Here is a 109,831-nt window from a genome sequence, read left to right on the forward strand (position 1 = left end):
CCCACGTCCTCTCGCACCATCCCGATGCTGTGAGACAGCAGCACTACTCGCTGTGCCACCCATCTTAAACCTTAAATCACATCTTAAAAAGTGCAAAGGCATAAAATGACTACTCAGATTTCGTTCCTTTTAACATACACATCCTATATTGGCAAGCAAATGCATAAACAATACTTCCGCAGCCGAAAATGTAATGTCAGTTCTTTAAGGTTTTTGCCTCTGGAGTTTTACAAAAGCTATATAAATTGCTGTTCTACATGCGATGATCAAATGGAGCTGAATTCATTGCAGTAGCAGAAGAACACCACACATGCTGAAACTGGACTCCCTGCAACATCTGACCTCAACACACTCCTTGTACAAACTCATCAAGTTGAAAGTGCTCCAGGTGTGGGCTGCTCGTCGGTGTGTTCATAGGACATTAAGGAGGACAGCTGTCACCCAGCTCTGTGTTTAGGCCAGCTGGCCGCTTGTCCCGTAGCTCAGAAAACCACCGCTTAAGTGTATCTGGCAGCAAGATCCAGGGCTCTTGCCTAAGCAAGATTAATGATTCAAAAAGTGCTTCTCAAGAAGGCACGGATCAAAGAGAATAATGCAGGTTAGCGGAGCCCGTTCTGAGGATCTGGACGCTCCATGTCAGACAGTGCTGGCTCCCCCTGGAGCGCTCATTGAGCTGATGACTCCAAAGTTTTCTTCTACCCTAAAGCCAAAAAGGAGCATTCAAACCCAACAAGCTCTTTTTCCTATCTTACTAAAAGAAATGCGTTGAAAGTGCTGGCTTGCATTTTTTTTGCAATTTTCTGCAGTCAGGTTTGAACCTGTGGCCAGGTCCCGAATGCAGAGGGAGAAATATATACCTTACAGACGATAAAGCAAATTGTACATGGTGATACGGAATTGGTATGAAAAATTTTGGGGTATAATGATAAGTTTAATGTGGCAAGGTCTGCTGATTCAGGCAGACAGGACAACGCTGAGATTCAGGATCGAGGGCAACAAATGGCCTTTTTTGTGAGGTTTACTCAAGCTGCTACATGGGGAAGTGCATCAGCGAGGCTTAGGATTGAGGTGCAGCATCATCTCATGGTGGACAAGCAGATGAGTTCATAGCAGGCCATGGTGTGTTCAGCTTCTTGGTGTTCAATCAGCCACTCCTACACTGGAAATAGGGTTTAAATAGGCAGATAATGATTAAGAATTGAATGCAGGTGTGTTCTGGGCCTCTGCCCCACCTTCTTTGCTATGCTGTCATGGCTATGTGTGCCATAAATGACTATGTGAACAAAATGAAAACAGCATGAGAACAGTACTTAACTGTACCATCAGATGTTTAAGAACATACTGAGTGGCAATGACTTGGAGTGTTAGATATATCAGTTATCCTAAGTGTACAACTACAAGTGCACATTTATTTATTTAGCAGACACTTTTCTCAAAAGCAACTTCCAATGCACTGTATGTAGTGTTATGAGCCCACACACCTTATTCACTGCGGTGACTTACACTGCTAGATACACTACTTACACTGGGTCACTCATCCATACATCAGTGGAACACACACACACTCTCTCTGTCACTCACACACTATGAGGGAACCTGAACAGCATGTCTTTGGAGTGTGGGAGGAAACCAGAGCACCTGGAGGAATCCCACGCAGGCACAGGGAGAACATGCAAACTCCACACCGACTGTGCAGGGATTGAACCCACATCCTCTCGCACCCTCCAGGCGCTATGAGACAGCAGAGCTACTCGCTGTGCCACCGTTATGCCCATATTCTCATTATTAGTTGCTGTGAAAATGATAGTGCTGAAAATTAAGTCTGAAGGGTATCATCATTAGAGCATCAGTGAATTTACAAATGTATCTCACTCTGGTTCCAGAGCCTCCTTGCCATAGATGGGCAGTGGACCAAGGCTCTATCTCTCTCGGTACTCACAGTGACCCCTACAGCTGAGTGCTTACAGGGCTGCAAGTTGAACCAGGTTAAAAGGATTCTAAGCATGTTACATGGCTTGATGAAAGCTGCTGCTTGTACAGTGATATGAAGTATGGTGCTCCCAGTATGCACACTGGAGAAGGTTGTTACCTGCACTCAGCCCTCCGAAGCTCAAGCTGGCATGGATGTCTCGCCTTGACAGGCAAAACTGTGTAAGTGGCTCTGACTAGATGGGGGGAAAGGGTATTAAATGCAAAAAATGGAAGGAAGAAGCAGCTTTCCAAAAAGCAACGTGCCGAGGGTACAGAAACAAAATATTCCTCCCGATATAAAGAAACTGTCTCACTCCCTCACCAATATTCTTCAACCGCCTGTCCAAGTCTGAATTGTGGCATATGAAGACAATCTTTAATTTTAACGAACCTAAACCACTAAAAATTGTGTATTGCAACTTGTGTTTCAGAACGTTTTAAACAACTTTTTTTATTCCATTCCATGTTTTAAAATTTTTATTTGAAAGCATTTTAAAACTTTTTTAGTATTGCTCCTTCATTTGCAAATTTTGAAAATGTGTATGATTTGATTCAGATGTTAATACATTTAAACAACTCTTAAGTGCACCTAATTAGCAAAAATACAGGAAGTCTGATTCATTTATGCTGCAATCAGTAAAAAAATAAATATCATTTTTTTAAAAAAAAAAAGCACTTTTGGTTTCAATATGCAAATAGGGCATTTAAAAACGACTCAAATTTGACTTCCATCATCTGTCTTTATGGGCATGAAAATGAATGGGAAGTAAAATGGCAATAAAGACTTTTGTTGTCGTAAGTGTGGCCCTGTCCCATTTCTGAGTTATCCAAACGCACAGAAGTGTCTGCAAGGGGAAATTATGACATTGTTTTATCTGGTCTCCCCTCTCTCAACAGTCCATGTAGCTCTTTGGGGATCCTTTGCCAATTATAACATCATCAAAGCAAATGGCATTTTAAAGAGCTTTTTTCTGAGCATCTCATGAATATTAAACCAAGAGAAAAGTTGCAGAGGCAGATGGGGCACTGGCCCCGTGTCCTTCTGCCCCTTATCACATCAGTGCAGTCATGCGGTGGAGAGTCCGCCCCGCCGCCCCCCACCCGTTACCCAGCCCAAGCTAGGAGCTGACGTGTCGTCCCTCAATGTCACGAGCTGAAGGACTATTGGGTACAGTTTGGTCCAGAGGCAGTGTGGAGTGTGGGCTGGTGATAAATTTGCAATAACGTGGCCCACACTCATTTTCTCAACAGAATGCCTATTGACTACAGAAGGCCCACAGACCTTGGGCCACAATCCATGTGACTAGGTGTTTATTTTGCGCTCAGCACTGGTATTCAAAATACTGTATAATGCAAAAAACTGCACATGGAATGAAACTTAGTTGGACCCTGCACTGGAAAGCAAGTCAAACTGAAGTTGCAGGTAATTTCACAGGCCCGTCCTGCTAAAACAGGGTGATTCTTTGTTCATATGCCCTGATCAGTGCAAGTTCTCCAACAGAAGGCTTACCGCTCTTCTTTCATTACCTTATTTACACCGAAAGGCCGACAGACTGATAGTGCTTACACATGTGGGTGGAAATTCAAATGGGGAATTTGGAGGCAGTGAGTTGACTCCTCATGCAACATCGGACGTCATTCTATCTCCAGCTCCGTTCCATTCCACCTAAAGGCTTCTGAAGCGGGCACCTTATCTCTGTCTTCACCTGACCTTTTAGACTCGGTCAATTACTTCCAGTAAAATGGGATGACTCAGACAGCTCTGAAAACCACTATGGTTCCATTTCAGACGATCAGATGCAAACCCAATTTGTGCCAGCACTGAGACCGTAGGGAAGATTAAGAGCTCCATCTCATCGCTCCTCTTAACACTAGTCTCGGACGCCCCCAGGAGACAACAACGAAACCCTCAACACTGTGGACAGGGGGAAATTGTCTAGTTGATGCCTTCAGCGGGATGGTGAGCATCTCAAAATGGGAATGGGTCTCAGGACAGGATAAATGGCTTGGCAAGAAAACATCTTTATAAGAAGTAATTCTAGTTTAAAATATGCACCTTGTGATCTGCTACAGCATGCTAGTGATGTTTTTCAAGAACATCAGCTTGGGAATAAACATGCCCCAAGTATTTATTTGGTTTTGTCCAGACTCACGGCAAAGTTATTTCTCATGGGAAAAAACTTGGTAGAGAGATTTCATTTGGGTCTTTGATCTTCTGACTGGAAGAGCCAAGGTAGAGTAAAATGACTGGTATCGTTATCATGGAATATATTCATGTGTTGCTTGGTTGAAGTCCTTGGCTGATGTATGGGTGAGTGACCCAGTGTAAGTAGTGTATCTAGCAGTGTAAGTCACCTTGGTGAATAAGGTGGGTGGGCTCATAACACTGCATAGAGGTCATTGGAAGTTGTTTTGGAGAAAAGCATCTGCTAAATAAATAAATGTAAATTTAAGTCTATAAGGCAGAATCTGGTCAAATAGGACAATAACGGTAGAGGCAGATGATTCAGTGCTTTTTTAATGAAGTGTTAGGTAAACATTTTTGCATTGTTGCCAGTGACTTCTGTTACTTTAGTCAGTTGTTCAGGGCTACAGCAGTTTCTGTCAGAAAATTTGTCCCCCAACACATGTGTCATTCCATGCTTTACTGGTAAATAGCAGTAGCCAAAGCAAATTGAATGCATGCATACACACACAGTTTCGGAACCACTTGTCCCATATGGGGTTGCGGGGAACCGGAGCCTACCCGGTAACACAGGGCATAAGGCCGGAGGGGACACACCCAGGACGGGACGCCAGTCCGCCGCAAGGCACCCCAAGCAGGACTCGAACCCCAGACCCACCGGAGAGCAGGACCAGGTCCAACCCACTGCGCCACCATGCCACACACACACACACACACACACACACACACACACACACACACACACACACACACACACACACACACACACACACACACACACACACACACACACACACACACACACACACACACACACACACACACACACAAAAAAAAAAAAAAAAATTATATATATATAGTATACAATATATACAATTATAGACTTTAGATTTATATATAGAAAATCTATAAGTATATATATAGTGGCGTGCAGTGCCGTGGGTTTGGATGGGGCAAAGAAGGACGCAGAGGCAGTGTTCGTCACGAATGTTTTATTAGAACACCGGCACACAGGGAAATAATGCTCTCGGTCTGAGGACCCCATTTCCTCCAGGACCTGTGCGTCTAGCCAGCCTTCCCAGCCTGCTTAGCTCCCCCAGGCTCTCTTCTCTTTCTCCCACTGGCAGATGCAATCACCCCCTTATATTTCCTGTATGTCACCAAAAGCTAACCAATTACAATAAACACATTTCCTGCTCTAAACAGTAATGCGGTCATTACAACATATACGACTATAGATTTAAAACATGTATAATTTCAGACTCTCACAGCCTAACATAAAGCTCTAGCCTTTCACATAGAGAAATTACTGCAGAAATGCAAATGTTTACTTTTCTCCAGAATTTTTTAATCTAACATTTTCAGTGAACACCCTGGCAGTCCGTCTAGGGTGAACCCTGCCTTGCCTAGTGCCCTGTGCATCCAGGATAGGCTCCAATGCATCAAAACACTGACCTGGACAAGCCATTACCAATAGTGAGTGAGTAAAGGAATGACTGTTTGAATTAATTTCACTCATTTTTCATTCTTTTGCCATTGGCGCCGCTCACATAGAATGGGAGGAATATAACTTGCAAGAGAATCCATGATTATCAAGAGCTGTTTCTCATCTTCTGTTTGAAACCTTTGAACCATTCAAGACCTTAACAAGCACTATATAATCTCTAGCATTAATTCTTAAACATTAAATAAACTTTTTTTATTTTCAAATTATTTATGAATTTATTTATAATCATCCTAGTCACCCAAATCTCAAAATTATTTAGTTCCACATTATCCAACACTATAACACTGCAGAAAATCACGTAAGCACTTGCATATCATCTTCAGATTGAAAATATTGGACCGTTTACTTTATTTTTATATAGTACACTGGACTGTCTTGAAAAAGCAGTGTCACAGAATAATAGTGAACTTACATACAGGAAATGAAGTCAACTGCAGTCGTAGAGGGTCCCAAACACAATACATATAAAGAAAGGGTGCTGCCTATACTGAATTTATCACCAGCAAGGCTCTACATGGGTGCCTCAGTATTTAGTGGTATTAAAATTTAACTGTCATTCTAGTTGGAGTGTTTCTTTCCTGCTGGTAGTTTTCACTTTTCTGGATTTTCCATTATTTTTGGGAATTTATTAGCCTATTATCATAAGTGGACGAACTGCAGCCCAGAAAAATTACAGAATGTGCTGCGGAGACATACCCTCCATGTGTCGAACCCATGTGGTTCCTCGGTAGTCTAAAACAGGTGTGACATTGATGTCACCCATATGCATCTTTCCCCTGCAATGCTCAGAAAGTCAGCATTATGCTACAAATATTTTGAGTTTGTAAAAAATGTCTTGGCAGCTCCCAAAGTGTGTGTTAGTCCCAGGAAACATTACATAGCTTTACTAAACAAAAATAACAAATGTTTAGTAGAAAAAAAGCAAGCAGCTTGTTGCTTAAACAGCATTCGTGCAGGAATCCCCAGCAACTCGATAATTTGTGATGTCTGCGATTTTCCAGCTTGTTAACCTCACGTTGCATTTACCCTCCCTCTATTTCATCACCATGCTGAGAAATTTTCGGAGGCAAAATATTGCATTTGTCGCCATCCCTTCGATCTCAAATCTAGCCTGAGACATTTTTGAACTTGTCAGCTAGGTTGGAATTGACTGACTTTTTCTCACAACGGAAAAATATTACATCCTTTCTGCAGATTTATAAATGCTGGCACACTCCATGCCTACGTTTAGAAAGTTCTGGCCACATGTGGGGGTCCACTGCCATATCCAATGTCTTTACATGGTGTTTGCTTTTTTGTCCACAACCCGTACATCCTTTTTTGCTCCAACTGGCTGCCTGGTTTGTTGTAAGACTCTTAAAATGCCAATAGCAGGCAGATGATAGTTTGGAAACCCTGTCTACTTAGAGTGCAGGGAAGAGCAGCCCTGTCGTTGGTGGGGCGGTCACGTCGAGACCACAGTGTAATTATATTCCATCTGCAGAGATCAGAGAGGGTACAATCTGTTTACGGTCCTCCACACTCATTTAGTCTCCCCGCTCCTTGGCTTATTGCATTTTCAACCCAGGCAAAACTGGCCAAAAAAATACAAGAGAGGCACTCCTTTTCCCTCGTTTTATTAATTCTGCCCCATCCCCTCCCCACAGTCCCCCCGGCTTTCTCCTGTGCGGCTGCATGGACTGATGCCACTGTTATTTTGGTCTTCCCTTGTCCCTTATAATAAAATTTTGTGACATCACACTGCAAAAGTGAGGTATGGAAGGGAGCAAGAAGGTGCCCATTCTACATCATCTGAACATGTACTTCCTCAGATAGGAGGATAATGGGATGGCTCCAGGATGCACTTTATACCACCAAAGCAAGAAGCAAACAGCCCTCACTTTCAAGGTCTTTCGAGGTGAACTTGTACATATTGTTGGAAGGGATTTTAAGCAGCAATAGTTTTCCTCATGGGTTGCCAACATGTTATGGAGACATTACTGGGTATTTCCCAGTAGGATTCCAAGGGTAGCGCCTTTTAGAAAGGTGCTTGGGCAAAAAATATTTAATTAAAGCTTTAAATTAAAGGCTAAAAGTAAGTAGCTTTGAAAAAATGCCTTGACTAAGAAAGCAGTTGGTGGTCATCACCTGGATGTGACTGATGAGTGCAGGATACACTGTATGAATATTTAAGACGGTGTGAGAGAATGAGATAAAGTGACACACACTTGGAATATTTATTAAAATGATTATTGTGTAAATTTTAAGTGTCGAGAGTCGCAGGCTGAATACGAAGTGTTATTTAAGGGGTAAATTAATTTTTTCATATATGGAAACTTCCTTAAGGAGCATTGCTACGCCAGTGTGTATCACACCTTCCTGCAAAGAAAATCTCCAACTGGAGGTAGAATTAAGAGAAAAAACATGCACTGTACTAAATGCTTACAAATATAGTCTTAATGCAGAAAACTGAAAATATTGCAATATACTATACACACATTCTCAGAACCACTTGTCCCAGACGGGGTCACGGGGAACCAGAGCCTACCCGGTAACACAGGGTGTAAGGGGACACACCCAGGATGGGACGCCTGTCCGCCGCAAGGCACCCCAAGGGGGATTCGAACCCCAAGCCCACTGGAGAGCAGGAGTGTGGTCTAACCCACTGTGCCACCGCACCCCCAGAATATACTATATGAAGTGCTTATTTAATCCATCCTTTGGCTTGTGTCATACTTGTTTTAAGAAAATTTGTAAAATAAGTAAAAAACTTTTCCACTTCCTATGGTCACAAAAGCCATTCAAATAACATTTGTTTAAAAAATTTGTTAACATAATAATACAATTATGCATTATATTGCATTTGTTTTATTATTTCTGTTGACAACCAGTAGGTAAGAGGTACAAACTCGGGTTTTGCCCAGACACAAGTATAGTATAGTTACAGTTATAGTTATGTTTTTGCTAAATATCATTTGATATCATAGGGACATATGTCATTTATAGTTCTCTTTTTTATTATTATTATTTAGAGGGGGCAGAAAGCGGCAGCAGTTAGTGCAGTTTCTTTTTCAGCTGTATTAGATTAGTCTAAATGCCTAAATGTTAAGCCCTAAGTCAAAACCTAATGAATGTCTCCATAAGAACAAAATATCTTTAAATTACACTTTTGAAAGAGGTGCCATGAGGCCTTTTTTTTCTTCTAGCATATTGACAGAGAAACGTTAGCTTTGAGCAAATGAACTCTGAAGAAAATGTAACGCAGTGCAACGCGACTGCATGCGTCTCGGCACCGAACAGCTGCAAAAACAGTCGCCGTGGCAACTCCTGAGCTACGGATGTGAACAGATGTGTGCGAAACATGTAAAGTATTTCATACTGCTATGCGGCAAATGGGAGCACGGTTGAACTAATATCACGCCATCATTGGAAATTCAGCTCCAATGCCATCGAGTCAGACCTTTACGGGAATTCATTACTTCGGCTAAGGCTACAAAATTGCTATGGAAGCCTGCAAGAAGGGACAGAAGTAAATAGTTAAATAAGATTAGGGTAATAATATATTCTGCCAGTCTCCTCCCCAGCATGACTAAGATAAAAATATACCGCTTCTTCCATACTCGATCACAAGGGTCGCATGCGCTAAAAAGGGGGACGAGACGGATTTGTGCTTCTCCGGAGTACTATCATAGCTTAATCTGTTGAAAACTGCAGCACTGCGGGAAGTCTTGGTGAAATCCATCTCTGTGAAACAGTTCGAGGGGGGGATTGGATCCACTGCGGTCCAGCTCTGGGCTTGTTCAACGTAATATCATTACATCCTTAGAACTGCAGCATTTTCTTTTGTGAATCCTGGCAGAGAGCACACTGAACACTCAACATTTTCTAAAAAGTTGAGCTCTGAACCCAAGGACCACGAGTAACAGCAGGACAGACCTTAAATGTGCAGGCCTAAGGGTAAAAGTGAGCTTATGTGCTATTCGTTCAAAACAGGTACGCAATCTGCTATGATTATTATTACTGCCATATTTTTTATTGTTGCTGCTGCTGGATTTTTTTCATATTTTTTTTGTATGTGATTCTGAATGACCTTCACTTTAAGATGGTAATATCAGTTGATGAGTCCATGTTCTGTACATTTGACTTAAATATTTTTAAACAAGAAACTGAGGTCAGAGGGGAATGCGGTTGGTGTGAGAGGACATTGGTTCGATTCCCAACTCAGTCTGTGTGAAGTGTGCATGTTCTCCCCGTGTCTGTGTGGGGTTCCTCCGGGTGCTCTGGTTTCCTCCCACACTCTGAAGACATGCTGTTCAGGTTCACCCATAGTGTGTGAGTGACAGTGAGCGTGTGTGTGTTCCACTGATGGATGGATGAGTGACCCAGTGTAAGTAGTGTAACTAGCAGTGTAAGTCACCGCAGTGAATAAGGTGTGTGGGCTGATGACACTACATAGAGTTCATTGGAAGTCGCTTTGGAGAAAAGCGTCCGCTAAATAAAGAAATGTAAATAAATGTAAATGTAAGGGGAATAATATGTTTATTGTAGCCCAGCCTGGACAGCCCATCCTTGGGGAGTGTTTTGGTTTACCCCCCTCTGGGAGTCAGCACGTTTCCAGCATGCCTCACCCACCAGCACAAAGGGATCAGTCATGCTGTGCTTCCACCGCACTCGCATGCATGAAATCCTGCACTCACAAGGCTTGCAACCTGACTAGAGACGAGGAGGGTTGGTGAGGGGGGCAAAAAACAGCAAGTCACAGTCTTCCGGGGAGGAGCAGAGCATGTTGCAGAGAGGCTGGGGGGTGGCAGCGCTGTGGAACACAGTCAGGTTTTCGAGCTCCGCTGTTTTTGCTTAGACATGCCTCCCTCTACCGTCTCCTTGTTCTTTTGTTTTATTTAAATTAGCTGAGCTTCTACAGCATGGCTGCATGTGATGAGGACATTGGCAGAACAGCTCACACGTGCACCTCTCAGACCTAGAAGGGTAATGTCACCTGCTTGGAAGCAAAGCATTAAAAAAAAACAGTTAAACATGAGTTCCGATCACACTACGCTTCACGTGACTGCAGAAATTCAATGGAACAACAGCAGCAGCAACCAAATATTCAACACGTACTGCCTAATAAGTCATACACGTATCTCAGATTACAGCTGTTCCCTCCAAATGTAAATAATATATCACTAAATAGAGTGACCAGCAGTGTGAAGAAGTACATCCTGCATTCAGGTGAATACAATATTTATTGTTGCTCACCCATAACGATGACGAAGACTCTATTTGTGTTGGTATCTGTGTTTTTGTGCCTTTTGTATACTGGCCCTCAGTATTATAGCCTTTGGCCTTGCTGTTGGGTCTTTCATCGTCTTCTTTCACGTCCTTAGCGAGTCTTGCCTACTGTTCTGCGTTGCATCATGGTCCCGCAGAAACAACGTTTCGTTCCACTGTATACAAGTTATGTAGAGGAGTGACAATAAAAACCCACTTGACTTGACTTGACTTCAGAGCGTCAACAACATACAATCAAGAGCTCCAAACCTTGAAAGCGCTGCTACAATGGGGTCAGGCCAACTCTTGGCTAATGGTGCGATATGTTTAAAAATATGTTGCAAACAGAGTAAATTACGGCCCTGCTATTAAATAACGTTGTGCCACCGAGGGAACTGAATGCCTACTGCTCATTCCGATGTAAATGGGGTCTGACTGCCGATAAATGATGATGACGAAGAAAATTACAAGATGCTTAACCCCCTTAATGTGATCCGCAAGAATATGGTGCTGTGAGAATAGCAGTTTTTATGTAAATGCCATTATATGGTAATTCTACCATACCTCTGTAGCCAACAGCCCTTCACCGCCCTTCAACCCAACCCCTGTGTCCAAACAATATACAGGCAGTGCAGAGACCAAAGACCTAGCTTTCAGACTTTCCCAGGAGGAAGGTCAGGTGACCTCACCATCCCGCTTGCCTCTTATGCAGTGAGCGAGAGAGAGGGAATGAGCAGGACTCCTGCCTTAATAAGACCCAGGAACGGACAGGCAGAGTTTTCGTTTCTTCGTACACCTCGCGTCCTCCCTGCCGCCCCCCCTACCAGCGGACTCTGGGAGCAGAAGTCTGATCATAAGCACCATCAAACTCTCATTACCATCAGGGCTGGAGAGGAGGAAATGCAGTGCACTCATGTGCAATAATGACAATCTGTGGCAGTCCATATTCTGTCTAGGTCGTAGGTACATATTCATTTATAGAAATAAATGAATAGTGGCACTGAATATATGCACAGGCTTCCATGCCCCACTCAGTCATGCCATGGCCCCGGTGGACTCCCAGGATGTTTGCTCTTGACTGCCCTCCCGTGAAGTCTTGAGGCCTTGGTGTCAATCACTTTCTGTCAGGTGGATCAGTGTTATGCCACTGGTTCGAAACTATGAAAAATAAGAATTCCCAAAGGCTGGTACAGGGACCCATGGGAGCATCAGTTAAGGGGGAAGACAGTTGTCAGTCCACAGCCAATTTTAAAACCGGCTGCTAGTGCGGTTTAAATCTGGTTTGGCTTATCATGACCTTGATAACAACCACGACTCTGTTTGACAGGTTTTTCCTTCGGCTGGGTTACTTGCCATAGATTTTACTGCACCATGACACCCACGCATGCTATGGAAAACTGGAGAATCTGGGGGTACGTCTCGTTGGCACTGATGTTTTCTCCTCCAGGCTATTGTTCTATGACATTGCCCAAAAACTTTATGGTTGTCCACTGGGCTTCAGTCTGGAGTCCCTTGCTTGTGTACAGCAGTAAAAAGAAGAGTTAAAAACAGTGCAGCATTACTCCATATCAAAGGCTATGTCTTAGACATTAAATTGTTGATTCAAATACACAAATGCATGCTATTAGATTATAGTTTGAGGGTTCTTCTTCATAGGTTGTGAGATGGCATAGCGGGTTTGGCCTGGGCCTTCTCTCTTTTGGGTCTGGGGTTTGAGCCGTGCTTGGGGTGCCTTGCGATGGACTGGCGTCCAGTCCTGGGTGTGTCCCCTCCCATTCATCCTTGTGCCTTGCATTGCCGGGTTAGGCTTTGGTTCACCGTGACCCTGCTTGGACCAAGCGGTTGTGAGCTGTGTGTGTGCCTTTAAGGGCTGCCAAGCATAATAACATCCTGATAATTGCAGAGAAAATGCCATCAGAAATATCAGATAGTATAACACAACATGTTGTGCCAGAGAGGACCCCTCAGAAGCTGCCTTTCAGCTGCTTCCATCTGCAGTCTTGTCCCTGTCAGGCCATTGAAACAACAGTAGGACTATTCCAGAGAGACCGTCAGGTGGGTCCTGCTGATGCTTTACCTTTCACTTCTATCATTAGCCTCAGGAAACCATGGGATTCTCACGTAATAACCCATGGCACATAAGCACACTTAATGTGCAGTTGTACCCTGGCTAATTGCCTTTTAGGATCCCCATGTACCACGTTTTAGTTATTGGTGCTAGTAACTGTTGTTTATGTGAGTCACTCAAGAGGATGGAGGTATTTCATCCCAGAGTTTCCGCAACATAATCTGTTATAACACACAGGCCAGTAAACACACTGAAAATGGGAAAATGATTTTGCACTCTGACTATTGCTTCCATTCTACTGCCACAGTGTCATCAATGACCACAGGGATCAAGACCTCTCAGCTTTCAGTGCATGTAGGGGATTCAAATAAGTGAGTGGTGATACTATGTGACTGATCCCATGGCCGGGGAATGGCTGAAGAACCAGGATTGCCTTTTCTCCGCAGCTTTTCAGTCTGTTTTTGACAGAAGTGGGTCAGTGTTTGAAGAAGGTAACATCTGTGTTTTCAGAATGCCCATGTTCACTGACTCATTATTGCGTGCGTGTGTTTTTATGGTGGCTTTAGTAACCAGGGAGGAGTGTTTTACGGTCTAATTAGCTGAAAACATGTGTTGCAGACAGAAACAATGGTGCTAGTTCGGTACGCCTGTCACACTCGTGTGCCTCGCAGTCTTTCATACAATTAGTGTGTATCTTTAAGGGTAAGTCAAAAAGTATCTGCAGTAATCTGTATGAAAATGATTGGGTGACACAGTGAGTAGCATTGCTGTCTTACAGCAGCTGGGTGGTGCGAGAGGACATGGGTATGATCTCCGCTCAGCCTGTGTTGAGTTTGCATGTTCTCCCCATGTCTGCGTGGATTTCCTCCGGGCGCTCTGGTTTCCTCCCACAGTCCAAAGACATGCTGTTCAGGTTCACCCATAGTGTGTGAGTGACAGAGAGTGTGTGTGTTGCACTGATGTATGGATGAGTGACCCAGTGTAAGTAGTGTATCAAGCAGTGTAAGTCACCACGGTGAATAAGGTGTGTGGGCTGATAACACTACATAGAGTTCATTGGAAGTTGCTTTGGGGAAAAGTGTCTGCTAAATAAATAAATGTAGGCTATTGCAGAGAGTTTTTGACTGATAAATAAGGCATAAAATGTAGGTAGGTTATGACTTTCAAGGGCAAAAAGCACATTTTTGAGCACGTTGGTTCCCTTTCACCTTGTGCTCAGTTGCTCCCCAGAACAAGGAGATGACCCTATGTGGACATCCAGCAAAAAGAGGTGGTGAAGAAAAGGTGATGTTTTGCTGTAGCACCACCTCTACCTCTGCCCTAGCACCAGCTCCTCCGGTGATTAAGAGAAGATGAGCAGGGGAGGAAAGCACAGGGGGTGAACTGTGGGAACCCAGATGGAAGGAAGATGAAACGGTAGAATTGGACCCACATCAGAGGGAGATGCTGCAAAAGGAGCCTTACTAACAAGGCCACACTAACTGCGATGGTCCACCCTTCCACACAGGATAGGTTAAAGGCTGCTAATAAAGAAGGAGGCCCGATCGAGGTGGTAGGAAAGGAAAAGGGAACTGGCTTGAAATCTGCTTGAGCTATGAATAATATGCCCAGTCCTTTGGGTAATGTGGGAAAAAGTGTGAGTCTCTGTATACTTACTTCGTAAAGAAGAACACTGCAGTCATCAATCTTCTCCACAGCTCACAAGGCCAGTCTTCCTGCTGCTTGGTCACCACCTTCCTTTTTGAAATGTTCCTTGAGGACTCTCCTCGCCCTCTCCAGAGCACTGGTTGACTGCTTCTGCCCCCCTAGGAGCTCCTACAGGACCAGTACCATGGCTATCGATCCAGTGAAACAAGCTTACCATCTGAAAGTAGAAGTGCACCTCTGCTATCAAGGAATCAGTAAGATGGGAATAGCTTCCCATTTACATTTATTTACCTGACATTTTTCACCACAGCAACTTACAGTATTAAACTCTCTGCAGTTATTTACCCATGTATACAACTGGGTGATCTTAGTGTAGCAACTCAGGGTAAGTACTTTGCTCAAGGATACAACAGCTGGAGATGGGATTTGAACCTGTGAACTTTGGGTCCAAAAGCAGCAGGGCTAAGCACTATGCTACCATCTGTACTGTCCTTGTTTGATTTCCATTTGATAACCTCCTTTGAGGAATGGGGTGGAAGGAGAGGAGACATGACCCCCCTGCAAGCATTCTCTTTGCAAGAGTATTTAATGGCAATGTGCCTTTTTTGCATGGAAAATCACTTTAGAAAGTATCACTGTTGGGCAAAACAGACCAGTTAGCTGTACTAACAGACTTATTTATAATAATGGTTGTCAACTGTAAAACAGGTTTTATATTGAAAAATGAAAAACCTTTTACTTTACATTTTCACTGTAAATGAATTTTGTGTATTTAATTCACTTCCATGCAAGTGTTACTGAAATTCAAAAGCAAGGTCCTGGAGCTGCAAGAGTAAATAAGCAATCAGAAGACGTTACAGTCATTTTATATATTTTGTTTTTTGTCTAGAGGGGGTGCGGTGGCGCAGTGGCGCAGTGGGTTGAACCACAGTCCTGCTCTCCAGTGGGTCTGGGGTTCAAGTCCCGCTTGGGGTGCCTTGCGACGGACTGGCGTCCCGTCCTGGGTGTGTCCCCTCCCCCTCCAGCCTTACGCCCTGTGTTGCCGGGTAGGCTCCGGTTCCCCGTGACCCCGTATGGGACAAGCGGTTCTGAAAATGTGTGTGTGTGTGTTTTTTGTCTCATATTTTTTCTAGAACTTATTCGTTCACAATGCGACCCACTGTTTACACACAGGTCAAACAGCAGTACACAGTTGATCTAGTCTCAACTGTAGCAGAGAGCCAACATCTTACAGAAGATCCCCAGTAATGCAGTTACCTCTCCAGGCTTTAGGAAATAAGGTCTCTTGGGAATGTTTTAGCTCACTGAAAACAAGTTCTTCGGATCAAAATGCTTAATACTTTTTGGTGGTGCAAAAAAAGCTTTATTTAGAAAGAGGTGTGTCAAATAATTCAGTGTCAATTCACACCCCGGAAGCACACTTTGATTGAGTGGTATAATGTGATTTGAGCGGTCGCTATCGGTCACTTTAGCTGGGTTAAGTGGGGTACATCCTGGAGAGAGCACCATTCAGTCAGAGTGGTGTGATTTATTGATAGTAAATCCAACTATATTTAAACTGTTTAATCACACACAATGTCTACAAATGCTTGCCCCAAGTAGGGTTGCAACAAACTGGAGCCTAACCCAGCAACACAGGGTGCAAGGCTGGAGGGGACACACCCTGAACAGGACACCAGTCCACTGCAAGGCACCCCAATCAGGACTTGAACCCCAGACCCACCACACAGCAAACCCTGGCCAGACCCTCTGTGCCACTGCAACCCCCCAGTGACAACATCTTAATTATAAGACTTTCAAATTATTCAATTCATTCCATGAGAGGCATTTTGCTGTGTACACACAAGATCTATCTATCTATCTATCTATCTATCTATCTATCTATCTATCAGCCGTTCTGTTTCCATTGTAATGCAAATGCAAGCAGTGAGTTAAACTTTCTGAAAAAAATTGAAAGGCTTCTAATGGATTGTTCAAGGATCTTTGGTACCTGTCTCCAGTGCTTATTAAAGAGCCACACACAAGCCACCGTCAGATATCAAAAACAGATGGGATTTAGACTGTAGACCTCAACTTGGGCAATTATGGCAGTAATCATTTTCGCAGCACAGGCAGGCTGCTGTGTAATATCCTTCTCTGACTTTGAAGTTCCCTGGTCAAACTCAGCTGCCCCCCCAAGAGAGAAAATGAGACACTTCAGTTCATTATGGTAGCACAACTGGTCGCCACCATCCAGGGTTTTGGCAGGTGTTCTCTTCACTTGTCCAGTTCATTACTTTAAATAGTTGTGCGGGTTTTGTCTACTTCTCCAGATGTTCAAATCATCAGCCAGCTGTAAAGAAAGAAGACCTTACCATAGTCAGCAATCCTCTCCTTCCAGGTCAGGGTTCTTTATTGCACAAACCAACAAGCAATATGGAGATAAACTGCCAGTTCTACTGTATCGTACTTTGGGAGATCATACTGAGTTTTGAAATAACTAAACCAAAGTGCCAAATCTCTGTTTTTTAGTCTTACAACTTCTTTGCAGGATATTCAGGAAGTTTTATAATCAACTGGGAAATTTTGTTTCCTAACCCAAGAATAACAGCCTGGGTGAAACCGACAAGGGCTAATTAATAATCAATCTTTTTGACCACTACCAGAACCAAGAACCAAGACTAACGGGGTTTTATTTTTTCAGAGTAATGCAAACATAAACATACAAACATACAATTATTTGGTTGCATAAACTAGTGTACTGACAGCTGTGATCATTATGTCATAATAAAATCTCTTTCGGCATATTGTCATGCAAAACATAGGGGCCTGGGATGGCTGGACCCAAGTGCAGCGTCGTTCGTCCGGAGACGAGGGATGAGGCAAGTTCTCGGTGTCGGGGGCAGGCGAAGGGTCGGTCGATCGGCGCTCAGGATCAGAGAGAAGATCCATGGGCGAGGTCAGGGGACTTAGCGAAGGGTCGGTCGAGCGGCGAACAGGACAGGAACGAGGATCCGTGGGCGTGTTCGGGAAGCGAAGCGAAGAGTCAGAAACCAGAGGACGTGAACGAAGAGCTAGAGATGCTTGTGAACGAAGAGTCGCGAGAAAGGGCGGTTGTCCCTGACGAGATTCCGCAAAGGTCTGGGCGTTGCGGAGTGTCTTTTAAAGGGTAGGTGCTGAACTGGAGTCAGGTGCTGTTGATTGAGTTGTGGGTGTGGATGTGACACATATTAGTTACAGCACAACTACAGGTGGGGCTTCACTGGTCCTGCGCTGTGGATTCAGATGTGGATTTGAATCAGGCTCAGTCTGCTTACAGTTTGTACATTTCATAATGGATGGATGGATGGATGGATATTTTGTCATATTGTCTGTTCCTAGTTAAATACCAACATTTGGATGATCCACTGAGTCTATATTTTTTCCAGACTTACTGTATTTCAACTTATGTGTAAAGAAAAACTATTTGAAAGTAATACCATTTCAGCTATGATAAATTCAGGATATGATCAAATTTAATTTAGCAAAAGGGATCAGCTATCACACACACATTTTCAGAACCGCTTGTCCCTTACGGGGTCACGGAGCCTACCCGGTAACACAGGGCGTAAGGCCAGAGGGGGAGGGGACACACCCAGGACGGGACGCCAGTCCGCCGCAAGGCACCCCAAGCGGGACTCGAACCCCAGACCCACTGGAGAGCAGGACCGCGGTCCAACCCACTGCGCCACCGCACCCCTCTGATCAGCTATCATTCTAAAAATATATGAGATGCCTTAAATAATTAAGTATTTTTAAAACATGGATCATTTGGAAAAAGTGAGCAAGTCATTATTGAAACAAGCAGCACTGATTCATCTGAACACAGAGCACTTTATGAGGCAGAAAAAAATTGTCCTTTGGGAAGTAATTTGGTGCGTAACTAAAGTAAAAGTATCTATTTACAAGCAAATGACCTTCATAACAAATGAAGAATATCCTAACCGTTGTATCAAATAACTTACAACTAAGCATTCATCAAACATATTTATAGATGATGTCATTTGGGTAAAAACAACAGTTTACTTATACAGTGTTGTGTTTGACTATAATGTATCCGTTTCTCCGATGTTGCTGAGCTGCAACATCTGTTGTACATGTATAGCTCTGGAAGCTCTCCTATATTTCACTTGCTGCTGTGTAAGCGTTTATTAATTGAGGTGAACTTCGAAATGGCAGTTCTGCGACGCATCTTCCGATAGTGATCGGCGTGCTCTGAGATGGAAGATTAAGGCAGGATATCGCAGAGATTGCACTCGTCTGCTTGGGAGCACAGTGATGATGTAGCCTGTGGTGCTACATCAATCTTCCCAGGGGGTTGCCAAGCATTGCCGCGGGACCCCAGGCGTGTTATAAGTCAGCGGACACCAGTGGAAGTAGAGAACGTATCGGTTCCGCTCTTCAGTGATGCCCTGGTCGACTCCCCTCCTGGGGAGAAAGTTCTCACCAAGGAGAAGAAACAGTGCCTCATTCACTCACAAATTCAGCAGTCTTCTCTCCAGTTGCCTTGACTACCTTCTTCTCTTACCACCTTTTTTTTCTCCTTCACCTCAGTCTCCACATACCCTTGATTAAAATGTGATTGAATTCCAATCACCCCTTCCTTCATTTCTTTTTCAGCTATTGATTTTTTTCAGGCGATGTAATCCACTGCTCAAAAAGAGATGTAGTAATTAGTGGCACAGAAAAGAAGGGAGAAGGCGACTGGTCAGATTTTTTTTGGCCCATCAAGATGATCGGAAGGGCAAAAAAGCCTTTGGTCCACAAAATGAGAAGCAGGAGCTGCAGCTGTCATGAAATCACAACTTCAACACTCTGCAACTTCCTTTGAGGAGAAAGGTGTGAAGTTCTGGAAGCAAATATGTGCTGGGAATGAACGAGTTGGTCTGCACATAATCTGCAGCGACTGATGGGCTCTGTTCTTGACAGGACGAGGGTCAATTTGTATAGACATCCATGTTCCCCACAAAGAAATGAAGTACTTACAAGACTTCCTTTAAGAAGCATTAGGTCCCATTCCACTTTATAGGACTTGTTTGAAGGACCTGAAAGGCCATAACTGCCTTCAGACGTCTTGAGTGGCAGCAATGGGGGGGGTCAATGCAACATGAGCACGTAGCTCTGCTGCCATCTACTGCAAAGGAAGGCCAGAACAAGCTGTGGCTGAAGTTCTTCCAGCAGAATCCTTGAGTGAAGCCTTTCAGTCCTAGATGGACATACAGTAAGTCAGAGTCTATCCTAGAAACTATTGCCAAAAAACTATGACAAGTCACCCAGTCCCCATCCACTGTGGCATGAAACCAGTTTTATGAGGAGAATAGAATGCACCAAATGGGGATGCTTGCAGTCTCATCCAACCTTATCCTATGCAGAACATCTCTAGGATTTCATTTGGGAATGGACCAGAACACCTAGCAAAAAGCCAAAGTAAAGGTAAAAGTCAAACCCAGAACCATGGAATTGAGATCTTGGACAATTGCTCCACCAGTGGCTGAACCTTTCTTTATGGCACCATCCATCATTTTGCCGTTTTTTTGGACAAATTACTCAGCTATTTAACTCCTTCTTTAAACTGGACACTAACTCTAAGTGGGGTGACCACAGCTGCACACCTCATTTTATGTCTATGATTCCAAGCTCTTATTTTCACTTTGCCGGCAGGAAAATGTAATATTCTTGGAGGAGAGCACAATTTCCCATTTCCATCAATCGCCCTTTAAGGCACTTTAAGGGTATCATGTCGGCAACAATGGTGTAGAGAAGCTTAGCTCCTGCAACCACCCAATAGGGCATCAGACTAATTCACATTCCCTGGACCTCTAAACTAGTGCAGAACAACAGAGATTCAATCCCAAACACAAGGCACAAGGCAATTTACCAGGCCCCAGGGGTCTATCCATGCTTAAGCCTTTTAAAATACCAAAAGTTCTCTTCTCAAGTCTATATTAAGATTCAGATTTGTTCACCTTCCTCAACATGTAATTGCTATATTAACAATAGCAATTTGTGGATATTGTCCATCACTCCAGCAAAACTCATAGCTACATTTTTTCAGAAACGGGAGCAGAGCTGCCCTTGGGCTTGGCACCATGGTTTCAGATGGGCTTCTGGTGGGCAGCAGCTGTCTTCTGCCAGTTAGGAATGGCAAGTGTTTATCCCTGTGCCCCAGGATGCCTGTGTAACCCCCGGTGCAATTCCCTTGCCCCAGATGGACCGCACATCTTCACCTGCTACATTCAGTCCTGACCTAGCAGATTTGTGAGCACGAGTCAGCGGAGCTTGTCCAGAAGATGCCCACTCCTCATAATGAACCCTGGTCCCGAGGGTGGAATCATAGTCATGAGGGGTGGAGTCATTTACAGTAAGTGGTGTGAAACATCCGGTGCACTTAAAAAGAGGCCACAAAACAACGGTCTGCGCGACCCCAAGCGTAACACACATTTATGAAGCGACATTGTGTTTGGTGTCATGTTGCTGACAGAACAATCCGGAAACGGCATTACTGTAAAAGCAATTCTTGCCCAGGAGATTTAGACACGGTCGACGGTCGAGACGGGACAATTGCTTTATTCGTGTTAGAGGCTAAAAGGAGAGAGCGTAAAATCAAATTTCAACATTACGTTCATCGCAGTCAGGCCAAAAAGGTACGGACGAGTGTGATTCTGCGAGCTTCTGCTGCTTCTGAGAGAATCGCACACCACGCTCCCCTCTGCAGGAAGGACAACCCACCAGGACAGGCAGTATGGAACTGAATGCTGCAGCAGTTTTTTATCTTTTGCATTTATTGTATTGAATACATTGCCCTCTTATGTAATGGCTCCCCTGGGGGTCTGAAAGGTGGGCAGAATCTATGAGAGGTTCAAGGGTACTTAATCTGTAAGTGGCACCTTGAGGCACACCTTGCCAAGGTACATCAGGGATGAACGATAGGATTTGGAAGGAAGTGTTCCTGGCGATGGTGCAGAATAGTGTATTAGCATATGCAGGAGTAAAAAAAGCAGATGCGCAGAGGCCCCACCCACTGAACAAGATGATGCACTTTACAGAAACTTTACAGAAACAATCTGAAGTATTGATCAAGGTTAACTACGGCAGACAGGCACGATATGTTGAAACAACTTATTGTGCTTTTTGTGGATCGGAAGTGTCTGATAACAACACGGGAGAGAAAATAACTAATAATAGAAATTAGGATTGTTGAAGTCAATAGTATAAATTCCAAAAATCAACTATTCTGCCTGTTTGCCTACTTTGGCAACTTTTAATGTGTCTATAGCACATTCAACACGTTCTGCTGCTTTTTTTCTGAGGGTTGCCCCACAAAATTTCATTGAATTGCATACAATGACAATAAAGTGTCTTATCTTATCTTATCATGTTATTATAAAGTTGCATTTCAAATTGATAATCTGCTTTTAACTGTATTTCTAAAATGCTTTCAGTATGAGGGGGTGCGGTGGCACAGTGGGTTGGACCGGGTCCTGCTCTCTGGTGGGTCTGGGGTTCAAGTCCTGCTTGGGGTGCCTTGCGATGGACTGGTGTCCTGTCCTGGGTGTGTCCCCTCCCCCTCCGGCCTGACGCCCTGTGTTGCCGGGTAGGCTCTGGTTCCCCGCGACCCCCTATGGGACAAGCGGTTCTGAAAATGTGTGTGTGCTTTCAGTGTGGATGTGTTTTAATACACTTGTGCAGATACAAGAAAAGACACTGAATAAATGTAGTGTTGTGACAACAAAGCGGATAAGTAATATTCAGTAACCTAGCAACAGACGGTTTTAGCAGCTGTGGCCGACGATGAACCATGTTGGATCGCAATCAAATTAAGGAAAAAACAAACCTAATTTCCCTTTTTACACACCAGGGCCAGCAACTGTGCAAATCAGATTACATGTTTTATACATTAGTCTGAAGCACGCAAGAGACAATTTTAGCATTAAATAAAAATGAAGAGGCTATACACCAGGAGGCTGTGTCACCGATTGTTGTTCAGCACTTCAGTATTCGATTCCAGTCAGTCAAGCAATCTGTTAATATCTATATGCATGGATGAGTATCCTGAAATTTGAAGCAATATAGCTTCGGTATAACAGGTGTGGCTACATCGTATCGTTACCTTGGCAATGCAAAACATCACACGTGCAAAGCATTTGATTGAAGCAATGCCAGGAACTGGGATACAGTGTTTGCACCATGTTTTCTCATGCAAGGAAGTCACCTGTTCTTTCTTACTGTCTGTTGCCCTTTGTCCAAGGAGAGAGACAAAGTCAGGATGTAGCAGCCTGAGATTGACAAGACACAAGAGCATATATACAGGTGGTCCCTGATTTACAATGGGGTTATGTTCTGTGAAACCCATCATAAGTCAAAAATATCATAAGTCGAAAATGCATTTAATACGCTTAATACACACCTCTGCCCAGCATCGCAAGAGAGTATCGTACCGCACATCTCTTGCCCAGAAAAAAATCAAGAGTCAGAGTTCGAACTACGGTTTCTACTGAATGTCTATCGCCAGCTCACCATTGTAAAGTCGAAAATCGTAAGCGAAACCATCGTAATTCGAGGACCACCTGTATACATATAACAGCATATTCAAGACATACGAGCACATATGTATACAATGCAATGTGGTTTGTGTTTGAGGGTAAGGATGTTTTATTACACAAAATTATTTGAATGTCATGGCAAAATGTGAACAATCAAAATTGTCAGAATTAAAATTCCAGTCACTGTTTTCATCTTTGCTCTTATTTAATGTATTACACAGATGAATTATTCTAAAAAGAAAATCAATAAAATATGAGAATTTAGGCAATAAAAAGTGCCTTCAGATAAGTTAAATTTATCAAAAGAGGTCTTATTGTTTGTCCCTTCTGTCAACAAATAATGTGAGCAGTGGAAATAGCAGGCCCTTTTCATAAAAAATTCCTTATGTGTTTTTCGATCGATAGAAAAATTATAAAGCCGTGAAAAGTAAATAAACACAGAGAACAAATCTAGACAGCTCTTAACATATGAGCAGCAACCACACACACAGCTGCTATAACCCCGTCCATTTAGTTCACAGAGGTCTCATGCCACCCAGGGGCACAAGATAAAACCCCGTGGCTTTATGGGGTAGATAAGTGCACATTATGCATCACCTTCACCTGGCATTAGGATATGGTGTATGCAAGGGTAGGGGCAACCCGTCAACTCATATCAGCATCATAATTATAGATGTTCGATGCAAGCAAAATGCCTGTGCCTTCACCCTTTACTGCCATCTGTTGGGCCCTGCAGCCATAAAGCAGCCTGGAAGTGCCCACTCCATTCAACTTGCGAAGGAGAGCGGCAGCAGGACAAACCAAAGTTTGCCCTCATAATGGGTCTCACCCTTTGCCTAACAATCTCCTCCTCTGATCTGTAAACCGCACTCTCGCACTGTGGACCATCACATCCAGCCAGCAGTGCTGTGTCGGTCTAGACGTGGGGGCCTCTCTGGGCTTGTTAGTGGTCAATTTAAAATCACTCAGTGAGGCTTCCCTTGGATCCTGTTCTCTGGCCCCAGTCAGCTCCTGTTCCAGTGCTGTGGAGCGGAGTGGAATGCTTCAAGCCCACTTTCCAGGATTCCCAGGCATTCCGGTTCGGTCATGAACACCATTGCTAATTTGTAATAGTTCAGTCCACTTCTCTCTGCTCATTCAAAATTTATCACTTGCAATGAAGTCTGGATCCTCTAATTGCTCTAAGTAAAGAGGCTTAATCATAATTAAACATAATTCAGTGAGCAGTTCTGCTGTAATACACATAATCATTGCTGATGCTTAAAAATACTTGCCTAAAATTCCATTTTTTCCGCAACAAGCAGTGTGACAGGCAGTTTACATGTCGCAAGTGTCCCGAATATTCTGTTCAGCGTTCCATACACGCTACTCTGCATTCTATACGGTTTTGAAGTGTTCATATGTGGCTGGATTATAAACAGCCACATCTGTTTCCAGTCACAATCTCCTTTGTAAACTCACCAGTACAAAACTTTTTAAAAAAGAAAATTTGTTAGTCAGCAAATAAAGGAAAAGATTCACATGTGTATTTGCATAAGTATTCACACCCCTGTTCTCCGGTAGCTGTAAGTTTACACAGGTGACACAAATAGTGCAAATAGTGCTAATAAGGATGAAACTGCTTTACCATGGGTCATACATGTACCACTGAGGTGAATGTCACATTTTCAAGATAAAAACGATGGTTGGTATAAGGGATCGTCGGTCAGACGGTGAGTCCAACGAAAAGGTATAAAAATGACCATGAGTGAGAGTAACATGGAAATTAGTAATAAGTAATTATTCACTGTCCCTCAATAGGAAATAAGTACAAGTCGGAGGCCAGTGAGAGGTCAGGAATCACTTTGAAAATCTTAGCATTCAGTAACTGCGAATGGAGAAAAGATAGAAACTATAGAAATTTGTATGAGAGGGTAGTTAGAAAGAAGTCTTCACTCAAAAAGAATCATTTCAATGCCCATCTGGAGTTTGCCCGACACCAAGACGATTTACGATTATTTACATGCTTTGGATGGGTAGGGACTGGGAATCTTTAAAGAAGATGTCATGGCGAACAGAGGACACAAAGGAGGCTGGACCAAAGTGCAGAATCATTTATTTGGTACCAAAGGACTAGGCATGCTCTTGTAGTCGGGGACGGGCAAATGGTCGGTCGATCGGCGGGCTGAGCAGAGGCAGGGATCTGAAGTCGTGGTCGGGGACAAGGTAGGTGGTCGTTACCAAAGAGACGTGGAGCCGGACTGGGGAATCGTGGGGAACAGGACGTGGGGTAAGCAAGTGAGGTAGGTTTGAGAGCGCAGACGGAACGGTTGTCTCAAGTGAGATTCCGCAACTAGGAAGTGGTCGAGTGGTGTCTTTTGTAGCCAGGTGCTACGATTGAAGCCAGATGCTTAATCAGAGCCAGGTGTTGCTGACTGAGGTACAGGTATGGTAGTGACAGAAGATAAAAAACTTTGCAAGGAAGGTCTGTGCAAAGAAGCCTCTTTCTGTCAGCTTGGGTCCTTCCAGGCTTGGAGGAAAACTTACCTTTCGGCACGATCCCAGTCACCCCGAGCACGAGGCCAAAGCGGCGCCGAAGTGGTTCCGGAATAAAAAGGTGAATTTTCTTGAGCGGCCCTTAAGCAAAGCTTCGCTTGTACTGTAAATACAATAGGCGCCAAATCAGCATTCAAGTGTACAGCATCATCACAAACTTTTCCCTCTACAAGACAAACTGCATTCAACGAAGAACATCATTAAAAGTTGCACCGCAGAAAAAGCTGACAATTTTTTAACAATTAAACAGCGCTCAGTCATTTTGGATTGAAAACTAACTGGTTGCTGTATTTAATTAGATCTAGGTACACACCGGAGGAAACCTTTAATAACCCTGATATATTTCTCTGATGTTCAGACCTCTATAATTAAAGGTTCCTTTGTAAGATCCAAGAGAGGTGAAAATGCATTGCAAGCAAGCCCTAATAAAGCTGTGCTGAGAGAATCGAAAGGGTGGCGAGTGTCCGTCCGCAGCGGGTCGGGACACTAAACTGCACCTGACAGAGCAAATTAAGAAACCATTACGGTGGAGCCAAGCGGACACACTGATCCATGGCTCATTTGAGAGCTAAATGCAAACATAGGAAGTAAGAGTTGTGCACCAGGCATCTCCTCTCTGGCTTTGCAAAGAAGGTGTTTCCTAACCTTGCTGACACTTGCAGATATTGTTTTAATACACAGTATAAGTGTGCTGTTTTTGAAGATGGGGTTGAAGAAACAACAAAAGCAACAAAAAAAAAAAACAGCAAAACAGAGCTGTCCTTCAACAAGCGTTGGTTATGAATTCCATAACGGAGTTCCGTGGTGGAATTTCTACCATAATGGAGGAAAAGAATTTTTGCATAATTTAGACTTTTTGGAAAGAGTCAGAGTGCACTGTGTGGTGATTTGTTTCAGTGAGGAAATCTGAAAAACGCGACATTGGCCAGTTTTGGAGATTCTGAACTCCAAGCAAACTTTTTTCTGAAGAATAATTTATGGCTTGGTGCAGAGCAATCCCTTCACTGTTTTTGTAAACGTTTTGGGGTAAACACACTTTTCACCGCACGTCGGTTTGCAAAACGACATCAAAACGTGTTGATAACTTGAATATCGTTTGAACAAACATAAAAGCAAATAGGGACATATAACTTCCGTTGTTTCTTTTTGCAAGGCTCACATACTATCTGTTCCATACAACTGGCAGTATCCATTTACCTATCAAACAGAGAATGGGAAATAAAAATACGTTTGAACTGTCGTTACCGTTCGTTCATCATTCATTGTAGACGTTCAAAAAATTCAAAATTCAGAAATTAAGGGAAAAGACTTGGAATCTATTTGTTAAGATTGGGTCTGCGCTTCACAGATTTGCAACTTATTACGATAATTTCTGCTGCCAATTGCAACTAAAGAGCATCTACAGAAACTTTTAAACCATTTAAATCACTAACGTCTCACTCTCTCCAAGACAAACTCTTCTTTCACATGGCCTGCTTACATCTCCGCAGCTTTGCTTGGTCTCTTTGCGTTTTTCTTGGTGTGGCATTTTCTCCAGGTATGATGTCATGACCAGGGGTTAATTGTGATTCAGACCTTTACCCTGGACTTGCCTTTGTTTAGAGGAAAAAAAATTACCCTAAATGTGTGAAGTCCTGAAACAAATAAAAATTGTAATTTTCTGATGTCCCGTATATTAAATGCTGATGATAATCATGACAAAAGGTTAAGCTGAATGTAATGGTTTAAAAAATTGCTTTCTGCAATATATTTCCATTCAGCATACACTTTACTACCCTCTAAATGTCAGTTCACAAGTGACAATTTTATTTTAAACAAAAAGTACACACACACACAGGCCAAACCGAAGCCTAACCCGGCAACACAGGGCGCAAGGATGAAGGAGAAGGGGACACACCCAGGACGGGACGCCAGTCCACTGCAGAGCACCCCTAGCAGGACTCGAACCCCAGAACCACCGGAGAGCAGGACTGCGGCCCAACCCACCGTTCCATTAAACAAAAAGTAGCTCATTTTAATTATTCATTTCTTCATGTACAGAAAAATTACCTAGATAATTAATTACTAGGGCAAACAGTAAATTCTGTAACAAGCTGCCCAAAAAAAAACATTTTAATCAAAATTGTTCAAAAGTTACAGCATCGTTAGATACAGATAAAATTTAATACATTAAATACCTAAGAAATAAAATGATGTCGCATTAGTTACAGATTTTAAAAAAAAGACAGCGCTAAATAAATTCCTGGCAATAATTCCTTGTCTTGGTTTAGCATTTAATTTTGAACCGGGAAAAAGGTCTCTTCATCTGATGGACATTAGAAGATGTAAAGTAAAAGCAATTTGAGAGGTACCTGTAAAATGTGCAAAAGGCCAGCAATGGTTCACGTCCAAATGAAAGCGTACTTTGTGATATTGTTCACAAGTTCTACATTTACATTCACATGTATTCATTTATTAAAGGCTTTTCTCCAAAGCGACGTACATCGTATGGAAAATACGTTCATTACATTAGCAGGAAGAGACGCTTAGATGTAGACGTGCGATTCTTAAGTGCAGTTTATTTGTTTCTTTCCATCATATGAACCAATGCTCATCACATGAGTAGCTGCATCAAACTTTATCCGAATCTCTGCTATTCAAAATTACCTTCCTAGTAATAATTTTTTTTTTTTTAAGTTTTAGCATCAAAGGAGGGAATTTGTGTTCTCCTGCACAGTGAAATACGCATAATAGCGGTCTGCGGGGCATCATCCCGTCTTGCTTGCATTTACCCACCTTCAAGCCACGGAGCAGAAACCCGGCAACGCGATTATGTTCACGGAGCTCAAAGGCACATTGAAGTTAAAGGTGCTATCTCCCCCTTCTCCTTTATTCCAAGCGAATAGGACCTCCGTCGGTCTGCCACAGCTGTAGACGTGGTTATCGTGCAAAGGACTGTCGCCTTCAGAACACTTTTCCTTTAGGCTACTGATGACATAGTGAATAAATTCTGAATTTATAGAAAAGCAAGACAAGTGTGTTGAGTATAAAGGAGTGAGCTAATGATTTTACAGTGTGCTGTCTGTCAAAGACACAACAGGAGGCATGATGGTGAAGACCATGGACGGTAAGCGTAAAAACTGAAAGGAGCTATATGCATAAAGGTTTCATTTGAGCAAAAAAGTAATCATAAGAGCTGCTTAACTTGAGAGGAAGCTGTCAAACTCTGGGAAGCGGACATTGCCAGGTACTTTGAAAATACCGCAATACATCAAAAGAATGTTGAACAGCACCGAGGTTTAAACGCGAACTGACTGTCGCCGTTGAGAGTCGGAGAGCAAAATCGTAGTCATATTTAGTTTTATTCCCCTCTTCAACTTTGTCTCTCCAGATATGTACGCATATTGGAGAATCCATTTAACAGCTGACGACTCAGCATCGTGACTTTATTTAGAGGTTCATTCCGCAGACAGCCCGCATTAGAAATAGCTGAGCGGTAATGAACAACCCCCCCAAGGAGCTTTGGACTCTTATTATGTTATATCTTATTATTACTCTTATATTAACATTATGAACTCTCTGGCAAAAGCAAAAATCTAACTTCATGCAGAATGAACCACTAATACAGAGGATTTCCTGCTTGGCTGTGGCACATTTTAAGAAATATGAAACGATTAAGGATTCTGCCGACCTCCACCCACATTTCAGAAGCAATGGAGGTATATTTCAGTAAATATCTTTGTTTCACTAAAGATCCTCCTTCCTGAGCTTTGTAACATTTAATAATCATTTAAAGATGGTAGGGAAATTTTAATTGATAGCCTCCACTCACATGTATGTGAAGTTTTAAAATCCATAAAACTTTTGTATATCAAAAGGGACGCCATTTGGGAAATGTGGAAAACTGTGGGCAAAAAAAGTTATCGGAAGATTTCTGAAGGACTGGGCCTTTTGGCTGTAATGGTGGAATTTGAAACGGAATGAAATGTGTCGTCTTGTTCATCTTCTGTAAGAGAAAATGGCAGAGTTTAAACTGAATGTATAATAACTTTGAGAGTCAGTCTCCTTTTCCATGTTAACTGTATCTTAACAAAATGAGCAATATTCCGCAAGGAACGACCAAAACGTCTAAATTAAAACCTAAAATGTCGTTAATCTGCTGTATCTCACATTTCCGTTGCTTGCTGCTTCTGTACAATTGCATTGTAATAGCTTCGCATCGCAAACGCGGTAATGAAATCTACCGAGACATTAAGGCAAATGATAATGAAGAAACGATGCAAAAATGCATCCGGTCAGCAGCGAGATAATATAAATTGAAAGAAAATCTAAACTGATCAGATAAAATAGTCCCGTACAAAACCGTGAATGGAAATCTCACTCGAGATAATTATATTTTCTGATGAATACAGATCCATTTACTGAATAGGGAACGCTGTTCTGCGGGAATTGGCCGAAGGACCGCTGAGGTCGGACTTCGGTCTTTGGGCGATTTACAGAGTCGTGAAAAGAAAGTGCATCCCCTTCCGAGCTTGTGCTTTTACATGCGAATGTGTCTTCGACCTTCATCTCGTCTTCAAGCGTTAACAGCAAATAAATTCAACTTCATGTGACAGGCATCACATACGCTTCTAATTTTACAGAACTCAAAGCCTTTCGTTGGAACCTACGGAGGTCCTCACAGCCTCCGTCTTCATTTCATTTAGGTGCTCAAAACACCGCACTTGACGAGTCGATGATGAAGACGTGTTTCCACCCGCTACATGCAATCGCACACTATGAGTTTGGTCTGATTTAGGCCATGCGGGAACTTTTCACGTGTGGGTCAAAAGATACCTGTGCAGGAGTTGAAAGGATAGAAGATTCCAGCTGGTTGCTGCTCATCAGTCTGGGAAGTTTATAAAGCATTTCCAAACAATACGAGCTGTATCGTTCCACAGAGAGGAGGGTCTTGTAATAATTGGGAAGAGTTTTGGAAATTTTTTATTTATCTACGAATGGGAACTAAGCAAACTCACCTCATAGTCAGGCTGTATGGTGCTTCTAGTGGCTGTACAGCGCTTTCTACACGTTCAATGTGGAAATCGGGGAAAAAGACAAGCACTGCATTCATGGAAGTGAAGTTGGGGGGGGGGATTCCTTATTTCCAAAAGGAACACCACTGTGCGGTTTGAAAATAGTCCCTGAATGAAGCACAAGGCTTGTGGAACAATTCATTCTGTGCTGAAGAAAACAAAGTGTAGACGCAGTTAAAAATACAAGCCGGGGAAACAAAACACTGCGTATCACCACGAAACAGTGCTACAACGAGTAGCGCTGCTGTCTCACAGCGCCTGGGTGGTGCGAGAGGACAGGGGTTTGATACCCTGCTCAGTCTGTGTGAAGTTTGCATGTTCTCCCCATGTCTGCATGAGTTTCTGCTAGGTGCTCTGGTTTCCTCCCACAGTCCAAAGACTGTTAAGGTTCACACATAGTGTGTGAGTGACAGAGAGAGAGTGTGTGTGTGTGTTCCACTGATATGTGGATGAGTGACCCAGTGTAAGTAGTGTACCTAGCAGTGTAAGTCACCGCGGTGAATAAGGTGTGTGGGCTGATAGCACTACATAGAGCTCGTTGGAAGTCGCTTTGGAGAAAAGCATCAGCTAAATAAATATACTATAAAAAACTCAAGCATAGGGTTGATGTTTTTGGTCTGCTTTGCAACTGCATGATCTAAATGTGTCACGATCCACTGTCGGCACCATGAATCACTGCACTGTCACACAACGTGACAGTGACCTAAAACACACAAAACCGCACATGCATATATAGGGTACAGGTGTACATTTGTTCTGCGTTACAATCATTTCGTTCGGCTCATTGAAGAGAACGCAGCTTTTTGCATCACTTTCCCCATTGCATTACAGTGACCGCTTTTAAATACGAAGGAGCCGTTAGCCATTCCTGAACAAAAACACTCGCTGACTGCTTCTCAAAATTATAGCAGTTCAACAACCACTCAGGGCCCGTCTGGACAGGCAAAAAGTATATAAAAGAGAGCCATCAAGCCCTGCGATGCAAGGGAACGTGTTCCGTCTCACAGTTTCTGCAAGATGACAAGCAGGCACCAGGAGACGTGTGGGTTTCTGGGGGTTGTCGTGAATAGAGAGCAGGCTGTGATTAGCTGTCAGTCAGTCAGTCAGTCAATTTGTCTCACTCACTCAGACACACACACACACACACACACACACACGCTAAGTTAGCCTGCCGACTGCCAGGATCTTGACTTATGAAATGTCCTCTGCCTTCACTGTAACTCCGCTGCAATCGTCATATTAATTTTACATAAGCTTATGGGGGTTACATATTATTCAAAAGGTCCTTGTTTGGACGTTCAAAAATTCTGGAAATGACTTTTTTTTTTATTTACCTGCAACCCTATGCAGCGTTTCATACTTGTATAGAAAGGACACAGTTTGCAGGTTAAACAGCAAGCAGGGACTGTGGGCGAGCAGCGGGATTTTCACTGTTACACTTGTCTGCCACAGGGAGAACAGAACGTCCATTGGAAGTACGTATCTGATGCAGCGAAGCTGTTTGAAACGGTGAGACAGCAAAGAAAACATATGGATGCAGCCTTGACGAAAACACACGGTCGCGAGGAAAGCACAGCCTCCGCATGTTAAATTGAATGGGAAAGTAAATGGAAGAAAGTCCTGCGTGTGAGTTTTTAAAAAAATATCCAGAAACATTCAGCTCTCAGTTTCGGCTCACATTTACATTTATTTATTTATTTATTTAGCAGACACTTTTGTCAAAAGCGACTTCCAATGAACTCTATGCAGTGTTATCATCCCACACACCTTATTCACCACGGTGATTTACACTGCTAGAGACACTACTTACAATGGGTCACTCATCCATACATGAGTGGAACACACACAGACTCTCTCTGTCACACACACACCGTGGGTGAACCTGAACAGCATGTGTTTGGAGTGTGAGAGGAAACCAGAGCACCCAGAGGAAAGCCATGCCAACAAGGGGAGAACATGCAAACTTCACGTAGACTGAGCAGACATTGAACTCACCCTCTCGCACCACCCAGGCGCTGTGAGACAGCAGCGCTGCTCGCTGTGCCACCAGCTTAAATATATCAAATACATTTTTGTGCTTTGCAGAGAGATAATTAAGGTGCCAGTGATTCACATCCTGCATCCAGGTTAACAGCAGCACTTTTACAAGGTTCTGCAACGCTGTGTGTGTTTTTTTTTTTCACAAAGGGCGGTCATGGGTGAGAAAATGTGCTGCGAATTTGGAAACGTGGCGAGAGACTATGGCAAACTGCGTGGAAACGTGAGCGATTCGAGGCCGTTGTTTAAAAGAGAGCACCTCCTGTCTCCGCCGCTTCTTCCGGATGCGGTGCCTCTATCCTATCGCTGAATCTCCACCGGATGACGGCAGCGAAGAATCCGCCGTTAGCGGCAGATGCGGAAATATGGGAAGGGCTGCCTCGGCTCCTGCGGGGAAACGCTCGGGCCCTTGGGCCTCCTGGGGACGCAAGCGGGTCCTGGGAAGGAAGGGGACGTGCCGGGGTGGCCGAACCGCAGAGTAGGCCGCCTGGATCTGCGGGGTCGGGGGAACATCGCGAACTTCGCAAAGAGAGCAAGATAAAGTCCCGAAAGTAAGAGCGATATCAAGCAGAGGAGCTCTCTTTGGCTGGGGATCCAAAGTTCTGAAAGGGCTCTACCTGCGAGGCAAATATCGATCGGCTTCCGTTCAAACGCGAAACACCGGCTGGAGGATTAACGGGACCCGGGAGCCTGGGAGGACCAGCGGGGAGGCAGAAAGTAGGCCACGCTGCGTGGGAAACGAAGGGACAGCTTGTAGTTGGAAAACACAAAGCCAAATTAACCGCTGAGATCATCCGTCCGGACACGCGATCCCCCCCGGGGAGGAGTAAACGGCGTCACCCGCTGCGTTTGAAGTGGACTGGCAGTGCAGCGCTGTGCCAAAAAAGCCCCATCTTCAGGGTTAGCATGGCCTTAATAGCACAGCGAACGCGGCACCTTCCGAGCCGTTCCGGAAGACGGCCTCCTTCCAAGAATATCCTCCGAAAGACGACCGGCAGCGTGACGAACCTGGAATAAGCTCATGAAATACGTGCAGAGCTGTTCCGGGTGCGGAAAAGGGCCCCCCGGCATCTTACGGGTGAGGATTATGCCAAACGCTAATGCGGTCCTCCTCAATGTGTCCATTTACTCCAGATTTACTCACTTTCTTTAACCATTGGTCCCAAACAGGGTCACGGCAGTATGGAGCCGATCCCGGAGACAAGGGGCACAAGGCTAAAGAGGGTATACCCTGGATGGGACACCCGTGTGTTGTAGGGTAGGCACACACATTCACTCACACACAGACACTGCAGGCAAGTTAGTGTCACCGATTCACCTGAAACACATGTCTCTGGGCTGTGGGAGGAAACCAGAGCACCAGGAGGAAGCCCGTGCAGACACGGGGGAAACAAACAAACTCCACACTGAGTTGGATTCAAACTATGCCCCAACAGCCCAGTCACCGCGACACAGCAGCGCCACCCACTGCAACACTGTGCCACCATTACCCAGAAGTCAGCATTACAGCTCTTCCGTATGGAATCACACACACAGTCTGAAACCGCTGGTCCCGAGCAGAGTCGCTGTGAACCGTAGCCTAACGTGGCAACACAGGGCGGAAGGCTGGGGGGGGGGCACCCAGAACGGAATGCCAGCCCATCACAAGGCACCCCAAGGGGGACTCAAACCCCAGACTCACCAGAAAGCAGGGCCCAGCCAAACCCGCTGCACCACTGCGCCCCTCTCCCTGATGGAATGATCCACAATTAAATTTACAAGGCTTGACTGAACCATTTATTAATATTTATTAAAGTTTGCATGGCTCGGCAGCCTTTAAATGTTTAATCCCACTCAGAGGCATTAAACAATAATGCTGGATCGCCTTTCTATCCTGACGTGGGCGATATTTGCATACTGCATGGCTCGTATGGCGCACATCAGCCGCGCGTTTTGAGCTGACACAGACGCCAGTTAATGCTGGAGGATTGGAAATGATCGAGGTCCACGGTGGGTGGGCTGCAGTAAATGGCAACCTCACGGTTTACGGGCCGCTGTAGAACCGCGCAGCCCGTTCCTTTCCAAATGTTCTTCTGCGACAGGGCAGGCCCTCCCTCCCCTTTCCACGCGGCCGCTTTAAGCTTAAACGAAGAGAGTCGGAAGAGCTCTGGGTGCCACAGCGAGTAGCGCTGCTGTCTCACAGTGCCTGGGTGGTGCACGAGGGTGTGGGTTCGATCCTCACTTAGTCTGTGTGGGGTTTGCATGTTCTCCCTGTGTCTGTGTGGGCTTCCTCTGGGTGCTCTGGTTTCCTCCCACACTCCAAGGACATGCCGTTCAGGTTTCCCCATAGTGTGTGTGTTCCACTGATGTATGGATGAGTGACCCAGTGTAAGTAGTGTATCTAGCAGTGTAAGTCACCGCGGTGAATAAGGTGTGTGGGCTAACGCTACATAGAGTTCATTGGAAGTCGCTTTGGAGAAAAGTGTCTGCTAAGTGAATAAATGTAGAAGAGCTCCCATCATAAAGCATCATAGGTGGCAACTCAGCCTGCGGACCTCTCGGGAGACCCCTTCTCAGTTTGGCCGCTGACCATTGCCAGCTTCTGTTCGTATGGGACGTGAGAAAGGGCTGCAGATCTCCAAGTCCGTGGAATTAGCAGAGCATAACTAAAGCTGAAAGCCTTCATTAGGCCTATCTGTGAGGTTAACTCGGACATTACGACATAGTTACCGCACTAAGTACAGCACTTTCCACAGGCTTTCTACTACATTTACACCTTTTGCTGATCCTTTTCTCCAAAGCAACTCACAATGTTAAGCTTCTTATTGTTCTTTACATTACATTTACTTATTTAGCAGTTTAATAGTAGAATTTATTTTATTTACTTACCCTTTTATACAGCTGGGTAATTTTACAGGGGTAATTCAGGGTAAGTGCCTTGCTCAAGGGTATTACAGCTAGATGTGGGATTCAGACCCGCATCCTTTGGGTCCAAAGGCAGGAGCTCGAACCACTACGCTACCGGCTGTCCTACCGCAGAGCTCCGGACCAGTTTCCTCCCCCAACAGAAGAGCGGCGCTGAGGTGTCGCTTGAATTATTTTCATCAAGAGTTCACGTGCTCAGACCCTTCAGCAGGAGACAAGGACGCTCTTTGTCATCTCGTGGACAAGGGTGTCTCCCCAGGCAAAAGTGTCTAAAGTGCTTCCTCTCAATACCTGGATCAGCATCTGAAGCGCTCGGCCAAGCTTCGACTCGGAGCCTCATCCGTCCGCGTGCGGCAGCGGCGGCGAAGACGACGGACCCGTGACAGGAAGGTTGTTGGTTTAAGTCTCAGGGTCGAGCCAGACGTCGTACCCACGAGCGACGTAAGTAACCCGAATGGCTTCGGCAGTAAAAAAAAAGAAATACAGAATTGTAAGAACAGACAAATACTAAACAATAAAATGGAAATGGTCTCGGAGCAAACAGGTCTCTGGAGCAAAATAAAGTTAGAAAGTAATATCTTTGAGGGGATCCACCGGTACAGAGTGAAGCACTTGCCAAAGAAAGTAAAGAATTATGGAAAAAAACGTGTAACCAGCAGTACTTAGACACTGTAAAAATAACTCATGCACCATCTGAAACCATTTGTCCCATACGGGGTCGCGGGGAACCGGAGCCTAACCCGGCAACACAGGGCGAAAAGCCGGAGGGGGAGGGGACGCACCCAGGACGGGATGCCAGTTCGCCGCAAGGCACCCCAGGCGGGACTCGAACCCCAGACCCACCGGAGAGCAGGACCCGGTCCAACCCGCTGCACCACCACGCCCCCCCTCTACAAATAACTGTTATATTATATTCAGGCCCTCAAAAAAACATGCTCCTGGACCCTGTTCCATTTCAATGACAGTAACAAGTAGCATGTTATGGAGTTACCTCAATTAAATTTAGTCTCGCCGTGGTATTTTCTGCGCAGCAAAGATGAACAACTGTAAGAGTCAGTGGGATAAACACAGTTAGTCAAAAACTGTGGCACCAGGAGTCCGTGGAAATATTAATAGGCTCCTTCCGGCCGGGTTCTACTGTACGCAGAATTGTTTTGTACGGAAAACACAAATCATGATGGCAGCAGTAACCTAATTATGAATTAAGTACATATAGTGGCATCGCAGTCTTTTTACGACAAACGTAATTGAAAAGAAATCCTCGGGTTTCGCTCAGACGCGCTCCGTCTCGTTTGCCGCTCGCCATCACGTCACTCGTGCTCCTCCTGCTTTTTCCACCACCGTGATGCATGACAGTTGTCAGATGATACATTGCATTTTACTTTTTGAAATCCCAGATTATTTGGATGTTTTCTCTGTTTCGGGTGAATCGGTGACTCTAAATTGCCCTTATGTTGTGTACGTGTCAGCGAATGAGTGTGTGCGATTGTCCTCCGATGAACTGGAATCCTGTCCAGAACACAACCTGCTTCACACCCTGTGCTTCCAGGATGGGCTTTAGACCACACACACATCACCTGAAACCACTTGTCCCATACGGGGTCGCGGGGAGCCAGAGACTAACCCGGGGCGAAAGGCCGGAGGGGGAGGGAACACACCCGGGATGGGACGCCAGTCCATTGCAAGGCACCCCAAGCGGGACTCGAACCCCAGACCCACCGGAGAGCAGGACCAGGTCCAATCCACTGCACCACGACGCCCCCCCCAGGAATGTGTCAGTGATACTTAAATTTATTTTCGGTCTCCAACCTAATTCCAGTCATGTTCAGACACTTTTTACACTTCATATACACAATCTTAAATAATACATACAATAAATCTGTTACTCTTTCGTCCCCAAAAGGAGCTTTTTCCACACATTATCGTGAGGAGTCTGAAGCCGAATACAGTGAGCGGCATAACAATTTGTCAGGTCTTAGAAGACATACACAAATATTGTGGGATGCATCAGAAATCTAATTCAATGCATCGTTCCAACGACGGTAAATTTTCCCAGAACGCAAACATGGACTGTGTGTATGTAACACACTGCATCCTCTGCAAACAGCCCTAATGCAGCACTAAATGAAGATGTTAAAAAGGAAAGACTTTCTGATCAGCCAGATCGGCAGTTTTCTTGCTTATGAAAATGGCAGAGCGCCTTCTACCCAGCATGAAAACAGATCGCCGGTGGCTTTCAGATTCGAGGAGATGACACCAGCCTTCAGAGGGGAGGCGCTCAGCTGCAAGAAGAAATCAAAAATCAAAATGAAATCAAAGCCGCACTGCAGCGATCGGGCGTCCGAGTCGGCTTCCGCAACAAACCGATACTGTTCCATTTATACTGACGTTTTATGGAGGAATTAATTTTATCGGCACAGTCTGGCTCGGAAAAAGGGAACAGCGGTTTAAGCCCAGCTCGCCAAAATGATCATTCTTGGCCTTCTGAAAGCAACTTCTGAATACATCGCAACTTTATTTTCATTACCGCCACTGCTTAAAAGCGCGATGTAATGGCCCCCTTAATGATCGTAACGATTATCAATTTTACAGTGATTGTGATGCTCTCTAAAATACTTTACTGCATTAGAAAAGGGGTTTGTGGAGGGAAACCACAGTGAGGGTTGAGGCCTTTTCAGCAAACCTGTCCCATGCAGCCACACTGTCCCCTGCTGGAGGACACAGGGGTTGCAGTGACGCATGAGGGGCTGCTTCGCGCGAGGAGGTTTTACATTTACATTTATTTAGCGGACGCTTTTCTCCAAAGTGACTTGCAACGAACTCATTTAGTGTTATCAGTCCACACACCTTATTCACCGCGGTGACTTACACTGCTAGATACACTACTTACACTGGGTCACTCATCCATACATCAGTGGAACACACACACACACACACACACACACACACACACTCTCTCTCTGTGTGTTTGTCTGTCACTCACACACTATGGGGGGACCTGAACAACATGTCTTCAGAGTGTGGGAGGAAACCAGAGCACCCAGCATAAACCCACACAGACACAGAGAGAAAAAACTTCACACAGACTGAGTGGGGATCAAACCCATGTCCTCTTGCCACACCCAGCCGCTGTGAAACAGTAGGGCTACTCACTGCACCTCTCTTCTGCTTACTTCTGTGGCCCTGGTCCAGGGGAAATGGGGAAACATCAGCAGCGATCATTACGTCAAATTATGCAAATCAGACAAATGGAGTCTAACACCTCAAGTATATGTGCTGCCCAGTGTCTGCTATTCACACTGCTCAGGTGGATAAAGGTCATCCCATCACCTGTGCTGTAATGTAATAATTGGAAAGAGAATTACGTGGCTGAAAGCCTCAAGGTTAATCCAACCATCCATTATCAATAACCTCTAGGAGAGCGTAGGGTCACCAAGTATGGGACCCAACCCCTGAAGAACATCCTGGAACCTATTTTGGACATTACACCCTGGGCAGGACCGCAGTCCACAACAGGGCATTCACACGCACACTAAGGGCAATTAATAATCGCCATTTCATCTGTGGGAGGAAACCAGAGCACTAGAGCGAAATCCACATGAACACCAGGAGAAAATGCAAACGCTGGACAGACAGATCTGGATTTGAACCCACAGCACAGGAGCTCTATGTGTTGTGCCACCATTCGGCCCCCTCCAAGGTAAACTGAAAGAAATTCCCTTACTGTATGTTTCCTTGATGTTATTAATCCCTCAAATCAATTCACCCATCCATTGTACTTAATATAGCATGCAAATGTACGACTGACAGCAAGTTCAGTGCATGCTTACAATTCATACAAGGCCCCTTCGGATCCAGAAGGAATCTTTTCTGCTCTGTGAGTAATTAACAGTTAGTGGCCTCGTTTTTATTTTTACCGTACTGCGTAGTATTAAGGCATTTGCCAGCTAATTTACCTGTGAATTTGAGCCTTCGGTGTTTGACTTCAGCAAAGCAGTTGCTGCGAAGCTGCGTTCGCTCTGGGGTCGCCTTCGTTTTCCCGGGTTCGGCCCTCAGGGTGGTCATTTAAGGGCCGAAGTGCCGAGAAATTTATCGAGAAAAGGACATTAGCTTTTATTTTATTTTATTTTATTTTTTTCATTAAGCTCTTTCATTTTGCTGGCTCAAGAACTTGACAGTTTCATTAATTTAAATATGAGGGACTATAATATTCGTTGAATCCTGTTGAGGGAAATTGTCCGTCTGTAGCCCCATTCCACCCATCCAATTTCAAAAACTGCTTGTCTTGAGCAGGGTCACAGAGAACCGGAGCCTATCCCAGAAGCAGTGGGTTCAGGGCACTTGGGTGGTTTGGGGGGCTTCACCCTGCACAGGACGCCAGTCCTCATTTTCACACCTGAAAATATCTCACCTCCGTCATTCAAGACAAAAGTACTTTAGATACCTCTATTAGTGCTTTATCAGTATATATTATTATGCTCATTTTTCACACAGAAATATTTCACTGTAATAATTCAAAGCTTGCTGGGATATTTTACTGCAGCACTTCAGGCGTCTTTCCCACAGGAATAAGAACAGGGACCATTACACACATCTAATCTGGCAACCTTTAGGGTATCAGTACAGGTCCTTAACTATCATGCTACCCCAGGTCAAGGAATTATCTGACATTTTTTGTCCAAAGCACATCACAATTATATACACACATGGGCAATTCTACAGTAAACACATCGCTCAAAGGTACTACAGCTGGAGATGGGATTCAAACCTGCAACCTTGGGGGCCAGAAGCAGCAGCCATAACGACTACTCTACCAAACACCTTGTACAAAATTGAGTTATTAACCAGCAAACATGACACCATTTACTAGCATGTGCTGCCACATTTAAATGGACTCAGACAACATGCAGAATCCCAGGGTGGAATTTTTCTATTTATAGTTGCTTAAAGCTCAGTGATCTTCACCATCCCTGCACCACTAACCTCAATATCAACATCATTCTCTAGAACACACATCAAATATACACACATTTTCTGAACCACTCGTCCCATATGGGGTCGCGGGGAGCCGGAGCCTACCCGGTAACACAGGGCGTAAGGCCGGAGGGGGAGGGGACACACCCAGGACGGGACGCCAGTCCGTTGCAAGGCACCCCAAGCGGGACTCGAACCCCACACCCACCGGAGAGCAGGACCCGGTCCAACCCACTGCGCCCCCGCATCAAATATATTATTGTGAAAAAATAACTGGTAGCATAGTGACTAGAGCTATTCCCTTTAGACTGAAAGGGTACAGGTTCAACTCCCACCTTTAGCTGTAGTACTGTTGACCATTTATATAGGAGATGCTTTTCTCCATAGCAACTTCCAGCGAACTCTGTGTTGTGTTATCAGCCCACACACCTTACTCACCGTGGTGACTTACACTGCTAGATACACTACTTACACTGGGTCACTCATCCATATATCAGTGGAACACACACACTCTCTGTCACTCACACACTATGGGTGAACCTGAACAGCATGTCTTTGGAGTGTGGGAGGAAACCAGAGCACCCTGACTGAACCCCTGCAAACACAGGGAAAACATGCAAACTCCACACAGAGGCGGACGAAAGTGCTTACCCTTATTTGCTCCAGGAAAGAAAAAAACTACCCATCTCTATAAATGGGTAAATTATAAATGGGTAAATTATATTATAAGTACCTTAACATTGTACGTCTCTTTGGAGAGAAAGTTCCAGCTGAAGGAATAAATGTAGCTCAAAAGGCAACATTTTTGGGGCAGGGCGGGTTTCTTGTGTAGTTCTACCTGTTTCTATGCAAGCTTTTTCACTCTCAGAATAAACCAGTTTTTCAAAAAAAGGAAAGGAAAGGAAAAGGTATCTGAACAAGACTGCAACAGAGAGGCATTAAACCTATTGTCCTTGTGTCCACACTCAAGGATTTTATTAGTTTATTCAGCATCCTCCAAAGGCTATTTTGGCAGTTACCACCGTTCCCGGTACCATTTTACAGTCCTCAGAAGACAGTGTTCCTCCGCTATTTGCCCGTGGCACCTTGCCAGCCTGATAAAATTCATCGCCAGACTTGAGCTTATTTGTTTTGAAGGACGAAGATTCATCGCTTTATTCCTCCCAAGTGTTGTCTGAAGCATTGTTCTGCCATGAATCCTTTAGGGAGCAAATCTCAGGCATCAGGATCAAAGCTCAGCGGATGAAGTCTTCCTGGCACCTTTCTTACTCTTCCTAAATTGAGTCCAGCAGCCAACGTGGTGAACAGCGATAGGAGACGGAAAGTGTTGTTTCCAGCGAGATCCAGCCTTGAAAATCTCCGCTGGAGGACAAGCTTTTATACCCTTATATGCAGTTCAGTGCTGGGAGCTAAATACAGTATAACCACCTGGTTCCCACACTGCTTACAGCGATCGGTGTGTTCCAGTCATGAGCCCATTTTCATTGTGCAGTGATATTCAATATTTCAGCGATAGTCTTTGTTCCCTGTTCTGCCCCTGTTCAGCTGTTGAAGTGCATACAGTACAATCATATCTGAGTCATAGTTCATGCACTATAACTTTAAGATCAGGCTGGATAAACCTTCACGCAGCTACTCCTGTAATGTAAGGGTTTACATCACGCACACATCATCTGAAGCCACTTGTCCCATACGGGGTCATGGGGAGCCTAACCCGGCAACACAGGGCAAAAGGGGGGAGGGGACGCACCCAGGACAGGATGCCAGCCCGTCACAAGGCACCCCAGGGGGGGACTCGAACCCCAGACCCACCGGAGAGCAGCACCCGGGCAAACCCACTGCACCACCACACCCCCCGAATCTTTACGTTTTTTTTTTTTTTTTTTTCTTTTTTATTTTTAGGAAGGTGATCAGGTCTTGGGGGCGCGGTGGCGCAGTGGGTTGGACCACAGTCCTGCTCTCCGGTGGGTCTGGGGTTCGAGTCCCGCTTGGGGTGCCTTGCGACGGACTGGCGTCCCGTCCTGGGTGTGTCCCCTCCCCTTCTGGACTTGCGCCCTGTGCTACCGGGTAGGCTCCGGTTCCCCTGTGACCCCGTAAGGGACAAGCGGTTCTGAAAGTGTGTGTGTGTGAGTGAGTGAGTGAGTGAGTGAGTGAGTGAGTGATCAGGTCTTGTGGAAATTTGGAAAGCATCTGCTGAATGAATAAATCTAATGTAAATATTTGGGGAAATACATGCACATACTAATAAATACCATACAAACTTCATCAGCCTGAAGACAGGAATAAAGACTCTCATCAAGGAGACAGGTGTATCACCACACCACACAAGTCACTTCCCCCTGTTCGGTCCGAACCAGGTAGCCTGTCATGTACAATGTAGTATATTTACATTTATTCATTTAGAAGACACTTTCTCCAAAGCAACGTACATCTCAGCAAAAATACAATTTGTATATTACATTAGGAGAAAGAGACATAGTTGCAGACCTGTGATTTTTGAGTAAACCTAGTTTGATTCTTTCCACCTGAAGCACCGATGTTCATCACACAAGTAGGTGCATAAAACTCAGAACTGATGAATCCTGATCACCTTCCTACATTTTTTTTTTTAATGAAAAGGTACACAAACATTTGCATACAATACAGGAGTAGCAGCTGTGTAAAGGTTTATCTGAGGATGATCATGAACTTTACACCACATGTGAGCTGGAGAGATCTTGGGCGAAGTGAGTCTGGAAAAAGTTAGTTTTCAGACCCTTCTTGAATGTAGACAGAGTTTCAGCAGTTCTGAGTGAGAGGGGGAAGGTCATTCCACCACAACGGAGCCAGAACTGAGAACCTCCGCGCTTTAGCTTCCATGCATGGGACCACCAAGCGAGCAGAAGTAGACAAGCGAAGGGGTCTTTTTGGGGTGCAGCGCTTGATCAAGTCCTGTAAATAGCTGGGAGCAGTTCTATTGATACATTTGTAGACAATAACCAGGGTCTTGAATTTGGTCTGGGCAGCTATAGGAAGCCAGCGCAGAGAGTAGTGCAGTATGAGTTTCTTAGTGTGGACGTACATACTGTACTCGCACTGAAATTGCTTTCCCACGCTTATGGAGTCTGGAGGTCTGCAGCCTTGCACTTGCTGCTCAAGGACCACTTTGTGTAAACCAGTTCACACACTTTTTGTCACATGTCAGATGTATTTTACAGTCCAAATGAAAAATATTCACCTAAGGGAGGGAGGCTGAACAGCTGGCTGGCTGATGCAGTCAAAACAATCTGGAGCTGAACACCCTCAAAACAGCGGAGATGATTGTGGACTTCAGGTGGAACCCCCCCTGCACTTCTCCCCCCCCTCACCATTCTCAGCAGCACCGCGTCAGCCCGTGGAGTCCCTCGGGTTCCTGGGTCCTACAGTCTCCCGGGACCTGAAGCGGGACACCTATATTGACTCCGTCGTGAAAAGGGCCCAACAGCTAGTGTACCTCCTTCGCCAAACTGAAGAAGTTCTACCTGCCACAGGACCTGCTGATCTGGTTCTACTCAGCTGTCGTTGAGTCTGTCCTGTGCGCTGCCATAGCTGTCTGGTTTGGCTCGGCTACCAAATCGCATGGAAACAGGCTACAAAGGACAGTCAAGACGGTCGAGAGGATCATCGGCGCACCCCCGCCTACCCTTCAGGTCCTGTATACAAGTCCGGAATGAGGAAGCGGGCGAGTAAAATCATCACTGATCCCGCACACCCCGGGGCACCAACTCTTTACACTTCTTCCCTCCGGCAGCCGTTACGGAGCGGTGTCCGCCAGAACAACCGGATACAAGAAGAGTGTTTTCCTTCAGACCATCACTCTCATGAACAGTTAACAGTCCCCTATAGGTCTCCTGTCAGCGCAACAATATCCAACCACTTTTGTAATTTACTTCTTATTTATTTACATTTTTTTAGCATTTATACTACAGTTTATACCCTCGTGTTTGTATACTCTGTAAATATGTTATTTATTTATTCTGTAATTCTGAGTCAGCTGTTTGTTTGCCTGTAAATACCGGAGGCGCCTAGAACCACACGCACTGGCCAATAAAACTTGTTCCGATTCTGACTGATAAGCCGAAAATATTTCTGAAACGTGGTTTTCCTTGACAGTATGATAAGCTGTCTCTTCGGTGTCATCGTGAACACAAGAATACATCAGAATATGTTCGATGGCGTGTAGGATAAAGAGGAAAAGGAGAATTGCGTGAAGTGCGCATTGACGTTCTGAGCGTAGAACCCCTGGTGAGAAAAGGGAAGTGTGTGAAGGTGTAGGTGCCCTTGGACAAGAGATGAGCTTGCGGTTTGCGTGTGTGAACGGACGGGCAATCGCCCTCAGGCAGGAACTCAACGTTTCTGTATTAAGGCTTTTGAGATAAACATCAGTATCATGAGAACGTGTTCGTGCAAACCGCAAGTCCTGTGCAGGACAACCGTTCGAGCTCAAGCTTGTTCTTCCTTGCAAATACGCTCGTGCTTTTCTTCGCGGTCGTCGGCAAACACGAGGCCCAGACCGGTCCCACGACGAAGCAAAAGTTTGCATCACGTGACAGAACCTCAGAACGTTCCTCTAAGGAAACATCACCGAGACGCAAACAAATCGAACGAGTTACTCGTGGCGAGTAGGGGTTGAGCGAGGAGATCAGGACACCAGCGCTGCCCCCTTGAATCTTGCGAATAACGTGTCGCGATTCGGTGTCCCGCCGCGTCTCCGTGACTCCGAGTCCTTGTTAAGAGCTCCGCAGAGGCATGTCATACACCATCAGACTGGCTTTCAAATGTTCGATTTGAAAAAGGCACTTTCAATCATTGCGTGATTATTCCCATTTCCTCATCAAGTTTTATTTCAATTCTGCAACCATCAGGCTACATGACGCACCGCAGAACACCTAGCACAGACCTGCCTTCGTGTCATGACACGCACGCACTGGCTGAAGCTGCTTGTCCCAAGCAGGGTTGTGGTGAGCTGGAGCCTAACCCGGCAGCACGGGGCATGGGGCTCATCATCATCATCCATCAGCGTTACAAAGGCATTAAAAACCTCTGCTTACTGCCACACCTTCCAGAAGTGAGTGCGAGCACAAATTGATTAGAAACGGGTAGCGGGTGGGACTTAAACATGTATCACAAAAGGTGTGCCTTCTGGCCAACAAACAAGGGTGAACTCATGGGGCTGGAGAAAGAGAAGAAGGAGACACACCCAGGATGGGACACCAGTCCATCACAAGGCACTCCAAGCAGGATTCGAACCCCAGACCCACCGGAGAGCAGGACCCAGCCACACCCCCTCATGACACCCACTACTGTTGCATAATTAGCTTTATACAGAGCAACTGCAGGCCCAGGGATCTAGTCTCCGTTAATATGGTACCACTCACGTGAAACAAATATTATAACTGGAGAGGTTCAATGCAGTTCACATCATTTTAGTCTATAGTAAGACAACAGCGGTGGTGCAGTGGGTTTGGCTGAGGCCTTCGTTGTGGTGGGTCTGGGGTTCGAGTCCTGCTCGGGGTTCCTTGAAGCAGAGTGGCATCCTATCCGAGGTGCATCCCCTTCCCCTTTGGCCCTGCGCCCTGCATTGCCAGGTTAGGCTCTGGTTTTCTGCAGCCCTGCTTGGGACAAGCAATTGTAGACATTGTGTGTGTGTGTGTGGATGGTAAGAAGACAGGTACAGTATGATCAATATTATTTGCCAATCACACCTCTATTGTGAATGTGACAGATTTGATCAAGCAAGAGGTAAGAGAAAGAGGATGTTTGATTCCGCAACAGTTTCGTGAAGCTATACACAAATGTGACGACATACACGTGTTCATATACATTTACATTTGTTTATGTACAATGATGAAATGTGAAAACAATGCAAAACCCAAGACAGTGGCTAATATATGGTGACTGGGAATGGAGATACACATGTCACAGCTTTAGAAAATCACTTGGCGTTTAAAAAAAAAAAAAAAAAAAAAAAACTTAAATATAAATGAACAGCAATCTGTTTTCATCAAATTGTTTCATCACTCAAGAATGGTCTTACTCTAACCAGCAGTAACTTTATTCCCCCACATCCTGTCAATTCCTTCAGCGCTGAGGATTGTAGACAGCTTTTACTGTGATTTACAGTAAAATTTATCTGCATGTTCAGAAATCGCATTCTACATTCACACTTTATTTACAGTAGGGCTGAGATAATATTTCATAACATTTGCTTCGATTCTTTCGTTTGATTGCGTCTGCGGTCAAAGAGCAAGCTGCTTCATCAGAGTGAAGTGAAGTCTCTGGCTCCAATGTGGTGGAACGACCTTCCCCTGCCACTCAGAACTGCTGAATCTCTGTCTGCATGTAAGAAGGCTCTTAAAACTCTTCTGGACTCACTTCGCCCATCATCTCTTAAGTTCATGCAATGTGTAAATGTTCATGTTCTATAACTTTGAGATCAGAACTGTTCTGAAACCTTCACGCAGCTACTCCTGTAAGGTAAAATGTTTCATAACTTCAAAAAAATATTAGGAAGGTGATCAGGAATCGTCGATATTCGGATAAAGTTTTATGCAGCAACTCGTGTGATGAACGTTGTGGAAAATATCTAACTCAACTGTGCTTAAAAACCATCATGCATCTGCATCTGCATCTATAGACTATGCCTCTCTTTCTTCTAATGTAATGAACACATTGTATTTTCTATGAGATGTACGTCGCTTTGGAGAATTAATGTAAAATGTAAATTTCTACTATAATTTTGAGTGGAATATTTCACAGGCGTTTGCACAAATACACAGGGACGGGTGGTTATGTTAATTTAATATGAAGAGGGAAGGACAATACTGCTAAAGATTCACTTCCCACAAAAAATGACTATTAAAAAGACAAAATCTGAGGGAAATTCGTACATTAGTAGCAACGGGTTGTAGAAGGAGAAAGTTGACACGGCGGTGCGGCCGAGTTCTCCCTGTATAACGTTTGCTTTCGCTACGCGGCCAGACGTGCGACCGAGGGGCACCATTTTACGAGGGGTTCCGCGCGCCGACGACGCAGCTGACGCAAACGACGCAGCCAACGCAGTCGGCGCAGCTGTGCGGAGGGCGGACGTTGAAGAAGAGAAAGAGTCCGTTGAGCCCCGAGTCTTGCGGGACAGAATCACTCAGTCTCTTTCGTTGCTTCTTTTTTTGTTTTTGTTTCTCCCCCCGTCTACTTTAAGATGCCTCTTTGTTTTCGCGCTAAGAAACTATCGGTAGGATGTTTAAATGGTTCAACCGTCCCACTTCGCGGATGAATAGGAGCGCGCTGTGTGTTAAATGTGCTACTTTGTCTCTTTTTCACGCGGGGAGGTAAGAGTCTCGTGACTGAATGACACTTTATCGATTTATTTTATTTATTTATTTATTTTTTAATGTTTCAATGCACGATCGCAGATGTTGCTCAGTGCCATCAATGCGTCGCGAAGTGAAAAAGATGTTAATCAGGTGCTGTTTGATTTCTGTGAAAAACTGTGATGGTTTGTGTTGTACAACAGTGTGAATGAGCTCTCTGCGACGGAGTATTAAATTAATAATTAATTAAACTCTTCCTTTCTGTTCCGTTCTGTTTGTACACATGTCACATCTCTGCTGCACTTTTCGCTGTGGCTCCAGCCGTGTTCAGTCAGTGTAATGATTGGCTGTTCGCAGCGATCATCCTCCCTCCAAGTTTACCACGGTACTCTGGTAACTGGGCCCGAGCTGTAAACCTCTGTTTTCTGCCTTCAAAAAACAGGAACTGAGCTGAAGGTCGTCCCCCCGCAAACTATTTACCCTTAATAGCTGGGTAATTTTACTGGAGCAGTTCAGGGTAAGTACCTTGCTCATCATGCTACTAGAGCTGGAGGTGGGGCTCAAACCTGCAACCTTGGTTGGGGTCCAAAGGCAGAACCTCTAACCACTACACTCTCAGCTGTTTGTGGGATGGCTGGACCAGAGCACTTTGTGTATCTTTGTTGATTTCCATGGGGAAACAATTGAGTTCTCATTTCCTTGATGTGGAAGAACATCAGTCGGCGGAAATGGTGCAGGTTCGACCAGCTGAGCCGATTCTGCCCACACCCTTGTGTGTGTTGAAACTTACGTTCATCAGGCCTTAATGAACATCTACCATCTACTATATTGATTGACAACTGGTAGTGTAGCAGTTAGAGCTGCTGCCTTTGCTCTCAAGGAGGTGCAAGTTCAATCCCACCTCTAGCTGTAGTACCCCTGAACAAGAGATGTACCCTGAATTACTCCAGTAATATTACCCTGCTGTATAATCAGGTAAAACATTGTATGTAGATTAGTATCTGAAGTTGCTTTGGAGAAGAGAATTACAGGAACATGGAACAACTACACCTCTGATGAGACCTTCTTTCTCAGCTTAATGTTTCCCATGGAATCAGTCACTTGACTTTACGTTCTATCAAAAATGCCCATCAGTTATTAATATTAACCTTTGTTGAGCGGACACCTTTTTTCAAGCTGCCTTAGTGCGAGATAAGCGACTTTAAAATGCTTTTCTCACGGTGCCTGCGCTGCTGATTGAGCCATGGGGTCGAACCCAGCTCAGGGTATTCAGGGTTCGCACCTTCTCCCCGTGTTCAGAACCCAAAGGCATGTGGAACAAGGCAATGGTAAACCACTTCCGCATGCTCTCTTACCAAGAAAAGCATGTGAGTGGTGACCGTGGGCAGCACTTACCTCACCACCAGCCATTTATAGAGCAGGGTATTCTTCCTGTATCAGTTCAGTGTGCATCTTTATCAAGGCAGGTGTAGCAGGAAAGGGTCTCAAACCAGCAGCCTTTAAACTGAAGAAGGAACAAACGTCTCAATTCACCACTTGCTGTCCTTGAATTATCAAGATCTACTGTATACTACCAATGAGTCATTTTGACTTCTTTATTCGGTGCATGGAGCAGAAGGTGGTGTAGTTTTCAGGGTTCTCACGTTGCAGTCTGAATGTGGTTGGTTCGAATCTCAATGATCAGGATACTCGTGCTGAAATGATAGTCGAAATGAGTTTCTGCGATTATAAGGTTTCTCGGCACTGTAGGTAGCCTTGGTTAAAGGTATCAACTAAGTTTGTATCTAATGCTGTTCTGTTAGTGGTGCATCCAGAACTAATCTGGTCTAAACATGTTGTCCTCCAGGTTTGTTATGTTGAGGGTGTTGATGAACTGCTGGGGCGGAGACGTATGTCCACTTAGTATGTGTCTCCTCAGGTTTCCGTGCCCTGGAGGAGCTCTGGCCAACGCCAGGATAGCCATGAAGAGCCCAGAACTTGCAGGTTGTCGGCTTGCGGGAATGCTGGCGAACGCACTGGCTCGGGAGAAGCGTCTGTGGAAGGTTCCAGTCTTCGCAGACGGGCGCATTCAGGTGGACGTCTTCACTGTGCCCGTTAACATGGCTGTCTCTTTACTATGCACCGTTAGTTTTTTTTTGTTTGTTTGTTTGTTTTTTTTCCTACGTACATTTCTCTTTGCAGGGCACGGACATATCTTCGTTTCAGCACCAGGATGCAGTTCTGTGGTTGGGTGACCTGAGCAAACTGTTTAAGTTCCTTCCAGAAACGTTTGCTCTCGGAGTTTGCATCCTCAACAGACTTTTAGCGTCAGTCAAGGTGAACGGAGAATGAGCTTTTCGTTCTGTACGTCAACGAAATGCAGAATTACCTCCCTTGAAAACTGTGCAGTATAACTATGTCACGTAAGAATCTTATAGACATAATATAATAGTCCTGTATTAGTATAATATAGTAATATTCCTTTAATATCGTGGACGGGGTACTGCTACGTAAACATTTCTGAATGATTATTACAGTATTCGTATAGCTACTTCAATACCTATGCAGAACTACTTTTGTATACATTGAATTTACTGTAGCTTTGTGTTGCCACTGTAATATTACTACATTTTTACTAACGAGCATTATATGGCAAAATGTACAAGTGAGTCAATATAGGAAAATCAATACTAACTATATATTTACTATATTAATATTGGTATCATGAAGGAAGCCAATGTGGGACCAAGCAATTATGAAATAAACTGGCATGTGCTCAAATATTTGATAGCAGAAAGTTTTGTTTTGTTTGCAGGCACAGCCGAAGTACCTGAAGTGCATTGCCATTACTTCCCTGATTCTAGCCGGAAAAATCAACGAGGAGGATGAAGTAAGTCGACGGTATGGTGGCACAGCGAGTAGCGCTGCCGTCTTACAGCACCTGGGTGGTGCAAGAAGATGTGGGTTTGATTCCCTGCTCAGTCTGTGTGGAGTTTACATGTTGTTTGTGTGGGTTTCCTCCGGGTGCTCTGGTTTCCTCCCACAGTCCAAAGACATGCTGTTGACATCCATAGTGTGTGAGTGAGAGAGAGAGTGTGCTCCACTAATGTATGGATGAGTGACCCATTGTGAGTAGTGTATCTAGCAATGTAAGTCACCACGGTGAATAAGGTGTGTGGGCTGATAACGCTACATAGAGTTCGTTGGAAGTCGCTTTGGAGAAAAGTGTCTGCTAAATAAATAAATGTAATGTAAACTTAGCACTTTTTTCCAAATCCATTTGTGTGTGATGTGTTTGGATTTTTTTTTCCCTGGAAAAGAAAGCAATGAGGAAGATGAACGATGTTTTGTTGTGTAGCACCTGAAGCATCATGTTGTCAGTGCGTTCGTAGAACAAATTAGCTGCGCGACATGTTGGTTTAAATAAAATCTGGATTTATTGGTTATTTTGTTGATGCCTGTTGGAGCAGGTGATCGCGTCAGTAAAGGACCTTGTGGTTCAGAGTGGATGCAACTTCTCGACCGCAGAGATCATTCGCATGGAGAGAATCATACTGAACAAGCTGCACTGGGACCTTTACACTGCGACACCAGTCGACTTCGTCCATATCGTAAGCGGTCGTCTTTTCACAATAGACAGAACAGAGGTACACAAACGTACTTTTTTAAGATGTACTCATGCAAACACTTCTGCAGGCACAGTGTTGGCTCTAGGTCTTGTGCTCCTGCAGCATTTGGCACCTTGTATTGACCTTGTATTAAATTATTGTACAAGTTACTATTAAGTTATTTCTGTACACACTGAATTGCAGACATTTGCACTGGCCAAGGCACCTTACTGTTACACCATAAACTGGAATGTATAAACCTACAATAACTGGGAAGTCATATTTAGAAAGAAAAATAATTTCTCTATGCACTGCCTGTACCATCTAAATACGAAAATAAAGCTTTAGGAATCAAAAATTACTCACTTTTTTTGATAAATACGAAGTAAAAAGTACTTCATTTACTGTTCCAGGTGCAGAAGTGAATTTGCCTTTGACTAGTTCTTTCCTTTTACCTGTTAACTTCAGATCCCTGTTTTTTTTCGTAATCATTCAGTCAAATTCACCGTTGATAAGCAATCCATAAAACAAATTCTTGCTAAATAAAAAAAGTAAAATTGTTCAGTGACAGACCTTTGTATGCTGAGTGTTGTATGGCACAAAGCAACAATGTTGTAAAACAAATTCTGCAACACCCTTGAACTGGGAAAACTGATCACTGCTGTTCGTAAATTCTAAATACTTTTAAAAAAGTAATTTTTCGGATGTGCTTCCAACATTTACCACAATGTCACGTCATCATTCTGAACCTAAACTCGTCACGTCGTCTTTTTTCTTTTTTTTTTTTTTTCCCTTGGGTTCTCGGCTGTAACTGTAATCACCGGAGGTCAGCTTTTCGCCTACTTCACTATGTGACATTACATCCCGTAATTCTTTTTCGGTTTAATCCCGCAATCATGGCTTATTTGCAGAAATAATTGCGTAACCGTAAAGCTTTATAAATGCAGAGTAAACAGGTTTTGTAAACAGGAGTAAGTCTGGTAGGTACAAACAGGAACACGAGCTCAACTAGCTGCCTGTGCAACGGGCCTTGCGGTCTATTAGTCGACATTAACAGTCAGAGAGGCGGACAAGCACAACACCTACGTTAGCAACAGGGGGTCGGCACCCGAGCCGAGGGGGGAAAAGAGCGGTCGGGAAGATGCGGGGGTGAGGTGGTCCATCTGGGAGAGATCTAGAGAGCAGAGCGTTGAAATCCTTGCTGAGGAGAGGAGGATAGCTGACGGCACGGCGTGTCTGTTTCCCGTTCACGATGGTTGCAGTTCCACGCCCTGGCGATGCCGGGACTCCCCCGGCTTCCTCGTCGGCGTCGTCACACGGAGCCCTTCTTCCACACGGCGCTCTGGATCAGACAGGTGCAGCACTGCATGGCCTGCCACCAGCTGTCGCAGTTCAAGGGCTCCACGCTGGCCTTGGCCATCATCACCCTGGAGCTGGAGAGGCTGACGCCCGACTGGTTCTCTGTTTTTACAGACCTGCTAAAGAAAGCACAGGTTGGAGCGGCTTTTTGCCATTCTTACAGCAGCAGCATTACCGGTGGTGCTCGTGCTCTTGTTGTCTTCTCCTAATTGCCGCTTTTGTCTAGACCAGAGCTTTCTAGGCTAGAGACCCTTTGAGGAATTTGGTAAAAGCTAAGGATGCCTTCTTAAAAAAAGAAAAAAGAAAAAAGTCAAATAAACTGGAGGAAAACGCTGCGCTCAGTTTATTCCACTGAGACCTGGTTACTTTGTCACAAACAGTAGTAACACAGGAATATTTTAAACTTTCGTTTAGTTATTTTTAAAGCACGTCTACTCTTCTTGAACACACTGAAGCCAGTGCAAGAATCTCGAAAGGGCTCCATGGATCCCATTAAGAACCTCTGATCTAGAGTTTTGCGGTTTTACACGTTCATTCACTAAGATATTTGTATGGGGCAGTTTAGGATAAGTATGACGTTCAAGTACGGCAACCTTTAAGTTCCAAGGTGGTGTCTTTAACCTCTATGCCACCTGCTGGACCAGTCTTGGAATTTCAGCCAGAAACTAGTTGGCTTCTTTCCCAACTTCAAAAACAGAAAAACACAAAGTCCATTTTTATTGCTGAATACCATGAGGGCTCTGTATACAAGAAATAGAAAACATATGATGGCACAGCATTATCGCTGGGTTCCTGTGCTTTTTCCTGCCCCAGGTGGAGAGCAAGGAGCTCATCCACTGCAAAGAAATGGCAGATGAACACCTGAGCGGCCAGGAGCTGTTATTGTCACCCAACACGCTGTACATTATCGGCGTCCAGCCTCCTCTTGATGGAGGATCAGGGCACAGCAGCCGGCGTGGGGGGAGGAAGCGGGGCGAGGCGCACAGCGAGGAGCAGGACTTTGACGCATTCTATGATGGACTCGGGCGGCTGTACGGCGAGGCGATTGTGGAGGATGACGTGGGTCAGACCACTTTCACACCCTGCCCCCCTCTGCAGCCCCCCTCTCAGCTAAACTTGTCAGACTGAATAAAACTGGAGTCAAGAAGCAGGAGGTATGAAGTTCAACCGTCATGAGATGCTGCATTTCCTTATAGTTACAGGTCATAAGCTTTCTGTTATGTTCTCTATCTCTGGTAAGCCCCCCCCCCCACATTTTACCATATTGCTTAATACTTATTAACCAGTGTTCTTTGCAGTGATTTTTAAGAAACATTCTACAAATGCTTTACTGTTGCAATGGATGGTTTTTATTTTGTGATATAACATGTACAGTTTATTAATGTGCACATTGCAGAATGTGGTTTTTGTTTAAAATAAAACTATTTGCTCATTTTACTTCATAGCGAGGGGGGTATACTTAAGATTTCTATTGTGGGTTATGAAAATCTTAATATTTTAAGTGCTTCTTTCAAGCATGAAAAAATTTGTAGTAATGTGATTTTTATATCATTTCTAACTGTACAGAGTTGAGGTTACGTATTCTGAACGTGCCATTTTGTGGAGTTAGTGGAAAAATGTGCAATGTGAAAGCAGCTAAAATATTTAACATCTCTGCCTTAACATGACATTTCAAAATTTGAAATACAATTTCTAAGCGGTTTTTTCACTCAAGTTTTTCAGTGGACAGCAAATATAAGCAATTATGTTGCATTTGCAGAAATTTGCAGTTTTTCTATACCAGTCCTGTCATTCTTACCTCATTTTAAAATAATGCACCTTCCAGCTTTATTGGGGAACATAATGAAGCGGAGTCAATATTACTGTACAAAATGAAACATAACATTCCATTTCAATGTGCAGCACACCAGCTCCAAAACCCCAAAATGTGGATGTACCAAAAATTCTTTGTAATACTTTGTACTTTTGAAATTTGAGATGGACGTTTTTGTGCAGTGCAGTGAGTTTTCTAATAAAATATTTAATTTCTTAAAAGGCTAGAAGTACTGTTTTTTGAATATTGCTTGTGAAACAAACCGCTGTGGTTTTAGCCTCAGTGTACCATTCTTGTAGACACATGGAATCATAATCCTGTCTACAGTTCTACTATAGAAAGCAGCGTACCGTGAGATCAATTTCCCATAAACACGCTGCTGCTGATGAGCCCTGCGACAGGCTGGTATCCCAGCCGAGCTGTACCAGGCATCCCACCGTTTCGAGAAGTTGTTCTGCACCACCGTGACCCTGTATGACAAGCAGTTTCTGAAAATGCGGGGTTGGGATTTTCACCACTTAAACGGTTGGTAACGGCTGCGAAGTGAAGCCCCCACAGCCAAGCTGTAGGGGAAGCCAGGCCTTCAAGCTCCTAGCTTTTGCAAGCAAGCGGAAGAATGTCTGGGGTGAATGACTTTGGCAGGAAGCTCACAAAGCTCATGTTGTGGATGGGAAACCAACTGTCGCTCTTCAGCCCAGCACAAATGCGATGGCTCTGTGCCAGCCCACATCCTGTCTAATCCATCCAGACAGTTCCGCTGGGGGGCACCAAGGAGCTGCACCCTTCAGAATCTGTGTACTGAGCATCATCATACCATTTGTGTTAACACGGTAAAAAAAGGACTGCACACCGTTTTCCCACCAGCACTTTAGTGTGCAAACACTTGCTCTTCTGTCTTCGGACTAGTACCTGGTTACTGCCCATGCGTACGTCACAAGGAAACTCACACTGACCAAAACATATTGAACAGATGAAAATATGCCTCACGTTATGCGTATGACATTACTGTAACTTCTACCATATAAAACTGCATTTTATATATATCTTTTTTCTGAACTTAAACATTGATTTATATTGCTGATTATTTTTAATGGAGCAATTCAGAGCAAATTACTTGCTCAGTGGTATTACAGATGGTCAGTGATTAAAATTTTTGAATCCTATCCATTGAGGAGCATTGCTAATGATGCAGGTATCTGATACCCCATCACACATGTACACTACATGACTAACTTTTCTGCACAACACAAGTGAGCTTGTTTATTTTCGTAGCAATGAACGCTGTGGTAATAGTCTTCTTGTGTGTTTGTACAAAAATAGTCCAGGGAAGAAAGCTTCTACTGAGATGTGTGAACCACTGCCCATCTACCGGGCTTTTTATAGTACCTGTATTTTTTTTAAGTTTAGGTTCAGAGCAAATATTCCAAACAACTGCATTGCTGAACTGCTAAACAATGTCCCCAGTGGTATCCCATCAGGTTATCAGATCATATTTTTAAACCTCTACAATACCACCTTTCAACTGGCTTTTTCCTCTTGCAGCAACAAGCAAACAAGTCACTGTAGCCCAGCAGAAAACACGCACATGGGATTTTCCCCCCCCCCACCACATAAGAGAATTCACAGTACTTGCCAAGTTTTTGTTTTCTGTTATCCGAGGCACAGTGTCTGAAAAACCGTGACAAGGTTTTATTGCCTTAGTAAAAACCAAGGGGGAATTCAATAAAGACACATAAAATAAATGAGAAACTTTTAAAGGTAATGAGGTGGGGATGCTCTGTGCAATATTTATTATAGTGGTAGTAAATGCCAACCTCAAACACCAGATGACCTACATACACAGCACAGCTAAAAACATTGACATTTTAAATTTTATTTCCAATGAAAATGAGAACATTTTGTCACCTCTGCCTTCAGACTTAACAGTATATCTCCATAATGCAAAAACTTCGGAAATTATCTGTTATGTAGCAGAAGTTTTATAAAAAACAGCCAATTTCCCTTCATCTTTCATTGCATAAATGACTCATAGTACAACACTGTATACTATTGCTTTCTATTTAATAAGCAAAAACTACGATGTCATTTATAGGTTTCACTAAGTGCCAGACAAAAGATAGATCTTAAAATGTACACATAGAAAACATTTAAAAAAAAAAAAAAAAATCAGCACCAGGTTAATGTGTTACAAACTGTTTTATTCTACTATTGATATGTAATTATGAGGAATGTTCAGAACTGTTTACTTTCTCTGCATTAATTATAGCCTATGCTGCTCCTCATTTCAGATATTACTGAACACAAAGAAGTGCTTCTCCATGCATAGTTATGTCGCAGTTAATGCACTTCTTTCTCAGATTGGGACACAAAATTAAGAACTAAGAAAAAGAAATTGTAGTGTCCATTTTTTGTGTCTTTCTTTCTGAAGCAGCAGTTTAGAGCCATAGACAGACAAGTCTCCAGGACTTTAAAAAAAAGTCCATTGTAATTAAAAATCAACGATCCCAAAACAGCAAGTGGCAACTCCAGCCACTGGTCACAACCCCTAATACATCAGTCTCTTGCGCTCACGTTCCATCAGAGTCTTTGGTCCACTTACATGGTGTCATGAAGGAATGTCAAAAAAATAAATGTTCACGTTGCTATGCTGATGAAAGTCAAATCCATGATCAGCCTGGATGGCAATGCCCATAAATTAACTGAAAGAAAAGAATGAGAAAAACAACAAAATACACAAAAGCAAAAAACATGGATGAAATTAAATGATCATGAGGATTTAATACTACTTACAAATCTCAAAATCCAAGCACAGAGTATTGAAACTATAGCAAAAACTTTAAATCTAAACATAATAAGGAGAAATGTGTGAGAAGGAACAAGAATCTCACTGTATGAGCCAATAAGAGAAAAGTCATTTTATTGCTGTCCCTATAGAGGGCACTACCGTTCTAAGTACTTGTCAATAATGGAAGTAAAATAGTTTAAAGGTCCTAAAATGTTGGTCAATATGAAAGACAAAAATATCTGACAATCATAAAACAAAAAGTAATAATTTAAAATTCAATGAGTAAAGTAGCTTTTAAAGCAGTTATTTTAAAGTTACATAATAAAGTTATTTTCATATTGCACTGAAGGAAAGAATAGTTCTTCAGCAGAAATGCTGATTAGTCTGTCAATAATAGACGAAGACATTAATTACAACACCCTGTGGTTCATGCCAAGCCACTGTGAACCTGCAATGAGCCATAAAAGAATAGTCACCTCACTAGTTTAGACACACTGGGGACCTTACTTCTACCTCATGCCTCAAAAAATGACTAGAAGAAAAGCAGTGATAACAGAGGGAGGGGAAGGAAGACAAAGCGGTTGAAGGAAGGAGACAGCACTTACTTCTTCTTGTCTTTGTCCTTCCTGAGTGGCTGCTGTAGGCCTTGTAAGGACTGAGCCTGCAGAGTCTCAGCTGCCACCTTCTTCCTATTGAAAGCATTCATTTCCTCCTCCAGGTCCCTTCTCTTTTCCTCTATCTTCCTCTTCTCTTCCTGATGCATGCGCTTCAGCTGTTCAAACTTTTCATGCAGCTGATGGATGAACAGCAAGGTGAGAAACCAAAACTGTTACGCATCGTATTTCAATTATGCGAATGTGCTAATAGCTGACAGTGGGCTTTTTTTTTTTTTTTTTTTCGTTTAAAGGAAACCATTTAAAACACAAAGTGAATTTTAATTTTTTGCAAAAAAGGTGCCTGGCTCATTTTGGCTGATGAGCTCATACTTCATACATTGTGAAACTACAACCTCCTGCACGTCTCTTTTCCCAGCCCTGTGCTTACCTCTCTTTCCTTCTCCTTCAACTCAGCTTCAGTTTCCTTAACCTTATTGACAAACATTTGCCTCATCTCCTCCTCCTTGCGCTGCAGGTCACTGAGGAACTCTTTTCTCTTGGCCTCATATGTCTCCTGTAGGCTGTGAGCCCAACCAGACAATTAAGAAAACTTACTTCAGGCCTCCAGGAACTTAGAATTTCAAGATTTACAATTTCTTTTCAAATGGGACAGAAAAACTATAGAACCACTTAATTATAGTATTATATAGTAGAATTAAAATATAATTTTAATTAACCATAATTTTAAAGGGATGCAATAGCACCTACCTGAAAGGCTGGCTGTCAGGGTCTGTGTCCTTGAAACCCATTTCCTCCAGTTTGCAGCGACGATACAACTCGTAGTGGCGTGTGTGTGTCTGCTCCCTCAGGTCCTCCATGTTCACACGGATCAGCATCTCTCGCAGCTTCACAAAGTCACAGTGGCTCTCGTTTTCCACTGCCCACCACATACACAAAACAAGGTGCAGCCTGTCATTTGTTGCACTCACGGCTAAAAACAATTGTTTACACTATGTAAAAAAAATGCTGCTGGAGTTCCATCATTGTATATTGTGCATTTCATATGTGGCTCCCACACTTGGAAGCAAAAAGAAGAAGTTGAGCAGTAGAAGTATTGATTTTTCAGAGTTAAAAACAGGCAGACTTGGACTAATTTGGTATCTACTTGACACAGTCACATTTCGCAGACCAATTAAATAAATGGTTGAGAATAACAAGCTTAAGAACATTGCAAACACACATTTAGTACAACATGCAGTTAAGTTATGCAGAGAAACCTCACTTCATAAAAGATGGAAGCTATATTACCAGACAAATGCTAAGTGTGTAAATATTTCCCCTAATTTCTGCAGCATTTTGATAATACTGACAATGACAGAAGAAAACCTGAATGGCTCCTGATATTTCCGTCATACACGTTTCCTCTTAACCCACGAACACACTATGCAACTATGCAGGCAATTTCCATCTGGATTAATAAAGTTTTTGATCCACCTATTAAAAAAATAAAAAAAAAAAAAAAACCTGCACAAGGTGTATCTAGAAAAATCAAAAACTATGTTATAGTGGAGTGGAACCAAGAAAGAACCATTAGCAGTTTTTCAGAGACCGTGTTGAAATCTAAAATACCACAAAAAATCTACTGCATCTTTTTTTAGTCTCAGAAATACTCAGGTGTACACCAAAGTCCACTTCTGAGGCATTATCTACATTCCTGCAAGATTTTTTCCCCTAAATGGGTCTGGAGTATTAACAGAAAAAGTATTTTACACACTAAAAACCTGTAGGGAACCCTATAAATTGAAGGAATGTTTTCCCAAGCAGATCACAAGTTGAAATCAGGCTTCATAAAAAGTCTGTAGCAATCAAAGTGGGTCTGTCAATTCACTGGCCTCGATGAATATGACAGCTGGGGGTAAAAGCCCCAAAACTCTTCCGATCTCTGCTGATATACCCGTGGTTCGGCTTTGTGTACCCATCTTCAAAGAGCTCAGTTTGTGTTGGCACACTGACAAGAAAAATACATGCAGATTGTCATTTTTTGCCCCTAGTAAACAGCATGGCTCACATTTTGCACTTTTCTGCATTATACATTCTTCACACCTTGTTCTGCCAATCAGTCCCTCCCCTCCCTTGCAAGTCTAATAACTGATCCAACCGCACAGCCTGTGAATCCTCCCATGAAGATGGCAGGAAACTCTTCCTGCTGTTTTTGGTTAAAACTCGGGCCAGAGAAGCAGAGTGAAAACCATCTGTTTCAAAACTGTTTGGATTAACAAGGTGACCATAACCACATATGACAATAAAATTTAAGATTCTCCTTGACACAAGTGTTCTACTACTCACAGCATGATGACTTTTGCTGTCTTTAGTACCATAATTTGCTAAAAGCATAACAAAAACAGTATAATATCTACAACCACAACCAAGCTTATGGATGAGTGTTAATTATGGAGAATAAGCTTGTGAAGTGAGAAGAAAAAGCTGAGGTATTTTTAACTGTACTGGTATTCAATACATTAAAGGCAATTGCTGCTAGATAATTCTCCAAGCCATCAAGCTAATAAGTCAGAGGGACTCCTCTGATCATTTACGAATCGAGGCTTATCCCACATGGGGGTGCAGTGGTGCTGTGGCACAGCAAGTTTGGCCAGGTCCTGCCCTCTGGCAGGTCTAGGGTTTGAGTCCCACTTGGGGTGCCTTGTGGTGGACTGGTGTCCCGTCCAGGGTGTATACCCTCCCCCTCCAGCCTTGCATCTTGTGTTGCCAGGTTAGGCTCCAGCTCGGTGCAACCCCACTTGGGACAGCCAGCGTGTGTGTGCTTGTCCCTCAAATACAGTGGGAAGGGTTCTATTTTTTGTTGATTGTTTCAGTTTAGGGGGTGCGGTGGCGCAGTGGGTTGGACCGCTGTCCTGCTCTTCGGTGGGTCTGGGGTTCGGGTCCCGCTTGGGGTGCCTTGCGACGGACTGGCGTCCCGTCCTGGGTGTGTCCCCTCCCCCTTCAGCCTTACGCCCTGAATTGCCGGGTTAGGCTCCGGTTCCCCGTGACCCCGTATGGGACAAGCAGTTCTGAAAATGTGTGTGTGTTTCAGTTTACAGTCCTCTAAAGAGGATTTAAGTGAAGTCCCAAATGTGAAATCATTATAGACCAGAGCAGTCATGAGTCACCATTCATTAACACTGTTGCCACTGGTGGTACTATACACTTAGCAGCCTTGGACCATTTGACCACATTTTATTGTATCAATCCAGCAATTTAATTCAAGTTGAATTCAAGAAAGAGAAAAAAAAAAAAAAAAAAAAAAAAAAAAAAAACAGCTGACCATGACTTGTATAAGTATGCATGTTTAAAATGCGTTTTGGGAGATGCACTTTGTGTTTACTCTACGTTGTATGTCATTTTGGAAAAAAAAAAAAAAGCATCTGCCAAATGAATTCATGTAAATGTAGACTGATTCTTTATAAACAGCAGCCCAAAAACAGCCACTTCATTCTCTGAGTTTAGTGGAAAAAAAGAATGAAGAAGGTTTGATGATGCGCAACAGTCAAGCTGCGAAGGCTCCTCCAAGACACAGTGCGTGGTGGTGGTGATGGGGGAGCAGGGAACCGTGTTACACAAAGGAATAAAGAAGGAATGCCAAGAGGCCCCCTGACAGTCACACAGACAAACATCAGAGAAGGCTTGCTTAATATTTTGAAATTTCATAAAGCCACCTGAGTTCTCCAGATGCTTTCCTGAACTCCATGTTACCAGATACAAAGTGGTATGACTTGTCATTGCAGTAATATATTGCATTTAACTTGAAGCCACAAAGTACCAGTCACTGCACTTCAATTAACACACAGGAAGGGGCCTGAATCACACACAAACTGTGCGTAACTAATAACACTCCGTCACTGGGATTTACTTACTCAAATTCAAATTATTTTTCTCCACCATGACAGCAACCAGGAAACATACTGGTACTTCCAACTGTTTTTTTTTTTTTTTTTTTTTGATCAGTAGAACACTTAATTATATTTACATACATTATTTCATTTAGCTAATTCCTTTCTCCAAAGCAACTTACAGTGTTAAGCTACTTACAATTATTTACCCATTTGTATATCTTGGATATTTTACTGAAGCAATTTTAGGGCAAGTACCTTGCTCAAGGGTACTACAGCTAGAGGGGAGGCTCAAACTTTTGGGTCTAGAGGCAGCAGCTCTAACCATGACGCTAGCAGCTACTCACATACAGCACTGATTAATAAAATTTCCATGGTACAAATCTATTGTTGACAACAAATTACTCTTTATAGTTAATCTCTAACTTTTTCACTTTTAAGTACTTCATAGATCAGCTGAAAGTACAGCAGCCATTTCTCACCATTTCCAAGAACTGTTTTGAGAATCATTTCTTTCAGAGGCACTGACATCTTGAGTAACAGCTGGATTTTGTTAGTGTGACTCATTTTTTACATGACAATTTAATACATCTATTAAAATGAACTTCCTCTGGTCTAAATTATCATAGAGGGGGAAATTACATCATATCTTTTCATGCTGTGAGAGAATATTTCTGACTCATAATGCAGCATATTGACTATAGCTACAGCTTCCAAATAAGTGTTTTTATGTTGCCTTTGTTTATATCCATGGTTGCTGCTCAATTTATTGCTTTCCTTCCAATTTTAATTGCACATTTTCATTTTAAAAATAGATGTCATACTTGCTTCAAAATAATAAATTCAGTTCCCATTTCTTATACATTGTTGTGAGAAAACTATGGAATTGTTTTAAAAAAAAAAAAAAAATTAAGGTTTACTGTTTTTTACCAAAAATAAGAATAAGCAAGAGCACGTGAGAAAACTTAATAAATAATTTAGTAGCCCTGATCTAAGCACTTTCTACTAATTAGCATGGGTGACATCATGTTTTTAAATAGTGTGGTTCCCAAGCTAGACTAACAGAACTGTTTTTATAAGACATAGCTCTTAAAAGGTTGAAAATAACCCAAGTACACAGTACTCCGAGAGTTTCCAAAATGGAAAAAGTAGATTGAGCACTGCATTCCATAAAGATTACCAGCAAGGGTTCAGATTTCTTCATAGCACAAAACATTTATCAAATTCACAGCACTTTTCCACTAATCAAACACAACTATAATAACAAAGCAGGAGGAACACAAAGTGATTAATCTGGACAGAGCCATCAGTATAAAGAATCCTTTACACAAGGGGCTGCCTGTTTGCTATAGAGCTCTTGCAGCATTACACTGGGCAGGAGGAAGCACAGTAATTAAGGACCAAGGACTGTGACCACATGACTGCCATGTCCAACATGGGGGTCCTGTTACAGCTTCTTTCGGCAAGGTACGTAGACACAAAAACCAGAAAGCTAAATGAAGACTTTAAGTGGTTGCCTAAGGACACCTGCTTAGCAGGAAGAGCAAACAATTACAAAAACTAGCAAATAATCCTCTTACAGCTGAGCTCACGGTTCTGGAGCTTTTTGGTACCTTAAACGTGGCTTTCATGAACAGCAAAATAATTGTTTTTTTCTCTGGAGAGTGAATGGGTAGAGTTTAATAGACTAGAATATTTCAGCTAATGCCAGGTAATTTTCCAGTTGCTTCTAAGGGTGTCATTCTATAAAACGCTTGTGCTACAATATTCCTGACCCATGAAAAGCAATTGTGTCCTCCCTGTGAGCTCTCCTTGAGGGCCCTTTTTCGTGTGGTTTTGTGTAAAGCACAACATGTATGATTTAACTCAAGGAAACACAGACTAGTATGCTATTCAGCTAAAATGTTTCACACGGTGTTGACACCCAAATATATCAAATAAGTTACGTTAAAGTCTTAGGTAAACAAACTGTTCCCATTTATTATACACATTTTATTGATTATATGCATCACATACAAAGGTACTAAAGAGATTAATAAAAACAACAAAAAGAAAGATTAGTCTTGTGAGAGATGATATGCTAAGGAATACTCACCCTGCACCACTCCCCATGGGTACTGCCTGGCTTTCACCATTTTGTTCCCCACTTTCACCTCCTCAATGCTCCCCACAACAGCGAAGGGCAGATGGGCCTGGGGAGCATAGTTCAGGAGAAACTTTTCTAGTGTCCATCTTAAAAAGTATTTCCTCCTTCCACTTAACAGCATCACCAATCAAACATGTTCATATTATGTTACCTATAAACATTATTTTACTAACAGTAAAAATAGTTATCACTATTAAGACATTTCACTGAAAACCTGCTCAGAGCAATCTTCGAAGACATATTTATTCCACGATTAGACTTTTCCAGATTGTTCCTTGTTATGCTTGGGCAATAAAAACTGACATCATAAGGAAAGTGCTTCAGCATGCAAGCGCTGGAAAAAACCATCAAGCAAACAGTGGCAAATGTAAGTACCATTACGTAAGTAATGTTATAAATCTTGAGCCACAAAGATATACAGAGAATTTCATAGAAAAAAAAAAAAAATTGACCTTAATAACATTTCATGAACTATTTCACAATACTACCAGCCTACATCTTCCAAAAGGAAGTGCTTAGAAGAAGTATATAGTGGGATTGTGTAGAAAGTAACCTACATGCTTCTAAAATCAAACTGAAAAAACAAGATGTTTCACAGGAATACAATTCTCCAGCTACATTGTATTTATTCATTTAGTCAATGCTTTTCTCCAACGCAACTAACAACGTTAATCTACTTACACTTATTTAACCATTTAAACAGCCAGGAAATTTTTACTGGAGCAATTTTCGGTAAGTACATTGCTCAAGGGTACTACAGCCGGAGGTGAGATCTGAACATGCTACCTTTGGGGCCAAAGGCAGCGGCTCTAACCACTACGCCTCCAGCTGCATATTATCAAAGACAAATAAAGAGAAGATAACTAACTTCCACCCCCAATACTCTCATCTCTTGCAGGAAACAACAAAACTTACATTCATTGAAGAGTTGATTTCTGTGACAGCCTCATCATCAGTGGGGAACTGGTAGATCTGGACTCCATTGCTGACCAGCTCACTCATGATCTTGATCTTGAACTTGTGCAGCTCACTCTTTGAAATTGTATCAGCTTTAGCAATGATGGGGATTATGTTCACCTAAGGAAACCGAGGGTTCTGCTGTGAAAATCAATTTGTGTAATTCATAATTGAAGTTGCAATTGCTCAGATTAGGTTTATTCCAAATTGTGACCATGCAAATACAAGCCACTAAAATTCCAGATGAAAAGCAAGGCTGTGTCATTATGCTTATTAAAGCATGGCCAATGCATCTTTGTGCAAAAATGTAAAAATTTACTGAGATCGAAGCTGGAATTAAAGCCTATATATACTGCTGTTTTCAATGTGAGGCCTTGCAGCTGCTGATGTAATCCATGTTATTAATTCATAAACCATTTATTTTCCTTCGTCAAATGAAATATTCAGACGTTTTTTTGTTTAGCATATTTATGCTTAATTTTTTTCTCTGGAGTATAATTACGTTCAGGATTCAGAATGTAACAAACACCAAAAGGGATATAAAAAGATAAAAATCATGGGCAGGAAGGGCTAACTATCAAGCAAAACACTTTATTTAGAAAGTTCTCATTTTCCCCTCTCACTGAGTGGGAAAAATAATTTGCAGAAAGGAAGCAACATCGACAAGAAAATTTCCATCCCTTTGCCTGTATTTAGAGGCAGAATCTGTCATTCTTGTCACAGTTGAGAGAAAGGTTCCTACCCAGCATGCCAGTATTGCTCCATTTCATCACTAGGTACAGGGTGTGGTGTAGTGGCGCAGAAGAACCATTTCTGCGTTCTCCCACCTCTCCAGCACTGACATAGACTTGGAACATCCAAGTACTATATAATGCAACACTATTTGATGAACTGCAGTACTCCAATGTAATTATATGCACATCAGGATGGTAAAGCCATTCACCTACAGATCTTATATCGAAATGTGCCATGAGCACGAAGCAACGTGATGCAAATATTTATTAATGCAGATTTCCAGTCTTAACGGTGTTTAGAGTAGCGAATCAACTAAACCCAAGGCTACTCTTCACAGACCTGCCATGGCATAATATACACAAAATCTTTTACAAAACTTGACTTTTGGGTGACATGTTCAGCTTATTGGTTAGTTTGTTAGAACAAACAAACGCAACATGAGGCAAAGAAAATTTCTGCACAGAAGTGAAGTGCTGTGTAATTCAAAAGGATGGGGAACAGATCAAGACTACAGCTGGACTGTACTAAAAACCAAAAATGTGAAATGTGATTTTCAAAGTGATTTAGTCCAAGCCAACTGAGTACTTTCTTATTCAATAACATTCACTGATTATGCTGAAATGATAAAAATTATGAATGAATAGCTGAAAATGGGCACAGCCTACTGGCAAGCGAAAGTGAAAAGACAGCCGTACAGCTGGAATATCAGTTTTGGACAGGTTCCACACCACAAGTCTAATGATGCACATTTCAGGTCATTCTGTTCTTCACAGCTGGTTGGAACCCTTGAGCTTCTGGTTTCATACAGGTTTCATCACCCTTCACTGATCACCATAGAGCATCAGCACACATCTCTGTGGGCTCCGGGTAGCAAAGTAATTAAGGACACAGACCTACAACGTGAAGGTCTCTGGTCATAACACCAGGAAGGTAAAACACCAAACAGCAGAAATCCATACGTTTTAATATACTTTTAATATATCTTTCTCAACTATTCGCTGACATACACTTACATTTGTAGCTGATGCATTTTTTTTTTTAAAACATTTTTAGCTGACGCTAAGAAACTCACGATGGTTTACGTATTTATACATCTGGGTAATTTTTACTGCTGCATTACAGGGTTAAGTGCCTTGATCAAGGGTGCTACAGCAAATGATGAGATTCAAATTTGGAGTCTTTGAGCAAGGGGATGCTTTAACAACCCTATCTGCTGCTTCACTTAAAAGCAAGGAATAACTCAAATGTTGCTTAACCTGCATTTCTAATTAAGCACATTTGAATTTTGAAATAATTACAATTTAATTTCCATCTTAAATGACTCTTAGCAAGTAGTCATTCTACAGTGTGAATATAAGGATATGCAATGTACACCAAAGCATTTAAACAAAATATAAAACCTGATGGAAAAACTACAGACATAATGCCAAGAAATCTTTTTCATTTTCTGTTTTTAAAAAGACTGTGCCTGAACGAATAATATCAGATGAAATCTCAGTGAAGAAAAGCTATCCAGGCGTGCCTCCACACCACTGTCACACACCAAAAGGTTTCCTGAAGCATTAAAAAATACATCTGGAATCCACACCACAGACTCAGTACACCAAAATATCCAAAGCTGAAAAGAATTTAAAGGGTCTCCGTAGCCTACATGCACACAGACCTGCAGGGGGGACACAAACACAAACAAATGCTGGAACAGGGCCTACAGGTCTCCCCAGCAGTACTGAGATGTGCGATATCATCTTTAACAAAGACGATATCGCACATGAAAGCCTTGTAAGTTCATGTTTAAAATTCACATTGACAAACACTTCTTTACCTTGCTGTCCAGTTTCTTCATTGTAACTAAATCCAAGGATTTGAGCGAGTGTCCTGTAGGAGCGATGAAATATAAGCAGATGTGGATTCTTGTGTCATGGTAATTGAAAAGGGAGCGCTTAATCTTCAGCTCTTCCTGAAGGTAGTTCTCAAACTGTGTGTCGATGTAATCCACGATGGGTTTATAGCTGGAGACAAAACATGTTTCAAGTTTTGTTGCATATTTTGCAGAAGAGGATTTCAAGCATTTTGTTTTAAATGGTTTCTCTTAGTAATAAGGTTCTAATCTATTAAGATGTCACTATCCATACTGAAGACAGGATTTTTATAATTCTCAATTAGAACTGTTAGTAAGTATTCATAGGTTATGTCCTTTAAAAAGAATATAAAATAGTAACAATTGAGTTGTTAAACTTATGACTACATGTGATTTAACTTAATACATTAATATATCACACAGCTACAGAGACAAGACAGCACTTTCAAAAAAGACTTGAAATATACACCAGCAATCTATTGCACATAAAAAAAAATACATATAGCATTCCTTTGTTCAAGAGTGCTGCCATTTTACTTCTGTAACACAAGTTGCATCTAAGATTGTCGACCTAGAGCTCACACCTGAGTGGAACTGATGCCAACACAATGACGATCCCTTCAAAGAGATTAACATCCTGCAATCCTCCCCTGAATGTGCCTCTCCTTATCTCGCTTTTATTATCAGTGCAAGCATTTTTCCCAAACAAGCAGCTACAACTATGCTCCGCCCTCAAAGTTCTCCCTAAAGCCCTCTGCTCCTCAAGGTCACACAAACACTCAGTCTCACAGCTGCAGTTCAAACCAAAAATTTCCTCCATTTCATCCTCTCACCCCCTGCCTCCAGCCAAACTTTCTCATGTCTTTCAAAGCTTTCACAAGTCATCTGCCCCACTTTTCCTGTCCAACTACTCAGTCTTTCATTCTCAAGCTGACCCACACAGGCCAACCCACAAATCCCATGCTTTTCAGCAACAGACAAAAACATTAAAAGGCCATGGGATGGGAGAGTTTTCATGCTGATTTATTTATGTGAGCAATGCCAGCTTCTAAATTCCTTAGAGTTCAAGGCCGCCACTTACCTCTCCTCTTTGTTGACCTGGTCTCCAAAACCCACCGTGTCTACAATGGTTAATTTGAGGTTAACGTTGCTCTCCTGAAGGTCATACGTCCTGGGCCGCAGGTAAACACCATTCTGGTAGTGGCTGGCCTCTTCATTTTCAAATGTGGTGTTGAAGAGTGTGTTCATCAGCATTGACTTGCCAATGCCTGTCTCCCCTAGGCAGCAGAGGGTAGTGGGATGTTCATCAAATGCAACAATTGCCAGCACTTTGCTCTAAGCAGCTGTATTACACACTAGAGGCAGAAAAAAACATTAACATGAGAAATATGTCTCTAATTAATGCAACATTTTGTATGACACTGTAAAGGAAGCATGCAAAATAAAAAAAGTGTCATGTCTGACTTACATTTAATAAATAAAACAAAACTAACTGCAGCCATGTGGATAAAACACCCGACTGTGTGACATTCTGTGGGTGTATTTCATAGCTATTTATGAAACACTCAAAGCCTGGCAGTACCTGTTTGGCAGCCCAGTGAGGAAAAAAGCCTAGGATCATAAGAATCTGTAAAATGCTTTTCAAACAGACCCAGATGTCTCTCTGATTGCATGCTGCCTTTTTCATATTTGTTCTGTTATGGAAATGCAGTGATTTCTCCTTTCTGACATGAAGGGAGGCTCTCAAAAAATTGCTTAAACTAAGAACATAATGTGCTTTCAAATTACTATTATCTTAGTGTAAAGCATAATTTTTTGGAGACAGAGCAGAGTGTTAAAAAAAAAAAAAAGACACTTACCAACACAAAGAATATTGAAGCAAAACCCTTGTGTGATCGATTTACTGACCAGCTGGTCCGGAAGACTGTCAAAGCCAACATGGCCACCCAAATTCAGGTTCCTCTTTTCTTCATTCTGAGGAGATGTGAGAAAGTGTAAAAAATATATATATATATATATATATATATATATATATATATATATATATATATATATATATATATATATATATATATATATATATTTTTCATTTTTTTTAAAAATGAGAAAAAATGACACTTCTAATCTACATTTTATATGCTGATGTTTATAAATATACGCTATATGATAACTACAATTAAATCAACTTAAACTATATGAACACACACCAAAATCACAGAAGCATAAACCAAAAGAACTTTAAAGAACCAGAGTAGAAAATATTAACTGAAATACCAAGAAGTTAACAAGTTAATCTCAACACTTCATGAATATAGTGAACATCTTAAGACAAATAGCTATGCATTTCCCCTAAGGAATGCATACTCTGTGAGGTTTGGCTGTCTAACCTTAGTCTGAAGACAAGATTACACAAAGCACTAAATATCCATACCAATTTCACCTTCAGTTATTCTTCAAAATAAGAAACAAAGAATGTGAAATCTTGTAGGGTCATGCATATCCTTCACATAGCTTTTATTCAAGAGTAGCTGGCTGGGGAAAGACAAACCTCTCTTGGGACCAACTCAGTCAAAAGGAAATAGTTGACAATGTTCTGCAAAGAACAACATTTTTTTCTATTAGAGCAGTGAAGATTCTCATGAGACTTGTGTATTCGCAATAACAGATTCCTGTTTTATTTCTATATCCAACTGAATGGAACCATTTTCTTGTCTGCTAACAAGATGTTAGGCAGATCCTAAACTACGCCAAGCCGACACAATCCAGTTAACATTTTAAGCAAGATGGACTCAGAGCAGGCATGACAAACTACCACCATGACATCTTTCCCAGCAAACTGGTGCACAGTTTCTCAGTAGAACTGTGACACCGTAAATAAAAATACTAAACGCAGGTTTCACTTCAGAGCCATCGGAAATGACTACAGTTGGTACAAGCCACGCTGACACGGATGTCATTCTAGAATATAAAATAAAAACAGCAACTGAAAGGAGAATCTGTTGAGAATCATATTAAATAAGCATATTAATCAGATGTCCACCCCACTAAACAAGCTATGCCTCAAAACAGATGGGAGAGACTTGGACAACAATTTAGCGCAATCAAGAGATAACAAAATTATAATGTAACCATAAATGTAAACTCTGATCTTGTGGTTTAAAAATTTACCAGATCAAAAATTTTTCCAAACTATACAATTCTGATATTTGTTCCGAGTATTACAAGCAAATGTTACATACTGTTATATTCAGGCAGAATGGCAGTCTTTTGGACTACATTTTTTTTAATTAAAAATAAATATCCAAAAATTACAGCAGTAAGACCAAAAGAAATTTATAATAATAAATATTATGCAAATAATGCAGACACATTCTAGTGGGTTAGATTAAGGCAGCAGTGCACAGTGCATATATTGTACTGACAGAAATACTGAGACTACATACCAAGTCACTATTACCAAACCCTACAGTAAACAGTGAAACAACTGAACTCATTAGAGAAGGCATGGTCAATAATAATAATAATAATAATAATAATAATAATGTGAAAAATCAGACTATATTTCACTGCCACATATGTAACACTATACCTGCAGCTGGTAGCACAGTAATTACAGCTACTGCCTTTGAACTCAAAGGTTGTAGGTTCAAATCTCACCTACTGCTGTAGTAACCTTGAGCAAGGTATTCACCCAAAATTGCTCCAGGAAAAAAAATTACCCAGCTGTAAATAACTAAGTAGCTTAACATTGTAAGTCACTTTTCTATAAAGTGCCAGCTAAAAGAATGTAACACTGTAATATGGACTGGATAACTATTTGTTTACTGAATTGCTATTTTTGGATTAACATATAAGCAACACAGGACAACTGCGTGGCACTGAATAACACAGTACCCATTCTCAGCTATCAGTTTCCACTGGAAAATAACCATTTCAAGAGGTACTCAGTGTATATCTGGAACACAAAATAAAAGGAGGAGAGAAGAGACTCGTGGTTTTTACACCTCCTTTCTATCACAGATGTGCAGTAAGAGGACAGGTGGGCTGTACCACAGTGACAGTGAGTAATTAGAGACACACCGCTGAGATGAGACAAGAGACAAGAGACAATGGTCCCGTAGACAATTCAGCGTTCAGCTGGAGACGTCCATCCATGTCGCCCGAGCTGCAAACGTGGGACATGATGATCAGTGCGGCTCGAGTGTTTCTTTCGCAGAACTTTCTCGAAGCTAAAAACAAGACCGCTTTAATAGCATCGAGTTTTAATACCCGCTATCCAAATTTCAGGGTTCGAAAGGACAAACCCTCAGCATCCAGTTACCTGCACTCCAAAGTCGTAGGAAAAAAAGCTCCGGTTTCTTTTATGCACAACACTCATTTCTTCCCACACTCACACACACACACCTCGAACGAACCGTGTGAGAGAAGGAGCTCAGGGACCTCATTTATTCACCCTCTCTCTCTCACACACACACACACACACACACACACACACACACACACACAAAATCTCTCTCAACACACACTGACTTTTTCCAAGTTCTGCCCGTCTTGTCCCAGACTCACTCCATCTCCAGGCACTGAACAGTTATTTTTCCCACCTTGGCAATCATTTGCACACATAATAATTTGCATTTAAAAATGATTATTTAATCAACCCGGAGAATATTTTGCGTCCCGAGTTTATCGTCACTCTCTCCTGTATTTTCCTTGAACATGTTGCCTTAAGTATCTACTAGTTAACTGTTGAAAGCAATGAAACAAAAAATTATAAAACAAACACATTCTTTTATAAAATATCACACACAATGAAGGAAACTATTCGACAACACAACAGTTTGTCTGTCTGTCTGCCAGCACCTCAGAGACAGTCCTGTGTGAACAACCACAGCGTCGGGGGACGTCAATCCAGCTTAGCGGTGCGTGCGACGACACAAAATAAAAATAAAACACCTCCATAATGTCAACACCGCTCAACACGACAGGTCGGGTCAGGTGAACCGCAAACGTGTTCACCAGAGCGTTTTTACATTTTCAAAACGCCACAAAATGCGTTCTTGGGCCACCTGGCGAGAAAAGGATGGTGAGGTGACGAGGACGCAGCTCGCGCGCGCAGCGCGCGCCCACACGTACACAAGCCCGGGAAACTGGGTCTCCTCCACCCGCGATGTCCACGAGCTGCTCAGCCTACCCGAGTCTCCATCCCTCTTCCCATCCCTCCCGATGGCCCACCGCACACTCACAGAAAACACGTCCACGTCCGGCGCGGCCATCACGCAGTGCGGCGTGTCAAGGTTTTTGTGGGAGAAGTGGTGGGGCGCAGCTGGGACCGTTCTCTCCGCACGGCGGGAGAGGGCTCGCGCTGTCCAATATGGCCACTTCCTGGAAACTCCCCTCCGCCCGAGAAATGTCACCGCCGTCCGCGACACACAGGGCTCGCTTTTACTGAGAACTCTTTCACTGAACTCACAGGACGACCGTGTATCGGACAAAAAAAAAAAAAAAACACCATTCAAAAATGGCAATGACGTCTGAGAGAGGAAAAAAAAAGCAACGAGGGATTTCTTCTATGAGTTTGCGATCCAGAATGACCCCGAGCGCTCTTGGGATGTGTAGTCCGGTGAGCCGGGAAGCGCGAGGCACTCATTCGCCGCGCGTCAATTTTTATTAACCTTTACGTGGCTGACAGCTTTGCCTGAGGCGTCTTGGCTGTCAGATAATCAACGTTGCAATGTTTTATCCTCACCGTAAACCTCGAAACGGTTCACCAATGTGTACAGCAGGGCATTACTGTATCCATTCAGACTATCAGGGTCGGGCGGCAGAAGTGGGATTCGAACCAAATTCGAACATTCTGGTAACACAGCAGTTCTTACCAGAACACAGCCCTCAAATGTATTTTTTTTTTTTTTACGACGCCGGCAACCTTAAAAATTCACATCACAGTCCAACATTGATTGTAGTCCATCCTTATTGCAATGTTCATTAATATAGGACACCACAACGATACCATACTGTGTGTGCTAATACATGCTTTAAACCAAACAATGGTTTTGTTCCCTTTCTCGTTTATTACTATAATTGTTCCTATCACACCTTAGACTGCTGTTATGCAATCAGTTAAACTGTAAGAACAATTCAAAAGAGTACATGTTTAAGGACGCGGTTAAAGTAATTCGGCAAATTTTTCAGCCATTTTGTTCTTGGGAGACTAGTGACAGTGTTTGTTCCGGTGTAATAGGCCCCGATGCATATTTAATGTAAATAAATCAGCCTGAGGTCATGGGCCAGGTTTCTCATTCTTATCATATGCGCAGAACTTATTGCAGGCCTCGCGGCGTGGACTTTCTCCCCGGAAGCAGCAGGCCAGGCGCGCGCCGTGCGAACAGCCTCCGCAAGAACGGGGTAACTTCGCCAGAATTTACGGGTTTCATGCAGGAGCGCAGCAAGTGTGGGCACCATGAGTTTGACTCAAGAAGGTGTCTTGGCGTTCCTGCTGGAGCGAGGCGGACAGGTGAGCAGCTCCGAGCTCCTGGCCGAGTTCGGAGGTCTGTTGAGGAGCGGCGATCCCGCGCGCGCGGCACACCTGAGGGCCACCTTCAAACGGTGTGTGGACAACGTTGCCGTGGTGAAGGAGATGGACGGCGTCAAACATGTGGTCGTCAAAAAGGTATATGTTCATATGCTGAGGCGGTCGGTGAGCTCAACTGCAGAGGAATCTGGGTTGGAAACGGATGTAAATGCGCACAACTCTTCGCCGGGATCTACCAGTGGGAGTTCAACATCTCCAGATGGCACTCCGTGTTTTGGTGACAGTCTTGTAGCCAGTTCTTCCAGCCTTAAATGCTCAGATAACAGACAAAGTGGCTCTGCTGCAGAAATGGCGCTCCGGAGATGCAGGTCTTCGGAGAAGCCGAAAAAGGAGGCGCCACGTGTCACTGCAGGAGCTTCACAAAGCAAGTGGATGGGTCTTTCAAAAGACCCATCAGGGGTAAGGGCAGATGTGGTTCGGAAACCTTATGCGCTGCCTTTGAGAATGCCTCCATCCCAGATGGACGCAAAAGTCCCAACATGCGCCAAGGAGGAGCTTTCAAAGAAGACAATCCCTGAAGAAAACCTTTGCTTAGAGGCTGAGGAACTGCGGGGACTGCACCTGTCATACACGAGAAAAAGATTCGAAAGCGCTAAGACCGCTGACAAGCAACGGTACTCAGAAAATGTCCCACTGGAGGCCGCAGGCCATGACTGGCTGATGAAGACCGCGTTGGGACAGTGGCACCAAGTCCATGCCCTTCTGTTGCAGGACACTCAACTGGCTGAGAAGAGAGACTTCTTGTCCGGCTTCACAGTCCTCCACTGGGCAGTTAAACTGGGAAACACCGATATGATCAGCACAGTCATCGAGGTAGCGAAGCGGGCTGGCACGAAGGTTGACGTGAACCGCAAAAGCTACGGAGGCTACACGCCGTTGCACATAGCGGCCATACATGACCATGAAGCTGCTATCGCTTTGCTTGTAAACCACTATGGTGCTGACAGGGACATAAGGGACAACAGTGGGAAGAAGCCTTGTCACTACCTGCACAAGCATGTGTCACCTGAAGTCAGAGAGCTGCTGGGGGCTCCACGTGTCCTGCAGCATCAAACCACCCCCAGCTATACTGAAGTGGATCACTTCACAGAGACGGTGAAGGGCTTTAACACGATCAGTAAACTGTTCCAACCATATTCAGCCGTGCACAGAAAAAGGCACAAACGTCCAGAAATGCATTTAGTAAGTGAAAACCCAGATAGTGATTAAAAAAATCTCAAAGAACTTTTCGGATGATTCCCTGAATGTGGATCATGTGTCACAAAATTAATAATGATCCTCCCTGAAATCAGAGAACCACAATTTCATTTTAATTTAGTTAATAATAAATACAAACTTCCTGCAGAAAGGACTCGTATTATTATAAGATTATTTGATTAGTTTTATGATGATGTGTATTTGTGCATTGTTATCGGCAATATATGGATATTTGTTGGAATAAGTAAAAAATGCTGCACTTGAGCAATGCAATAACTTGTGCTTTGCAAATTTTTTGGTGTTCTTAAGAAAAATGCACAAAGAACCTTACGTTATATAATTACATTGCCTTACCTTTAATTTCATTAAATAATTTTTTGTGAAGCGGTTTCATTCTTTTGTAATGCTTTTGATTTTATCACTATTGTGAAGGACCTTTGTTTTGCCAGCAAAACTAGTGAAACCATTCATACAACTTACCTCAAAACATTTCTGTGATTCCATCAAAGTAATTAGAAGTAACTATGGTAAAATATGTAAGGCAGACAGAATGGCATCCTTATGTATCAGAAGATATGTCTGTCTTTGCTTTTCCCTTATTGCTTATCTGAAAAGTCCTGTGAAATCTTAACATGTGACTGACATGCCATCAGTATGAGTTATTGACCAACAAAAGAAAAAATACTGAGCAGTTTGTTTTTTCAATGCTTACAATGATTCTGCATGCAATTCAAGTTATATTATTTATGTAAAATACAATAATCTCATGTTTTTCCAGTTACTTTTAGTTAAAAGGATAAATTTACTAGAGTGGAAAATATATCCACCAAAGTTATTTGAAGTTCAACAATACCTGCTCCACTTATTTGCATGTTAGTATCTTTACCTGTGGTTATAAATGTTTATTCATTGTTAGCGACAGCCTCTCCAATAAAGGGTCACAGGGATCACAGAAGCACAGGGTGCGAGGCAGGGCACACCCTGGACAGGGCGCCAGTCCATACCATAGCAATCACACATTCACACAATAAGGGCAAATTAAGAGTCGCCAGTTCACCTAAAACATGCGTCTTTGGACTGTGGGAGGAAACCAGAGCACCCAGATAAAACCCACTCAAACACAGAGCGAACAGATTCTCCCCAGACTGACCCCTGCCCCGAAGCTCTGCCACAGTTATGAACATGCGGTTGTGTAAATGTGACGGACCTGTGTGAGGCAGTAAAGAAGTCAGCGAGGGTCCGCAGAGCAGCGCAGATGAGAGGTCAGCACTTTAACTCCAGTCACAAGGAGCTGTCTTGTAAAAAGAGTGTTTTTTTTGTTTTTTGTTTTTTTGTTTTGTTTTTCCCAGCAGACTGATCCTGACCTTGCTGCAGGGCATCAGATTCATTAGCAACAAGCTGGCCATAGCTAAGAGAAATTTCTTCTTCCCTTGAGCGGCAACCACGTTTTGCAGAGCAACAGAATCTCCAAAGTTTAATAGTGGCTTTTTGTGGGTAACTGCAGTGTGTTACAAATTATTGTGGACCTGGACACGAGGCAGAGATACACACAATGTTTCCCTTGTGCTGCACCGCACTGGGGCTCCTTGGCAGCTCTGGACCCCCGCTTTAAAAACCCATCAAAGAAGAAATAGACTTCCCCCCCCCGCCACCTTAAAACAAGGCACGGAAGCCCAGTTGTCTTCAGATCTCACAAACAGTCATTGCTTTTGCCAAATACTATGAATTAACAAATTTGCTGAGAATATCCATTTTAGTAATGTGGATATTTCGGTAATAATTCCAGACTTTCTGCCTAAGACATACAGCGTTATAAGAATGGTTTTTCTCGGAAAAAGCACCAAGGAGTTGCTTGGTATGGAGGCGTCATCCTTCAGCGGCCTGGTTTTGAAGGCGTTTTGCCAATAAGAGGGGCCCTGTCCCTAATTTATTATTTCAATCACAAAGCCTCTCAGCAACTGGCTTTTGTGTTCACAGACAAGTGGGGGCGCATTCCGCCGGAGCTTCAATGACAGCGCAGTACATGGGAAGCTGCCCTTCTCCAGCGAGGCAATTAACTGAATCAACATCCTTCTGTCCTTCTCCATCTCCTCATGAGACTCGGGACGTTAGCCCTTTGAGATCATAGAATGGCGCTGGAAAGCGTCCGCCTATTGCTTCCATTAGCCTGCTACAAAATGTACATTCCACCGGAGTGTTTGGCAAGGAAGTGCGTTTGGACGATGATGTTTAAGAAGTTTTGTAATATACAGTATCACTTAGGACTTCACTAGAAAAAAGACTGCATTATGATTATCTGACATAACATTTGATATTGGACATTGAGTATTTTAAATATTTAATCCATAGTAGGAACCTTGGCCTGGCATGATGCCATAATGTATTTATGTGTTGAGATAATGTATCATAAGGGGTAAAAGTTTTCAGTTTCTATTTTACTTGAATTCAACTGCCAAATACAATTCCTGCAATTAAATTTAATCTCTAAGCTTTCCTCACGTGGCTTTGCCAGTTATGCAGTTAAAATACGAGACAGCCCACTTATGTCTGAATAGGAAGGATTTATATGTTTATTTTACACTGCAGTCCATGTGGAGTATGTGGCAATGCTGTACTGTGTGAGTATCTCAGAAGGCTCTTGGACCTGGACCTTCACAATATTGTACCAGCTTCACCATGAATTAGGCAAGAGTGTTCTTCAAATGTATGGTTCAGCACAAACCTCAAGTCCTGAGCTGCGGGTTCAGATATGGGTTCTAATCCAGGTCAAACTGTGCGGAACTGGCCCGTTTTTGGTGTCGACATTTGTTTGCTGCAAGTGCTCTGGTTTCCTCCCATAGGCTAAAGACATGCGGTGGACCGGTGGTTCTTCAAATGCACTTCTTAATGTTTAAATAAGTGCCTGATTGCCCTATGTCTGACTGGCTTGTATGTACTTTATAACAAAAACTCATATTGCACTGAAGTATTTATGAAAAACATGACAGGAAATAAAAAATAAATCACTTTATTTAAAGTTATACACTGAAATTCATGATGGGAGCCAACATTTACTGAGAACATTTTCAAAGCATTTGTTCCATCCCATCTTGGACCTTTCAAGTGTTTGCTTTGGGAAACTGTACTGCCTTTAAATTAAAAATGAAATGACTTTCAGTTCTTAACAGGATATAATGTATGTAGGAGACCATCTGATTGCCAACCCTGGTAAAACCCTGGTAATGTGTTCCCTCTGAAATGCATCTCACCAACTTCAATACCACATTACAATTAGCACCACAACAACATCTCAGTAGAAGTAATTGCTATGTAAATTGTTATTAAGTTACGCATGTGAAGAAAATAAAGCAGGAACTAACACCTTTTGAAAATTAAAACACAAACAGAAGTGTGGTATGCAGTTACCAGCAAAAAACCCCCAAAGAGATTTCCGCAGGGAAAACATCTTTCCTACTCAAACCACCAACTGAAGCACTAATATTTATTTATTTATTTATTTATTTAAAATTACTCTGAACGCTTAGGTGTTACGGATTCAATGACAGATATGCACTCGAGGAAATGAAATGATTCTCAAGAGAAAAGCAGCATACACAATGTCCATGTATAAACACTGAGAAAAACCATTATCCAAAACTAAAATGTATTTTACTATTATCCAGTTGTGTTCTTAAATTGCATTTGTATATTTCATAGTACTAACACATATGTACATCACTGAATGTTTGGTAAAAGTTGTATAAGGAGAATTTTCACTGAAAATTTGAAGAAAGACACTGATCGATATTTTAAACAGAAATAACATCTGTGTCTGAAGACAGAAACCTGCGAAACTGCCAGAGGTAGAGAGGTATCGGAGAGTGAAGCCACGCTGTCGAGTGTCCAAATATTAACGTACCATTGAAACAAACCCGTGCCTTAAGCAAAATTCAAAATTTAGTTTTTGTTAACAAGGTAATATAAATTTACAAAGGCTTTTCATTTAAAGTGGAGGACTTAGAACAAAAAGAAAAAAACTGAAATCGGACAAAACAATTATCAATTAAGAACAACCACAAATATCAGTCCATACATATTTCATTGCCTTTTTCAAAAGCTTTGCATAAATAATGTTTCACAATGTAGAATGGGCTTATGCTGTAGTGCTAGTTTAAGGAAGAGAAGAGAAGAAAAAAAAAAAAATGTTCAAAAACCTGTGCAAGTGTATATCAAAGTGCTTTCTTTTTGGTCTTTTTCTGAGTGCCAACATGTTAAATTAGGGGGAAAATTTTTTTTTTTTTTTTTTTTTTAAATCTCATTTTAAAACTCATCAGCTTTGAATTTTATCACAATCTTTTGCATTTTTGTAGTTTTATTTCACCCTGGCAACCAGAACAAGTTTAAAGCTTAATTTCAGATTGCTGAGTCAATGTTTTTCTTACTAATAAGTAATGACAAAAACAGATTACTACTGAAAAAACACTCCAGGGATACCTGTAAAGGATATACCACACAGTTAATAACCAGGTGAACCACTTGATTCCATACCCACCAACATCCTCATGAACGTGAGGACAGGTCAATACAGATGACGACAGAAGTGGCAACAGAAGCATCAGGCTGCTCAAGGGGAGATGCTGTTCAAGAGGGACTCGAGCTGTTCCTCCCACAGGCGTTTCCTCTCATCCAAGTCTTTCTGACGGATGAGCATTGCAGCTGTGGTCTGGATAAAGTGCCGGTAATCCTGTAGCTGTTCGGCCGTCAGGTGCCGGGCCAGGATTGCGGACACCACTCGCTCTCGCCGATCCAGGTTGTCCTTGAGGTCGGTGGCATCCTGGCGTTGCTTGCACAGCAAACGGTGTCTGTTGTCCAGAGATTGCTGCCAAAGAAAAATCATTTTAAATTAGTGCTTTAGAAACGATTTGCTAAAGAGTAACGTATGTTACTAAATAGCTTCAATTAGGTTCATATAACAAAAACTAATTCTAACCGACATGTAGCAGACTTGCATTTTGCCAGCAGAGAGCAGTAAAGATAACCACCCTAAAGCAGCTACCTTTAGAACTGCTAAGTGCAGAAAAGAGTAACATAAAACATTCACATAAACAATGATCGATGTTAAAAGATGCGGTCTTTTCAAAATTTCATGCTAAAATATTTCTAAAAACAGGATGAGGTTTACGTGCCGCATTTATATGACTATACAATGAAGAAAAAAGTACAAACATCAGGGATAGTCGGTAGGGTGGACGTTTGGACCGAAAGGTTGCAAGTTAGAATCCCACCTTTACCTGCAGTGCCCTTGAGCAAGGAACTTACCCTAAATTGCTTCAGCAAAAAATAACCCAGCTGTATAAATAGGTAAATAACTGTAAAGTAGCTTTACTTTGAAAGACGCTTTGGAGAAAAGCATGAGCTAAATGAATAAATATGAAGTTATAATAGTCTGATATTTGTGAGAACTCCACAACACACACACACACACACACACACACACCCCCCACCGTCTAAACCGCTTGTCCCATACGGGGTCGCAGGGAGCCGGAGCCTAACCCGGCAACACAGGGCGTAAGGCCGGAGGGGGAGGGGACACACCCAGGACGGGACGCCAGTCCGCCGCAAGGCACCCCAAGCGGGACTCGAACCTGAGACCCACTGGAGAGCAGGACTCGGTCCAACCCCCTACGCCACCATGCCCCCCTCTGTGAGAACTCTAGCAGTGCAGAAAAGTAAATATGTAAAATGATAAAAATATACAGTACAGTGAGGAAAATATACAAAATGCAGAAATTCCCACCTTCTCCTCTGCGTCAGCATGGTCTCCCACAGCACTCAGGGCATTTTGCACCCGGGCGAGACGGGCCGAAAGGCAAAGCAGCAAGCTGACCACACGTTCCAGGTCCCCGACGAATGAAGTGTAACGCTCGTACTCGGCCGGCAGGCAGCTCTTTTGGACCAGGGCATCAACAGCCGCGCCTCTCAGTGCATTTGCCCTGACTTCGTCGTGCAGGGTTGCACGCTGCACCTCAACGGCTCGCAGACCCCCCTCGATGCAAGCGATCAATGCCCTCTAATTGAGAAGAAAGTACAAAACAGGGAGGAAACATAACAACCTGGGCAAATATACAGAATGAAGACATTCAGCAACGGTTCCCGAGCAGCACCAGGAATGGGAATAGCAATGGGACATGGGCTGAGTTCTGAAATTACAACTCCTGCTGCACTAAACAATTGCCTTTGAAACCATGCCCATGAACAAAGACTACTGTATTGTAGAACAGTTCCGGAATGGACTTGAGTGTTCCTTGAAGTTAAAGACCACTGACGCAACTGCTCTTCCATGAAGAAACTTGCAAAACAATGCTGAAAACTATGATTTACCTTTTTTTCCGTGACGCTCCCTCCTCTATTTTGCACACGGCCAGTTTTCTGGGTTTCGAATTTCAGGTCTACATTCCCCCCATCAGGAGGCTTAACATCACCTTCTACATAACTGCACAAAATAAAACAAGACCTTAAACACACTGAACCAATCAATTCATTAGAATCAATTTTTATAAACTGTGAGATGTACATCACTTTGGAGAAAAGCATCTGCTAAATGAATAAATGTAAATGTAAACTGAAGTTGTCTTATCCTTCTACTTCTTGTAAGATAAAACAAACACACTAAGTTTATGAGAGTGTATCAATGCTGTAGCTACCGTTCCTCAGCTTGCTGAGGGCTGCTGATCTGGTGTTCGTGTTTCTTCCTGTAGTGTTCCTCCATCAGCAGTGTGTCCTCAGACAGCAACTGCTCCATCAGCATCACTGCTGTTTTCCTGTTGGCCACCGGAAGCAGGACTCTGGCCAGTGACTGGTCTTCAGCCACCACCTCCTCTACAAGATCCTCCCACTGCGGTTCACCTTTTGCTGAGCTGTCTCCTAGGGTCTCTGGCGCACTAACTGGCAGTTCTTCTTCATCTTTGTGCTCTTCCTTCTGTGGCTGATTGTAGTCTGCACTCTGGATTTCCACCACATGTGTGACAGCAGGGGGTGTTGTTGACTGGGCTGCTGGTAACTCAACACACTCTGGAACTGGTGATGGGTTAAATTCTGCTGTGCTGGAATCCTCAGGAGATAGATTGTGTTCTTCATGATTCTTGTTCTGCTTACCCTTTGGAGCAAAACATGAGCTTGGGTCTGTTGTTACTCCACAGCTCAGGGACACTTCCTTGGAGTCAAACCTCCGATTTTCAGTCTGATGTCTCGCTGAAAGCTCTGGTGGTAGGGAGCCTGCTGAAAGAGCTGTCTCAAGTGTGCTAAAACAAACAAACAAAAATAAATCACACTGTGGCCAACAAATACTTACACGCATCAAAAGCATCACCATGCACATGGTGGAGGTGGTCCAAGTTTAGTTAACTAAAGTTACTATTGGGTAAAAAAGTAACACTACCACGATTACCACAAAAATAATTTATACCTGCAACAGGTGATGTTATTTTTGTGACAAAGCATTCATCAACTGATTTAGTAGTGGGGCACCAGTTGAAGGTCCTGGTTTCTCAGCACTATATACATGGTGATTCATACGAGCATACCTGGATGTGGCTGGGGAGCATGGAGAGCTGGGACTGGTCTTGCTGAGTTCTCCCACAAGGAAGCAATTAAGCTGGTGGATGTTTCCAGTGTAGAACACACTGTTGCCCACAATTTTAGGGAGAATAGAGCTGGGACTAGTGGGGCCAGCAATGACAGACAAAGCTCTGGCTCTAGAAGGAGAGATTATCGCTGGCGCTTCAGCCGTCTCAGGAGCCCCCGAGGGAGCCGTATCCGAACCTTGACCACCAGTCAGTTCAGGCGCGGAGTCCTGCTTTATGAGAGGATTCTTATGGGCACAGAGCTGGGCCTGCTTCTGCTCCTCCTTAAAGAGAATAACCCTTTTCTCTCTGCCTGAGCCCAGCTGGTCCAGCTGCTCAGAGCTCCTGCTCAAAACTGGCGTGGTGTTGACAGGAGTCACACCCAGTTCCTCCATGGACTTTCCCCTCAGAGCTACCGACCGGATCCGCTGGTCTGCAGGAACTGAGGTCACACTGCTTTTATTCATCCGTGTTTCTCCCTCAGCCTTCATTTGAAACCTACCAAAAACACATGAACAAATACATACATGCCTTTTATTAGCTCATCATATTCTAGAGAAGGTCTACCACACATTTATTTGTACATTAGAATGCTGGGAACAGTATCTACATTCATATTATTTGCTCATAATTAACCACAGTTAACAATATAGAGCAATGTTTCTTCTACATATGCATAATGCCACCATAAAGCAACAATAAATGATGTTTATGTGTTTCAGTTTTCAATCCAATTCATTTTCACACAGCACTATTCTCACCAGAGTGACACAAACCACTGAACAGAGCAAAAAAACAAAATTACAATCTTAGTTCTTAAACATCTGCTGGTGTGTTAGGGGAGCCGTGGTAAATCTCACCTGGATTTCTCAGTGAGTAAAAGAGAGGGGTCTTCAACGTTCCTCTCATTCTAAAAGGAAACAAGATTCAGAAGTTGTGAAAAAGTGAACATTCTCTTTAAAGTCACTATTACAGAATGTGATACATGTAAACATGCATTAACTTGCACATGACAGAAAAACCTTGTTTTACAAAGAAGAGATGTGAAACCCACCTGCCAGGTCTGTGCAGCTGAGGTAGGACAAGCTTCAGCCGACTCTGCTTGTTCTGGCAGGTCCAGCAGACACTCGGTAGAAGTGAACAACCCTTTAGCTGGTTGGGTGAACTCTTTCCAACTAGACTGAGGGGGCTCCTGAGAACTCTGGATAGGACCAAACTGGGAACCTTTGGCAGAGCCACCCGCAGAGTGGGGCCGCAGAAGCTTTCTCTTTGGTCCTACATTCCCCGAGAGGGACCTCAGAACGCATTCATGTGGCTTCCCAGCTGTGGAGTGCCTGTGTGCTGGAGGTGGCTGCTGGGGCTCAGCAGTCTTGTGACCTATCTTGCGCTCCATGTAGGCCACCAGAGCCTTGATCTGGATCTGCTTCAGTGTGTTCTTAGCAACCCCGGAGAAGGTGCGGTTCCTTGTCTCAAACATCTTCTTCCTGGAAGCCACCAGGCCTTCTTCAGTGGATTCATCGTGGGATAGGAGAACTTCCTTCTCATTACCAAGAGAGCTGCAGGTGACATGCATCGGTCCAGCACCCACCTGGTGCAACTTTTCCGGCTCAGAATAGCACAGTTTCTTTTGTTCTGCCCCCAACCTTCTCCTGCTCCCAATTCGAGCAACCTGTGGCTGAGGGAAGTCGGAAGGCTTTCCATTTTCCTTACCCTTTTCTTCCTCCTTATTCTCGTTCCTGTTCTCCTTCCCCTGAGCCTCTGGTCCTAAGTCAGAATTTGCAGGGCTAACAAAGGTGGCCTTGAGATCCCTCTGGGTGATGACTGACATGAGCGCAGAGAGCTGTGGCTCAGGCCTCTGCTTGAGCCTGTGGGGCCACGATAGCAGTAGGTCCTTCCTCTTGAAGGATGTCTCCCGCAAGACCTTAGACTGGGCATCCTTCAGCTTTTCCTTGTAATACTTCTTGTAGGAGTCATCCATTGTGCCTGTGGAAGGCCCAAGGGCATCCTGATGCTGCTCTAGATTCACCTTGCAGGTGCTGCTCTGCTCCACGCTGTTGCTGTCGCCACTACTGGAGGAGCCGTGTTCCTCTTTGCTCCACTGCCTCAGGGATGCAGTGCTCTTCCGAGTTTCTCTCTGGGTCTCGCTGGCATCACCGCTGTTCTTAGGCCAGTTCACCAGTGCTCCCCTGCTGGCTCCTGTTAGGTGATACAAGAGGGGCGTGCTTTCCTTACTGATTTTATCACTAGGCAGATCCCCCAAAGACCGTTTCATCACCATGGGCAGACGCTCTGCATTATCATCCTTCCCCTGCTCCGTGCTCAGCACAGTGGGCATCATGTCCTTGTCACTGCAAGTGGCTGGCAAAGTGCTATCCTCTGGACCACAGTAGAAAATGTGATGGCTGCTGCTGTGATGCCTGTGAGATACGAGACCCATGTCTCCGTTTGTAGCCTTTTCGTCCAAACTGTCCAAGCTATGGAACTCCTGTTTTGAAATGTAAGATGGACTGTATGAGCTCCTTCGCTGAGACTCCACATCTTGTTTTTTGGTGCACCCATCTAGACTCTGGCAAGAAACATCTATGCCACCCTGGAGATCACTACTACTCCAGTGTCTGCGCCGGACTCCTCTGCTAACACGGTCAGTGCAACTATGTGACCTCACTTTCACTTCCACTAATGTTTGCGGGCCTTCCGAAACAGACTGCATGCTCTCCCCCTCTGTTACACTTGACAAAGAGTTCCGAAAGCTTGATTCTGATGAAACACCTGTCACAAAATAGTACTGCCCTTTGTGCTGGATGCTGCTACTGATCACGTTCTGTTTTGCACGCTGTGCATCTCTGGTACTCTGCTCGGCAGGGTTCAGCACACGTTCCGAGCGAGATCTTTTCCTTTGATTTTCAGACCGGCTTTCTGGTAGAACTGCAGCTGGAGAGGACTGAATTAAAGTACTTGGGAACTGACTTTGTTTTTGAGTCTGATCCAAGCAACCTTGATCCACCAGATCTTCTATATTAGGCTGCGAGATCCTGTGACCACAGACTGCATCATGTCTGGGATGGACCCTTCCAGGATTATGTACTGAAGATCTTTCGTGGGACTTGTCATTTGACTGGCCATCAGGACTTACTTTTGTTTTGTAATCCTCCATGTTCTTGGCTGTTATAAAACTGTCTAGACGGGCAGGGGGAGTTGGAGGTAGTGGCAGCAATTGTGGTGATAGCTTCCGGTCCCTGTGCATACCACTAAGGGAGGAGTCCTGGCAGTGGCGATGCTGCGAAATGGCCTCCACTGACTTAAAAAGCTGGTCCACACTCTTACGGTTGTTGCTGTTCAGGATGTTAGGATTGTAGACAGCCTTTACATACTTCAGATCTGTGTATGGCAGGGTGTGGGGATTGAGTTCATCTGAGAGGAACGGTGAGGCATAATCTGGGGCATTGGAGCACCCGGAGAAGGAGCTGTATGCTGAGTCCCCCTTTCCATGGTGGTGGGTAAACTGGTCAATGCTGCTGGTGGACTTGGCTGGGGAGAGCCTACTGACTTCATAACTTAAAGGCTGTAGATCTAAACTGTTCATACTCCCAAACTGTAAGCTGAAGGAATCCATTGGGGTTTGCTGAACTGACTTTGAAAGTGGAGCATTCACCAGATGCTACTGCACATTTGTATTTTCCTAGGAAGAAAACAAACACAGTCATCAATATATGTGACCTGTAAAACATTATGGAGCCAGAAAAGATAAAAATGAAGGGGTCAATTCTTAATTACAAAGTATTTATTTAGATAGCAGTAAATTACATTTTACAGGAAGAAATACTGTACCAAATTCAAAGTAAAATCCTAACTTCTCATTAACAATCCAAAAAAAATTTTTTTTGCAGACTGAATCCTAGCAAAATGGGTTAGTACAACCTTACTACATAATGCAGTAAAAATATGAACAGCCATGGTACAATGTGTACCGACTTCATACATTATATAGACGTGATAAGGCCCTAAATACCTTATTAAATGAACCATCTAATGGAGAATCTACAAAATCTAGGATTGTATTTGTGGTATTCATAAACAAATTTTCCATGTTTCATACTCCTTACATTTAACACAGCTGATTATGTAGGTTCCAGATAATTTAAATTACATTTACATTCATTAGTGTAAAGGATGCTTTTCTCCAAAGCAAGGTACAAAAAATAAGAAAACAAATATGCATTTCTTAGCAGGCAAAAAGCCTTTAAACATACAATATACAAAGCCATATACCTTGTCAATACATCTAAAAACTGTAAATGTACTTACTAAATGTCACGAGTTTTCAAAATTTTAATAAATTACCAAATGTGTCACTATTTACTCTAATATGGTGTCTGTCACCTTGGAATAGCAAAAATGCATAATTACAGGGCAGTTGATTCTATATGCTCTTACAGATGGAGCTGCCCAGAATACCAAAGGCAAGATAGAGTTTTAAATGTGTTTAGATACTTAAAGTGAAAACTTACAGACCAGGAGGGCAAGAAAGCTTTCAAATTTTACTTTGCATTACCATGTGAGCTACAACAGACAGGCGCTTAAATCTACTCCAAGTACAAATGAAAGAACTTAAACAAGAATAAACTATAGTTTGCAAGTTAATGATAATGTTTTCTGATCTGCTTTTGAGGACACATTTACTCATTTAGCTGACACCTTTCTCCAAAGCAACTCACAGTGCTAAGGTTACAATTATTTACCCATTTATACAGATGGGTAATTTTAATGGAGCAATTTAGGGTAAGTACCTTGCTCAAGGGTACTACAGCCAGAGGTGTGGATTAAACCTGCATCCTTTGAATCCAAAGGCAGTAGCTCTAACCACTACACTACCCAGCTGTCCCAGCTAACACTAATAAGAATAATTCTCCAGTGTACACAACATTATCCTTCGTGGACATTTTATTAGTATGGAGCTGGGGCAATTAACTGCTCACGAGTTGCTAGCAATTTCAGTTCAATGAGGGGCATATTTAGCCCTTAAGCAGGGCTCATATGCCAAGTGGGGCACATGTTGCCCCCTGTGCTGATGCAGGGAGATACTGCCCTCCAACACCAAACTTAGGAACAAGGACCACTCAAGAGCAAGTAATGGGTCACAATGTTGGTGGCACAACGTGCAGTGGGAATGGCTCAGAACCCAAATACACAACACCACTCAGTAATTTTTCTTAACTTTAATTTTAAAAATTAAAATGAAAGAGTAATTAACAGTAATACTCTTAAAATTTTGAGTAATTTATAAGCTGAAGTTAGACAAAATCACTGAAAATTAACTTGTCTTTTATTCCATGTACTGTCTGGAAATGCTGCTATTTATTTAGACTTCGGTAAGATATATTTGTACATTAGTGAAAAGCAAACACACAAAAAAATCCCAAGGAAATTACCAAACAACAAAATATATGTGTTAATCTTTTGAAGCTGTTAGTTTTATGCCCTGCTACACAGTAACAATGTTCACCAGTCATACAGGTAAAACAAATTGCATACACTGAAAGAGAAAAAATTAAATTCTTTCTCAAAACAATATGCAATAAATAAACAGTAGCTAATCCTAAGAAAATAAATCTACCTTAGGCATCCAGCACTACTTAAAGCACTAAAATCATCTGCAGGTTACTGCAGAATCACTTACCTGATCTGCTAAAACAATTCATGAAAGCTCCATTTCTTTGTTCCTCAGGGATTATTCACTAAATCGGTTATAAAACAATTGACATTTATTCTTCCGGTCCAAAGGTTTTCTTTTTTTTTTTTTTTTTAAATTTAAAGACACAAGTAAAAGTAAAGAAAGAACTGTCAAGGCTCTTTACTCTGATACTGCTGGTGCATGCTTGTGACGTCCACCTTGAGAACGAACGCGGAAGAAAGCATATTTCACTGCTGATAATGCCGTTCAACAAAGAGAAGGGAAAAGAGCCCCACATTCCTGAACGGCTTCAAAGAAAGGAAGGCCGAGCTGTATTCATGCCGGCTTTCTCTCCGCATGGAACGAGGCCAATCTGTGAGGGCATCCGCTCTTGTCCGAGCCACACAAAGACACGCGGGGAGCCCCATTCAAGACCCCGAACACTCCTTCATACCATAACAAGCTTCTTCAACAGCCAGTGACATCGACCACTAGCGCAACCACGGTTTACATGCTATGGAAAAGTTTGCATTTTCAACAAAGGATCTTAAAGAAAAACATCTGAAATTCCATTTGAGTGCTTCTATTAAGTTTCTTTTCTGTAACCAAATCATTATTTTCAGGACATGTAGAATTTCAGTAAAAATTTTATTTACAGGCCATAGCCTGAATACATTGTATACTGATGACAAGTGAAGTTACTTGTTACAACACCTACCCTGAGCAATTTATGCATATGGTCTTTGTGAGTTCGGCACTTACCTTTTTCACTTAGCTGACACTTCTCTCCAGATCAACTTACAATGTTAGTCTAATTACAATTATTTACCCATTTATACAGCTGGGTAATTTTACTAGAGCAATTTAGGATAAGTACCTTGCTCAAGGGTACTACAGCTGGGGGTGGGATTTGAACCTGCAACCTTTGGGTCCAAACGCAGCAGTTCTAATCACTACGCTACCAGCTGTGCAGCCGAAGAACAGTTTTCACCAGATTCCATTCTATATAAACAGAATCAGTTTTTGTAACATTAGATTCTAATTTTACCACACCTATAGCTTACTTTTCCATTGTCCCTCCATTTCGACGCCAAAGCACAAAACGTGTGACAAGCATTTGGCACAGAAAGAACACAAGAAAATATTCTGTACAGCAACAGATCTGCTCCAGTTTTCGCATCCAATCACAGAAAGGCTTCAGTAGAGAAAGAAAGAGTGGAATGCAATTGTTTAGAAAAGCTAGAGGTGTCGCAGTTCATAATCTAAGTAAGAAGATTTCGTTACAAGGCTTGGAGGAATTCTGAAGATTTTGAGAAGCCCCTATTTTGTGAAAATGACCTCCATTTTCTGCCACGGGACTCCAACCACCGCAAAGCTCAGCATGCATTTAAAATCCTGCTGATGTCACCCAAGAAGTTAATTACATTGGCTGCAGAGGCGCTGGGGTTCGATTAAGGTATTTAAGACCATTTCAACACACTGATTTACAGCAAGGACTTGGCGAAGAATGAGGAGTTCTGTTGAAGGGACAGGTTATGTGAACTTTGACACAGTGAGAATGTGATCACAATGATACAAGTCAAATTTGAGGAGAGAAATATGTATTAACACTGTACTAACAGGCGCCAACACTAATACCCATGGTCTTATACCTTGTGTAGTCACAGTAATTACAACAAAATGTCCCTCATAGTTTTAAAACTGACCTAGACAAAGGGTGGCCCATGCACACACTCACTGACCAGTTCACATTCTAAGGGCAATTTCAGCAATATCAGTCCACCAAAACTGCATGTCTTGGGACCATGGGAGGAAACCAGAGCACCCAGAGGAAACCCATGTAGACATGGGGAGAACATGTAAACGCCACATAGGTTGGAATCTGGCTCAGCCTATGTGCGAACAAGCCCAGGTGCTCTGAGGTGGCAGCGCCGCAAAAAAGTTCACATTGTACCCTTTTTCTTCAATTGCCTGTTTCATCAGGTCACATATAGTGCAATTCTAAGAGTCTGTATTAATAAAAAGGAATAGGCTGAAAGCATAAGTGACATCAAACTGACAAGATCAATAGGTTCACTGCAAAACCAAAATATAACACTAAAACTGGCAAATAAAACTATATCACAAATTTATCAACAGTTACTTGATATGATGAAAACCAGCAAATAAAATGAAAATGATATGCAAACATACAAATGACCATTACTAATGATTCCATTTCATGTGTCCTACAACTAATTTAACATTACAAATAATTTTAAGAAAAAATGAACAAATGCTTTAAATTTAAACTGCCTTGTTTCAAAAACACCAAAGTGCAGTTATATATTGGCATTTTATGGAATACAGGTACCCAAATAAAACTGAACCATACAGTTTCTACAGAAAAGGAAACACACAAGTATTAGGACTTTGATAGAGCTATGATACAGTTCTGACATCTTATGCACAAAATAAGCACTTATTAAAGTATTATTATAAACTGGATTTTAATGACAGCCATATGGATGGAAGAGAATGTAGAGGGACTTCACTTGCCTTCACCAAGTCTCTCCTGCTTTTGCTAAACGCTCCAAGTAAATGATCAGTAGTAAGGACCTAGCCAATGCCGACACTAACCTCATTCTGGACACTTACGTGTCACCTTTTGCAGAAAAAAAATAAGAAAAATATGCAACTGGTATTTAGCTGTTCAGTTAACTTTCTAAAATGCAGCAAAAGCAAGTGATATATAATGAGAGAATATGTTCCTAAATAAAATTAAGGGAGTGTTAAATTAGTGATTTCTGGCTGCTGTTCCCTCTCTGGAATGTGGACTCTGGTACCAGCCTGGAATTCCACGGGGGGGGGGGGGGCTACGGCTGCAATTGAAACAAAGCCAAAGGAGACTTCTACATTCTCTGGTTCTACCAGACCAGAAAATTTGAAAATATTACATTGTATTGGTTACGTTTCGTGAAAGCAACAAAATTCATTTTCATTCCTGAAAAGAATTTATTTCAATTCACCTGTTCCTTTTTAGCAAGGTACTGAAAGCAGCTTTGTACACAACAGAATATGAAGTGGAATTCAGGCAAGACAATATTTAACCTGGCACTGGGTGACCCAACTGCAATGCGCACCATTATAAACCCCTCGCGAGCATTTAGTCATCTGGCAAAGCTTAGCCTTGTAGAAAATTAACTTGTGAATGTTCCAATTCCAGTTAGTCCAAAAAAAAAAAAAAAAAAAAAAAAAAAAAAAACCCACCACATTTCACTATGGATCAATTCTTGTGATTCTGTACCTACAGAGATAGTTCTACTCATGCAATACAACTGCTAAGTATTCACTGGGTCACATTCGAGTTCAACAGTAAAATGTTTGATTAATCTGACAATGACGACTGCGTAAACCATAATGAAGGAGAGGAACCAATGCTTTTTTAAAAAAGCTTGAGACCATGACATCCTCTTGATGTCCATCTGAATATAAATTCTAAACGTGTAACCACCTTTGGATGAGCTAAATGTCCACATACCAAAGTATGTTTGTACAAAAACGAGACAAGCACATCCATTCACCTTTTCTGGAAAGTCATCTAAAGTGCTGTCAGGTCACGCTACCAGATAATACTAATGTGACAGTCAGACCTCCATCAAGCCACCAGGAATAAGGTTACCATCCTTCCTGACAAGCATGAAGGGCGATGGAGCACGTCTGGGAGAAATCGGACTCTCTGGAGGTAACATACACCCCTACCCCTATCAACAGCAGGAACAAAGCAGCTGCCATCTTTGCCAAGAAACTGCAGATAAGGAAGTGGTCGGGTGAGTCGAAATATCAAAACAGTGATGAATTAAAAAATTTAGAGGACACCCTTATCTAAGGCCAAGGACAATAGTTTATTGGAAAGTGTATTAACAGGTTGGTATTAGAGGGAAAAATTAAGATTTTAAATAAATAAAAATATGTAAGATTTAGCAACTACATTTAACTGACTCTTCTCCAAAGCAACTTGTAGTACTAAGCCACTTAATTATTTACCCATTTATACAGTTGGGCCATTTTACTAGAGCAATTGAGATAGTACCTTACTCAAGGCTACTAAAGCTGGAGGTGGGATTCAAACCTGCAACCTTGAGGACCAAAGGCGACAACTCCAGCCACTATGCTACTAGGCTGTACCTTTGCTATTAAATTACTGAACACCCCTCTTTCAGGATACATTTCAATAAAGACATGCCTAAATTAATAATATGCAAGAGTTCACTGGTTATGTCACTGTGACACTCTTGACAGATCTTACAGTTCAGGTAAGACACCTGTTTGATCTCATTGTAAAATACTTGGATGCTAACAACATTATAAAAATGTCTCAAAGGAAAAAAAACAAGGAAACAGATTCTGCAATGTGCTGATAATATCCTTTCATTACTGAGCAGCAAATTTCATTAGAGGCAACTTAAATTTTTAACTGTGTCTATGGTTGGATTCCACTTTTCACATATGGACCGTACCTTATATTATTACACTACACTAGTTACCCTCTTAGGAGTTGAACAGAAGCTTCATTACTAATCTATATACCAGATATTGCCACTTCTGAGGTTTACCCACTTTTCTCTTACCCAGGCACTCAGAAATACTCAAGACTTCTACTCCCTGTACTGCTAATTATACATGTAAAGGAATGTGAGAGATAAGCTAACGCAGGTAAAAGTAAACAGAGCTTGTACAGTCTGTATTATGTCATGCCTTAATGCCAGACCTCTTATCTGCACTTGGACATCAGAAACCAAATATTAGCTTGGGCTCCAAGCTGTTCTTTCCACTCTTAAGCAGCGAAATGCGTTAACCTACTGGAGCTAGACTATTCTACTGAACCTAACTTCATGTGGTTGGCTGGGTACCATCTAGAACAAAGCTGCCAAACTTTGGATTTTAAGAACTGTTAGGGGACTTCAAGTGTCAAAATAACTGAAAAAGCAGTCAAAACCAATGTCGTGTTGCTCTGATAAACACTTAATTAGCTGGACAGACTTGCATCTACAAATCTATCCTAAGGTCATCAGACAGACAGCTGGTTAACAAGGAAAGTTTTCCAGTAACTTTATATGCAAGCTCTCCAGCTCATCCAGAATGATGGTGCTCATTTGGTTTTCCAAATATTCCCCTAGAACTGCCGCCAGCTGCTTGCTCTCATCTCTTTCAAAATCCTGGCAAAGACTCAATTCCCAGAGTCTCCTCAGACATATTCCTCAAAAACCTCAGTAATCACTGCACTACACCATCTTCCTTCCTCTGACTCCTACAATCCAGTGGCCATGACCCTCAACTGTAATTTTTCATATTAGCCCATTTATTCAACAAATCAAAACCATTTTCTATCTTTGGAAGTACAAAGTTTAACTTCCTTTTGTGACCACTTTTCTCAGCTTGTAGACACAGCAACAACAGTGCAACAGACTATTACTTTGGTTAATTTTTAACCAACATACTGAAAGTGTTGTGACATTATGGCTTCTATTAATTGTGCTGCAGTTGGTTCACAACTATGATATTTAATTTTGTCATGGCAAGAAACCTTCGGTTCTCATCTACCCATCTTACCATGCAAGCTCAGGTGGAAAATTTTGGGTAAGCAGATGGTATCAGGTAACCTTACTTGTGTTACAGCAAGCAGGTAATGTCACAGCCTTGGTGTTCAGGTTACTTTTTGACACGAACGCGAAATAACATCCCGAAACTAAGTTTATATTCAGGCGGCATCCCTGTTATTACACATTCCTCTAGACATGTCAACTCAGCACAACTATGAAAACCAAATGACAAAAATCCACCTACCTATTTTTGCAGTTCAAATTACCATAAACACGGCTCAATGTCTCACACCCAGCCGCTAATATTACAGTAAAACCACAATTTAACACTGCCCGATATACCGCTAATTCGGCTGTAACGCGATGGGTCATTAGACCCTTTTCTTGCTCTTTCTGGAATGTGAGAAACTAAACTGAAAAGTTCAAAAGCTGGCAAAGTTTACAGACTTTGCCAACCGTCTTATAGCACGAGTAGGTTAGAAATGCTGAAATGTCTGTAGCAACAACCATTAATTCGTAGAATTCTTTAATGCAAAGGTAATATACTTGCCACAAAGTAAACATGCAAAAAACAGGTCAAATAGGGCAAAAATAGGGGTGATTTAAGATGTTTGGTCAACATTTGGTCAGTGTGAACACTGATTTTCTTGAACCCCAATTCAGCGGGACCCCGCTTTTTTTGCGATGAGATTTTACGGACCCTAACGATCAAGTTATAACGGGGTTCACCGTATTATACTTTACTATTGCCAGTTGATCCATGTAAGCATACACCAACTGAGGAGCAGTAAACTCATTCACACACCTCTGATGTGCTTGCTGCCAAAAGTATCCAGTTTATATTTCATGAACCAAGTCTTACCTACATTGTAATTCTTAAACATTCAGAAGCTAATAAAACAGGTACCTGTACAACACTGGGAATTCAAATTAAAACAAATATGTACACCATAATGTACATATGAACAAAAACAACAACACACTCAGTAAAAAACTGACAACAAATGAAAAAAATATACTTACAGTCCCAATTACCAATTTGGGTTCAGGGATGATGCTCATATAGGGTATACAGCATAAATGAGGACTGATTATTTTGCATGTGGAGTCAGAAATAAATAGTGAAAACAAAATATTTCATATGAAAGGCTAGACTAAAAGGTGAGAAACCAAAAATGACAGCACACAACAGCAGATTGTTTGCAAGGTGAGCAAGTCTCCCCTACCTAATCCAACAAACATTTTTTAATGAAGTCAAGAAAATGAAATCGGAAACCAGGAGAGAGGCACACTTATCTAGTTTGGCAGTTCCATTGCTTAATGACTGGAATGTTATTTGTTAATACAGAGGGGGTTCTTAAAGCTAACCAGTGAAAATAAACCAATTTATAGGAATTTACCAGAGAGCGATACACCGGACACAGAAATGAAACCACCACAGTGTGCGTTTGTCCACAAGAGCACTCAATTATCCTGTGTAATATGCAGCTTCATATACTGTAGCAGAAACAGCCTTAAGCCCAAGCCTGGTTATGAAAGCCCACAGGGGTACAATCCAAAACCTCAGAGTCATCAGCTTCAAGAATCATCACCATCATCACCTTGAAAAAGCAACAGTGCAGGATGCAGTTAGAAAAAAATAATACGAGGAAGACCATGACCAGTTTAACACCAGACATATGATGCCACAGACATTTCCTTGCTCTTATATTATGGAAGAGATATTTTGCAAAGTTCATCTTCTCAAACAATTCAAAAGCTAATTAAAAGAAAAGAAAATAACGTTTGCAGTCGACGGTCCTGTGGTTGCCACACCAATGTGCAGAAGCTATTGGAGGACTGAATGGCAAAGCCAAAACTGAACAAAATGCACACTGACCTTAACTTGAATTATTAGAATTATTACCTTAATGCAAAAATGTGGAACATCACTAGCACTAAAAATTAGTAAGAAGGGAAATAGGCAACTTTTAACATTCAATCGGTTAACTGTGTATTTTACACAAATAATCTGCCGTTGTTTATGGAAAAATACAAAACAATTAACGGATGAATTACTTTTATTGCTTCAGCAGCATGGCTGATTAACACCATAACACAAGGTATCAATTTCCAGAACTTTTCCCAATTATATGAGTCAAACACTAACTATGCCAGGTCCCTGGGAAAAGAATAAATGTCAACTAGTATAGTCCAAAGTAAAAGTTTAAAAGACCCAGATAAACTCTGTTGTGTGCCATTTGGTGATGAAGGCCATTGCAAATGGTAAAGTGGGAGGAGGGGAGAAAGAAAAAAGACAGGTGTTTGGGCCTATGGTGAGAGACCCTTGTAGAATCAGAGTTACAGTCAGCCTATGTGAATCTTTTACTCTTCAGCTGAAGTACATCCTGCTTTAGTGGATACCACACTACAGCTCTGAATCTACTTTCTCACTAGTATAATTATGATGAACATGATATCTTTGACTGCCAGTTCCCAAAAATACAATGATCACCTGTTTTGTGTAAGATGGAGTACCGAGATCTTCTCTACCAAGGAACAAATATAAGGGCTTCACAAGGTTTTGCTTCCCCCCTTGCCTTTGAACACACCAAGGAAACTGAGAAAACAATCCATGAATGCATCTCAAATTGTTATGGAACTGAGAGAAGACTCTACTCAATGAAGAGCACCAACATGAACAGGATAAAGACAGTTCTCCCAACCCTAAAGCAAAAGGACTGTGTCTAGAGGTTATAAGTAATTACAGGAAAAAGTTTACTTTCATAAACATACCATGACAATATATTTATATACATACCTAGTATTATTAGAACTACTGTATCTGTTGTATTTTGTGTAAGCATAATTTTATTGCAGCACATACTGTAAGGCTTATGTTCTGACAGGGTCAGATAAGGTTTTTGGGTTTATGCTCAGTGTCAGCAGCAGAAAGGTTTTTTTTTTTTTTTATTAAAAAAAATGAAATACAAAGACCCAGACATGACAGGCAATTTTGAATCACCAATTTTCCAGAAACGCATTTGTAGACTACGGGGGAAAGGAGGGCACCCAAAGAAAGACAATACTTTAAGTGTACTGTACATAATAGGTACAAAAGCACAGGTATGCTGCTATACAGTATTAGACACTAACGAAAGAAGTGAAATAGCCTTGTTATAATTAACTACTGAAGTCTCTGTGTCCATTTTAGTGGGATTTAGCAATATTTTAGCCTAACTGGGTATCATTTTAGGGCTCAGGAATGCAAAAAAGTTTTACTACCAAAACTAAAGGCAATACCATCTTTGAGCTTGTAATGAGAATTCCCATTACAAAGGGTATTTCAGGAACACACAACCTTTGCAAAGTAAGGGAAGACTGCATCGCCCCTTCAGGTCAATACTTAGTTGAGGCACCTCTGGTAGCGATCAAAAATGTGACTTTAAAACTATCAGCTTTTGTGAGTGAAATGCAATTTTCAAGTCTTGCCACAAATGAAACAGAGGTAAAGGTTCCGATATGGCCACTCCAGGATAGACATTTTTGTTTTTATGGTCACTCCAATATAACTTTGCCTTTGTGGTTGGGATTGTAGTCCTGCTGAAAAATACATCTTCTCCCAGTTCATAGTTCTTCTGCAGGCGGCTTCCTTCCAGGATTTCTCTGCACTTTGCTTAATTCATTCCCTCTATCTATAACAAGCCTTCCAGGTCTTGTTGCAGAGAAGTTACCCTCAAGAATGATCATACAAACTTCTTCCAGTTTGTTTCAGTCTCTTAGAAACCAGTATAATATTTCATAATAGCAGATAAACATCCTGACAGACACACGTATGAGACAAAAGGCATGAAAGTCACCACATTTGCATATTTTTAGTTTACATTTGATTTGCAAAAATCCTTTGGCAGGTTGATGGGAAACCTATAATCTATTCTGTTCAGCAACTTATTTAAAACCAATGTAAGCAGATGAACTAGCAGTGAAAAAGAATACCTGCAATCAATGTTAAACTCATTTTCCCTACCCTCATTGCATAGCACCCCTACACAAGGGGAAGTCTATAAATACAAATTTAAATTTATCTTTTAATCTGCTATCATAATTTTACCCCAAGTATTCCGATGAAACCTTTCAAAATGTAACATATCACAATACCAGCTTCGCAAACCTAGTGGTTATCATCATTACAACGTGGCAGCTTACATTCTGTGCTTTTCCATCTATTGTTATCAGACTGCACTTTAATTTCAGCTCATTACAAAGGCCACTCATCTAAGTGAATCCCCAAAGCGGGAGGAGGAGGAGAAATAAAACACACTGAAAGATCTCCTACAGCATGTGGAGATTAAACTTCTCTCTGCCGTGTTCAGAGTGGATCAGTGGATCCGAGCAACAAAGAAAGGATGTTTGGGGGGAAGGGGTGTGAAAGAGGGAAAATAATGGGTAAGGAGTGAAACAAAGGGGATATCTGGAGGTGGGGTGGGGTGAACAGGCTTAACCTTTGAAATGAATGTAAACATCAGTGAGACCTCAAATACCAAGACCATAAAATGAGCAGGCAAAGGTGGCTGGCAAATCTACTCTGCAAAAAGCTGTTTCAATGTTCTGATATACTCAAAAATAAAAATAGGAGGAAGAATGATAATGTGATAGCTTGTCTCTTCACATACTCCATAAATACCACAAGGTATTTGTACAAAGTATAATGACAGCTTCAGACCTCTACAGTTATAAGCAATAGCAGTCCATCACATACCTTTTCATTAGGACTCATAAGAGGTAACAGTCCACAGCCCTTTAAAAGTGGAGGAAAAGCAGTTTCAAACAGAGATCATGATCATTCAGCCAGGTAGTGAAGAAGAATGGAATAAGTGAATGAAATGTATAGACTTTAAATTTACTGAAGTCAAACTGCATGGGTTTTCCTAATATTCTTGTCACCTCCCTCGGACACCTCCAATCAATCCAAATTTATTTAGTATACCGTACTGTTACAAAAGCACTTTACAACTAACTTTTTAAAGTCATATCTTTATTTTATGTGCAAATATGGTAAATTATTCCCTGACTCCAAAAGAAACAAACCAGTTAAGCTCCAGGAAAATCTTTAACACCTTTCTTCACTTGCTCAACATGCATCTCCAATCCAAAGCTTCTTGGACTCATACAGACTGCACACAAAAACACTTTCTAAGAATTGTGTGCTTTGTAGAAGTCCCTGAAAGAGTCCAGTTGGAGCCCTGTGCTGCGCTTTTGTGCGGCGAGTTACTTCCGTTCGAGGATACACGTGATCGGGCAGCTCAAAAGATTACCCAAGCTTGCTGATATACTCGAAGAAATAATGGGAGAAATGCTGGTCCAGGTAAATCGGCATTTATTCAAACACAGTAACACCTTTGTTGCTTATGTGCAACCATTTCTCCCACGATGCTCAAAATCAGTACTGCAAAATGACCCAATGTAGGTTTTCCAGTTTACATGGTGTCTTTGCTATGATGTTACTCAGTGGATGTCACATTATCAATCTTACAGCAACTCCTGACTGCAACATACATTAGCTGTCCTGCTGTGAAACTAAATCTGCTGAAAAGAGATTAGGAAAAAGTAAATCATTCAGGCTTGAAGTGCATTCTTTGTAGGTGATGAGATTTTTCCCAAGAATCAGAAAACTCACCACACTGGATATAACTGAGAAGAACAAATATGAACTGAATTTCTGTTACAATGTTCCCAAAACAGTAACATTACATCATTTTTTCCAAGATTAAATTTCTGTCATTAAAAAATCACACTTATTTTCTCCAAGATCTATGTCGCTTTGGAGAAAAGCATCTGCTAAATGAATAAATATAAATGTATAAAAAAAAAAAACACTGCATCCATATCCTATCTAACAATTAGACCTCATTTTTTTTTTTTTTTTTTTTTTTTAATTCTACATCAGTTCAAATCAGAACCACTCACTATTTAAGGGTCTTAGGATAATGCTAATACCATGCAATAGATTGGTGTTCTATTCGGGATGTACCCTAGGTAGACTTGCACCCTGTGCCTCTGGGATAGGCGCTGGACTGTCACAACCATGACTTGAACAAGGGGTTAACAAAAGTGTGAGAGAGATAATAGTAGGCAATGCAAGGGTGTTGGACTGGTTAACAGAAATGTATTCATAATACCAATAGTAAAAAGACCTGCAATACCAGCACTCTATACAAACTATACACCATTCTTTCAATGCCTCTTGTCCTTAGATCAACACCACTTGTTTTACATTTCATGACACTCTAACCTTGATCACAAGATTTGGCCTAATTTGTCACTTTGCCCAAAATGTGCAAATCTGAAAATGTCACCACACTAAGTATAAGAAACTGACCCCAAGAAGTGAACATGCATACACAGTGCATGTAACGCGTCATTAACTTGACATTCTGCTAACAAGGCAGTTTTTGTTAGCAGAATTCCAAACCAACCAGAAAATCATAATGCAGGTCACAAAAATGTCACCCAACCAACACAACCAGATTAAACATCCTGAAGGGCAAACTACGAACATTTCTCAAACGGACATGTTTAACACTTCACACTTTGTCATCACAGATGAACGTAACAGAAACGTGTTAATCAAACTGACTGTGACACTGATAAAGATAAAAAAAAACCGAATAATCTGTAACGTCCAGTCACTCCCCATCAATAACCACTGAACCCTGGCAGGGTTGTGGTGGTCCAGAGCCTAATCCAGAAACATACAGCACTAGGCTAGATTGGGTACCCTAGGTACTCCCCTTCCTCCTACAGTTGAGAAAAGCAATCACCTAGAAAAAAACCCTTCTGAACAAAAGGAAAATATGCTGTCCCAAATGAGTCAAGCAGGTATCAGCCCTATGCCCAACAAACGTGCAGGCACTGTGCCACAATGCCACCTTAATCCAAAAGATTTTATTAAATAAATTATGAATGAGTATCTTACAAGAGTGGCAGTAACAAACCATCATTCCACTTTACATTTTATTTATTTAGCAGATGCTTTTCTCCAAAGCGACTTCCAATGAACTCTAGGTAGTGTTATGAGCCAACACACCTTATTCACCGCGGTGACTTATACTGCTAGATACACTACTTACAATGGGTCACTCATCCATACATCAGTGGGACACTCTCTGTGTCACTCACACACTACGGGGGGAACCTGAACAGCATGTCTTTGGACTGTGGGAAGAAACCAGAGCACCTGGAGGAAACCCATGCAGACATGGGGAGAACATGCAAACTCCACACAGACCGAGAGGGGATCGAACCCACGTCCTCTCACACCCTCTGGACACAGTGAGACAGCAGTGCTACTCGCTGTGCCACCATGCCGCCCGAGGGGGTCACTTTGATTCCATAACCGAAGGGTAATGGGCTTCAGTGCAGTCATGTAAAGTAAATCACTTCTGTTTCCTCTCAGCAAAGAATAAATTCAAAACAATCACTATTTAGCAGTAACTACTGACTTCCGCTCTCATATAATCTCAAAGCTGCACATGCCATATAAAACAGACAAAGACACTAAATACTAGAACATTTCCTCATTGCATTATGGATGTTGTTTACACAAGGTGGCAGTTTACCAGCCCTATTCCAATGAACACCACAGGTGTAAAGTTGTGTTGCCACACACGATGATACAAAGACACAGTATTCACACTGCACAAGCGACTGGGTTTCAACCCTGGGACAAAACCCTCAGTGTCTGGTTTCCTCCAAAACAACAAGAAACAATACAGCCATTTCTATCACAAATTTAAATTAAACATACAAAAGTCATTAGGCTGAAAGGGAAATGCTGCATTATTCAGAAACATGTGGAAAACGGGACATTGCATTCTACGCAAACACAGACCCTTGTCCATTTTCCCTTTTCCTCTAGATGTATACTTTGAACTTAATTTAGAGAAATACTACACTATGAAATAACAGGACATTTTTTAAAGATTTACATAGGGTCATAGGAGCCTTAGTGGTCATATTTGTCATCAAGGTACTTACTCTGAACTTACACTCTGAATTTTTTGTTGTATCAATGGGTAAATCATTACAGAGTTGATTACCTACCAGTGCAAATCACCAGGAACACACGAGTCACCTTAAAAGATAAAGTCATGTGGCAGGTGAAACATCTCATCTGACATAATTCAATACTGAACATAAAGTGTTTTAAAACAGCCTTAATTGTTATCTCTAACCATAACAGATCATTCTCTGAAACACAACGGGGGCGTTCAGGAGATCTGAATAAAAAATGTGAATCTCTAATTGCTGCTGTTTGTTGTTGTTGTCGTCAGAGACATGGCTTCACACACCCCGCTGATTTCTTCACTTGTCATTTCAGCACACGAATGATCTGTACCGAGATTTTCCCCGAAAAAGAGGTGCACAATGACTGAAACTTCATAACCTGAAGACACACAGACGTGAAATGTTACATGATGATGATTTTTACAACTCGACGAGACAATTGCAGTAACGCCGGTTACCGTGTAATTCCAGCAATCTTCCAAAAGTGTGACGCCAGCTGTTATAGAAGGCTAAACACACTTCATCCGAAACTCTCGGCATACAGTTTAGCACAGCTCAAAACTGCACGGGGAACACTCCGTAAACACTTCCACGGTGTGATAATTCGCGGCTGTCTTTCGGGCACGTTTCGGCGCTGCCGCCGCACACACCACGTCGCGTGCTCATGTAGCAACGACGTCATCGATGCACGAGCCTCGCACAATTTACAAGTACATTTTTGTAATTACCGCTTTTTGTTAATAAAAGTTTCTTTGTTTTTAAAGCCATAATTTAAAAAGTGTATTTCAAGCAGCGCCGAAGCTTATAGAAATATATTTCCAATCTGTAAAAGTCACTTTTAAAAGTGCGGCTTGCGGGTTGCGATTGGTCTACTAGTAAATAATAAAAGATTGTCTGGTCTGGATACTCAGTATACTGAGTGTTTAATTAATAAATAAATAAAGTAGACCGAAACTGCACGGAGCGCCGATACCACACACGACACCTCACCTGACGCCTTCTCAACAACATACCTCAGCAACTCCCTCGACTCCAACCGTCGCCCTCCCTTCAAGCGACTCTCCTCACAACTGGGCCCAATGTCTCCCGACAGACTAACTTAGAAGTTTAGTTCCCTCACGATATGTCATAAACGAGGCGCTTTGTCTCGCAAAAAAAGAAAAAAATAATTTATAATGAAATAAAATAAAAAAAAAAACTTCCGCCCACCTGCCACTAGCTTCCCAAGCGCTTCATCCTCGCGCCAGGAGGAGGGAGATTTGGGAGGGTAGCGGAGCTGAGGTGGAACCAATCAGCGAGCGGGTGGGCGGAGCTTGCAGCCCCGACTGCTGTGCGTTGAGTCCAGGAATGAGATAAACCGCCCGGGGACCGGTTTACATCTGTCGCGGCGGTTATTATCGCGTATACTTCCAGACATAATTGTACTATAAAACATTAAGCAGCTGTTTGCCTCTTATTTGCTGAGAGACCTCAATTACTTTAGGTTCGTAAAACAAATTATAAGAGCAAAGATGAAGGTGTGGACACTGCTGAGCAGCTACAGTCATTGAACTGTTCTGTTGATGGAACGCAGTTGAGTTAATAAATTCTGTAAAATTTACACTTGGTCTCTTCTAAGTGAATAAATGTGAAATGGGCAGCAAAACGAAATCCGAGATGAAAACGAGCGACAGTGAGAGCACCTGGCCGCTACAAACCGATCTTGGCATATTTACCCTGATTTACCTCCACGTCGTGTTGTACGTCAAAGTACGGTGCCACATTACCAGACATGAATACCTTTGGCGTGAAAGTCGTATTTTATTGCAGTGTTGTACACAAGTTTCTCCCTCTACAAATACTTTTGTTCCTCGACTTACAAACTGTGGTCGTAATGTGACGCAAATTGTTCGTAAGTCAAAACACTTTGTCATAGCATATAAAATATGAAAAACAGTTTAATCTTTCACTTTATTCACAGGCTAGGTTCTTCAAAACATTTCATTAAGCTATAATGAATTAAAAATTCTTTGATTTCTGACTTTTTTTCAACAATTCATGCACTACTAGGTCTGATTGTCTGTCTAATGGGGACATTCGGTGTGAAAAAGGAAACACTTTTACTATTATTTTTTGAACATTAAGTAACATTAAAGTTAGGTCTTAAACAATCGTCTCCACTACTTCATGTTCAACGTGTTGTGCTCTTTATACATGTAAGGTACACACACACTTTCCGAACCGCCTGTCCCATACGGGGTCGCGGGGAACCGGAGCCTACCCGGCAACACAGGGAGTAAGGCCAGAGGGGGAGGGGACACACCCAGGACGGGACTCCAGTCCGCCGCAAGGCACCCCAAGCGGGACTCGAACCCTAGACCCACCGGAGAGCAGGACCCGGTCCAACCCACTGCACCACCGCGCCCCCCTCTGTGTAAGGTATTTATACAGTATTACATTGTATTTGTATGGATTGCAGTATCTTTTTCTACATGTTCATTCTGCGCATCAGGTGCTACAGGAGAGTGACAGCAGAGCAGAGAAAGGAGAGAGATGTGTCCCAATGCTGTATTGTAATCAGTTTTATCTGGGTTTCAGTGTCAACAACTTGTCAGGGAATGGGAGAACCAGAAATATTTGCAGTAATACTCTGTGGAATTAACTGGAAAAACTCTTTAGGCATACATGAACATTGGGGGGCAACAACCCCACACCTTGTTACACCCATACCTGAAGTTATCATTAAACTATAACAGCTTGTATTGTGCTTTTTATGGTTACACAACTGAACTGCTCTCTGGTTAGAAATATGTATGTAGCTGATGCTTTTCTCCCAAGCAACTTATAGTTACTGAACCATTTATACAGCTGGGTAATTTTACTGGGACAATTTTCGGGTAAATACCTCGATCAAGAGTAATGCACTTGGAGGTGAGACTCGACCTTGTGACCGAAGGGCTTTGACCGCTACGCTATCATGGGCCCCATCAGTTCTTACTGGCCCTTTGGCAGTACTCTTGATCAATGTAAAAACAAGCAAGTATTTTAAAACAGATTATTTCACATTGTAAGTCATTCAGTGTAGTCAGCAAAATGCATAAAACCATGTCTTGATTGTTTTTCAAGTGGGGGAAAAAAAGTGTTGCAGTTCCAGCTCATGACACTAGGGGAAAGCACAAAGCCCCGCCCCCAAACTGCACAAATGGGGGAGGAAAAAAGGCATGATTAGTTAATTCTCCATTTATACTGTTTTGTCTCTTGAAAGTGACAATTAGTGCCGTTGCTGTTTTGGAGATATTAGCAATTAAGTTTTCCAAACTGTGATGTCACTCAACCCTCCCCTTCCCCACACACACACACACACACACACACACAACGGCGTAGACACTCCAAGTCGGGTGAGGTCGCGTGTCACGTAAACACTAACTAAAAAAAATATCTTGGCATGTAAAAGAGAGTAAACCGCAGTTTAAACAACAAAAACCAGCACAAGTGTAACACTAAAGAATAAGTCTGCATTAAACCCAACGGGGTGGGTCTGGGGTTCGAGTCCTGCTTGGGGTGCCTTGCCATGGACTGGCGTCCCGTCCGGGGTGTATCCCCTCCCCCTTCGGCCTTGCTCCCTGCGTTGCTGGGTTGGGCGCCAGTTTGCTGCAACCCCGCTCAGGACAAGTGGTTTCAAAGAAGGCGTGTGTGTGTAAACCTGATGGCACAAGTGATTGCTGCTGCTGCTTTTAGACCCACAGGTTCAAATCGCCCTCTAGCTGTAGTACTCTTTGAGTAACACACTTACCCTAAATTACTACATTAAAACTATCCAGCTGTATAAATGGGTAAATAGCTGTTAAGTAGTTTAACAATGTAACTCAGGAGAAAAAAACACATCAGATGAATGTAAACAGAGAGTGTGAAATGGGCATGTAGCAGTGTAAGTCACCCTGGTGAATAAGGTGTGTGTGGGCTGATAACGCTACATAGTGTCCATTGGAAGTCACTTTGGAGGAAAGTGTCTACTAAGTAAATAAATGTGAGATGTGTCCTGCATTTATATTTATTCATGTAGCTGGCACTTTTCTCCAAAGCAACTTAGATTGTTAAAATTACAATTATTTGCCCATTTATACAGCTGGGTAACTTCACTGGAGCAATTTAGAGTAAGTACCTTCCTCAATGGTACTACAGGAGGGGCAGGGATTAAACCTGTGACTTTTGGACCCAAAGGGAATAGCCCTAACCACTACACTACCAGCTGTCCTGCTTGCAGCTTAGAACACAACTATACTGGTCAGGAGGATGAAAATGATTCAGCATCACAGCTTTCAGTTTGCAACAAAAAAGTGTCATAGTCAACATCTAACACTATGCTGGTAGCATAGTGGTCAGAGGTTCAAATCCCACCTTCAGCTGTAGTACCCTTGAGCCCCAAACATACCTGCAATTGCTTCAGGAAAAACTACCCAGCTGTATAATTATAAGCTGCTCTGAAGAACCGTCAGCCAAGTGAATGAGTATAAATTCTACCTTTCGCAGTATTAAGAAATCTTTTTTTCCCCACATCTGTGCTGTTTGGAGGGTGCAGCTTCCAAACTTCATGGAACTACAGTGATGGGTTCTGGATGGAACCTCATGCGCAGTTACTTAAATTCAAAAACAAAATGAACATGATCACATACTGTTGGTGATTAGTCATACAGACATCAGAGTTTGCTTCATTTCTTCTTATGGGGGTTTATATGATTAACTGGAATAAACACCAACACTGAAATGGATTTTTCTTCATTGGTTTGGAATATGATACACTGGCTCCTCGACTTACGAACACATTTGGGACCAGAGATCCTATTGTAACTCAGATTGTAGTAGTGGTTTGCGTTCCGATCAAACAATCAGTACAAGTTACTCACCCAGTTTAGGGTTTCAATATTCCAGAAACTACTTTAAGGCAAAGAACACCATGGCTATCAAATGCCAGTCCATTACAAGACTCATCTTTTACGAAGTTGAAGAAACAAAGTTGTCTGCTTTAAAAATAAAAAAAAATAAAAAAAAAAAAAAAAAAAAAGATTATGTCCACAACCACCTATCAAGTGTCTTGTGTTCTGGTTTATATGTGAAAGATATTGCTGTATTTCTGTTGTGCATTATATGGCTAAGGAATATAACTGAGGCAGGGCTGGTTTTATAATTAAGCAAACCTAGGCAATCGCCCAGTAGTGCCGAAATTTGGGTGTGCAACATTTTGCTGCCATGCAATGTAGCCAATCTCTAGACAGTTTTAATGTACAATGATGAAGGCAATGGATCTTAAGTGATCCACAAGACAAAAACTAATTTGTTGGGGAACTATACCTTACTTGGAGAAAACTATTAAAAAAAATCCTTTTCTTCTGATTGACAGTTATGTAAAAATGCAATAAAATTCTCAATTTAAATAAATTGCACAAGCTGAGACCAACATTCTATTACTATGTATTTATTTTCAATTAAACAAAATACTAACAATTAAAACTCTGAAAACCCATTGAGTACAAGAAAATACTTAAGAATTTGTATATTACATGTTATTGACAGGATGAGTAAATGTGAATTCTACCTGTTAAATGATATTGCCTCCGTGATGTTGCCTTTAAACTCCATTTTTAATCATACACAGGGAGCAAGCATAAGGAACATTGTTTACTACTGAAAGAAAAATCTCCTTCATTGTATTCACTGAATGCAGTGACATCTCTTTACCATATATACAAAATAACACATTTATGTGATCAGGTAAAAGTACAACAACTAGAGGAAAAAAAATTAAAACTTGGTTTCATGTGTTGATATATACAAACAAATACACATTTCTAAGACTTGTGATCTTATAAAAGGGAAATTTTAATAACTATTATATTTTAAATGTAAATATTTACAAACCATTCAGTTTAAATTCAGACCGAGAATAAAATGTATACAATATATTAATATACATGTATCCATGTGTATTTAAATTTAAAAACACACACATGCAAGTGTGTTTGGGTGGAATGCTAATATTTTCATACCCTGGATTTCTTGAAATTTTCATTAGTTAATTATAAATTAATGTAACTTCTGTATAACCTGTAAAGAGATTGCCATAATAGTGTGAATTAAAAAACTGCTCTAAAATATAAAAAAAAGGAAAAAGTAAATTTTTTTTTTAAAAAAAAGTATAAACTTTCATACTTTAGTCTGTCTTCACAATCACCCACCCATGTACATAAATTATGTAAGTATATAGAATAAATTAGATGGAAAATGTAATGAAAAGTATACCAATTTACAATGTTAAATAGTTACAGCATTTTTTGCCAGTTTTGGAAAAAAAAAATTCACATTCGTAAAAATTAAATAACAGAAAAACTATATATAGTTTAAAATGCAGATCAGTCTGATTTTTACTCCACACTGAATGCAAGAGTATGCAATGTTAAACTTAACTGAGCTATCTCAAAATGGTACGAATGGTATGCTATATTAGCATAAACAGTCAATCTGCTGAAGACATAAAACTGGTCCTTTTATTTTAGAGGCATCTTTGTGTCCCACCAACATTGACACCATTTCAAAATATGAGCATTTATCAAAACATGACCACACAAGGTCGATTGTGAGAAAAACCTCTTTTCCAGGTATTGCTGAATTGCATTTCTATAGATTAGATAAAACTGCATAGACTTGGTTTTCTGCCCCTAACAGAGCATTACAACAACTGACAGTTTTCCCAAAAAAGAAAGAGGAAGCCAGTGTGAAGAGCTGTAGTGCAAGTGACAATGTACACTACTCTTAGAGAAACTTTGTTTTGAATCTGTTTGCTGTTTTGCTTCTCCAATCGTATGCACATGGTTCTGAATTCCACCACTGTTAACATTTAAAACAGCATCAGAGACCAGAGGACTAAAATACACTGAACCTTTGAAGGGGGGGGGGGGGGGGGGGAATGTGCACAACACAAAGGTCAATCTCAAAGCAGGCACTGACTTAGTAAGATCTATCAATTATAAAAGCTGTAAATATATAACACATATATATATATATACACACACATTTTTTGAAAGAAAATCATGTTTTGACAATTGTCTCATTTAATTTACTATTATAAATGACAAATGCAAGTTACTTTGAAAACATTTTAATCCATCTGTAAAATATAAATATCACATTTTCATGAAGAAATACCTTAAACTTAGATTATAAAAAATACCCTGGATGAAACCATATGTAAGCAAATTTAAAGCTGAGCTGGAGTGGGGGGGGATTGCTTGGCTAAAATATAAAATTTAAATAGGGGTATTTATTTCCTAAATGAAAAAGAACAAAAATTAGTCCTGTGTTTCAAACCTCCAAACAAGCATCTTCTAACATGGTTTTCACATTAGATAGTGTTTTCTAGTAAATGTT

General features: G+C 42.3%; 4 protein-coding genes across 9 annotated transcripts; 2 read left to right on the forward strand and 2 right to left on the reverse strand.

Moving 5' to 3' along the window:
* Positions 1–47,770: 47,770 nt before the first annotated feature.
* On the forward strand, positions 47,771–52,088 carry ccni2 (cyclin I family, member 2). Its single transcript, XM_018752017.2, has 5 exons — positions 47,771–48,036; positions 49,937–50,090; positions 50,200–50,334; positions 50,813–50,887; positions 51,468–52,088. The coding sequence occupies exons 1-5, from the start codon at positions 47,945–47,947 to the stop codon at positions 51,780–51,782; spliced, it is 771 nt and encodes a 256-aa protein (XP_018607533.1). The 5' UTR covers positions 47,771–47,944; the 3' UTR covers positions 51,783–52,088.
* Positions 52,089–52,341: 253 nt separating this feature from the next.
* On the reverse strand, positions 52,342–73,343 carry septin8a (septin 8a). Of its 3 annotated transcripts, none has more exons than XM_018752015.2 (10): positions 72,985–73,343; positions 69,601–69,715; positions 68,823–69,018; positions 67,706–67,892; positions 65,107–65,268; positions 64,141–64,237; positions 58,927–59,095; positions 58,607–58,739; positions 58,168–58,355; positions 52,342–53,080 (listed from the first exon to the last, which is right to left on the reverse strand). In XM_018752015.2, exons 1-10 carry the CDS (start codon positions 73,012–73,014, stop codon positions 52,918–52,920), a joined length of 1,440 nt encoding a protein of 479 aa, XP_018607531.1. In that variant the 5' UTR covers positions 73,015–73,343; the 3' UTR covers positions 52,342–52,917. The 3 variants fall into 3 exon arrangements, with proteins under 3 accessions (XP_018607531.1, XP_018607530.1, XP_018607532.1); XM_018752014.2 differs by having other exon boundaries at positions 52,342–53,083; XM_018752016.2 differs by lacking the exon at positions 52,342–53,080 and adding an exon at positions 56,919–57,476 and having other exon boundaries at positions 72,985–73,341.
* An 858-nt stretch (positions 73,344–74,201) lies between these two features.
* On the forward strand, positions 74,202–75,542 carry LOC108934162 (ankyrin repeat domain-containing protein SOWAHA-like). The gene has a single exon (XM_018751694.2). It carries the CDS (start codon positions 74,202–74,204, stop codon positions 75,540–75,542), a length of 1,341 nt encoding a protein of 446 aa, XP_018607210.2.
* A 4,103-nt stretch (positions 75,543–79,645) lies between these two features.
* Positions 79,646–103,672, reverse strand: shroom1 (shroom family member 1). 4 transcript variants are annotated; one of them, XM_018751621.2, is made up of 9 exons: positions 103,444–103,582; positions 84,186–86,810; positions 83,992–84,041; positions 83,093–83,629; positions 82,665–82,810; positions 82,214–82,586; positions 81,891–82,002; positions 81,307–81,579; positions 79,646–80,388 (listed from the first exon to the last, which is right to left on the reverse strand). In XM_018751621.2, the coding sequence occupies exons 2-9, from the start codon at positions 86,742–86,744 to the stop codon at positions 80,134–80,136; spliced, it is 4,305 nt and encodes a 1,434-aa protein (XP_018607137.2). In that variant the 5' UTR covers positions 86,745–86,810; positions 103,444–103,582; the 3' UTR covers positions 79,646–80,133. The 4 variants fall into 4 exon arrangements, with proteins under 4 accessions (XP_018607137.2, XP_018607134.2, XP_018607133.2 ...); XM_018751618.2 differs by lacking the exon at positions 103,444–103,582 and adding an exon at positions 103,640–103,672 and having other exon boundaries at positions 82,214–82,810; XM_018751617.2 differs by having other exon boundaries at positions 82,214–82,810.
* Positions 103,673–109,831: the final 6,159 nt, after the last annotated feature.

The sequence above is a fragment of the Scleropages formosus genome, chromosome 4, assembly GCF_900964775.1.
Source record: "Scleropages formosus chromosome 4, fSclFor1.1, whole genome shotgun sequence".
In the NCBI taxonomy this organism is placed as follows: Eukaryota; Metazoa; Chordata; class Actinopteri; order Osteoglossiformes; family Osteoglossidae; genus Scleropages; species Scleropages formosus.

Bases quoted from the DNA above. Each gene is read 5' to 3' on its own strand.
- ccni2 (XM_018752017.2), top strand. From the start codon at position 47,945: ATGTTTAAATGGTTCAACCGTCCCACTTCGCGGATGAATAGGAGCGCG. The intron at 48,037-49,936 runs GTAAGAGTCTCG...GTGTCTCCTCAG, and splicing joins TCTCTTTTTCACGCGGGGAG to GTTTCCGTGCCCTGGAGGAG. The intron at 50,888-51,467 runs GTAAGTCGACGG...CTGTTGGAGCAG, and splicing joins AAATCAACGAGGAGGATGAA to GTGATCGCGTCAGTAAAGGA.
- shroom1 (XM_018751618.2), bottom strand. From the start codon at position 86,744: ATGGATTCCTTCAGCTTACAGTTTGGGAGTATGAACAGTTTAGATCTA. The intron at 82,811-83,092 runs GTATGCTCGTAT...TGTTTGTTTTAG, and splicing joins TGCTCCCCAGCCACATCCAG to CACACTTGAGACAGCTCTTT. The intron at 82,003-82,213 runs GTAGCTACAGCA...TATTTTGTGCAG, and splicing joins CCTCAGCAAGCTGAGGAACG to TTATGTAGAAGGTGATGTTA.
- septin8a (XM_018752014.2), bottom strand. From the start codon at position 73,014: ATGGCCGCGCCGGACGTGGACGTGTTTTCT. The intron at 69,716-72,984 runs GTGAGTGTGCGG...ACATCTCCTCAG, and splicing joins CGGACGTGGACGTGTTTTCT to AATGAAGAAAAGAGGAACCT. The intron at 64,238-65,106 runs GTAAGTTTTGTT...TATGCTCCCCAG, and splicing joins AAATCAACTCTTCAATGAAT to GCCCATCTGCCCTTCGCTGT.
- LOC108934162 (XM_018751694.2), top strand. From the start codon at position 74,202: ATGAGTTTGACTCAAGAAGGTGTCTTGGCGTTCCTGCTGGAGCGAGGC.